The sequence below is a fragment of the Hyperolius riggenbachi genome, chromosome 4 (assembly GCF_040937935.1).
Source record: "Hyperolius riggenbachi isolate aHypRig1 chromosome 4, aHypRig1.pri, whole genome shotgun sequence".
In the NCBI taxonomy this organism is placed as follows: domain Eukaryota; kingdom Metazoa; phylum Chordata; class Amphibia; order Anura; family Hyperoliidae; genus Hyperolius; species Hyperolius riggenbachi.
This window is the reverse complement of record NC_090649.1, coordinates 160141007-160285185: the sequence shown is the minus strand read 5'-3', so window position 1 is coordinate 160285185 and position 144179 is coordinate 160141007. Positions and strand designations below refer to the sequence as shown.

General features: G+C 45.1%; 1 protein-coding gene across 1 annotated transcript; it reads right to left on the bottom strand.

Annotated features, from left to right (window-relative positions):
- Window positions 1–44215: 44215 nt before the first annotated feature.
- Window positions 44216–97732, bottom strand: AADAC (arylacetamide deacetylase). The gene is made up of 5 exons (XM_068280875.1): window positions 97432–97732; window positions 71529–71751; window positions 62515–62584; window positions 53410–53581; window positions 44216–48772 (listed from the first exon to the last, which is right to left on the bottom strand). The coding sequence occupies exons 1-5, from the start codon at window positions 97567–97569 to the stop codon at window positions 48164–48166; spliced, it is 1212 nt and encodes a 403-aa protein (XP_068136976.1). The 5' UTR covers window positions 97570–97732; the 3' UTR covers window positions 44216–48163.
- Between the last annotated feature and the right edge of the window lie 46447 nt (window positions 97733–144179).

Genomic DNA, 144179 nt, shown 5'->3' with positions numbered 1-144179 from the left:
GGACTACCTTTAGATAATGACAGGGACCCCCTTTAGATAGTGACAGGGACCCCCTTTAGCTAGTGAGTGACAGGGACCCCCGTTAGATAGTGAGTGACAGAGACCCCCGTTAGATAGTGAGTGACAGGGACCACCTTTAGATAGTGACAGGGACCCCCTTTAGATAGTGAGTGACAGGGACCTCCTTTAGATAGTGAGTGACAGGGACCCCCTTTAGATAGTGACAGGGACCCCCTTTAGATAGTGAGTGACAGAGACCCCCTTTAGATAGTGACAGGGACCCCCTTTAGATAGTGAGTGAGAGCCAGGGCCGGATTACCGACCAGGCAACAAAAGCAGTCGCTTGGGGCCCCATTCAGAGTCAAAGGGGCCCCATCAGCACATAAACCAGCCCTTGCCATCCTGTCAGCGGTGGCTGGATGGTATAATGGTTAAAGGGACTCTGAGCAGTGCAGTAACTATGGAAAGATGCATATCATTTTAAAGCTCTCTTTCTCCTCTTTCCAATGATATATAAACGGCTGCTCTATGCCTTTTAGTTTTCGATATTTTCGCGATCGAAATCGCGGCCAAAGGACGACTTTTCTCCAAAGTCAGCGGTGGCTGGATGGTATAATGGTTAAAGGGACTCTGAGCAGTGCAGTAACTATGGAAAGATTCATATCATTTTAAAGCTCTCTTTCTCCTCTTTCCAATGATATATAAACAGCTGCTCTATGCCTTTTAGTTTTCGATATTTTCGCGATCGAAATCGTGGCCACAGGACGACTTTTCTCCAAAGTCAGCGGTGGCTGGATGGTATAATGGTTAAAGGGACTCTGAGCAGTGCAGTAACTATGGAAAGATGCATATCATTTTAAAGCTCTCTTTCTCCTCTTTCCAATGATATATAAACGGCTGCTCTATGCCTTTTAGTTTTTGAGATTTTCGTGATCGAAATCGCGGCCACAGGACGACTTTTCTCCAAAGTCAGCGGTGGCTGGATGGTATAATGGTTAAAGGGACTCTGAGCAGTGCAATAACTATGGGAAGATGCATATCATTTTAAAGCTCTTTTTCTCCTCTTTCCAATGATATATAAACGGCTGCTCTATGCCTTTTAGTTTTCGCGATCGAAATCACGGCCACAGGACGACTTTTCTCCAAAGTTGGCAGCTCGATTCAGCACAATGCAATGAAATATAAGGAACCCAGGGGGATATAATTACAAACATCATGCTGGTAGGTGTGAGGATGTAATGAATTAGTTGTGGGTATGCTTAAAGGCATATCCACAGGCACTGCTTGGAGTCCCTTTAAGGGCTCTGCAGCTGACACAGGAGACCAGGGTTCGAATCTCAGCTCTGCCTGTTCAGTAAGCCAGCACCTATTCAGTAGGAGACCGTAGGCAAGTCTCTCTAACACTGCTACTGCCTATAGGGCGCGTCCTAGTGGCTGCAGCTCTGGCGCTTTGAGTCCACCAGGAGAAAAGCGCGATATAAATGTTATTTGTCTTGTCTTGTCAAATGATGCCGTGCGCTGCTGATTGTCTTCAGAGCCAGGCTCTCCTCCTAGGTCCCCCTCCTGCTACTATGCGCTCTGCCGCTGCCCACTCCACCCTCCCTTCCCACAGAGAACCACAGCTGCAGCAAGAATGATAGCAACAGATGGCAAACACTCACTCACCTATCCATGATTCAAGCGATAGAGATCCCGTCATCTGAAACCCATCTGTCTCTTCTACAGTGCAGCCGCTCGCTCTGAACTTCCTGATTCTCAGATCAGACAGGAAGTAGGAAGTAGTAATAGTAGTAGTAACAGAGCGGCAGCACTCTAGAGGAGACAGATGGGCTCCGGATGACGGGACCTCTATTGCTTGGATCGCAATAGGTGAATGTGATTCATCTGGTGCTGTCATTCTCCCCCACTGCGGCTGCCTTCTCTGCTGGACTATCGTATTCACTGGGATGGAGGCTGCATGGTGGCTGTCTAGTTTGGGAGGAAATTGGTTGTTCGGTGGTGGGTTTGGTTATGTAATTCTGTCTGGGGAACGGCTTCCGGTTTGGCGGTGTCCAGAGCTTTCTGCTATTGCCAGGCTGGAGATGCAGGGGGAAAGTGCTGCTGCTGTGATATCTGGCGCCCTCTTCACAGGGGTGCCCCAGCCCCTGAGTGCAAATGTCCCAGCCATTCATCTCTCACTCTGCATTTTGTCGCTGCTATTCCCTGCATTGTGCACCCACAGAGGAAAGCGTGCTGTTACCCATAGCAACCAGTAGCTCGGCTGCCCGGTGTGTGCGGCATATTGCTGTGCAGCTGCATCTTCTGATTCTATTACGACATGATGGGGGGGCCCAAATCAGTTACTTTGCTTAGGGCCCCATTTAGCCTTAATCCGGCTCTGGTGAGAGCTACCCCCTTTAGATAGTGAGTGACAGAGAACCCCTTTAGATAGTGAGTGACAGGGACCCCCTTTAGATAGTGACAGGGACCCCCTTTAGATAGTGAGTGACAGGGACCCCCATTAGATAGTGAGTGACAGGGACCCCCGGTAGATAGTGAGTGACAGGGACCCCCGGTAGATAGTGAGTGACAGGGACCCCCTTTAGATAGTGACACGGACCCCCGTTAGATAGTGAGTGACAGGGACCCCCTTTAGATAGTGAGTGACAGGGACCCCCTTTAGATAGTGACAGGGACCCCCTTTAGATAGTGAGTGACAGGGACCCCCTTTAGATAGTGAGTGACAGGGACCCCCTTTAGACAGTGAGTGACAGGGACCCCCTTTAGATAGTGACAGGGACCCCCTTTAAATAGTGACAGGGACACCCTTTAGATAGTAAGTGACAGGGACCCCCTTTAGATAGTGAGTGACAGGGACCCCCTTTAGATAGTGAGTGACAGGGACCCCCTTTAGATAGTGAGTGACAGGGACCCCCTTTAGATAGTGACAGGGACCCCCTTTAGATAGTGACAGGGACACCCTTTAGATAGTAAGTGACAGGGACCACCTTTAGATAGTGACAGGGACCCCCTTTAGATAGTGAGTGACAGGGACCCCCTTTAGATAGTGAGTGACAGGGACCCCCTTTAGATAGTGACAGGGACCCCCTTTAGATAGTGAGTGACAGAGACCCCCTTTAGATAGTGACAGGGACCCCCTTTAGATAGTGAGTGAGAGCTACCCCCTTTAGATAGTGAGTGACAGAGAACCCCTTTAGATAGTGAGTGACAGGGACCCCCTTTAGATAGTGACAGGGACCCCCTTTAGATAGTGAGTGACAGGGACCCCCATTAGATAGTGAGTGACAGGGACCCCCGGTAGATAGTGAGTGACAGGGACCCCCTTTAGATAGTGACACGGACCCCCGTTAGATAGTGAGTGACAGGGACCCCCTTTAGATAGTGAGTGACAGGGACCCCCTTTAGATAGTGACAGGGACCCCCTTTAGATAGTGAGTGACAGGGACCCCCTTTAGATAGTGAGTGACAGGGACCCCCTTTAGACAGTGAGTGACAGGGACCCCCTTTAGATAGTGACAGGGACCCCCTTTAAATAGTGACAGGGACACCCTTTAGATAGTAAGTGACAGGGACCCCCTTTAGATAGTGACAGGGACCCCCTTTAGATAGTGAGTGACAGGGACCCCCTTTAGATAGTGAGTGACAGGGACCCCCTTTAGATAGTGAGTGACAGGGACTCCCTTTAGATAGTGAGTGACAGGGACCCCCTTTAGATAGTGACAGGGACCCCCTTTAGATAGTGACAGGGACACCCTTTAGATAGTAAGTGACTGGGACCCCCTTTAGATAGTGACAGGGACCCCCTTTAGATAGTGAGTGACAGGGACCCCCGGTAGATAGTGAGTGACAGGGACCCCCGGTAGATAGTGAGTGACAGGGACCACCAGTAGATAGTGAGTGACAGGGACCCCCGGTAGATAGTGAGTGACAGGGACCCCCAGGTTAGATAGTGAGTGACAGGGACCAGTTAGTGAGTGACAGGGACTCCCATTAGATAGTGAGTGACAGGGACCCCCGTTAGATAGTGAGTGACAGGGACCCCCTATTAGATAGTGAGTGACAGGGACTACCTTTAGATAATGACAGGGACCCCCTTTAGATAGTGACAGGGACCCCTTTAGCTAGTGAGTGACAGGGACCCCCGTTAGATAGTGAGTGACAGAGACCACCGTTAGATAGTGAGTGACAGGGACCACCTTTAGATAGTGACAGGGACCCCCTTTAGATAGTGAGTGACAGGGACCCCCTTTAGATAGTGACAGGGACCCCCTTTAGATAGTGAGTGACAGAGACCCCCTTTAGATAGTGACAGGGACCCCCTTTAGATAGTGAGTGAGAGCTACACCCTTTAGATAGTGAGTGACAGAGAACCCCTTTAGATAGTGAGTGACAGGGACCCCCTTTAGATAGTGACAGGGACCCCCTTTAGATAGTGAGTGACAGGGACCCCCATTAGATAGTGAGTGACAGGGACCCCCGGTAGATAGTGAGTGACAGGGACCCCCGGTAGATAGTGAGTGACAGGGACCCCCTTTAGATAGTGACACGGACCCCCGTTAGATAGTGAGTGACAGGGACCCCCTTTAGATAGTGAGTGACAGGGACCCCCTTTAGATAGTGACAGGGACCCCCTTTAGATAGTGAGTGACAGGGACCCCCTTTAGATAGTGAGTGACAGGGACCCCCTTTAGATAGTGACAGGGACCCCCTTTAGATAGTGAGTGACAGGGACCCCCGGTAGATAGTGAGTGACAGGGACCCCCGGTAGATAGTGAGTGACAGGGACCCCCAGTAGATAGTGAGTGACAGGGACCCCCGTTAGATAGTGAGTGACAGGGACCCCCTTTAGATAGTAAGTGACAGGGACCCCCTTTAGATAGTGACAGGGACCCCCTTTAGATAGTGAGTGACAGGGACCCCCTTTAGATAGTGAGTGACAGGGACCCCCTTTAGATAGTGACAGGGACCCCCTTTAGATAGTGAGTGACAGGGACCCCCGGTAGATAGTGAGTGACAGGGACCCCCGGTAGATAGTGAGTGACAGGGACCCCCAGTAGATAGTGAGTGACAGGGACCCCCGGTAGATAGTGAGTGACAGGGACCCCCTTTAGATAGTGACAGGGACCCCCTTTAGATAGTGAGTGACAGGGACCCCCTTTAGATAGTGAGTGACAGGGACCCCCTTTAGACAGTGAGTGACAGGGACCCCCTTTAGATAGTGACAGGGACCCCCTTTAAATAGTGACAGGGACACCCTTTAGATAGTGAGTGACAGAGACCCCCTTTAGATAGTGACAGGGACCCCCTTTAGATAGTGAGTGACAGGGACCCCCTTTAGATAGTGAGTGACAGGGACCCCCTTTAGACAGTGAGTGACAGGGACCCCCTTTAGATAGTGACAGGGACCCCCTTTAAATAGTGACAGGGACACCCTTTAGATAGTGAGTGACAGAGACCCCCTTTAGATAGTGACAGGGACCCCCTTTAGATAGTGAGTGAGAGCTACACCCTTTAGATAGTGAGTGACAGAGAACCCCTTTAGATAGTGAGTGACAGGGACCCCCTTTAGATAGTGACAGGGACCCCCTTTAGATAGTGAGTGACAGGGACCCCCATTAGATAGTGAGTGACAGGGACCCCCGGTAGATAGTGAGTGACAGGGACCCCCGGTAGATAGTGAGTGACAGGGACCCCCTTTAGATAGTGACACGGACCCCCGTTAGATAGTGAGTGACAGGGACCCCCTTTAGATAGTGAGTGACAGGGACCCCCTTTAGATAGTGACAGGGACCCCCTTTAGATAGTGAGTGACAGGGACCCCCTTTAGATAGTGAGTGACAGGGACCCCCTTTAGATAGTGACAGGGACCCCCTTTAGATAGTGAGTGACAGGGACCCCCGGTAGATAGTGAGTGACAGGGACCCCCGGTAGATAGTGAGTGACAGGGACCCCCAGTAGATAGTGAGTGACAGGGACCCCCGTTAGATAGTGAGTGACAGGGACCCCCTTTAGATAGTAAGTGACAGGGACCCCCTTTAGATAGTGACAGGGACCCCCTTTAGATAGTGAGTGACAGGGACCCCCTTTAGATAGTGAGTGACAGGGACCCCCTTTAGATAGTGACAGGGACCCCCTTTAGATAGTGAGTGACAGGGACCCCCGGTAGATAGTGAGTGACAGGGACCCCCGGTAGATAGTGAGTGACAGGGACCCCCAGTAGATAGTGAGTGACAGGGACCCCCGGTAGATAGTGAGTGACAGGGACCCCCGGTAGATAGTGACAGGCACCCCCTATTAGGGGGGAAATCTCTTCATCCTCCCCCGACAAGCGGAAACCGGTAGCACATGACTGCGCTGCTGCACTGTACAACATTTATGGTCAACTTTGTGTTAATGATATGTTCAAATTGCTTTATCTAAGTTTTTATATGTATTGTATGTCCTGTCTCACACTAGCCCTGTACTTGCCAACCCCAAATCCGGGCACAACCCAGTCATTCTTGGCGAAAAAAAAAAATATGCTGATACTATAGAGCCTTCCTGTTCCCCAGTCCTAGCCATCATTCCTGCACTGTAGTTAAACATTCTTGTTCTGCTAGTGCTTCAGTAGTCCCCCAGTACTTCCGAAGATCAGTGCCTGTGCATTGTGCACACACAAGTCCAGGTTTGCAAATGTGCAGTATATATGTGCTCTTCTTCAGAAGTACTCGGGGACGTGAGAACTTTGAAAAGCTTTCCGAACACTACTGAAGTGCTATTTGACCTGGCAGGCTAAATACATTTAACCAGGCAGGAATGATGGCCAGCAGGGAGGAATGGGAAGGCTCTATACTATCTACAGCCTTCCCTCTTCTTATACAATCTTCAACACTGCCCTGGCTGGGAAAAAATGTGGTTCAGTGAATACCTTTGCTGTGTTTATTTATGGTATGTCTATATACAGTACCTGTGCAGGTCCATATACCTGTGCAGGACTCAATACTGAAGCAATACAAACTATTTTCCAGCATTTTATGGTTCCGCCTTCATTGCTCCTCATGCTCTCCGACTTTATTTTCTCTCTCCCCATTTACATCCTTACATTCAGATTGTATGTTTACATTATGAAAATATTGAGTCTGCATGCTCAGGATCTGACAAGAGGAATCACTCCTGAAAAGTAACCCTTCAAGAAACTGCTGCTATTGCAAATAAACAGAGGTTCACATACAGTGCCAAACCACTTTTTTTCATGCTACTAATGCACTTATTTTGGTGCAGACATCTAACATACAATTTGTTGGGAAATATCTGTGCGGTGTGATCAGTACTTCTCTTTTCTAGTTATCACTTCCTTGCATTCAATTTCTATGTGACTTCCTCATAGCTATGAATAGGCACTATGTCACAGTCACATAACTTTAAATCAGGATGATATTATTTATTGGCTAACTAAAAAGAATACGAATAAGCAAGCTTTCGGCCTTGCAGCCTTCATCGGGCTTAAATCCTGTTTCAACTAAAAAGAATAAGAATAAGCAAGCTTTCAGCCTTGCAGTCTTCGTCGGGCTTTAATCCTGATGCTTAAAGCCCAACGAAGGCTACAACGCCGAAAGCTTGCTTATTCTTATTCGTTTTAGTTAACCAATAAATGGTATCATCCTTATTTAAAACTTCTTGCTTTTACTGAAGGCTAACCCGGTACAATACCCTACTGCTACTATAGTCACATAATGTGATATGTAAGGATAAGCAAGAACGATTTTGCAAAAAGAGAAACTGTCTTAGATTGTGCCTCCCTTGTAATGCACTCCATGCAACGTTCCATCTTCTTACACTTCTGCTTCAGATCGGAAGTTCTGGTTTAGAAGGTGGAAATGTAAGAAGATGGAGAGAGGCATGGAGGGCATCAGAAGAGAGACGGTGGCTCAGCTGAGTTAACCTCCGTACACAACTTGTGACCCCCCCCCCCCCACCCCAGACTATGGATCGATTTCACTTTTTGCAAAATTGTTTTCGTTTATCCCTAGTGATATGATCAACCCCAGATCTTAAATGGACCCTTCACATACACTTCCCAAGGTGAAAAGCAATGAGTGAAGATGGATATCTGCCTGTACTGCAATTTGTCATGTTTTCCAGTATAAAAGACCATGAATGTCCATATGTCTCTTGTACATACATTTTTTTTTAAAACTTTATGTTTATTGAAAATTTGTTAACATACAAAATTAACAAGAGTATCAGTAAAACACAGTTTAGCATGGTAATCATAGAAATTGCAGAATTATTGCAGTGTATTGAGCTGTAATAGAATACAGTATAAACAGTATATCATAACAAGTAATAAGCTATGAGTCATTTAACAAAGCATACATTAACATAGTAAAGGTTTTATAACAAACAAAGAAACAATAGTATGTTCTGATCAGTCCAAAACGGAGAGTTAGAGGTTCTTGTCAGTCTGGATCAATTATTTTGATGTTATAAATGTTGGTAAAGTCACTCTCATTACTTAGACAAAGCTACTGGCCTAGTGTGGTTTTAAAGAACAATTAATAAAATAAAAACACTAGGGTTTGGTTCTACAAAGTTGTTTTAGTCAGGGGGTCTAATTATTGACCAATCAAAACCATATAGGTCCATGTTGGCGTCTGGGTGTAATCTGGCTAGTAGAGTTTTTTCAAGTAATAGGTTCTGTTGTAGGAGGGATTTGAATTGTTTCAGAGAGGGGGTGTCAGTGGTTCTCCAGTTTGATAAAATTAGATGTTTTGATGCACAAAGAATATGTAAGACTGTGGGTCTATACATATGCGGAAAATCCTCTATACACACATAAAGGATGGCAAGGGCTGGGTTTGGGGGTGTGTGAATATGGGTATATTTCTGGATGACATAGAACATTTTCTTCCAGTAGTTTATGATCAGGGGGCACTCCCAAAGGATGTGAGCTAGGGTACCTACATGTCCACAGTTTCTCCAGCAGAGGGGGGAAATGTCTTTGGAGAAATTAGCTAAACGTCTGGGTGTTAGATACCATCTCATAATAATCTTGTACAGAATTTCAACATGGAGAATACAGTGAGATAATTTCTTGGTTTGCTTAATTGCTTGGGTAAGCAGGTCTTTTGATATTTGAATGGAGAAGTCTGTACTCCAAATTTTTGCATATTTTTCAGTATTCCCCTGAGTGGATTGGATAATTTCTTTATACCAGTGGGAAATACCTCCTTTATTTATATGAGGTGAATTGAGTTTGAATAAAATCGTGTTTGGGAGTGTAGGCGGTATTAAGCTTTTTTGAGAGTTTAGATTTTTTATTTGCAGATAGGTGTAAAGCTCTTTATTGGTTAGTTGGTACTGCATGGAGAGGTTTTGAAAGGATCTCATGGAGATGCCATGGAAAAGGTTGTTAATATAGAGAACACCTGCTTCTTTCCATGGTTTTAGATTAATGTTGTGGATTAAAAGGGATAGAGAATCAATAGGGATCTTTAGGGTTGTATTCGAGGGGGAGGATTTAGTTTTGTATTTGAAAAAACGCCATGCTAGGAAGGTCGCCTGGATGGTGGGGTATTCTGAATGTTTAATAGGTTTATTTAGTAAGAGTAGGAAAATATATTGAATGGGTCGGTTTTGTAATATGCTTGCTTCGAATAGCGCCCATTTTTTCTTTATGGGTGTTTTCTACCATTCAGAAGCTATGTCAAGCAGACAAGCATTGTAGTAGGTTTCTAGGCAAGGTAGTGCTATTCCTCCCTCTTATTTGCTTTTTTCCCTTCCAGATAAATTTGGTGACTGTTTTTCTAGCATCATTGAAGAATTTTTTGGGCACAGGGATATTTACTGTTCTAAAAATGTAGAGCAGTTTTGGTAACGTTTGCATTTTGTATGCAGCTATTCTTACAAGCCATGATATTTCAAGTTTACTTATAAGGGAGAGTTCATTTTGGAGTAAATGTAGTAATGGAGAGAAGTTTAACTTATATAAGTCTTCCACTTTTGGGGAAAGTAGTATACCCAAGTATGTGAGGGATGTTTTGGCCCATGAAAAAGGATATTTAGCTGATATTTGGGATTTAGTGGTGTCTTTTAAGTGAATGCCAAGCAATAGGGATTTGGATTTGTTAACTTTATAAAAGGAAACTGATGTGAATTGTTTAAGGGTGGAGTGAACTCTAGGCAGGGAGATAAGTGGATCACTTAACATCAATATAACATCATCGGCAAAGAGTCCAATTTTTTGCGGTTGTCCAGATATTTCAATGCCTTTTATGTAGGGGTCAGATCGAATTTTTTCTGCGAGGGTCTCCATTAACAATACAAAGATTAGTGGGGACAGGGGGCACCCCTGTCTCGTGCCATTAGTTATATGAAATGTTTTAGAGGAGAAACCTGCTATATTAACTGAAGCAGAAGGGTGAGAATATAGTGAAAGTATTGCCTTGAGGTTGTCCCCCGAGAAGCCAAATTTAGTTAAGACTGCCTCCATAAAATCCCAGTGTACTCTGTCGAAGGCCTTCTCCGCATCCAAATCTAGGAACAGAGAAGGCCTCCGACAGATCTCCACATGTCTTTGGATGTTGATTATTCTCCTGGTGCCATCAGATGATTGCCTCCCTTTTGTGAAACCTACTTGGTCTTGTGATATTAGATCTGGTAGAATATTTACTAATCTATTTGCGATTAATTTAGCAAATATTTTTGTATCTCCGTTCAATAATGATATTGGTCTGTAGTTGGCCGGACAGCTGCCATCCTTGCCTGGTTTTGGAATCACTGCTATACTGGCTTTTTGAGCTTCTTCTGGCATGGAACCACTTGTAATGTAATGGTTGTAAAGATTTTGAAGTTGAGGAGCTAAAAGATTGTTGAAATGACGGTAGTAATCATTAGTGAAGCCGTCTGGTCCTGGGGCTTTGTATGGTTTAAGGGCTTTTATAACTTGCGATATTTCCGTTAGGGTGTGTCACAGGAGCCCTAGTGGCTGACCGCACTTAGCCTTCTAAACAGTGCCAGCGCACAGATCGTGCGAACTCTGGTCGCAGTCAATGCGCAGGAACCGTTAAGAATTAGCCGCAGACAACCCAGAAGGGAGCCTGTGAGACACGGGTACCGTATATACTCGGGTATAAGTCGCAAAATTTAGGACTGATTCAAAGTACAAAAGTGGGGGGGTCGACTTATAGTCGCATAGTCCTAAATTTTGCGACTTACAGCCTGAGTGGGGTGAGGGTGTGTGTTATGGATATGTTATGTGTGTGTGTGGAGGGGTTACTCACCATCCATCGCTGGGCGCAGTGTCCTCTCTTTTCCTGTCTTCTCCCTCACTCGCGCGTCTACCCCCTTAAGAGATGGTCCGGCTCCCGATGTCACATGACGTCGGGAACGGAAGTTACCGCGCGAGTGGAGGAGAAGCAAGCAGAAGAGAGGAGACTGCGCCCAGCGGTGGATGGTGAGAGGAGACTGCTGCAGCGGCGGGGAGAGCGGGCATGGAGGCAAACATCTCACCTTCCACAGCCTCTATCCTCCATCTACTTTCCTTTACCACGCATCCCCTTGTGCTGATACCAGCGTCTCCTGTGATGATGTCATCACAGGAAACGCTGGTATCAACGCATGGGATGCCTGGGAGAGGAAGTAGATGGAGGATAGAAGGTGAGATGTTTGCCTCCATGCCCGCTCTCCCCACCGCTGCAGCCTATACATGGGGGCAACTGTACTGGCTACCTACCAATGCTAGGGACAACTATACTGGCTACCTACCTATGCTACTGGCAACTATACTGGCTACCTACCTATGCTACTGGCAACTATACTGGCTACCTACCTATACTACTGGCAACTATACTGGCTACCTACCTATGCTACTGGCAACTATACTGGCTACCTACCTATGCTACTGGCAACTATACTGGCTACCTACCTATGCTACTGGCAACTATACTGGCTACCTACCTATGCTACTGGCAACTATACTGGCTACCTACCTATGCTACTGGCAACTATACTGGCTACCTACCTATGCTACTGGCAACTATACTGGCTACCTACCTATGCTAATAGCAACTATACTGGCTACCTACCTATGCTACTGGCAACTATACTGGCTACCTACCTATGCTACTGGCAACTATACTGGCTACCTTCCTATACTGGGGGCAACTATACCTGGCTACCTACCTATGCTGGCTACCTATACTGGAGGCAGATACCTGGCTGGCTTACCTATAGACTTATACTTGAATAATTGGAAAAATCCACCCTATGAGGGTCACATTTTGGGGGTCGACTTATACACGGGGTCGACTTGTATCCGAGTATATACGGTAATTACAATGTACACACGATTCCACGGTATCTGCCACCACCACTGGTATGGGCCAGTGGACCCGATTTACTGACTGACTAGTCCTGCGAATAAAACGGTTAAACACGCGGTATTCTGTCTAGCCAACAACAAACAAACAGTAGCGTATCTTCAGAGACCCGGGATCAGTTCTGTGTGTGCTGATAAGCAGGGTAGCGGAACAGTGAATGACTTGGAGGAAGTCTTTTATTCACAGCAATATAAATAATTAATATATACAGACAATTATTAAAATCAACAATTATTAAAACAGTAATAGCCAGTATAAAAAATAAAAGAAGGGAGAAAAATACTTAGTTCCTGGAAAGATGTCCTTTTTGTGGGAAAAATCAGAGTTCTGGGTTTCAATCAAAGTTCAGAGTTCAGACCAGGTGGATGCTAGCATATCCTCAAGCTGGCACCGATGAGTTCAAGATGTTTTCAGGGTGGAGGACTCAAGCCCGCCTGCTGGCTCTGTGCTTTTGATGAAGCTGGTTTGGGGGTGTGGCAATGCCGGCCCCCTCTGAGCTACCAGCAAATGACAGTTCATTCCCTCTGAGAGATTTTAGAGCTAAACATATGAATTGCTGTAACTCCTGAACCATACACGTTACATTTAGGGGGGTAACAGCTTCGTACTTGGAGGAAAATACAGATTAATATGATATCCGACATGGCTAGTGCAGCAGATCAGGGTCCTGGGTAGATTCATACCTGGGTTGTAGGGGCCCCGGGCCCCTCTCGACTGGTATCAAGAGATCCAGCATGACCCTACGGATCCAATGATACCGCTCTCATAACCACCCTATTTATTGTATTCTGTAAATGGGCAAAAGATTATATAGTACATTCATTTCTTCCTGCTAAGGCTGGAGTCAGCCTGACTGGAGTCCAGCTGTGTCTGCTTCTTGGGATCTCCGTCTATGAAAGGCCCTGTTGGCTCCTTCAATTAACATCTGAATGTGAGATCAGCTTAGACAAACTTTGAGTTTACACCTCTGGCTTAATCAGCAGTCACAGGGCCAGTCTTCCTGCCAGCAGCTAACAGGGGGAAAAAAACTTCCTATTTAAAAAAAACCCGGAATGTCAATCTCTAAATCGCTGGCCTGACTACCATCCAGGGCGATCGGCGCAATAAACCGATTGCGTTCTAGTTTCTCACGGCTGTTCCGTGACAGGGTGATTGTGGAATTTAGAGATTCAAGTTGAGATGAGTTAAGTGATGGGAGAGAAATGGAGTCTAAGAATGCTTATATGTTTTTGGTTGAGGGTTGTGGGGTCTCAGGGTCATCTTGTAAGTTGTATAAACCATTATAAAAATCACTGAAGGCGTCAGCTATGTTTTTAGGGTTAGTGAGTCTCATACCTGTTAATGGGTGGAATAGAACTTGAATTTTGGCCTTATATTGTTTTTGTTTGAGTTGGCGTGCTAGAAATGCACCTGCTTTATTGCTTTGGGAGTAAAATAATAGCTTACGTTTTTGCAGTAAGAGATCATAATTATCTAAAAGCAGGGTGCTGAGGTCTTGTCTTAGTGTAAATAGGTATTTTGCTGTCTAAGGAGTTTGCTGTTTTTTATGTAGTGATTCTAATATTTTAATTTTTTCTAGTAGTTTTGTTCGTTTTTCTGATTTATTTATTTTCATCTGGGACCACAATTTAATACACAAGCCCCTAATGTAAGCTTTGTGTGCAAACCAGGCAGATGTCCGACCAACTTTATCAGAGACATTAATCTCAAAGAAGCTTTTGATCATATCATGAATTACTGATTTCGTTTTTGGGTTTGATAAATTGGAATTGTTTAATCTCCATGGTGGCCTGCCAGAGATTGGAGTTGACATGTTAATATCAAGTCTCAGAGAGGCATGGTCTGACCATGTGATGGAGTTTATGGATGATCCCGCCACTTTTTGTAGAGTGAGTTTGTCCACCAAGAATAAGTCAATCCTTGAGTATATTTCATAGACTCCTGAGAAAAAAGAGAAGTCTTTTTCTGAGCCATGGGTGGCTGGCCAAACATCATATAGGTCATTTTTTTCAACGATGTCTTTAATTGTTATGGGTCTTTTGCGAATTGTGGATGATGAATCAAGGTCTTGGTTTATTGTGGCGTTGAAGTCCCCTCCTATTATAACAGATCCTTTTTTCATTGTGTGAAGTTTAGTTAACAGGCGTTTTAGGAAGGTTCTTTGACCCGAATTGGGGGCATACAAGTTAACTAGAGTGAATGGTTGATTATTGATTGTACAATTTATTATAATGAATCTACCTTGAGTGTCCTTATGTTCACATTCAATTGATATAGAAAGACGATTATGAAATGCAATTAAAGTTCCACGTTTTTTCTTTGTGAAACTGTTTAGAACTATCAGATCATAATCAGGGTGTGAAAATTTGGGGGGATTGTCTAGAGCAAAGTGTGTCTCTTGGACAAAGAGAACGTCTGTTTGTTGTGACTTTGCTTCCTTCCAGACCATGTGTCTTTTGAAAGGAGTGTTCAGGCCATTAGCATTAATTGAGAGGAATTTTAGGTCCATGGGTGAGAGAATACTGGGTGTAGGTGTTGAGTAGTAGACATCTGGTGACTATTGAAAGATCTGGCTAAATGGAGGTTATGAAAGGTACCGTTAGCGACTGATAGGTTAATCATAAGTATAATATGTAAAATCATGGTAAATAAAAATGTGAAACAAAACAGATTGATAACCATATATTGGTAAACTATGTTCCTGCTGGGGGGTCACTGGACACTGGTGGAGTATGGTCTCCACACCAAATTGACCAGCACGGAACTAACACTTCAGTTCCTATTGATAAAGGTAAATTAGCACTGAGAAATAGCTAATCACCACCGATAGTGCTTCAACGGTTGTGCCACTGCGGTGTGAGTTTAGTGGAAGGGGTGGGCGGTGAGGGAGGAGGTATTTTCCAGGACTTCAGGAGGGAGAGGCCATCTTCCAGTGTGTTAACTATTGAAGTTTTCCCATCTTTGGGAGTGATGAGTTTGGACGGATAACCCCATTTGTACGGGATTTTCTTTTCTCTGAGAATTTTAGTGATTGGGATGAGAGATCTTCTGTGTGTTAGGGTGGCCTGTGAGAGATCTGCATAGAGATGTATATCTGTGTAGGGGCTAGGCAGGGATCCATTGGTTTTAGTGTAAAGAAGGAGCTCCTTTTTCACATAATAGTGCTGGAAATTCACAATTATGTCTCTTGAAACATTATCTTTCAAGTGAGGTGGCTTTGGAAGACGGTGGGCTCTTTCAAGTATTATCTCCATTTCTGTCAGATGAGGCAAAGCTGTTTTACTTAGCTTGTATAGGTAAGGTTTAATCTCTGCAGTGGATACAGATTCTTTTATACCTCTGAACTTTAGGTTGTTCCTTCTGCTGCGATCTTCTATGTCTGCAGCCTTTTTCTTTAACCAGGCAATGTCTGCAGTATTGCTGTCTATGCTATCAATCACTTTGTTGTGCTCGTTTGTCAGCTCAGCAATCCTCTCTTCATTTGAAGCTACTCTGTCTCCCATTGAAGACAAAGCAGTTTGCAGGTTGTTACTGATAAGAGTAAGCTCTGCAAACAGGGATGTTTTACAAGACATCATTAAGTCCGTTATAAATGCTTCAGAAGCAGGCTGAAATGATGCAGGAAGATTATCTACGGGAGAGCTGTCAGGAATGTCAGTACACAGCTCTGAGCTGCTGCCTAGAGATGGGAAGTTCGGATCTTTTCAATGATCCGGATGATTCGAATCGGATCATTGAAAAGATCCGGATCTTTGATCCGAATCTCGGATCATTTTACTACCGAAGCATTCGGGGGTTGAAATGACTAGCAGGGCAGGAGAAGGGGAGGGGCTGGACACACAGAGAAGGGGAAAAGATGCACAGAGGGCAGGGAGTGGACAGAGAAGGGAGGAGGGAAGCAGAGAGCAGAAATGTTTGCTTGCACACAATACCCACATGCTGCAATCATATGCTTTACATATATTTCACCTACATGTTCAACTGTATACCTTGAATGGAAACGTCACACAGTGAAAGAAAGCGTTCCCCAAAGATAAGTGCAGCTGTGCCGAGTGCAGGAGGATCATATTACGCTGCAATCACAGTGCCTGCAAAGTTACTGAGCTGTGCTGAGCTGAGCCAGAAGTTTCCAATGTGTTCACTGTGCACAACTGCGGAACAGACAGCCTGTAATGAGCAGCACATTATAGCCAGTATGTGTGCTCTACACATATCTGGCAGTGGCACCCATGTCCTCTCTACCTGTCCCTGCAAGGCTGGCTCCCCTGAGTCCCCTCCAACAGAGCGATCCATCTCTGCTCTGCTTCCAGGACCCCGCTGCCCGCTGAGAGGGGGCGTGTCGCTCCTGGCCCCGCCCCTTTTGCGATCCGAATCACTCATTTTGATGATTCGGATGATTCGACTCACAAAATAGATTCGGATCAAAGATCCGAATCGTTCATGATCCGGACAACACTACTGCTGCCTGTTTGTCCCTCCTGGAGATCCAGTTTCTGCCTGGCTTTTGCTGGGCTGCGTGTGGATGGTGCAGAGCTGGATTAAGGCTAAATGGGGCCCTAAGCAAAGTAACTGATTTGGGCCCCCCCATCATGTCGTAATAGAATCAGAAGATGCAGCTGCACAGCAATATGCCGCACACACCGGGCAGCTGAGCTACTGGTTGCTATGGGTAACAGCACGCTTTCCTCTGTGGGTGCACAATGCAGGGAATAGCAGCGACAAAATGCAGAGTGAGAGATGAATGGCTGGGACATTTGCACTCAGGGGCTGGGGCACCCCTGTGAAGAGGGCGCCAGATATCACAGCAGCAGCACTTTCCCCCTGCATCTCCAGCCTGGCAATAGCAGAAAGCTCTGGACACCGCCAAACCGGAAGCCGTTCCCCAGACAGAATTACATAACCAAACCCACCACCGAACAACCAATTTCCTCCCAAACTAGACAGCCACCATGCAGCCTCCATCCCAGTGAATACGATAGTCCAGCAGAGAAGGCAGCCGCAGTGGGGGAGAATGACAGCACCAGATGAATCACATTCACCTATTGCGATCCAAGCAATAGAGGTCCCGTCATCCGGAGCCCATCTGTCTCCTCTAGAGTGCTGCCGCTCTGTTACTACTACTATTACTACTTCCTACTTCCTGTCTGATCTGAGAATCAGGAAGTTCAGAGCGAGCGGCTGCACTGTAGAAGAGACAGATGGGTTTCAGATGACGGGATCTCTATCGCTTGAATCATGGATAGGTGAGTGAGTGTTTGCCATCTGTTGCTATCATTCTTGCTGCAGCTGTGGTTCTCTGTGGGAAGGGAGGGTGGAGTGGGCAGCGGCAGAGCGCATAGTAGCAGGAGGGGGACCTAGGAGGAGAGCCTGGCTCTGAAGACAATCAGCAGCGCACGGCATCATTTGACAAGACAAGACAAATAACATTTATATCGCGCTTTTCTCCTGGTGGACTCAAAGCGCCAGAGCTGCAGCCACTAGGACGCGCCCTATAGGCAGTAGCAGTGTTAGAGAGACTTGCCTACGGTCTCCTACTGAATAGGTGCTGGCTTACTGAACAGGCAGAGCTGAGATTTGAACCCTGGTCTCCTGTGTCAGCTGCAGAGCCCTTAAAGGGACTCCAAGCAGTGCCTGTGGATATGCCTTTAAGCATACCCACAACTAATTCATTACATCCTCACACCTACCAGCATGATGTTTGTAATTATATCCCCCTGGGTTCCTTATATTTCATTGCATTGTGCTGAATCGAGCTGCCAACTTTGGAGAAAAGTCGTCCTGTGGCCGTGATTTCGATCGCGAAAATATCGAAAACTAAAAGGCATAGAGCAGCCGTTTATATATCATTGGAAAGAGGAGAAAAAGAGCTTTAAAATGATATGCATCTTCCCATAGTTATTGCACTGCTCAGAGTCCCTTTAACCATTATACCATCCAGCCACCGCTGACTTTGGAGAAAAGTCGTCCTGTGGCCGCGATTTCGATCACGAAAATCTCAAAAACTAAAAGGCATAGAGCAGCCGTTTATATATCATTGGAAAGAGGAGAAAGAGAGCTTTAAAATGATATGCATCTTTCCATAGTTACTGCACTGCTCAGAGTCCCTTTAACCATTATACCATCCAGCCACCGCTGACTTTGGAGAAAAGTCGTCCTGTGGCCACGATTTCGATCGCGAAAATATCGAAAACTAAAAGGCATAGAGCAGCTGTTTATATATCATTGGAAAGAGGAGAAAGAGAGCTTTAAAATGATATGAATCTTTCCATAGTTACTGCACTGCTCAGAGTCCCTTTAACCATTATACCATCCAGCCACCGCTGACTTTGGAGAAAAGTCGTCCTTTGGCCGCGATTTCGATCGCGAAAATATCGAAAACTAAAAGGCATAGAGCAGCCGTTTATATATCATTGGAAAGAGGAGAAAGAGAGCTTTAAAATGATATGCATCTTTCCATAGTTACTGCACTGCTCAGAGTCCCTTTAACCATTATACCATCCAGCCACCGCTGACAGGATGGCAAGGGCTGGTTTATGTGTTGATGGGGCCCCTTTGACTCTGAATGGGGCCCCAAGCGACTGCTTTTGTTGCCTGGTCGGTAATCCGGCCCTGGGATGGTGTAGCAGTGCCTGACAGGGGATCCTCTGCTGCGTGAGTGTCTGTGTCCCACTCTTTTTGTTTTTGGGCTCTTGGGGATCTTGGGGAGCGGTCTCTGTGTGTGGCAGGCTTGTTAGCCTTGTTGTTCTGTCTGCCTGTGTGACGTGTGGCAGCTGCTCCAGCGCCTTCTTTACCTGCTCTCCTGTGTAGCATGTCTGCAAACAGCTCCGGGAGCTTTTGTGGCTTCTGTACGGTGACCATACGTCCCGCTGTACCCGGGACGCGTCCCGCCTTCGGGGGGCGCTGTCCCAGGCTGCATGAGGTCCCGGGAAACGTCCCGCTTTTAGCAGCGGGACGTCCCGGCCTCGGGACTCTGGCCACCGTACAATGAACTAGCCGCAGCGTCTACTAGACGCTGCGCTAGTTCATTCCCCGCAGCCCCGCTCCAGCCTGCAATGTTCTCCTCCGGCAGGCACAGGCAGAGCAGGGCTACGGGAAGATGGCGTCCGGAGGCGGAGCCCTGTATTGGAGACTATTTGTCTCCAGTACAGGGCTCCGCCTCCGGACGCCATCTTGCCGTAGCCCTGCTCTGCCTGTGAGAGGCTGAGCGGGAGATTGAAGATCGTCCAGGCCAGGGGGAGCTGCACCTGAGGCACCAGAGGCCGGCTGTGTGAGGGGACGTCTTCTGCCAGGTGAGTAAATGCTTTTTCTTGCAGGTGAAGTGTTTGCCCACATTGTGTTCATTTTGTACTGAAATGTTTGCCCGCAGTGCGTTTATCTTGTACTGACATGTTTGCCCGCAGTGCGTTTATCTTGTACTGACATGTTTGGCCGCATTGCGTGTATTTTGTACTGACATGTTTGCCCGCAGTGCGTTTATCTTGTACTGACATGTTTGGCCGCATTGCGTGTATTTTGTACTGACATGTTTGCCCGCAGTGCATTTATCTTGTACTGACATGTCTGGCCGCATTGCGTGTATTTTGTACTGACATGTTTGCCCGCAGTGCGTTTATCTTGTACTGACATGTTTGCCCGCAGTGCGTTTATCTTGTACTGACATGTTTGCCCGCAGTGCGTTTATCTTGTACTGACATGTTTGCCCGCAGTGCGTTTATCTTGTACTGACATGTTTGCCCGCAGTGCGTTTATCTTGTACTGACATGTTTGCCCGCAGTGCGTTTATCTTGTACTGACATGTTTGCCCGCAGTGTGTTTATCTTGTACTGACATGTTTGCCCGCAGTGCGTTTATCTTGTACTGACATGTTTGCCCGCAGTGCGTTTATCTTGTACTGACATGTTTGCCCGCAGTGCGTTTATTTTGTACTGACATGTTTGCCCGCAGTGCGTTTATTTTGTACTGACATGTTTGCCCCCATTGCGTTTATTTTGTACTGACATGTTTGCCCCCATTACGTTTATTTTATGCTGACATGTTGCCCGCAATGCGATTATTTTGTGCTGAAATGTTGCCCGCAATGTGTTTATTTTGTGCTGAAATGTTGCCCATTGCGTTTATTTTGTGGTGTCTGGGGTAACTGTTGCTGCATTTATTATTTAATGGTCATAGTTGGCTGTGTTTGCTGCTTTGGGGTTATGGCATACTATTAAATAGCATCACACAGTTTCTGCACACCTATGATGTGAATCCACGTTTGACCACATCACGGCATAAACACTGCTTTCTTATGCCTCGCTGTTGCATCATTCTGTTAGCTCCGCCCATAGAATGTCATGACCACGCCCATTTTTCGCGCGCGCTGCAGACACCAAATTTTTCGGCGCAACCCCCCCCCCCAATTCACCCCGTCCCAGGTTGAGCCTACAAAAATCTGGTCACTCTAGGCTTCTGGGCTCCTGGTTTCTGCTTTTTGCCAGCTTCGGTCTGTGCCTCCACACTCAGCACCATCTCCTCCATGCTTGTGGATGTCGGGGATCGCAGTGATACAAGCTGAGTGCCGATTTTAGATAGGCAGTGGTGAGGAGCTCTGGGCTATGCGTCCATCTTAGACACGGCAGACATCCCCCCCTCCCCCTGTACATACATATTTTAAAAGACTGCTTATTTAATAATATAATAGCAGTTCTTAACTAGCTCCGGACCGCGGTAAGTATGCTACATTTGCATCTCTCTAACTCTGATGTGGTGTAGATTCTATGCCACAGCTTACCGTGGCCCCGAGCAGATCAAGGCTCGCCACAACTGCGGGCTCAGCTGTCATGTGACAGCCAAGCTTCCTCTCACCTGGAGCACTGACAGAGCTGGATTTTCAGAGTACGGTGCTTTAGATTTGATTGGGCCTTTGAAAGCGAAAATAAGCAATGTGCGAGTAAACAAGTTACTATTAGTATAATGTGAAGTAAATAAGAGCTTGACTCTTGGGTGCATGTGAAAAATGTAGAAAAAAAGCATTTATTGTAATTAAACCAACATCCAAATTACATAAATAATTGTTTAAAAATCACCAAACAGCATTATTAAGCACAGGTAAGTACACTATGCTGGGGTATACTGGAGCAAAACAACCATGGGGGGTGGGGCTGCAGTCCCCAAAACCCCCAAGTCTAAAAAAAACTGACCCATCTGATTATGTGCAGTCTCTAAAGTTACTATTAGTTAGTATTGTAATACCAGTCACTGCTACCTTTCACTGCACCTGTGTGACTGCACATTGTATTAGTCAAGTCAGTGCATACCTTTCACTTCATCCCCCCGGATATGGACAAAACAACAGGCAGAGGCAGACCCAGAGGCAGACGACCCGGCAGGTCTGTTCGAGGTCGTGCTGACGTGATTTTGTGTGGCCCTAGACCAAAGTACAGTGCTCAGAAGAAGGCACGTCCCATCAACTCCCAAGATTGTCAGGACGTGGTTGACTACTTAACACAGAACACCTCAACTTCCGCATCCACCAGCGCTACTTCAAGTACCACATCCGCTACATTTGACACTTCGCGTTATTTGGTGGGGAAATCACTGATTCACAGCCATTATTGTAAGATGAAGGTGCTAAGCAAGTTACACCACCTCATATGTTTGAGTTAGGCAACACTATGGTCATAAGGTGTGAGGAGGAGGATGATGAAGTACCTGCTGTTGGTGCAGTTTTGAAGGTGTCTCATACAAGCAAAGCTTTGGAGGATGATTATGATGATGATACTGCTATGGATGCCACGCGGGATCCTAAGAGACACGATGACCAAGGAGACAGTTCAGAGGGGGAGTCAGAGAGGAGTAGGAGGAGACGAGTTGCTGAAAGAAGCAGGGGGAGCTCGATGTCAGAAACAACTGATGGCAGTGTCCGGTGCCATGTATCACCACCTATGGACAGCCTATGGACAGCCAGCCAACATGCCCTTCAACGTCAGCTGCTGACACCACCATAGTGCCTACACCCCAGGGTGGCTCAGCGGTGTGGAAATGTTTTAGTGTGTATGCCAAAGATCAGAGCAATGCCATCTGTACTCTCTGCCACTAAAACTTGAGCCGTGGAAAGGCCAACACCCACGAAGGGACAACTGCCTTACGAAGGCACATGCAGAAAAGGCACAAACTGCAATGGGAAGACCACCTGAGCAAAAGCAGCACACAAAAGCAAAGCCTCCTTCTCCTCTTCCTCCTTCAGGTGCATCATCTTTAGCCGCTTTCTCCCTTGCACCTTCACAATCACAGCCACCCTCCTCCACTCCGCCTCTGCCCTTGAGCGGTTCCTGCTCCTCTGCCCACAGCAGCAGCCAGGTGTCCATGAGGGCAATCTTTGAGCAGAAGAAGCCAATGTCTGCCAGTCAACCCCTTGCCCGGCGTCTGACAGCTGGCTTGGCGGAGCTGTTAGCTCGCCAGCTGTTACCATACCAGCTCGTGGACTCTGAGGCCTTCCAAAAATGTGTTGCCATTGGGACACCGCAGTGGAAGATCGCGAACGCGGTTCGTGAACCGAAAATCGGAGGTTCGGGCCATCTCTAGTATGCAGCCTGGCTGTTAGTTTGCTTTGCGCATAGTGCAGGCAGACAGCTGTCCATTACTGTTTGTGCTGTTTATTATTTTATTTACTGTATCACTGATCACTTCTATTCAGCTCATTAGCCAGTGATAATCTTCAGTTACTACTTGTAGACAGTCACTGCCACTGTTGTTCAGTCACTAAGTTAAGTCATTGACATTGTACTGTGCTACTAGCGTGCAACCATATGCTTTGCACATAGTGCAGGCAGACAGCTGTCTACTACTGTTTGTGCTGTTTATTATTTTATTTTACTGTATCACTGATCTCTTCTATTCAGCTCATTAGCCAGTGATAATCTTCAGTTACTACTTGCAGGCAGTCATTGCCAGGGCTGGGCCGAGGCATAGGCTGGAGAGGCTCCAGCCTCAGGGCGCAGTGTAGGAGGGGGCGCACAATTCATTCAGCTGTCATTCCTAATTGTGTTTGAAACAGAAAGAAATAAGAAAAGGGGATACATAGCAGTGACTGCAAGCCAGATAACTAGATATTAAGGTGTTGGGGAGGTTGTGGGCCCTGGGGCACCTCTTAGTCTAATAGCAATCAGTGTGTGACGGCTGGGGTGGGAGGGATGGAAGGGCGCACTTTGGTGTCTCTGCCTTGGGTGCTGGAGGACCTTGTCCCGCCTCTGGTCATTGCGACTGTTGTTCAGACAAGAAAAGACAAATAACATTTATATTGCGCTTTTCTCCTGGCGGACTCAAAGCGCCAGAGCAGCAGCCACTAGGGTGCCAACTGCCAGTCGTCCTCCGGCAAAGAGTCCTCTTCTTCCGCATTCCCCGCCGTAAAACGCGTCCGCATGACGTGCTTTACGTCGATTTACGGCAGGGAATGTGGAAGAAGAGGACGCTTTGCTGGAGGACGACTGGCAGTCGGCCGAAAACAAAACTTAGCCGCGGCGGGAGACTGGAGGACACTGAAGGACCGGCGCGGGCACAGGGCGGCTGCAGAAGGCTTGGGAAAGCCCCAGGTAAGTGAATTTTTTTTCCCCCCACAGTTAAGGTTCCCTTTCACCATTACACCATCCAGCCACCATCAGTCACTAAGTTAAGTCACTGACATTGTACTGTGCTACTAGCGTGCAACCGTTTGTTTTGCGCATAGTGCAGGCAGACCGCAGCGCTGTGCACTGATTTTCGTGTTCTATTACTGTACTCATTTTTTTTTCCTTTACTGAAAAATCAATAAAAGCCCCCTGTTATATTCCGTTTGTCCCCAGGCCCACACACATAGTGACTGTAAAAATCAGCACACTTTCTCCACCTTCAAATATTTGTCATACAACATGTCTGGCAGGGGTCGTGGCTGTGTCAGGAAAGGGAGTGCCATTGCCTTTGCCACTTCTGGGACTGCTCCATGGCCAGGGAGAGGGCTCTCAGCTGTACGGGGTCGGGGTGCAACAGAGCCTGGGCCGAGTCAGCCAACACCAGTATCACAATTTTTAAAACCTTTGTGTCCCCGTGTGGTAGTTGAGCAGGTTAACCCTGATTTGTTGATGGACATCATGACTTCATCCCAGACCTCCGCTGTGAGCAGCACTCCCAGCAGCAGCCAATGCCCCACGCTTGCTGTGACATCCACCCCATCAGCCAGTGGTCAGCAGCCCTCCACGGACGAGTGCAGTCTTTCCCTCAGTCCGGCATCTGGGAACGTGTTGATGGCTGAAGTTCAGGACATACTGGGGACTGATGTGGAGGAGATTGTGCTCGGTCCAGCATCAGCAAAATCTTTTTTGACGATGAAGAGGGGTCTGTGTCTGGTGATGAAGGGGTGGAAGGAGGTGGTGGAGTCAGAAGAAGAGCTTTATCCTGATGATGATGATGATGATGTCGACCGTCCGTATGTGCAGCCTAAGTCCGCGGAAGAAAGCTCGAAGCAGGATGATGAGTCACCTAAGCAAGAACATCGCCATATGTCAGGAAGGGGCAGGTCCAGCAGTGGGAGTGGAAGAAGACAGGCTGCTGCTTCAGCTAGCACCACCACCAGCAGTAGCACCACTACTGCCACCACCACCCAAACACCAACCACAGAGAAAACCGATGCACCCTCTGCTTGCTAGGTCATTAACGTCCCCAACATGGAACTTTTTTGAAGTGTTTAGCTAGGACAAAACCTATGCTATCTGCAATAAATAAAATTGAGCCATGAGCGTGACATGTCCAAGATGATCATCCCTCCAGGGCCACCTGAAGAGCTACCACTGCCATGAGCATGCTGAGTTCAAGAGGATGCAGGAACTGCAAGCAGGGGGTGCTCAGAGCACAAGACCCACCACCGCAGCAATATCATCAGCACTCAAGCACCGGACTACACCCTCCAGTGCGGACTAGGCAGGTGACACAGAAATTGAGGCTGGTGAGGCCAGTCAGTCCTCCTCCTTGGCCTCCTCTATTTCCCCTGCACCACAACGTCGGCATCAGACCCTGCTGAGCGACACCTTTCAGGGACTGACCAAGCCTCTGGCTCTGAATCACAAGCGCATCAGAAAACTAAATGGGTTGCTGACCCGGACCATGGCATCACAGCTCCTTCCCCACTCCCTGGTGCAGGAGGGGAGTGATATGCGGACGCTGCTCCAGTTTGGCATCCCCGAGTGGCAAATCCCCAGCCACCACTATTTCTCCAGGAACGCCCATCCATCCCAGAGCTCGACAATTTTGTGGTGGCAAATGTGGCTGTTTACTGGACTACGCCGTGGGCGAGTGGGTCCACATAACAATGGACTCGTGGAGCAGCTGATTTGGGGCAGGCTGCTACCTGTCCTTTACGGCGCACTGGGTGACATTGGTGGAAGGGGGGGGGGAGACAAGAGAAAAGCAGCAGCATGCCACTTGGTGGTGCCACCATGCGGGATCAGGGGGGATTCCCTCCACAATCCACAGCATGCAAGCCTGCCTCAGCAGCAGCAGCACCAAGCCTCGCCGCTGCCAAGTGCTGCTGAAATTGGTCAGCCTGGGTTAAGACAAACTGACGGCTGCCCACACTCTGGCCGCCCTCAGGCTGCAGGAGGAGAGGTGACTGACCCCCCGGGGCCTGAAAGTGTGTTATGTGGCGTTCGATAATGGGGCCAACCTGGTGGCTGCAGTGCAGCAGGGAAATCTCAAGCACATGCTTGGCCCATGTTCTCACTTTCGTGGTGCAGCGCTTCCTGCGCACCTACGAGGTAAGAAAGTACTGCTGCAAGATGCCCGGGAGGTGGTGCACACCTGTCTGGCCTATAGCAGCAATATGGCAAGCAACAACACCGCCTAATAATTGATTCGCCAACTCGCTGGAATTCAACTCTGGCCATGTTGGAGCGGCTGTGCCAGCACAGGGTGTCTCTCAGGGCCTACATTTTGTACCAACGCGTCCCCAGAAACTGGCAAGTCCCCATGATCACTGCAACTCAGTGGACACTGATGCAGCAAGTGCGCCTGGTGCTGACTCCCTTCCTAGAGGCAACAAAGATGGTCAGTGAGGAGCGGGCCTCCGTGTGTGAGTGGGTGCCCATGGTTTGCCTGCTGGACAGGGCAATGTGTGATCTGATGGAAGTGGGGGAGGCAGTCCTGAGCCAGGTGGAGCAGGAGCAGTTGGCAGCACAGTCCAACTCACAGGAGGACTTAGTGGAGGAGGAGGAGTTGGAGATCCCTAACCTGAATGAGGAGGAAAAGGAGGAGCAGAGCGCTGCTGCTGTTGTACGAGGATGGCGGCATCAGGAGGAGGACACGGCACAGGAAGAGGACAGGCATATCCAATTAGTTGACGACGACAACGACGAAGAGGTGTTTGCCAATGTCCACGTGCTCTCCAAGACTGTGCACATGCGCTGCCTTCGTAGGGACCCCCGGGTGATCCAGATGCATCAATGGGAGGACATCTAAATCACCTTGATGCTGGTCCCGCATCTGAAAGGGAAGCTGGGAGAATTCATGATGACATCCACCACCGAGCAACGCACAAGGGACTTGCAGGAGACCCTGTGCGCAAACTCCTGTAAGCATTCCCCCAGCCTTCCACCCTGACTGCTGCTGTTCTGCCAACCCAGCAACAGGTGCCTGAGACCACCAGCAGCAGCAGCACCACCAGCAGCAGCAGCAGCAGATGACGCCCTGGAGACCTGAGGAGCCTAAGCAAGAGCCTGTATAAAGTGCAGATGCCCAGAACAGAGGTGCCAGCAGACACAGCAGCATCCTCCTCCAACCACCAGCAGCGACTGACCAGCATGGTGTCTGACTACATGGGGTCATTCAGCGGGTTTGACACCAGTGACACCCCCGTGGACCCCATGGAGTACTTGGTCAAGAGACTGGACATCTGGGGGGAGCTTGCCCAGTACGCCCTGGAAGTCCTGTCCTGCCCCCCTTCCAGTGTCCTCTACGAGAGATGCTTCAGTGCGGCCGGTGGTGTGGTCACCGAGAAGCGCTCTCGGCTGTCCCATGCCTCTGTGGACAAACTTACCTTCCTCAAAATTAATCAGGCTTGGGTGGAAGGTGAGTTCCTGGCCCCTATTGTCAGCGACAAGGGGACATGAAGTGGCTGCTGCAATTTAATCATGCCTGCCTTTCCAAAGAAAGTTAGAACCTGCCTGCCTTGGTTCATTTTTGTGGCTGTGGTACTACCAGTGAGGTGCCATGGTCGTTCTGTGCTGCCCCACTGACCGCTTAGTCCTCCTGACTCACTACAAAAGTCTGTGTTCCCACTGCTAGGGTTTACGCATGCATCTAATTTTTTGGGCAGCACTACCAAACTGTGGTACTACCAGTGAGGTGCCATGGTCCTTCTGTGCTGCCGCACTGACCGCTTAGTCCTCCTGACACACTACTAAAGTCTGCGTTCCCACTGCCAGGGTCCACACATGCATATAATATTTTGGGCAGCGCTATAAAACTGTGGTACTACTAGTGAGGTGCCATGGTCCTTTTGTGCTGCCGCACTGACTGGCTGTTTAGTCCTCCTGACTCAGTTTCTACTAAAGTCTGTGTTCCCACTGCCAGGGTCCACGGATGCATCTAATTTTTTGGGCAGAACAAACTTACAGCAGAACACGTCCTGGCCAAACTCCGAGAGCAGGAGAGCAGTTGGCTGACCCCCAGAGGCCTGAAAGTTGGAGAGGTGGTGGGCGACAATGGGGTCAACCTGGTTGCCACCATCCACCAGAGAAACCTCACCCACATCCCCTGTCTGGCCCACGTCCTGAACCTGTTGGTGCAGAAATTCCTGCGCACCTACCAGGGGATGGTCACTCTTTTGGGAGCGGCAAGGCGAACCGTGGGTCATTTTCACCGCTTGGGTGGTGCCACAGCGTCCCTGGAAGCCGTGCAGCTGGAGCTGAACCTCCCACGGCACCGGCTCATCATAGACGTTCCAACACGCTGGAATTCCACCCTGGCAATGTTGGAATGTCTGGTTGAACAAAAGCGGGCTGTCAACCACTACCTGGCCAAAGCCACCATGGAGGCCAACTTGTCTGGGACCGGCACCACCCACCTCCCAGACATCATCCGCCCTGCTGAGTGGGGAAGAATGCAGCTGGTGTGCTTGGTGCTGGCACCCTTCCTGGAGGCCACCAACATGGTCAGCTGGGACCGTGTTTTGCTGTGTGAGTGGGTGACCATGGTGTGCATGCTGGAAAAGGCCCTCGATGCTCTGCTGGAAGTGGGAGAGGCAGCATTGATCCAGCAGGAGCAGCAGCCACCTGCACAGTCCACCTCTGTGCGGCAGGAGGAGGAGGTCGAGGAGGACTTGCTGTTTGAGGAGTTGGAGGTCCCTGACCATGAAGAGGAGGGGGCACAGCAAAGTGCAGCTGCAGTGGTGTGGGGTGGAGAGAGCAGGAGGATCAGAAATCAGAGGAGGAGGACAGCACTGTCAGCGGTGCAGAAGATGATGTGTCAGCAGAGATGGCAGCCGTCTTCCCCATGGCAGCGCACATGCTGCAGTGCCTGCGCAAAGACCCAAGGGTGAAGCAGATGCGTGCTTGGGAGGACATCTGGATCACCCTGATGCTAGACCCACGGCTGAATGGGAAGCTGGCTCAGTTCCTACCTGTAGGAGGAGACTTGCAGCGGATTCTGGTTTGGCGCTTGGAGGAAGCCTTCCCCCAGACTCCCACCCCCCCTGCTGTCACAGTCCAGCCAGCACAGCAGCAGGTGCCTACATCCGGCAGCAGCAGGCGCCCAACAAACCTGCTGTCTATGACAAAGGCACTCTATGCCACGCCAGTAACGCTGCCTACAGAGGAGGTGCCTGCAGCAGCATCCGGCTCTCAAAGCCAGAACCATCACCTGACCCGGATGGTGGCCGACTACATGGGGTCCTACAGCGAGCTTGAAAACGACACCCCTGTGGACCCCTTGGATTACTGGGTCAAGCACCTGGATATCTGGAGCGAGCTGGCGCAGTACGCCCTGGAAGGGCTGTCCTGCCCGCCTTCCAGCGTGTTGTCTGAAAGGTGCTTCAGTGCGGCTGGTGGCGTGGTCACCGAAAAGCGCTCTTGTCTGTCCACCCAGTCTGTGCACAGACTGATGTTTCTCAAGATGAACCAGGCTTGGGTGGAAGGTGAGTTCCTGGCCCCTGTTGTTGGCAAGAGGGGGAAAAGAAGTGGCTGAGTGGGTTTTCACTATGCCTGCCTTACCACCACCTTTTACCACCACAACCTCCTGGCTCCCTATTCATTCATAAGCCAGGTTCACATTTTTTTTTACAGCCGTGGCACTACCAACACTAGGTGCCAATGGTTATTATCTGAACACAATTGCTGTGTAATTTTTTGGAGGTGTCTGGGATGATATCTGTGCTGTCCCAGTTGTGGGGGGAGGCCCCAACTGCTGCAGTACGACCGCTTCCTGGAACCTCTCCTTTTTAATGTTTTACCTGTGCCGTGGTACCAACACTAGGTGCCAAAGTGATTATCTGAACACAATTGCTGTGTAATTTTTTGGAAGTGTCCGGCCTGAAAACTGTCATGTCTCAGTTGTGCGGTTGGACTTTGGACACAATGTGGGCTGCACGACCGCTGTCTGGAACCTAGTCCTGATGTTAATTGACGGCTTTTTTTTGGGGGGGAGGGGGATTTTAAGTCCCCGCATAATCAATTAGTGTTTCCCTTTATAAAAAACATGATGCTACATGCCTCATTCACCCTAAAAAACGTTTTAGAAGCAATTTAAAGACCACTTCCGGTTTTGCTATCCGGATATCCGAATCCGAATAATGAGTTCGGATATCCGATTCGGATCGCAAAATTTTGAACTCGGATATCCGACCCGGATCGGATATCTGGGTATCCGAATAGGACCTGGATTTTGAAAAGGGGTATCCGAGCAGCACTGGTCACTGGTCAATAATATACCCCTGTAATTATAATCCATTATGGATTTTTTCAAGGATGCTCTTGTCTAATTCACGGATAAGCATGTGGTCAGTTTGATGAGTTGATAGATAGCAGAGCTTTGGTTTGCTGTGATTACTGTGATCACTGCCTCTTCCTGCTTTGGTGCATGACTGTGATCAGCTTACAAATCAGTCACCTGATCATACTGATCATATGCTTCACTACAAGTTTTTATAGGCCTGAGCATCACTGATTTCACTCCCCTGTAGTGATTTTACCCTCTGGCTGCCTTTTGTTTAACCATTTCAGCCCGTGGGGATTTTTCACCTCCCATTCATTTGCTAATAACTTTATCACTACTTATCACAATTTATTGATCTATATCTTGTTTTTTCTGCCACTAATTAGGCTTTCTTTGGGTGGTACATTTTGCTAAGAATTATTTTTTTTTTTATAAATGCATTTTAACAGGAAGATTAAGGAAAAAATGAAAAAAAAATCATTATTTCTCAGTTTTCGGCCATTATAGCTTTAAAATAATACATGCTACCATAATTAAAACCTATGTATTTTATTTGTCAGTTTGTCTCGGTTATTACACCATTTAAATTTTGTCCCTATAACAATGTATGGCGCCAATAATTTATTTGGAAATAAAGGTGCATTTTTTAAGTTTTGTGTCCATCACTGTTTACAAGGTTATAATTTAAAAAATGTTTGTAGTATACCCCTTCACATGCATATTTAAAAAGTTCAGACCCTTAGGTAACTATTTATGGGTTTTTTTATTACTGCAATTTTTTTTTTCTATTAAAAATTTTATTTGGGTAATTTTTTGGTGTGTGAAATAAACAGTTAATTTTAAATGTTATGATGTGTGTAAATTGCTTTGAAAAATATATGTAGATGTAGTTTTACTACTTGGCCACATTGAGGGTTTTTTTTTTTTATGTCCTCCTTGTTTCCCGGAAGCATAACATAAGGAGGATGGAAAACTTTTTTTTTTTAAGAAAGACAGCGGCCTCTGCCAAGAGACCGTCAGTTTTTCTGTTGGGGCCTTAGATCAGTGAATGGGAAGCATTTTCCAGTTCACTGATCTCAGGGCTACCGGGAACAGCGATCGTGCGCCGAAGCGCGAAACTGCAGCAGAGCAGTCGCCTGGACGTGAGGATCACGTCCGGGCGGCTTAAATGATTAATAATAACACTTTACTTTTAACCCTTTAGCAGCTCTTGGCAATGACTGGTACAGCCTTGCTGAAAGCCATCTCATCAATGCCAGTCAAAGGGTTAATTACCAGCACTTTGCATGTTGGTTTTGTACCGTCACACCCTTTCAGCAATGACATTACCTTTTCACTGGTGCTGTAGTGGGAATGATCAACTCTACGCATTATTGGTATAGTGTTCAACTCTAACACACTTTTCCACCTCTTTTACGTTGCAGTTGTTGTTTCAACCAGATGTTGTCGCTTAATAGCCATGCAACTTTTATACACAGTGTTGGGGTGTTTTCAGTGTAAAACTTGCGATGGAGTCTTCTGCCCTCCTAACCGTCTACCACTGTGCTTCTCAGCATTACCTACCTGCCTCATCTATTTGTTTTTCAATGCTTCATCACAGAAGCCCCCACACTGTTCCTAAATTTCTGCATTATACACTGTAGCCATACCTCCCACAAATTGATATACTGGGAGGAGGTATGTATCTGTAACTGGTAAAGGTAGTGGGTGAGTGGCACAAGCACAAAATTTCCTCCCAGATGTGGCAGTGGGAGGTTGGGTTGCGGCAATGATTCCTTTGAAAAACCAATGGAGACCTGGGTGACAAGTTCAGCACAGTACATCAGGGCTGGCTTACCCACAAAGCAATATATGCAGCTGTATCAGGCCTTATGGGACCATTGGTGAGAAGAGGGTCCATTGAGGGTCTACATGAGGCCTGTATGTGCAGCTGGGTCATGTGATAAGAAACACTACCAGAGCCATAGAATCAGGGACAATGGAGAATGAGTGATTACTGTATCACTGGGAATCGGACAGGTGAGTTATGTCTCCACAGACTCCACTCACACTGCATGGGGGGGGGGATATGTAGTCACCTAATAGTTCCAAGGCACATTTGGCTACCTAATACTTGAGTGTACCTTGAGATACATAAATGGTGGGGGCTGATTTGGCTACCTAATACTGGTGGCACATCTGGCCATCTAATACTGGGGGGGGGGGGGGGGGACCTCTGGCTGCCCAATAACCAAATTCACTACTCTGTCTGAGGTCTTGTATCTACAATGGGAAAGTAAAAAGTCCACTTGAATTAGACTTATGGTTGGTTGTACCATAACCCATGTAAAAGAGTTCTTCATTGCCCGATAATATTCTGCTGTGGTTGAGTAGCTTTAGGTTACTTGACAGAACTGGAATCATTAAAGTGGATCCGAGATAAACTTTTAATCATTGCATTATTGTGTTCTTTTCATATAGTTTATAGGGCATTCCTCAAGCCAAATACTTTTTTTGTTTTGTTTTAATACTCTAATTCCTTATAAACTAAACAAGCTGTAACGATCGGTGTAACACAGAGAGGGTCTGATTACCGGTGATCTGCAGTATCACCGAGAATACAGATATATACCCGATTATTGATGATCTGCAGTATCACCGATAATCAGATATATCTCTAACCTCTGGACACCTGGGTAATAAGAGTGTTTGGTGCAACAGAAATACTTTGAGGACTGCACCTGAGGAGCAGGTGCACAGCAGTAAGGAGTACTTCACGGTAACACGTTACTTCCGCAAGCCTGAGACTCTCCCGAAGGAGGGGTCAGGCTAGGAGTAGGAAGGACAGAGTGTGAGTGACACCAAGGAAGGGTGTCACCCCCAGGTCTGTGAGCTATCTCCAGACTGAGGAGATAGATCTCAAGGTCGGGCTAGCCGGGTCGGCAACAGACAGACAGATCAGGGACAGAGACAGGAGACAGAAGCGGAATCCTAAGACAAGCAGAGTTCGGCAACAGAGTATCAGATATAGCGAAGTACCTAATCAGAAATCAGAAGAGTAGTCAGGAAAGCAGAAGGTCATAACAAATAATCAACAATGCCTAGTCTGGGGTGTGAGCTCCTTGATCATCAACACCCTGGAAACTGGTCTAAATAACAACACAGATAATATACAGTTTTCCCTAGACTGAGGTGTGAGGTCCTTGATCATCAACACCCAGGAACTGGTCTAGATAATAACACAGATAATATCACAGATACTGACAAGGTCTGAGTGCTACCACGTAGTGATCGCAACGCCAGACACCAGAGAAATGACCAGCACCCAGTATATATACACCAGCCCTCTCCAGCGCCTCCCCTAAGTGCTGGACCAATGAAACCTGATAGAATTGTCAGCTGATCGGCTAGATCAGCTGACACCCTTCTGACTGCCATAAAGGCTCTGCCTCTCAGCGTGCGCGCGCGTCCTTCTGAACCTGTGTGGACTATCAGTCCCAGACACACCAGATATGTGTTGTAATGCATCTGTTGATTTGAACGCGGGGCCAGCCGCACCGCTGTTAGAGCATGCGGCGGTTTCCCCGCGTTCAGCCATACTGCTAGTGGTAAGCCCATGCGTGCAAACCGCCGCGTCGGACGCGGAATCCGCTGCCTTGTTCACTGGGCATGCGGCGGTTTCTCCGCGCTCCGTCCGGCTAGTGGATGCAGGCCCCTGCGCGCAAGCTGCCATGTTGAACGCGGAATCAGCCGCCTTACTCTGAGTACTCGCGGCGGCTTTTCCGCATTTTCTCACACAAGCCTTGCCCACATTTTTCATAGCGTCTTGGCATTTTCAGACAGTACCAAGGGCTTACAGGAGCTCAGTCTGGGCAGGAGGAGGGGGAGGTATTACTAGCCATTGATTTCAGAGGCAGAGGGGAGGAGAAAGGAGGAGAGGGGACTGGATTTACTAGAGGCAAGCTGATAGCATCTCCTGTTAGCTGATAGCAGCCTGTGGCAAACAGAACATGGCTGCTTTCATTGTATCACAGGAAGAAATAATCATATTCTGTTGAAGCTGTTTGCAGATAGATATGCTGTGTAAACTATCTAAACTTTAGGTAACATATCTAGACAAGTTACTTGTTATAGTTAGTTTTTCATCTCGGATCTGCTTAAAACCTATACCACTCTCTCTGCACACTGAGGGATACACATACTATGTAGAAATAAAACCTGTCTCTCTCAGTTCTTGAATTAGACATGGATGAATACACCCCAGAACACAAGGTGTGGTGCAGTAACTTTGCTTATGATTCAGCCAAACCCATATAAACTTGACATGTTAGAGCTCAGTTAACACCTCATGTACCAAAATACAGAAAAATACTGGGAAAGTGAGTACATAAGGACATTCACTTTCCCAGTATTATTTTGTATCACTCAACCAAAATTAACATCTTTGTGTCTTCAGATTCTCTCCATGACTACCATTGGACCACACACAATCAGAAAGTGAATACCTACAAACAAAGGTAATTACTTGTGCAACACAAACAAAATCAGAATTAGCATGATTTATATGCATATATAAGTATGACGCAGCAAAAGTTTGCAACCCTCGCACAGGTCATATTGGGTTGTGGATTGGCAGGGAACCTGGAGCAGGCCAAGGTAGGTGGAAGCCAGAAATAGAATGTCAACCATGCTGGAGATGTGTGAGCAAGCATTGAGCACTGTTCAGCTAGAGTTTAAATAACCTTGGCTTTCACACTGGTGCTTTAGCTATGCCCCCCGCCTGGCCGATAATTGAAGTCCTGCACCATGCTTCCAAGGAGTGCACCTGTGGTGGGGGAGGAAGCAAGAAAGATGGCATCTATATTATGCTGTCAGGGGGAGACCACTTGGGACAGGGAACGGGGGTGGCAGCCAGCTCAGGGGCCCCAGGGATTGGCTGTGCCGGCAATAGTCAGGATAGTGGCCATCGGGTTACCTTTCCTCCCGGGGCCCCAGAGCCGCTTTAACCGGCCTGGGATAAATCTGTCCCATTATCTTGTACCTGTCTGACAGTAAAAGCCTGCCTTGAACCTGCCTTGTCATATCCAGCAACGCATATCTGTGTGTGCTAGATGGCTGTGGATGCAGCTAAACTGTCTCTCAGCAGCTCTTGCAGTCCATGTGATTCTCTGCATGCCATGTGCCTCCTCTTTCCAGCTTAGAGAACATGACAAAACATTATATAGATTTTATCCAATTAAATATCTCCAGTCACTAACAGAGAAGTGAGCATGTCCTCGCATAACTAAATGGGTTCTGGTCATGTATGAAAAACACATCTTCAATCTCACACTTCCCACTTATATGTACTAGTATTCGGAGAGGGGAGGTCTCAGTTTGAGAGCAGGAAGGAGTTTGATGCCATTAAAGATGAACAAACAAGTCAGCAAGTAAGTATTCTGGTCCCAGAAGCCTTCACAGATTTTGGAAAGCAAAAGACACAGAATTGTCTCATGTCTTCACTACCCGCCACCTGACCTGACCCACACCCACAGCCCAATTAGAATCAATACAGGTACCCGGACCAAACCCGCATTTCAGCTAACCCCCGGGTACTTGCGGGACCTAAACTGATGCAGGCCTCTACATTAACAGAAACTTGCTTAGAAAACTGATTGCCTCTAAAATTCCTTTTTTCTTGTAAACACTTACACTCCCAAAACACAAAAAAGCCAACACTATCAAGAGTAAATTAGCTTTCATTGCATAAACAGGCCAAGCATGAGTGTGAACTTAAGAGAAATAATTAGGGACTGTTTCCTCAGCCAGATAAAAGTATTTTGGCTTCTGTTTACTTTTCAGGAATAGTGCTGAATTTTACTTGTTTTTTGACCTCCTCGTTTGCATAGATAACAGCACTATTTTTCACACTTGCTGAGCAACAAAAATTTAAAGGACCTCAGTTATTTGTAGGACAAATACTATATGCACCTATGTTTACATTTTGTCTCATGTCACATGTCAGTTAAAGTACCCCTGAATTGAGATCAGAATTTTAATGATAATTATTTTTATGTGCAGTCCTGTGGCATGTGTCATAGCACAACTCTCATCGCTCCCCACTCTGTTCTTCTGAAATTTTTGACTAGAAAGAACGTCGATTATGGAGGTGAGGAAGTAGCAGTTTTCCTCCTCTGACCAGTCTGTCCACATGAACTCCCCCCCCCCCCCCTCCGGTCGCACCCCCTTGTGGCATAGTTGCCTCCCCCTAATGCTCATTTAGCATATAACGGTATCACACCTCACAATGCTCAGGGATGCTGTGAACTGTGTGTGCTGCAGGAGTCCAGAGCTCAGACCCCCGCTGCACACACAATTCACAGCACTCCTGTGGACTGTGAGCTCTGTTCCCATTATATCGGGAATGAGCATTGGGGGCAGTAACTATGCCGCAAGGGGACATGACCAGGTGGTGAAAGCATTCATGTAGACAAACTGGTCACGCTCACAGGAGAAAAACTGCCACTTCCTCACCGCCGTAATCAACGTTCTTTCTCGTCAAAGTTTTTGGAAGAATAGAGAAGATATTCCTGTGGGAACTGAATGGTGGTGATTGTGCTGTGACATATGTCACAGCCCTGCACATAAAACCTAATTACTATTATTAAAATACCGCTCTCAGTTCAGGGGTACTTTAAGGCACACTTTTTAGTGGAGTTATAGTTTCATAAATTTGCTCACAACACAACTGGGGTGTGCATATAATAAAGGCTCCGGTTAAAAAGGTTGCCATATATAAACAATATTGAAGATATCGTTCAGTAAAATAAGAGCCAGGATATGACGCAAAGTATCTTTTATAATACTGATATTTTACTTTTCCCCACTGTAACCTTCACCATCCATGGTAATGCATAGCCTTAAATCCCCTGGTAACTAATCTTCACTCTCAATGGTGGTCCCTAACCTTACCCCTCAATGGTGGTGCCTAACTTTCTGGCAGCTGCCGGAGAGAGATACATAGAGAGCATACTTCCTCTTGCGCAGACTGGCCGTGACTTAAGGAAGTTACTGGACCCGGTACTAGAGTTGCAGGCAGCGGAGGACAGTGGCGTGGGAGTGATCCGTGCGGATGGGGCTGGGGGAAGCCCCAGGTATGTATAAAATCTTTTTCTTTTCCTCATCTCTGGTTTCCTTTACCAAGCAATATAGTTTTTTATATTTATGCGGCACCCTTTTCAAACAATATAGTTGTTTTATATTTACGTGCTTATATATTTACACGCCCTTTTTATACACATGTCGCCAATAGAGAAAAGATCTGCATTCATGTGAATGGGAAGCCCTTTTTAACCACTTGATGACCCAGCCTTTACCCCCCCTTAAGGAACAGCGCTGTATTTGCTGATCTGTGCTGGGTGGGCTCTACAGCCCGCAGCACAGATCAAACACCAGGCAGAGCGACCAGATCGCCCCCTTTTTTCCCCACTAGGGGGATGATGTGCTGGGGGGGTCTGATCGCTCCTACCTGCGTGTGGCTGGCGGGGGGGGGGCACCTCAAAGCCCCCTCCACCGCAGGATTCCCCCTCTCCCTCTGCTCCCTCCCTTCCCCGGAGATCCGAGGCTGCACAGGAACGGATCTGTCCTGTGCAGCCTCTAACAGGCTCCTGCCTGTCATGTGACAGTGATCCCCAGGCCGCTGATTGGCCGGGGATCGCTGATCCAGTACAACGCTGCTACTGTTAGCAGCGTTGTACACATGTAAACAAAGCGGATTGTTTCCGCTTGTGTTTACATTTAGCCTGCGAGCCGCGATCGGCGGCCCGCAGGCTATTCACGGAGCCCCCCGCCGTGAATTGACAGGAAGCAGCCGCTCGCGCGAGCGGCTGCTTCCTTAATATTAGCCTGCAGCCGGCGACGCAGATCTGCGTCGCTGGTCCTGCAGCTGCCACTTTGCCGACGCGCGGTATGAGTGTGCGGTCGGCAAGTGGTTAATAGGCACCATTATTACGTTCTACCCAACTGGGAGTTATGCTGACTGGGGGAAGCTATTTATGAATACTGCAATTAAACTTTTAGGTATATTTTGCATTCTCCATTTGTGTATGTTCATGGTATACACGATTGCTTATACACTATTGCTTAACTGCTTTTAAACTCTTCCTAAGAACACGTAGTTCAAATTTATAAATGCAGTTTTCCTTGGACATAACCCAAATCCCATACTACCCTACTGTACAAGCCAGTAGAGAAACATGGGAATAAGCTGGAATTAAAGAAGAACGATCTTTATGTAGGAAAGCACACCAACACCTATGATGAAGATATTCGATTTAAAGAGACTCTGTAACAAAAATGTCATCCTTTTTTCTACCATCCTACAAGTTCCTAAACCTATTCTAACGTGCTCTGGCTTACTGCAGCACTTTCTACTATCACCGTCTCTGTAATAAATCAACTTATCTTTCCCCTGTCGGACTTGTCGCCCTGTGTCTGGAAGGATGCCAACTCTTCAGTGCTGATCTGTTATGCACGCCCCCCCCCCCCCCCTCCAGGCCCCTCTATGCACACTGCCGTGTGTGTGTGTGTGTGTTATTTACATAAGCCAGCAGCATCTCTGCTCTCTGATATCAGTGAGAGAAGAGAGCTGGATAAAAATCCTCCTCTGTTAGGCTGTGGAAGGAGCTGGCTGACACATACTGAGGAATTACAGACATCACAGAGTTGTCTGCAGCCTGTCACTATTCAGTGGATGAGAGCTGCAGGGGGACAGAAGGTAAACACACAAATGATCTCTTGAGATTCAAAAGGAAGGCTGTATACAGCCTGCTTGTGTATGGATGTATTTTCCATGTGTGGACATACTGTACATCAACCTACTTCCTGTTTTGGTGGCCATTTTGTCTGTTTAACTACTTTTAATGCGGCGGGGATCGGCAACCCCCAACCCCCCCCCCCCCACCCCCCCCCACCCCCCGTGGTTATAAATAGGCCGCTTTATAAATGGGACCCTTAATTCCTGTTTTTTTTTTACCGCTTAAACAATTACAGGACCTTATGGCTAACTGCCTACAATCAATGCGAGATAATAAATGTAAAGGTATAAATCTGAGCAAAAACATCCATGTCTCCAATTGCTTTGGCTTGAACGGCTACATTTGATTATAGGCATACTTTAGTTTCTTTATTATTTTATGATTTATGATATTAATAAGCCTAGTAGAGAGTAAAATGGCATAACACAGAATGGAAAGCAGAGTATGAAGTAAAGAAAATAAACATTCTGTTATATTCGGTATATAATCTAATATGAGCACTTGTTTGGTAAATGAGAGGGATAGTGAACATACCATAGTTAGGCCCCTGACCTTACTGGTGCAGAGACAGTGGCACATTCTGCACCTCCTGTTGTTTCATGCTAAAATAGGAAAGAATTCAGCGAGGACTTATGAGGATTTACAGTAATTGCTGGCATAGTTAGCACGCCAGTCACTAGAACTGAAAAGTCATACTTTAGAGATTAAGTTTTAATCTTTCACATACTAATTAACTTTTTATTGGATCTTTCAGGTCATTTTTTTCCCACTTGATTGGATAATTGGCTTTACCATGTATTTCTTCAAAACAGGTTTAATTATAAGCTGCTTATGTATGCTTATATATTTAATATTGCTCAATCCACAGCTTTTGTTGTTAGTTTACTGTTAACATATGTTTAATGAGGTTATTACCAGCTATTGAAATCAAATGAAAATTATTTTGGGTTTAAAGGTAAAAATTATAGAAAATCATTAAACTGCTACATTTGTGTATCAACCCTTCGACTGCCACAGACATCTATAGGTGTTTCTATGTTTCCGCATCCATATACCATGGACATCTAAAGGCGTTTTAGTACAAAGTGATACAAGTGAGACTCATTCCTTTAAAGGAATACTGTAGGGGGGTCGGGGAAAAATGAGTTGAACTTACCAGGGGCTTTTAATGGTCCTCCGCAGACATCCTGTACCCTCGCAGCCACTCCCCAATGCTCTGGCCCCGCCTCCGGTTCACTTCTGGAATTTCAGACTTTAAAGTCTGAAAACCACTGCACCTACGTTGCTGTGTCCTCACTCCCGCTGATGTCACCAGGAGCGTACTGAGCAGGCCCAGTATGGAGACGGAGACGGAGCATCGGTGAGTGGCTGCACGGGCACAGGATGTCTGTGGAGGACCATTAGACGCCCCAGGTAAGTTTAACTCATTTTCCCCCGACCCCCCGTACAGTAATTCTTTAAGGGAGACTTGTTGGCCAAGTGTACGGATCCCCACACTGCCCTGCCTGCTGAAGCCACTCCCCATGTGTGCCACAACATTATCCCTCACCCCACCCCAAAGGCGGAATGCAATATTCAGCTAGTGATGCTTGTGATTATGGGATATCATCATCATCATCATCATCATCATCAAATGTCATGTAGCCAAATATGCATGTGTGTGACAAAAAAGTTTCTCTTTCCTGCCTTTCTAAGCTCACTTGCCAAACTTATATTTACTATAAAAACATTTGAAGAAAGAACAGTCTTTGTTATGTATCCACAAAAGCATAAAAAAACCCTCTGAAAAACATTTAATGAGAACAGTACAATTTTCATTAAATCACTTTCAGGCAAAAGTCAAACATAAAACACATTATTTTTATTGTTCCTTTAGAATGTATGCATTATTAGTTTAATATCAAGATAAAACATCAGCAAGGTGGAATGCAGAAACGGCAAAGAAATTATGTTATAATTAATCAATAAGAATGCTGTTAATAATTTGTTGGTGACATATCCTGGTTTTAAGTTCTCAGTGATGATGTAACTGATGTAACTTCATTTCTTGATGATTATAGTTTAACTATTCTTCAGTACAATAGTATGTATTGTACAATTTAACAACTTTATGACAACAGGACATATATATGTATATATATATATATATATATATATATATATATATATATATATATACATACTGTACGGCCAGTGTAATTGTGGAGAGTGCACCACCAGTTTGGTACTAAATGTGGCACGTGGTATCATTTTCCATTGTCGAGTCGTAGAATACATTTTGGGGTGTCTTAAAGCTTGGATCCATGTCACATAAAGAATAGGTAGGGACAAACTCAATCAAAACATAAAAAGTAATTTTCAAAATTATGATCAAACTTGGGAAAATTGTAGGAAAACTACAGAGAGAGTTTTAGGGTTGAGGCCCATGTCATGTGTATTCTTTTTAGTCACAAACTGAATCAACCAATTACATTTTTCCATAGGCTGTACCAAAATAAAAGACTTGTACAATGAAAACAAAGTTACAGACTATAAAAGAACATAAACAAAGTTCGCCAGCACACCAGAGGTACATTTTAAAATGCTTCACATTTTTATTGTGCAATCGTCCACACAGAAATCCAATTTCTGTGAGGACGATTGCACAATAAAAGTGTGAAGCATTTAAAAAATGTACCTCTGGTGTGCTGACGAACTTTGTTTATGTTGATTGCTGTGATTTTGCAATAGTCACTTCTCCAAGCACCCAGAACATCAGGCCCCATTCACATCATCAAATGCAGATGAATGAACGTTGGTGTACACACTGCTCTACCCACCAATCGCTGTACTGTGCAGGATCAGGTCAGCAAAGCCCACAGTATACGTCAAAGGAGGAGGTCCGCACCAGTTCAGGATTCTAGGTGTGTATCTTTATTCAGGACGTATCCAATATAAAATAGACACATGCATCAGATGCTGACATGTTTCGAGCTATCTCAGCTCTTAATCATAGCTGGTTTAAAAAAATGGCAACACCCCCTATAAATAGGAGGAAATCATATATCCGCCTTCCAAAGCCCCTCCCACAAAAAGGAAGTGGGAGGAAAGGCAATCTTTCACAATAATAAACAGATACTAAATCCATACCATCTACCACAATACAGGATGCTGTGTACAGGAAGATAAAATATTGTTTACATATGAAAATACAAATACAAAATATAAAAATTGAAGATTAAAATATGACTGGAGCAGCGTGTGAGTCAACTATATATAATTTTACCCGGGTATCACCAGCCAGCAATAGGGCTTAAGGGAAGAAGGGAAGGGGGGGGGGGGAGGAAGAAAGGGGAAGGGAGGGGGGGGGGAAGAAAAGGAGAGGAAAAGGAAAAAGAGTCACTGAGTGATAAAGGCCAGGTCCCACCTGGCATTAAGACCATGGGGCGACCTAGTCCCCAAACGGTATATCCACATAGCCTCTCTTTTGAGAAGGATCTTATATAGGTCACCCCCTCTTCTTGATGACATGACCTTCTCTACCCCCTGAAACCGGAAACCCGTCATGTCACCCCCATGCACTTCCCTAAAATCCTTGCCACGTTCGAAATGTGAGTGGAGGACCACCCTGCCCCTAAATAATGTTCGGCAATTCTCTGTCTCATAGGCCTGGTGGAACACCCAACATATTGGAGGGAACAAAGAGTGCAGTCAATGAGATAAATAACATAGCGTGTGCCACAATTAATGAACTGCTTAAGACTATAAGTGTGGCCATTAGAGACAGAGACAGCCGTCCTGGCTTTACTATGGAGGTGGCAGTATCTACATGTGGCTATCCCACACTTGTAGGACCCCTTGACTGTCAGCCAGGTGTCCATTGTGGCACTAGACGTGAATAAACTAGGGGAAAGGATTTGTCCCAAAGTGGGGGCCCGCCGACTAGAAAACCTGACTCCATTCCTCAGAATAGGCGAGAGACCTTCATCCCCTTCCAAAATAGGAAGATACCTAGAGATGATATCCGTCACCCGCCTATACTCAACTGAGTAGGTAGTCACAAACGTGGGTTTGTATGTATTGCGGACCAAGTGGCCATCGCTTTGTAACAAATCAGTCTGGGTTCTCTGCATGGCTTTAGATCTCCCTCTGCCAATAGACCATGACGGGTAACCTCGTGCCCTCAGGCGTTTCTCAACAATGTCAAGCTCACTCTTCAGATTTTCATCCCTTGAGCAATTACGCCTCGCTCTGGTGAATTCACCGACAGGAATGCCACGAATAGTGTGAGCTGGATGACAACTGTTTGCCCTGAGGGTTGTGTTGCCACCACACGGTTTTCTATAAGTGGAGGTGTTGATCTGTCCAGACACACCATCCCCACTCAAAGTGACATCCAAATAATTAATCGACATGATGTCTACCGTATATGTGAACTGCAAGTTCAATGTGTTTTGGTTGAAATAATCAACTAGAGAGGCTGCACTGGAAATATCACCCCTCAGGATAATTAAAAGGTCGTCGATGTACCTCCCGTACCACACAACACTCTCCAGCAGACGGCAATCTCCCCCAAAGACGTGACGTTCTTCCCACCACCCCATGTAAAGATTCGCAAGGGATGGTGAGAATTTGGCGCCCATAGAGGCGCCCCGCCTCTGGAGGAAGAAACTGCCGTCAAACATGAAGTAGTTGTGGGCCAGGAGGTACTCGACGGCCATAAGAATAAAGGTACGGAGATCCTCCGAATAATCCGAGTATCTCGAGAGGTGAAAATCCAGAGCCTTTAAGGCCAGATTGTGCGGAATGGCTGGTGATACCCGGGTAAAATTATATATAGTTGACTCACACGCTGCTCCAGTCATATTTTAATCTTCAATTTTTATATTTTGTATTTGTATTTTCATATGTAAACAATATTTTATCTTCCTGTACACAGCATCCTGTATTGTGGTAGATGGTATGGATTTAGTATCTGTTTATTATTGTGAAAGATTGCCTTTCCTCCCACTTCCTTTTTGGGGGAGGGGCTTTGGAAGGCGGATATATGATTTCCTCCTATTTATAGGGGGTGTTGCCATTTTTTTAAACCAGCTATGATTAAGAGCTGAGATAGCTCGAAACATGTCAGCATCTGATGCATGTGTCTATTTTATATTGGATACGTCCTGAATAAAGATACACACCTAGAATCCTGAACTGGTGCGGACCTCCTCCTTTGATCAAACGCAGATGGCCGTGCGTTCGGGAAACTCAACGTGTACGAACGCACGTCATCTGCGTTTGTATGCATTGTGGGGCTGATCCCATCCACTGACAGTGAATGAGTCAGCCGCACGTTTTGTTAAAAAATGCGTGCAGCATGCGTTCGCGGACCGCACTGGTACGGAAAGCATGCAGTGTGAACATCAGACAGTGCAGTCTATGCACTTTCTGATGTTGTGCGTGTCTGACTCCTGCAGGCGTTGCCAAAATCCGGACAGCAACGCGTACAGTGTGAATGGGGCCTGACTCTGTGCCTGCTTCTTTGGAACTTTCTAGACTATAAAAGAAAAAACATATATTGTTACCCTAGGAACTTGGCTTTTTTATTTTTTTTAAATATGTATTCCATGAGGGTTTATTACTATTATTTTTTGCAAATAAGGTCTTGGAATCATCAATAGTGTACAATGAGAAAGCAAAAAACAGAAAAAAAAATACACCTTTATTTCCAAATACAATAATGCCACCATACATTGTACTAGAAACATAATCTAAATGTTGTAATAACCAGGATGGATAAGCATATAAAATGTGTGGGTTTAACTTATAATTAGCACTGTCAATTACTAAACAAAATTATCACACACTAAAAGCCTCATTTGTCCTGAAAAATAAACAATATATAGATCATTTAGGTGTTTCACAGTCTTAAGGTGGCCATACATCTCTCGACCTGGCTGCCGATCGACCATCCGATTGGATAATCAGAGTGACACAGGACAGGTAACGTATAAAGGGGGGGGGGGGGGGAGGGGGGGTAGCTGACTTTGCCGATTCCCGAGATATTTCATGCTGAAATCGATAAGAAATCGGCCTGCAGAGAGAGATTTGTCTCTTGGTCAAATCTGCCCATTATTGCTAGATGTATGGGCAACTTTTGGCAGTACAATTATAAACCTATGTCAGAAGATTCAGGTTTGTGTGCAGCCATTATTTATTACTGCTTGTACAAGTCATATAAAACAGAGTGTCAGGAGTGAATTGTTTTATTGATCTATTGACTGAATGTCAACACAAATAAACTTGTCCTTATGCTGGGAACACACTGACATTTTCTGGCCAATTTACTGTCAGATCGATTATTTCCAACATGTTCGTTTTGCTTTCCGATTATTTTCCGATTGATTTCCTATTTCAGTTAACGGAAATCTATCGGAAAATGCTCGGAAAGGGATCGGAAAGCAAATAGAACATGTTGGAAATAATTGATCTGACAGTAAATCGGCCAGAAAATCTCTGTACCCAGCATTAGTTAGGCTGCTCAGGTTACCCCATTGACATGACATCTGCATAATGAAGCTAACCAGAGCAGGTTTAAATACTGAGGTGAAAATAAACTGATGAGATAAACAACTACTGTAGATCTATCTTCCTCTAAAAATGACTTTTTTTTAGATATACCACAGTTTTATTTTGTACTTAAATCCACAAGTTTTTGTTTTATGGCTGCAATTCCTTATCAGTGATGGTAACGCTTTAGTCTGAACAGGTCCCGACAGGACCGAAACTGTCACTTGCATACCTGATGTTTAACTCTTTCAGGCAGTGAAAGAAAAAAAGGAACACAGCATAGTTGTTTGTGTGCTTGGCACTGTACATACCCATGTCTATCTCATCATGTCACCTTGGTATGCCTTTAAATGAAATAAACACCCTGCTTGCAGTTTGGGACCTAAAATGTGCATAATTTTCATAATAATGATTACCATCGTAATAACAAAATTATAATTGTAAACAATTATGCAAAATTACAATTGATTATGATTAATGTTCATGTAATAACGCAAAATTACAAGTAAAAACTATTAGACTCACAAAATTACGTGATAACACAAAATTACGATGTGACACTACAAGTTATGACGAGTATGCCGGAAATTACGATTTTGCATCATAATTGCAAACTACAATGTACAATTACGCTTCTGCGAGATTTCGTCTTATTATTAATGTGTCACTAATGTTTGCATCAGCTGTTAAAGCGAAAGTCTAGGTTGGAAAGCAGACACATTGACCATACCTCCCAACTATCTGAGACTAGAAAGAGGGACACTTTTTCACACAAACATGTTTGATTAAAACACACAGCCCCTACTCCTCACCCCCACACCTCAGTCACACCTTCATCACACTTCCAATCAACCATGACAGAAATGAGTCAGGGCCATTTATCCAATTTTTTCAATTTTCAAACCATACTGGTCTCACCCCCCATCCCCCCCGACTAATTCTTTATATTAAAATTTGGAGATATAACAACATTTTTATAAGATATAGGCTGTGGTGCCGGAAAGGGTAACATTTCCATGCAATGCAAATGCCAGTTGGGATGGGACACCAGGGCACTAAGCAGACCATCACATTTTGCATGTATCACAGGGATACTTGTTCACATGTGATTTGGGGCACTTTGTTTCAGTTCAGTACCATCTTCCAATACTTTGTATTTGTTAACATATGCATACACAACACAATATTTATAATATATTGGATAATAGTATATTAGATGGTTGATAATATGGAAATGTATTGACAATTACATCCCTCTCAAATAATGTTTCATCATTGTCTTAATCAGACATTGTACAGAAAAGGCCATCATTTTTGGAATGAAGTGCAGTGGAAGTTCTGTTATCTATGCTGTTAGTGTATTGGAGTTAGGACCTCTAGAGCAGTGTTTCTCAACATTTTATTGGTATGTACCCCTTTTAAAACAATATACTCACGAAGTACCCCCTAGCATAGTAAACATTATCACAAGTACCCCTTGACAAATGTATATTTAATCCTAGTACATTATAATTGGATTTAAACCATTTCCAAGCTTTTACTATTGCTTTTAATTAGCTAAAATACTAATTTGGTGTTGTTTAAATAAGATTTATCATTTTTTAAAACTCTAAATGTGTTATTCTTGGTTAAGTATATCAAGCCCGAGTACCCCCTGGAACCCTCAGAAGTACCCCCTGGGGTACGCGTACCACACGTTGAGAAACTATGCTCTAGAGGACCTCCAGATCTAGGCAGTGGTAATGTAAACTTAATAAGGGACACAAATACCAGGGTGGTAAGGGGTCCATAGGGAACAATGTAAACTAGTAGCGTGTCTAGAGGGCTTCTTTACTGGTTCATTGCGCACTGGAAAAATTGTGAATATCCATGTGGAGAAGCAAAATGTGGCTTTCGTCTGGCCAAATTGCCAAACATTTCTGAAATTCCTCCACTTCTAAGAATAGCCAGACCAGACCTGAAAAGCTATCTGGATTATTTTAAACAACACTGCAAATGTGGCTTTTTTATGATACTCACGGACATAATAACTGTAGGCCACAGAGGGCAGTTAAATAAAGAAAACTCAAGCACTTATGGAGATTTATAACAGCTTAAGGCCACTTCAAAAGACATTCTAGCAAACGATAAAACAGCAGGCTCTTCTATAGTAATAACAAAATTAACCACAGATCAGACAGCGGAAGTCAGGCTTAAGAAAAACATGAGTGATTCATATTTAGAAATACCTTCACACATTAATTTCTGGGTGATCATCAAGAAGACATCAAATCACTGAAAGATGTTTGTTCGCTCAATGCACATCTTCTTTTATAGGTTCATATAATAAAATCAAGCATGACTGATAAAGTTCTATTATAGAGAGAGTTTTCCTTTTCCAGTTCTGATCCAAACTCTGACTATATACTCCCTACTCTAAGAAGCAACACCAAAGACAATATAGCAATATGTACAGACAGATTTCATCATGATCCTAAAACACAAAAACAGTCATGGCTGTCAAATTTTGTACAAAAACTCAAAATGTACTTTTATAGTAAGTTTTCCCAAGAATGTTCACTTTCACAGATTGTCCCCAAGCCAGTGTAAGTATCTATCCATTACCTGGTGGGCTATAGCTAAATCAAAGGGACTCGAGTTTAGTAAAAGGATACCATGGAAGGTGCTTTCATAGTGGTGGTGTACGACCTGAACCCCAGCCTTCTGTAGTCTTGATACATACATAAATCCGTCATCCCTTAAGACATCGTACATGCATGTGATTACATAAGTTAGAGGCAGGCCTTTTAACTTATCATCTTCCAATAGCAGTGGAGAGGCTCTTCTATCCAAAAGTCCTGGGTATTTTTTAATAAAAGTGGAGTCTCCGTGTTCAGGTATATGATAGATGTGATTCTTTTTTAAATGGTCAGGCAATAATGTGCTCCAGTTGACATGCTTCAATAAGTGGGCTTCCTGGGAAGGTATGTGTCTGTTAGACAACATGGCTTCAAATAGTTTCTGATCCGTGGTAAAATATTCACTCCAAAAGCGCACCATGAGTGTCCTGGAGAGTACAGGCATGTGGCTATTGTCCTGATAAGACGGGGTGTTCAGATCAAGGCTCTGCATAACAGGGTAAATTAATGCTTGAATCTTCAATTTCACTTTGACTTCTGGGTCATCCAGCAGCTGTAAAAATCAAATCAGTGTTTTAATAAACAATTCACATCAGAACTGGCAACTTCAGCATACTAGGGATGTGTTTATTTTTGTTGTGGATACGGAGATCTCTCAGAATTAATGAAAGGCTTTATAATCTATTATAAGCTATAATTATTGTAAGAATTACTGTTCCCAAGGTTTTGTATACTAGCTTACTGCATGTGTGTCACACTTTCATAGCTCAAAAAACATAATTACATACACTGATTATATAGAGGCCTCTGTGTGCCTGGTCTTTTTAGAACCAGGGAGAGCCAATAAGATATAAATAATGCTGGACTGATTATGCAAATATATGCAGCTAGGAAATGGGCCAGCCAAATGTATAGCAGCATTTAATTGGTCCATTTTTAAGCTACATAAGTGTGTATCAACATGGAATCAGCTGTACCTCCTTGACCATCCATACGCAGAACCAGTATGAGCCAAAGAGGAAGTCATACAGGACCTGAATTACTAAAGTGGGAGGACCCTGGAGAGCTTCTGGGAGCCAGTGGAGGAGAGCGGAGCTGCGGAGAAGGACATAGCGGGTAGCAGGATTTGATTGATGATTCCTTTAGCTTAATATTTGGTTGCACACCCTTGGAAAACAATAACTGAAATCAGTTGCTTCCTATAATCATCAATAAGCTTCTTACACCTCTTACATGGAATTTTGGACCACTCTTCCTTTGCGAACTGCTCCAGGTCTCTCTTATTAGAAGGGCACCTTTTACCAAAAGCAATTTTAAGATCTATCCATGGGTGTTCAATGGGCTATAGATCTGGACTCGTTGCTGGCCACTTCAGAACTCTCAAGTGCTTTTGTTGCCATACATTTCTGGGTGCTTTTTGACATATGTTTGGGGTCATTGTCCTGCTGGAAGACCTAAGATCTGGGATACAAACCCAGCTTTCTGACACTGGGGTCTACAGTGCAACCCAAATCCTTTGGTAACTCTAAGATTTCATGATGCTTTGCACACAATCAAGTCACCCAGTGTCAGAGGCAGCAAAACAACCCCAAAACATCATTGAACCGCCACCATATTTCACTGTAGGTACTGTGTTATTTTCTTTGTAAGGCCCGGTTCACATTAGCGGTGGCTGTCCGGAATCGCCGTGCCGGAGCCGGACCGCTTGCAGAACGGACGGAACGGACGCACGGCAATAGCAATGAAAGCCTATGCGTCCGTTCACATGCGTCCGTTCTGCCGGACCGGAGCCGGACCGGATCCGGACCGGATCCGGACTCCGGCGTCCGTTCCAACATGCGCTATTTTTTGGTCCGGCTCCTCCGGCAGCCGTATCCGGGGCGGAGCCGGACTGCACCATCCGGCCAATGGAAACCAATGAGAACCGGAGAGCGCACAACACACTGGCTACAAAAACCGGACGTTCTACCCCACTTCCTATGCATTTTGGATGGGGACCACATGGGCCCAGCGTTCAGGTGGGGCAGCAGCGATTTCATGCTGGAGCTCTAGGCAGCAACATGTCTGATTAGTCTGATAACGAGGAGGCGAACAACAGAGAATTCCCAGGTATACGAGTAAAAAATGCCTGGATCCATGGTCCCAACTGCAGTCTCTGTATCCACGGATGGTCTCCACACGTCCACCTGTCTCCAACAATGACCCCAGACCCTTCTGCTGACCTCCCAGACCCCAGGTAATAACAGGTTGTTATCTCCTTAAGAAACCGGATCCGGACCGCAACCGTGTTCACACCGCACGGAAACCGGATGCAAACGGACCGGATCCGGACCGGATCCGGATAGGAACCGTACGGATCAGGTCCGGTCCGGATACGGTGCGGTCCGGACATCCGGTGCGGTTTTGACAAAACCGCAAGTGTGAACGGGGCCTAAGCCTCATTCCATTTTCGGTAAACAGTAGAATAATATGCTTTACCAAAAAGCTATGTTTTGGTCTCATCTGTCCACAAAACATTTTCCCAGGAGGATTGTGGCTTACTCAAGTACATTTTGTCAAACTGTAGTCTGCTTTTTTCTGTGTTTGTGTCAGCAGTGGGCCCTGGGTGTGTCAACAGTCCTCCTTTCCTGCCATAGAGTTTAATTTTATTTAAATGTCAACAGATAGTTCACGATGACACTGATTCTCCCTGAGCCTGCAGGACAGCTTACATTTCTTTGGAACTTGTTTGGGGCTGCTTATCCACCATCCAGACTGTCTTGCATTGCAAACTTTCATCAATTTTTCTCTTCCATCCACGCCCAGGGAGAATAGCTACAGTGTCATGAGTTGCAGGGAACCTCTCTCCTTTTTATCTGCTTTCAGGCAATGGCTGGATAGTGTACTGGTTAAGGGCACTGCCTATGACATGGGAAATCAGGGTTTGAATCCTGGCTAGTGTCAGTACCTATTCAGTAAGGAGTTCAAGGCACGACTCCCTAACACTGCAGGGTGGCCTCTTGCGTGCGCCCTTAGTGGCTACAGCTCTTGAGCGTTTTTTGTCCGACAGGAAAAAAGCGCTGTACAAATGTTCGTATTATTATTATTATTAGGTGTGATTTTTAAATTGCCCCCAGGTGAGTTGAAAGGAGCATGAAACTTATTTATCCACAATTTTGACATTATGTCCAATTTTTATGTCCAATTTGCTTTTTTTCTCCCTTTATTTATTTGTTTTGCTCCAATATACACAAAGGGAATAAAGATGTGTATAGCAAAAGGTGCGTTATGGCAATACTTTTCTGTGAGAAATACTTGATTTTCTGGAAACATTTCTGGGGTGCCAACAACTTTGGCCATGACTTTAAATGATAACCACAGGGTTATATGGGGTTTATATAAGCTAGCCTGGCACACACTAACAAAAAAAAAACAAAAAAAAAACACAGAAATTCATGTCTATGTTCAGACATCCATATCTGTACAGCATGTGACAACTGGTATGAGTTTCTACAGTGCACAGAGTGACATGCCTTCCTTCTCCCACAATAGCTTTGAATGCTGTGAAGGCTTAGTGCAACCAGAGTGCCTGAAATCTGGCCTGGGGACCTTTGGCTTCGGTGAACCCTTCTTGAACTCATCAACCTATTCTGTAAGGAATGCCTATGAAACTTAACCATCTCTGAGAAACTGTTAGTGGTAGGAGAAATCAACATGGTTATTCTTTTCACACCACTGCGCACCTTAAACGTCTGTCTGCTGATGTATACCATGAGTTAATTACATGATGCTGTTCTTTACCTGAGGGACACTGAGTTTTAACAATGAAGATATGCAGACAGAACTCAGGTTATAAACTCAACAGTTTGCACTCCTAGGAATTCTGGTTCACCATGAGCTTGCTGGGTAATCTAAATCTCTACAGAATGAGCCCGAATTCTTAATATGGAGAGGTAATCTGAACCCATCTTTACATTATAAATCAGGATTCAGTAAACACACACATTATTGTCAAATTACTGTATATAGCACCCAATATTTATTCATGGATTTATATGGGGTTTATATTCTGCAGTGTTTTACAGATGACAATTAATAATTCCTATTATTATCACTGGTCTGATCCTCAAATACTGACACTCTAAGGCAGCGGTGACAGGAGGCTGACAGAGGGGACACTGGTGGCACTGAGGGAGATACAGTGGTGGAGTCACAGCACCTGCAGTCCCTATCTAGTTTGTTAATCAGGGACTACCAGTACAATATGCATAATGTACCTAGGGGCAATCAGCAAGCATTGTGTTTGGATTAGAAGGAAGGAAAAGTGATTCCTTTTTCACTGCTTCCTTTTCCTTCCCCTTACAGTGTCAGCATCTGGATCACACATCCTAGTCTTTAGGGACATCGGTGTGTTTTTAGAGACTTTCTTTGTTTTTATATACCTAATTGTTCTTCTATGTCGATTTGTGTATTTGTACTATGTATTGCATTACTCTGCAGGGCCAGATTTACCACAAGGCATAGTAGGCACGTGCCTATAGACGCCTGGTGATGGAAAGGTGGCTCACTCCCCTCTCCGAGTGCTTCCCTCCCTCCTTCCCTATGCAGACTCCTGGTGAGAGTGTATATGAGAGATTACTCACCCTGCTCTTGGTATTCCACTGAGGAGATCTCCCTTCAGTCGGGACTCGGGGCACCTCTAGCTACCTCATACTTGGGAGCACCTCTAGCTACTTAATATTGAGGGTACTTCTGGCTACCTAATGCTTAGGGACATCTGTAGTTACGAATCATGGGCAAGGGAAGTAAGGGAGAAGTGACAGCTGAGACAGCCAATACATTTGTGGTGCAGTTTGGTGGAGGTTCGTAGGTTTATGGAGGGCAAAGTCTAAGGACATATGTGCCTATTGGCTCCTGTGATGTAAATTCAGTCATGTTACTCTGTATTTTTATTTGTGTCACTCTGTGCATGGTTTCCTTTTGGGTAGGTTTTCTCCCCCCCCAACTATAAAGACTCCACCTTTGTTCAGGAAATTTGAAACTATGACTAGGGGCAGATTGTAAGCCTGACACACATTAGTTGTTCCTCTGGAAGCACTGTCTATTTGTGTTCTGGAGTTCTGGAGACATGTATAAAGTAGAATTAGCTTTGGAATTTTTTTTTGCACCGTTAGAAATAAATAAATAAAATAGTAAATGTGAAAATCGTACCTGCTGTGCTACTGCTGCAGCTAAGTTGCCTCCTGCACTGTCTCCAGATACAGCTATCCGAATGGGGTCAACGGAATATTTATCCAGAATACTTTGCTGCAGAAAAAACGTAACTACAGCGTACACATCATCAAACTGAGTTGGGAAGTGGGCCTCAGGAGCCAGCCGGTAACTAAGAGCAGGAAAGGAAATGTGAGTTCAGCACTATGAATGACATCATAAAACGCTGGTAAAAATGTTATAAACAGCATGACACTTTTAGTGCAGTAAACAAGCCAGAGTGTGAATTTAAAGGACACCTGAAGTGAAAAGGATATGGAGGCTGCCATATTTATTTCTTTTTAAGCAGTCAGTTGCCTGGCAATGGTGGTACTGTAATCCTCTGCCTCCAAAAATTTTAACCATAAACCCTGAACAAGCATGCAGCAGTTAAGGTGTTTCTGGCATTGTCAGATCTGACATGATTAGCTTTGTGCTTGTTTCTGGTATTATTCAGACACTACTGCAGCCAAATAGACTAGCAGGGCCACCAGGCAACTGGTATTGTTTAAAGGAAATACATTTGTCATCCTCCATATTCTGCATGTTTGGTGATGTCCTCATACTAACATACTTACATCATTACAGAATGTTTTCTGCTGTGGCTCTTCCCTCTGGTTTATATCAGAGCTTTCCAACCCTGTCCTCAAGGTCCTCCAACAGTGCATTGCAGAAAACAACAACCTATCGTGGGCCTTATGTGGAGAGCTTTTATACCCAGGTAATGGAAGAATTTAGGAACCTTGAAAAGACTGGCGCTAAATTTAATATCACAAAGGAAGAAAATAGAGGCATCAAAAATCTAAAAAACAATGAGTCTCTAGTTATAAAGTCGGCTGACAAAGGGGGTGGAATCGTCATTATGGATAAAGTCGACTACATCAACGAAGCGAAAAGGATTTTGGGTGATCAAAAGTATTATACTATACTGAATGAAGACCCCCACACCGGCCTATATGGAAGAATTAAAAGTACTGGTCAAGGCGGCCAAGGAGAAAGGCATAATTAACAAGGCCGAAAGAGACTACATCCTTATTGACAACCCGAGCATGGCCCACTTTTATCACCTCCCAAAGATCCACAAGTCTGTTACAAAACCACCTGGTCGACCTATTATAGCAGGGATCAACTCCCTATCATCACACTTATCAGAACTCATAGATATACTCCTCAAACCGTATGTACAGACACTACCGTCCTTTCTTAGAGACTCGACCCAACTACTACATGAATTGGAAGATTACAGCTGGAAACCCACATATAGATAAATAGAGACGACAATATGCCCATAAAACTATTTCTCCTGAAGGCAACAGAGTTTTCCCTAACTCACAACTTCTTCAAATTCCTGGAGACTACATATGTACAGAAGAGAGGAACTGCGATGGGAGCTAATTATGCTCCGAAATATGCTAATTTAACAATGGGTATACTCGAACATTTACTGCTGGGAGCAACTAATCCATTCGCCACTAATATTATATACTATCGTCGATACATTGACGACTTGATTCTCATCTGGGAAGGAGACGTGGGGCTCGATTCACAAAGCGGTGCTAACCCAGTTAGAGACTTTAGGCATGATAACCATTGCACCACTCTGGTGAAAAGTCAGTTTAGGTGTGATAAGTTTAGGCATGATAAGTTTAGGTGTGATAAGTTTAGGCATGCTAAGTTTAGATAAGTTTAGATCGCTTGCAAAGTCCCGCACGCAAAGCAGCGCCATTAAACTTTATACGAAGTGCACCAGTCTTTGCTAGCATAAAACTTTTGAATAGCTGTGCACTGCGGTGCTAACGCAGTTGGTGCTTAAACTTATCATGCCTAAACTTATCACACCTAAACTTATCATGCCAAAACTTATCACACCTAAACTTATCACACCTAAACTTATCATGCCTAAACTGAGTTTAGGGTGCTAACTGTTAGCACCGCTTTGTGAATCAGGCCCCTAGACTCTACCAACAATTTCATGCAATATATGAATGACAATAATTGGGGAATCTCTTTCACATCAAACACCAGCAGGTCGGAAATAGAATATCTTGATGTTGTGTTATATAATGAAGGGGATACTATCAAATCCCGTAATCATTTCAAGTCTGTAGATGCAAACGGATACGTAGATTACAGGAGTTGTCATCACAAGCCCTGGAAAAGGAATATCCAGTACGGACAATACGTATCCGAAAAAACTGCACGGAGCTCCAAACATTCGATACACAAGCTAACATTCTAACAAAGAAGTTCAAACAAAAGCATTTTCCGAATTCACTAGTAAGGGAGGCCAGAGACAAAGCCAGAACTAAAGACCGAAGTTCCCTACTCAACAAAGAAAAGGACCCATCCAAATCACTACCAGAGCACACAGATCCCGTGTCACAACCCCTCTTCATAACCAGATACGCAAACAACCACTGTGCTATCAAAACTATTCTAAAAAAACATTGGCCACTCCTACTAAACGATCCCTTCCTTAAAGAGAACCTTAAAGATGCTCCAAGATGCGTGTTCAGGAGAGCCAAAACTCTGAAAAATACTCTGGCCCCTAGCAGGCTTAAAACCGCAAAAATACTCGACAACGCAATAGGCATATCCAAAGACAATGGGGTTTGGAGATGCAAACAAAGAAGATGTCTCTGTTGCCAAAAAATTAAGGATGGACAAAAAGAGGTGTCTTCAGCACTCACAGGCGAGACATTTGAGATCCATGGGCATATTGACTGTGCGTCTAAATATATAGTGTATTTAGTCACTTGCACATGCAATAGGCAATATGTAGGGAGAACCACTCAATCCCTTAGAGAGAGGTGGGGTCAGCACAGACGCAACATCCAAAATGGCTACACCAAACATGGTCTCTCGAGACACTTCAAGGAAACACACAGATGTGACCACAATAGTGCCAAGCTTTGCCCCATTGAACAAATCACCGAGGGGGCCCCGGACCACTTCGAAACACTGAAAGCCAGAGAAATGTTCTGGGTATTCTAACTAAGGACCCTACAACCGGAGGGCCTCAACATCTGCCTTGAGCATAATTTCTGACATTTATTTAATTTATGATCCATAAGAGACTCACCTACAGTTTGAATATAACAATTGGTGTTGAATCGTATAAATATATTGTATAATTATCAACTTGTATAATTACCTACGGTCTAAGCATAACAATTGGTGTTGAATCTTATAAATATATTGTATAATTATCTTAATATTAATCATCCCATCATTAGGGATCTTCACCCCCACCTGGTCTCATCCCCCCCCCCTCCCCTTCCTGTCCTCCCTATCCCCTATCCTCCCCCACCCACTAGATGGGCCCCCCCCTTTTTCCACCCCCCCCCCTTTCCCCAGTTCCTTGTTCTCCCTAACAACCCCCCCTCTCCTTACATACTCCTTTCACAAGGGTTCCCACACCATGTAACATATGAGATTGGTTTTCTCCCACCTCATATTTAATACGGCATATACCTAATATACATTTTAATAATGGTCCTCCAAGCTCATAAGTTAAGTACCTCTATCAGACCTTTCCCCCTGCCTGGACTCTAAACATATATAGCTACTTCATGGAGATCCCATATCCTGGGAACTACCGTGTCCCTTTTATATATACTATTCTGCTATACCTTCATACACTCACTATGTATTTATAACAATCCGCAATGCAATATTGCCACCTACAATAGGGCGACTCCTTCCTCCTATTTATACTGTGCCACACCAAATATGGCCGCCACCCAGAGTCCCTTCACTTTGCCCAACAGGCTCCATCATTCCTTGGCCACACACAAGATGGCCACCGCTATTAGCCTTCCCTTCATCTCCATTATCGCCACACTTAATATGGCCGACGGCTCACTTCCTCCCCGAGTGCCTCCTCCAACATGGAGAAGACTCTCTTTCCTGCCCTTCTATGGGATCTGACGTAAGCCTCGCTCTGCGTCATGTGACCCCAAACCAGGAACTACACTCACAGTATAATTACCAGACGCGGAGCGTGCGCCCGCCATGGCGCCCAGCAATCCGCGTTAGCTACTACAGGTAAGAGCTCCCCGGCTCAATAGATTAGCCCTATAGCCCACACCGCCGCTCTACCTGAGAGACTCTGCTATTTCCCTCCTCTGTCCATTCACCTCACACAGCTTGTATGAGAGCCTTACACACGCAGCCTATCTCCTAGTCTTTTAAGTAGTCCCGCTTTTTCGCGAGCCTCTTAGTATGTATCCAGCACGTCCACTGCCAGTTCATCCACATTATCCGTATTCCATAGCCACATTTTTCTCATTACTCTTGGAATTCCCATAGCGATGTCCCTGTTCATTGTTCACATCCTTTACCTACATCTATATTCAGGTCTATGTACTTCATATCTAACAAATAAAAATATGTTGCTTTTAATACACCCAATCCGTGCTCCCTCATGCCGCACATTGTTGGTAATCTGTGTAGGATATACATGTGGGGATGCATGCCGTATATTTAATTTTGTGCATACATTTGCTCACATACATATGCACACATGTGTATATATGTGCATACATGTTTTTAAGGGTTGCACATACTGATACTATTATTACGATATTCTAAATGTATACCCCTTTTAGCCATTAACAATTGTGTTCTTATATTCCCTTTAACCAACATATACTTTGTATTTTAGATGTATTCTAGATACTTTTAATTTTACAAGAACTTTTAATATAGACTTAATGTATCATATTTTAACGTGATCTCCCACACATTTGGCCTTTTATGCCTAGGAAAACTTGATAGCTTGTTCTATAATTGTATAATTGATGTCATACGGACGTGTTTTGTATAATGTTGTCTCTATATTCCCATGATTTGTTTTCTTATGCTAATTTTGCACATTTTTATATTAATGTAATATATATGTGGTTCTGAGCGCTTTCCATGTTTTCTCTCTTTAAGCACGATTATTTGACCTGAGGAAGCGACTTGTGGTCGCGAATTGCGTTGTCCAAGTGCTTAGTCCAAATTCCCAATAAATTGTTTTACAGTATATCGATCTGAGACTCTTCATCTGAGGTAGTAACGTTTAATCTTACCCTATAAATTCGAAACACCTATTCACTATTGTGCTACACTAAAGGGCGCCTTCTATTCTTCCGATTTCCTGTCATTGCAGAAAACCACAAACATACACAGGGGGGGGGGGGGGGGGGGGGTTATTGGTGTCTTAGTAGAGCTTATTAATAGAAATGGTCAGAAATGCCCATTTCTGATTTCGCCTAAATTCCAATTTCCAATTTTCTGATTTTTCCTTTTTTTTTAAAACCAATTTCTGTTTTTCCGATTTTCCAATTTCTGAGGAATATTTTGTAATTTTTGCATCAGGCAATACAAATAAATGACGGGAAAAAAATTGGAGATCTGAAAACAGAATCTTGTGATTGGTCTAAAATTACCATTGGTCCAATGCTTCAGAGTTCTGTGACTGGGCTAAAATTACCAAATTGTGGTAAATCTGATCTCCACGGAATTCTGATTTCAGATTTTCCTTTTCCGATTAAAAATGCAGAAATTGTAATTCTGCGTAATCCGAATGAGCATTCCCACTTATTAACTGCCTCTGTGGATTTCCGCATAACATGCACTGTTGGTGGGCCCTGAGAACAGGGTTGGGAAGCCCTGGTTTAGAATACTGATGCTGTGAAAGTGCCCAATCTAAGTTGACGACCTAGATTTACCTCTCCTCATGTGACATCACACCATGGGCGACTGTGCCTGAAAAATTGCGATCGACCGTGAAAACGCACGCAAAAACACTGGCACGGCCGTGCTATGAGTTAGCACAGTTCATTGAATCAAGCCCTATGTCTGCCCCTCCCTCCACATCCCAGGTTACCGTATTTTTGGACTATAAGATGATCCAGACTATAAGACGCACCTAGGTTTAGAGGCCAAAAAACTGAAAAAAAAATACTAAGCCTGGTGCATCTATAGTGCAGGGGCGTCTTATGCACCTGTTGTTATGATCGCTTCTGCAGCGTTTACTGCTGACTGCAGTGGTATTGCAAACCAAGCAGTTCTAATGTCATTACATGCATTTGCTTGCATAGTTTGGTTTGCACTTAAACTAGTTGCTGATTCCATCTGCAGTCGCTCTGAAGTTAATGACAGTTTAATATGCTTTTGTGTAAACAAACATTGTCTGCTGCAATGGAGGGGCAATCCCTTTCCTGCAGGCTGCATATCATTGTCTGCCTTTTCCTGCTGTCAGCCTGTGATTAATTACCATTCACTTGTGTGGGAATCTGCAGGTCTGCTCCCATTGGATGACCTCAGTATAAAGAACTGCTTCCTGCAATGCCTCATGGGCTACCATAGTCTCAGATTCTGTCTGTTACTCTGCTCGTGCCCCACCTCGTTCCTAGTCCGTGTGGACTGCGCTGACTCCTGCGAAGGGGTCAGCGAGTCCTCCTAGTTCTGCTCTTGCTCTAGAAGTTGTTACTCTGCTTGTCTTGTGTCATATATTGGTTCATCGCCAATATATACGCATACTTGCACATTTTGTTATTTTCCTTGTATTCGTGTTACGTTGATACATCAGTGTCGCTGATATATACGTACACGAACTGTTTATATCCTGTGTTCCGTTAGTCAGCGTTCCAGCACGCTTTAGTGGTTGCGCGTATCGTGATCCCCCGTGCTGAGCTAGTTATCCTGTTTCTGGTCCTGTTTGTGGATTGCGTTCATCTCTGCGAAGAGATAGCGAATCCTTTTGAGTCCTGTTCCCTGTATCGTTCCAGTCCTAGTCAGTGTTCCTGCTTATGTCATATATCGGTTCATTGCCGATATATACATATGTTAGTCAGACGTTACAAATAGTTTCATTGATAGCTGTAATTATAATACGCTAGGAAATCATACTTATTGTATATTTATCTGTGTTACGTTCATCTATCTTGATCCTGCTATTTCCTGACTATCCTGTCCTGTCTTTGTGAGGCACGCCATCGCCGCAACGCATTGGCTGTCTCATTCCAGTCTGTCTGGTTTTGGACGCTTGCTGTCGCTAAGTAGTGGCTAGTTAAGCAAGCGATCATTCTGTCTACCTGTCCTGATCTCCTCAGTCCTGGTTTATGCGCTCAGCGCTACTTTGCGCTGAGACGTTATCACAAAAGTGTTGTTTGTGGCTGTTCGGATCTGCACCGGCTCTGTGCACCACAATCTCCTATTGGAGTCAGTCCTCTCCTCCACTAAACTGGGGATATCCTGATTCCTTGTGCTGGTGTGTGTACCTCCTTCAAGTCAGCTTATGTGTTGCCTGCTGACTGTGGAGAATACACCTCCAAGCTTAACACCTGTTCTCCCTAAGTTGTCTCTAAGCTACTCTGCACAGCTACGCTACACTAATCCCTCCTGGCTCCACCAGTTACATTACACTACACTACTGCTGCCCCATCAGCTAAGCTGCACAACAACACTACACTAACACTGCACAATGAACTAACACTACACTACAGTACACTGACACTTCCATACTGCACCTGACCTGCCATTGCGCTCATTTCCCCCTCATGTAGGCAGTTATCTCTTCTCCTCTTCCTGCAGCCTCAGCTCCTCCGTGTCCTCCATAATTCCAGCTTCTGTACTGCTGCATAGTGTTTGTTAATGTAACTACAGCAGTGCACGCGGTCACACATGACGTACTGCTGTGGTTACAGTAACAACCACTATGTGTCAGTAGGAAGCCGGAGGTAAGGAGAAAACAGAGGACTGCAGTTTCCTGCTCGATGCAGGAGGAAGAGAAGAGGAGCCTGTTTACATTAAGATGACCGGAGGGAGGGGGAGAGGAGCGCAGCGCTGGATGGGTAAGTGCTCCCTGCACACTCTGCATCTATTTTACCATATCTTCGGACAATAAGAAGCACCCAATTCTTCTCCCAAGCTTTGCGGAAGAAAAAGTGAGTCTTATAGTCCGAAAAATAAGGTATCTACCCTTACAATTGCTTCACAGCTTGTGGACAAAATGGTAACGCTTTTATGGAATGAGCATTACACTTGAATACCTTGGATTTTGCAATACAAAAATACTCATACACACATTTGCAATAATGATCGATGCAGGTTGTAAGCCAACAGTGCAATACTGTACACGAAAATAAGAACTAGCAAAAAGCAACTTCAGTGCAATCCCAACCATACTATTCAGTTTGCAACTGTCTTGATCAGTGATCACTTCTTCTGTTGCCAATATTGCATACTGTGATTTAATTAAACTCACCGCAAATCTAAAATCTGAGCAGGCCAGAAACAGAAGCCCATGACAGAGTTTACAAAGTAGATAAAACAAAATAAAAAAAGATCACAGCTCCAGAAATAGTTCTCTAGCTGGAACATCACCAAATTTTATAGCAGGTTCGCCCTTTTCAACCAAGTACAGTAACGGGACTATTTAAAAGTGAATCTGGAGCCTATATTAAAATATAAAAACAGATACTTGTCTAAGGAGAGAGGAGGCTCTGGGTCCTAATGAGCTTTCCCGTTCTCCTCCCAGTGTTCTTGTTCCCCTGCAGGCTCCACGGTTTGAATCTACCGCCGCGGGAGACTTTGGCAGTGCTTCCAAAGACCGGCAGCTTTATACTGCCCACCCGTGAGTGCGCAGCGGCCTGTCTTCAGAAGCCCGAGGACCTTGGTCAGGCCTAGGAGAACTCATGGAGAAGCATGTGATTTGTTTGATCAGCTGATAGATTTGCAAAGCTCTGATGTACTGTGATCACATCCTGCTTTAGCACCTGATCACGACTAGCAAATCAAGAGACTTTACATATCTATCACCTGACCAAACTGATCACATGCTTCTCCATGAGTTGTCCTAGACATGACCATCACTACCCAGAGCCTTCCCTCTCCTTAGGTAAGTATCTGTTTTTTTATTTTAATATAGGCTTCAGACTCTCTTTAAAGGGTACAAATGTAACAGCTTTTACTTAGATTCACATAAATGAAAAATCTATTTAAATCTCCTGTAAACTATGATTGAGTTAAATAAGGGAACACAAGAGAGTAAGATGATGGCCAAATGGTACTTACTTGATTGACACTACTACTGCATTGAGCTGCTGTGCAGTCTGTTTTGACAAGAGATCATATGGCTTCATGGCTGTAATTAAAAGGATAAGGATACTATTAGACATTCCAATATATATGAAAAGAGCAATTTTAGGAACATTTACACCCTCCCAAAATAAATTACGACTTTATATATACAGGTAGTCCCCGGTTAAAGAACGAGATAGGGACTGTATTTGTTCTTAACTTAAATCTGTTCTTAAGTTGGGATGTTTGAAACCGCTTCTTCAAACTTCCCCCACGGAAATGACATCATTGCGACGAGATCGGGCCGTTTGTATTGGCGGGTCGTTCGTAAATCAGGCGTCTGTAAACTGGGGACTACCTGTATAATACATTTATATATATATATATATATATATATATATATATATATATATATATATACATACACTGTACATTGCAGAGTGGCAACTGTGGTGGCCTTGGGGTGGCTGAAATAAATGTGATTAAAATAACACTGGGGACACAGCTCATTGGAATAAAGAAAACAAGCCAGGGTGTCAGACCTCTTGGGAGTGAAAGAGTTTATTTCTTTAGTAAAGAGACAGTTTTTGAGAATATATCGAGAATATATATTAACACAATGCATCTACTAAAGCTGCTGAATACTGAACAGTGTAAAACACAAACTGAGATGTTGATACTGGAATCCATGGAGGAGCATCCTATACAATGAAATGCAAGTGTCCCTGCGTCATCAACTGAATGGTTGTGTGTCCCTGGCTTTTTTGTACTGAGCATGTGCACAGCCAGGGCAGGTAGGACACAGGGCTGGATCTGACAGTTTGCTGTGTGTGGTTCACAGAGGTTCTCATTGCATTGTGGGAAATAACAGCTTTTTCCAACTGCCAAGCAAGCAGCTCACTGTGTGCATATACTTCACACAGTGGTGGGGAATGAGCAAGCGGGACGCGTATGTGCATGCATTGGGGGGGTTTGCAGCGTGACCTAGCGCCCGTTTTTTTTTAACGGACGGGCCTTTTTTACTAGTGCATTAATAATAATCAGCAAATCAGAACCTTCCAAATCTATCAGATGATTGACCATGATTGATTATGAAACATGCTTTAGAACTCAAATATCAAAACTGTCATAAGGCCATGTCCCTGAAGCAGGTCATTTTGGTGCTCGGCACAAAGCTGGACACTAGTGCTATGCTACGTTCCCCGTGCAAGAGTATTTTGAGGATCCAGGGATCGCCAGACCCCAAATTACATCTCCTTCTGCGTTGCTACAACTTGGAGGGGGAGTAGTATTTAACGGGGATTTGAGCGACAGCAGGGTGAGTTGTCATTCAGCTCACCCTGCGCCCAACTCACCGGCAGCTCAGTCATACGTACGCTATGTCACACAACCTTGGTTGTGGTGACTGAGTTGCCATGACTTGAGCTGGTTTATGAAATGCAAATAATTTGGCGTTAATGCCGGAATTCGCAAATATATGCAGCCTGAACATGCATCAATCAGCTTGATCCATTTCAAGCTGCATACATTTGCATACAGAATTCAGAGACAGGCATTTATGAGACAGACTAAAGAGGAACTGTAACAAACATTGAACTTCACCCCAATCAGTAGCCAATATCTACTTTCCCACAAGAAATCTTTACCTTTTCTCAAACGGATCATCAGGTGGCTCTGTATGGCTTATATTGTGGTGAAAACCTTTCACAGTGTGATGTCAGCAACAAGGTACTGACATCACACTGTGGGAGCCTTGTTGCATTGTGGGAAATAACAGCTGTTTCCAACTGCCAAAAAAGCATCTCCCTCCACAGACATCACCTGCCAGCAGTAAAGATGTCACCATGTGATACATTTCAGAATGTAAATCAGGAAGAGGAAACATTTTACAATGGGCAAACACTGACTATATCTTTTATAAACCAATATTTCCACTGCAGTTTTAAGGAGAAGCTTTCAGACAATTGATCCCATATGAGATTCCATAACCTTTCACATAGTATTCTGACGTGTGAAGCAAAGCAGACAACACTGGAATTTTGTTTTTAAGACTGCAAGAATTAACTCCCACAATTATTTGTTCTTTGCGAAATAGTCTTTTGAGCGATCAAGCAAACCCATACTGGACTAAAATAAACAACAACAAAAAATAAGCCTAATTTTAGATGCAACTGTTTTCTGCCTTTGATGGGTTATATGGCTGGATCGTGTACTGGTTAAGGGCACCGCCTTTGACATGGGAGATCAGGGTTCGAATCCTGGCTAGGGTAGTACCTTTTTCAGTAAGGAGTTTAAGGCAAGACTCCCTAACACTGCAGGGTGGCCTCTTTAGCGCGCCCTTGTGGCTGCAGCTCTTGAGCGCTTTGAGTCCGACAGGAGAAAAGCGCTATACAAATCTTCGGATAATTATTATTATATTGGATAATAGTGATTGCTGATATGTTAGTGAAACTGTCCAAGCACACACGGTTTGTGTGCGGACTTCTTCATGAAAATTACAAGCACACAGATGCACATGTCCAGAAAGGCTCCTGGCAGCTAAGCAGGATTGCGGACAACAGGGAGTGCGGAGTAGAACAGGGCATGCACTGAGGGAGAGCTCCTTCAGCTTGCATTATACTGGCTTCAGTCATGTCCACAAATGGCGGGCAAAGTGGAGGAACGGAGGAGAGACATTGCTGTAACAAAGGGACCTGTTACATGTTTGTAAAAACTACTTCAAATAAGACCAAAAAAGTGACATCAAAGTAAAGGTAATGAAGAACAACCAGTTTTGAGTGATATATTTTCTGCTTGGAAAAGTCAGAGGGCCACACCATTTACAACACCCACAGTACGGTATAGTATTATGAAAAATGCATCCAATTGGATTTTCATTTGGTGAAGTTGAGTGCCCACATTCACTTGCTTCAAATGGGGCTGGGCCACCCTGAACACCACCACAGCTTGCAACTGTGCTGAGCTGAAAGCACAACTTGGCACTGCTGCCTATGTGAACAGCTGCTGAGTGCTGAAACCTTGTTTTACAAATAAGACCAGAAATAGGTAAGGAAAGATAATGCATGAGATTTGTGAATCAACCCTATAGTGGGAAGATACTCCTAATACCTACATGGTGCTATGCACATGATAAGGTTAAAATGCTGAGAGGTTGTGCCCCTTGACAATCACTAGACCCCACAGGACATGATCTCAAAAGGTACCTCCCTATGCCAAGACCCATTACAGCTTTTCTGCCATGGACGCAGCACCTGGTGTAATTACATGCAAGTTGAAATTACTGGATTAAAGCCTGGTACACACCTTCAATTTTGATTGGCAAATGATTGGTCAATTTTACCACCTTCAAGTAATATGAGGGTCAACTGATTTTGAATACTTTGAAAAGATTTTGTTGGTAAACTCTCATACGACATGGAGGTGGTAAAATTGGTCAGCGATTGGTCAATTAAAATTCCCAGTTGAGGCATTTTTTGAGAGCTGTAGCAAATATCCTATTTACAGCATCCAACAAGGGCACATGCTGACTGCTTAATCTAAGTTGTATTAGATCTTGAAAGAAGTCTCTGAGTAAATGAAATCTACATGCTGTTGGTGTTCACTAACAAGCATTTGTATCTGTTTACTCATGTCAAGCAGAAAAATTAAGGGTTACTTCACATGACGTACAAAAGGTTGCAGTGATAAATAACACTTCTCTCGCATTTTAATTAAATTTTAAACTGACAGGGTAGTTTATGATGATTTACATGGCAAAGACCAGAGAACGTGCATCATAGCTTGTGGAAGACTTTGGCACCTAAACGCTTGGCTCAAAAAGTGTTTGGTTTTTTAATGGATAGACCTGGAAAAAATAAACAGCTTCTCAGCCATAAACAAAAGTGGGGACACCGAGAACCCAATAGTGTAGTAAGCAAAACAATAGGTTGGAATTGAAAAGTATATAGTGTATATACTCACAAAAGTGGGTTACCTCCTAGGTAACCACTGTATAGGCAGGTGAGGAGATTAGACCTGTCCTCACTCAGGATTAAAAGTCGCTCTCTGTAGATCAGGAAAAAAGAGATGGGGATTGACCTCTCCACCAGGGGTGGATATTGGTAATATAAGAGTGAACAGAGGCGCCAGCAGGATAAAAGGTACTAAAAAGTTTAAAATTCCTCAGGAGGTGGTGGTGGACTTGTTGCCTTGAAGTAGACAATAGGGATGATCGGAACCAGCAAATTCCGCTCCGCCGGAATTCACGGATTCCGTCAGTGTTAAATTCCGTCGCTATGAAAATTCCGCCGATTTGTATGAAATTCCGCGGAAGTCCGGATTCCGTCGGAAATTTTTAAAAAGTCTCAGTGTGTAGTAGGTATCTGACTTACCCCCTAGACCACCAACCACACTACATGCTAAAGCTAGCCTAGCATGTACCATTATGATCAATCCAATAGAAAAAGTAGCATGCTTAAGGATTTGTACTTTTTCAAAAGCCAGCTTACATACCTTGGCCAGGAATTGAACCCAGGTCTCAGTGTGTAGTAGGTATCTGAGGTATCTGATTTACCCCCTATACCACCAACCACACTACATGCTGAAGCCAGCCTAGCATGTACCATTATGATAAATCCAAGAGAAAAATGAGCTCTCTCTAAGGATTTGTAGTCAGGCACGGCCTTGCCTTTTGTGTTCAACAGTTGTCCGAAGAGAACCCCAGATAGCCAGGTAGATTCATCTCTCTCTCTCTCTCTCTCTCTAGTAGGGATGGTCACCGCTTTCCGCATAATTGCATGTTCTGGAATTTTTAGGCGGAAATTGGTAATTCCGTTCCATTTGGTCGGAACGGAATTGCTTTTTCAATCTGGCGGAATTCCGAAAATGCCTGTGAAAATCTGCCGGTATCCGTTGATGGTTTTAAGCTGAAAATTCAGTTCAATGGCATCAAGTCCTAGAGAGAGAGAGAGACAGAGCTCATTTTTCTCTTGGATTGATCATAATGGTACATGCTAGGCTGGCTTTAGCATGTAGTGTGGTTCATGGTCTAGGGGGTAAGTCAGATACCTACTACACACTGAGACCTGGGTTCAATTCCTGGCCAAGGTATGTAAGCTGGCTTTTGAAAAAATACAAATCCTTAAGCATGCTAGTTTTTCTATTGGATTGGTCATAATGGTACATGCTAGGCTGGCTTTAGCATGTAGTGTGGTTGGTGGTCTAGGGTAGGGATGTCAAACCAGTCCTTTGAGGGCCGAGGTCCTCACACATTTTTGGTACATCTCAAATTAATTGATGGATCTGAATCAGAAAAGGTGTGGTCCATCAGGTAGAACACATTCCTCTCTTTCTTAGTCCATCCTAAACACTGGCATGGATCGGGCCCCCCAGGCCTGGAGTTCGACACCTGTGGTCTAGGGAGTAAGTCAGATACCTTACAATGGTAGACTGCAATCTCCACGCAGATGTAATGGCTGACCCTGTCTGGAACCAGCAAGTTACATTTGTTTTTTTTTATATATCTCCACACTCTCTCAGCACCTTGAACTCAAAACCCCTGATGAGTCAGCAGTGACGAAACCGGTAGGGCGGAGCCTGGGATGCAGTGTGAGACGCCAGCCCCATGTGGATTTTTAAGATATGCGCATTTTGAACAGATGTTTGTGAGTGTAATTTTAAACTTTATTCAATTTTAATAAACGGTGTTACGCTATGGAGATCTCTGTTTTGAGTTCAAGGTGCTGAGAGAGTGTGGAGATATATAAAAACAAACAAACGTAACTTGTTGGTTCCAGAGAGGGTCAGCCATTACATCTGCGTGGAGATTGCAGTCTACCATTGTAAGGGGTGGAACCCCAACAAGCGCTGATGCTGATCCATAACCCGGTCAGCCAAAGTATCTGGTGAGTGGTTACTGGTTATGATATTGCTGTCGTGGTGGATGATCGTGATTTGACTGTTCGTTTGAGGATTAAAAATGACACTGCAGATTTTTAAGGACTTTTCATAATGGAATAGAGACTTTGATTAATTTGATTATATTGAAATGTGTGCTGCATAGAGATATATACAAGAAGGAAATGGTCTAGCTCTGAGAAGCGCATACCAGAGATATATATAACGCTAATTGAGGGAATACCACCTTGTAAGGGAATGCGCACCTGAGCTAAGCGGTAGAAACTTATAAAACTTGGTAAAAGTTCAATTGTTGGGAAAAGCGCAATAGCCACTTTGTAAGAAAGTCAGATACCTACTACACACTGAGACACTGAGAGCAACAACAACAATTCCGCGGAATCCAGCGAGCATCCCTAGTAGACAAGATACTGTCAGCTTTTTAACAACAGTTTTATTTATATACTCTAGTCTAGACAACCAAGCAACGCATTTCGCAGGTATATTACTGCTCCCTCAGGCAATAACAAATAGGAGTACACGCTGTACAGTCTCAAGGTCACGATAAGCCACCTCAGAGGCCCTTATCACGACCTTGAGACTGTACTGCGTGTACTCCTATTTGTTAGGAGGCGAGTCCACCACCACCTCCTGAGGAATTTTAAACTTTTTAGTACCTTTTATCCTGCTGGCGCCTCTGTTCACTTTTATATTAGCTTCTCAGCCATAACTATACAGGCATAGAGTGAAGTAAAAATAGAGATCATCCAAACTAATAAATGGTCCTTTTCAACTTGCTGCGATCCGCTCAAAAAAGCAGATCGCAGCCTTTCTGCCTATTGTAACAGCACCGCAATTTACATGTAAAGCGCGGTGCTCATTTTCCATCAGCGTGTTTTGTTTAGGCCCTAATTAACCCTTCTAGACCCTGCCCCCTGTGCCTGCGCTGTGTCTCTCTGACAGGCCATGTGGGGCTCTGGAAAGTTCCAGCAAATTCCCCTACTTTGCATACTGCGGTCGCCTAGCAACTGACTAAGCGACCTTTCCTTCGCTTACTGCCCCTTCTCATGCGCCATTTTGGTTCTAGCAGCTTGATACTTAGTCTTAAAGGCGCCACACACATAGTAATTCTTTAGTAATCTGGAACCCTCTTTTTTTGGGGGGGGGGGGGGTTACACCTCTACCTTCTATGAACTTACTGAGTGCTCCCTATCCCCCTACTCTCTGCATTGAGGAAAATGTTGTCAGTGTTTTCCACCCCCTTCCATTCAAAGCTGATGCTGATTATCAGTTCCTCTGGTCATCTCTGATTTCCTGAGCAAATTTGCCTGTTAAGTCTCAGGACTTGCCAACTTGCTTATTGCTTGCATGCATAAGTGTTCTTTAAGCTGAGATCTTCTCCAGCACAGACCACCTCTTCACTACATGTGAATTTCTCTTCAGTTCTACACCTCCTGTCTCTTCCCAATACGCAGCTACCTAAATAAATGCTGTCAGGTGTGATGTGATATATGAGCTCTTTATACTACTCCATCACCACTCACCCCATCTGTAATGCTTCTCTCACCACTCTTTAGCCCTGTTAGTTACATATTATCTCCTCAATTACCTGTACCCACATCCAAATATCCTCTTACACACAAAACTACATGGAAGTAGTAAAATTGCCCAATCACAATTGGATATATGTACAGGGCCGGATTTCAGCCAAGGCCACCTAGGCCATGGCCTAGGGCACCACAGGAGCAAGGGAACCAAAGCAGCAGGCTGAACTTATGCAGAATTTGCCAGCTTGCAAATGCTGTAATGCGGGGAGACCAGGCAAGCGCCTGACCACAGTACTCTACTGCCAGCGGCCACCATGCTCTCTGTGTACACTTGCATTGTGTCGAGCGGCTACGGACTTTGACAGCATTGGAGACAGAGGGGAAAAGGAAGCTTTGGCATTGGGGACGAGTTTTAAGAAATGAAATGAGTGACACTGATGGCTGCTGCAGTGTGAAGGCAAGATAGCTACCTATACTGAAAGGGGAAAGGTAGGAAAAGGAGGGATTAAGGGAGTCATCTGGCCAAGTATACTGGAGGGGGGAGGGGGGGGGGATGGGTCATCAAGTTACTTATACCAGAGGGAAGGGGTCATCTGGCTAACTATACTGAAGGGGGCGGCTGGTGACAGCGGCCTTGGGCGGTAAAGAGTACAAATCCGGCCCTGTATATGTACACACCCTAGGAGAATATCTGAGCTCCAATTTTTGCTTCCTTCAATCTAGCTTTTAACCTATACACTCGGCTGAAATGGAGACCAGGGACTTTCTCATAGTCAAGCCACAAGGCATGTTATATGCGTAAACTCTTTTTTGACTTTATTTGCATTTGTTGCAAGTTATTACCAAATTTACCTTCAAGTCATAATGCCTCTCTGTCTTATTCTAACTTGCCACTCCGATCCTAACCGCCCCCTCCCCTAAAACTAGCCTCCCCCCTCTTCACTTCTAACTCCAACCTTCCCCCTTGCCATTACAGCAATAGGAGTTCAGCCACATTCAGCCTTGCCAAATTTCAGATCGGCTGAGCGCTGGGCTATCTTTTAGCCGAGTGCTGCTACTGTGCGGCAAACCTCAGGTCCTCAGCAACCCATAGCCGCAAAGTTACACTGCAGTCTATGGGTTGCTGAGACACAACAGGTGCCACATTGGAAGCAGAAATTACCATTAAACATTGTGCAGAAGATGTACATTAGGTTTAAAATAAGTTTGGCATGACAAAGTGGTTCTCGTCACTGGCTGCCAATGACACAACCATGATTAGGTAGTAAAGTCTGTGGCAGTCAAAGGGTAAAGCTGTTATAAAGAAACTAAGGGGCTGGTATGCAGAGTCGTGGATTTCTTTTTTGCCAACCAATTTGCTTTAATTTCCTTAGAAACTGCTTTAAATATATCAAACTCTTGTTAGACAATAATTTCCTTCTCTCATCTTTTGTTCTCCTGTCCATATGTTTTCATATATAGGAGGAACTTGTGCATTCACCTCTGTTTGTCACAACTGATAAAAACAGCCTAAATACTATATTTTATCCTATAGCCTATGTTTTTAAATAATGATTCTTTTTGTCTGCATCAAAAAATGCCACTTACCTGCACTTCCTACACACCAGCCTCCACCGTGAATGAAGATGACTGCTCTCCTCAGTGTTTTTGAATGCTGCTTAGGTAGGTATAACCGCACAGGAACTTTGTTGAATGAGGTGTCTGTGACAGTGATGGTTTCATCCGACGTTGGTTCTGTATGTTCCGCAAACGTTAGAAGCATCATGACTTCCATGTAGTGCTTTAAACCAAGCAACTCAGCTAAAGAACCCTGTTATTAAAAAAAAATACAAACACATGTAAATGAGGTATGTTTTTGTCTTTCTATCTATAGACATGTTTCCATGTTGTAAACTGTATTCTGTAGTTTGTCAGTCATTCCCGGTAATCACCTATTGTAGCCATGCCGCTCAAGGGACTAACTTAAATGGGCTAATCCCCCACCCCCCAAAACACCATTTCCCCGTGTGCCTGTGTGGGCTGCTTAAAGGAACACTATCAAACCAAGTGTTTTAAAATGACAATGTACAAATAATGTCTAAGTAGCAGTATACACATTTTCCTACTTTTCATGTTAAATACCAGAGGCAAAAGCTTTAATCATTGTGTAAAGGATTTATCTCTATTGGGACAAATCATTCTCAAAAGGGGTGTCTGCTTCAATGTAGAGACAGTGTTGTTTTTTTGCAAATCAGACTACAGGGTATTTTTCTCTGAAAGCAAAAAAAAGTATGAAAAGCTGCGGTTGTCACAGACAATTACAAATGCTTATAACAAGTTACATTTCCTCTGCTCTCTTCAGACACTTCAGTCAGAGACACAGGACGTTCTTTCACACACACAGGGTTAACAGATGTACTGTGAGGGAATTCCCCCTCCCCTCATGGCTCACTCTGCCATCAGATTAGAGCAGACTGCCACAGTTTAGAGTGAAAGGGATTTGATACATAAGAGATAAGCAAGTAAATTGTATATATCATTATTTACAAGCCCTTCAAGAACTCTCTCAATCCCAGGTTAAAAATGTTAATTGATAGTATTCCTTTAAAAGAAAAAAGGGTCCTTGAGGGCACTGCCCCTCAACCATCTCCCATGTGTGCAGCTCCCAAACTCTTCTCCTCCCCCCAGACCTTGCAGAGCAGTTACAGCAGAGCCTCATAGTTTTGCTCGTTCCTGCAGCAGGACAGGTTCCCTTCACTCGTCCTCAGTGTAGCAACGCCGAGCCGCCTATCACCTTGCGACTCGCGAGCTGCTAAGTAATACTGTACACTGCACTGCTACGCATAGGAGGGAAGAAGACCTGTCCCACCACCGGAATGACATAAAGTCTACTAGTTATGATGGTCTGCTGCAGCTGCTCTTCACTTCAACCAGGACTAGACCTCCTCAGCTCCTGAAACTCTCCCCCCCCCCCGGCAATGGCAGGGGTCGCAGGTACTATTGTTACTCCCCTGCTGCCACTGAGGCGTGCATAATTGCAAGTGCCTCTCATTCACTTTGAATAAACATCTGAGCAAGCTCCCTTCTACTTGTTACATTTCATATAAAATACCTGAAGTGAGAGGTATATGGAGGTTGCCATATTTATTTCCTCTTAGACTATATTAGTTGACTAGCTTCCTGGCTTCAGTAGTGTCTGAATCACACCTGAAACCAGCATGCGGGCAGTCCAGTCAGACTCCAGTTAGAAACATCTGATCTGCATGCTTGTTCAGGGTCTACGGCTAAAATGATTAGAGGCAGGGCTGCCAAGTAATTCGCATTGTTTAAAAGGAAACTACTGAGCCTGCGCAGTACAGCCCGGAGGACGTCCGATGACGTCAGCGCGCACCAGTGAGACGCAGATTGGAGCTCAGAAGAAGCCCGACCTGGCTGCCGGCCTGGCCAAGTCGAGTGCGCCACCGGAGACCACCGGGAGCCTGCGGAGCAGCGCCGAGGGCACCTCCTGCCTTCCACGGGCTGGAGGAAGCCCCAGGTAAGTGGATTTGGATTTATTTTTTTTTTTTACTGTGCCTGAACCTTCCCTTTAAGGGCAGAAATCACATTGAATGCTAAATTGCAGGTCTAAAGTGCTTTAAAACATCTTGCATGTGTATACATCAATCAGGAAGTGTAGAGTACTGCTTCACACTGACACACCAAACTCACAGTGTAACGCACCGCAAACAGATGTTTGCGTAGTGACAGCTGTGCTGGACTGATGCGCAGTGATGAGGTGGGTTCACTGAACACAACAGGTAGGTATATGCAGTGATGAGATGGGTTCACTGAACACAACAGGTAGGTAGATGCAGGGTCGGACTGGGACACTACGGGCCCACCGAGGAAGTTTCAGCCTGGGGCCGGCCCCCTCTCCCACCCATTTTGGGCTCTCATACACACGTACTCTAGTAGAAATTTTGCATGATTTTATGGTAGGGAATAGATTGTAAGCACTTCTGAGGACAGTCTCCAATAGGGATATGTCCACATGTGCCGTAGCAAAATTAAATGAGTGTCACCACACACTGGAACATGGGCGTGGTCATGATGGGTCATGGGCAGACTTTACCAAAAAAAAAACACAAAATAAGTAGCAGTGTTATTGTGAGAATCCGCTCAGCTGCCTGCGCAGGCAGGCAGCCTTTTGACCATTGTTTAGGTTTGCATGCTGCAGGACTCTGGAACAGAGACCTGTCTTTCCATTGCAAGTTCTGGTCTGTTCTCTTGCTGGGGAATTTGCAGACATTCGTTATGCAAATCCCCTACCTGCCTTCTTTGATGACTGGCACTATAAGAGCTTTATGTTTCCCAGAAGGCTTTGCTGGTCATTTCCCTTCCATGGTCTGTTCCTGATGGACACTGCTGGAGTGTCAGCCGTTGCTATCTAGTATAGTTAATTCCTGGGGGTTGCTTTAGGCTCCCCTTCTAGCCCAGTCAGATTGTATTATCTGTTTGTATGTTCTGTTGCCATTGTCCTGTCCCAACGGTGGTCGACAGGAAATGGTTCTGATCTCTGTTCTTGGAGTATAGCTGGTGCAGCGGTTGCTACCAGCTATCTCTTCTGTTCTGTCTCCTGGGATCGCGCTAGCGCTGGGGATCCTCCTGTTCTGTCTCCTGGGATCGCGCTAGCTACTTTTCGCTAGCGCTGGGGATCCTTCTGTTCTGTCTTCTGGGATCGCGCTAGCCACTTTTCGCTAGCGCTGGGGATCCTTCTGTTCTGCTACTCTGTACCTGGATCGCGCTAGCCATTTTTCGCTAGTGCTGTGGATCCTATCTCTCGCTTGTCCCTGTTTTCGTGTGTCTGTCTTGTCTGCTACGCTTGCTGGAGGCTCGGTGAGGTAACCGTTAAGCAAGCGCTCGCGTCCTCTGTTTCATGTTTGTCTGTTAATGGTTAGTTAGGCGTGCTTGTCTCTATTGTGCTTATCACATGGAAACCGCGCATAACCGCGTGCACTGTTGCGAATGAGTGCGGTGTTCGCGGTTAGCTAGCGTTTGTTATTTTCCGTATCTCCTTATTGTATTATTTGCTGTGCCTTTGCTACCCTCGTGCCCTGTTTTGCTCAGTCTTGTGTCTCTGTCGGCAATCGCCATTCTTGCGATTGCATTCCCACTTCGTTTCCGCCGTTGTGTGTTCACCGTCGCTGGGTGGCGACTAGTTTGGTGGACACACATTGGTTCTGTCCCTTTGCTCTGTTTCTTGTGGGCTATCTAGCCCTGCCTGATCGTACCTTGTCCTGGATCTGTACAATTCCCGTCTGGCATCTGTGGCTGTGCAGCGACTATGTTCGCCTGCACTCCACAGCGCCATCTTCCGGAGGGAATTGCCCTCTGCGGGTGCATAGCACCTAGCCTGGGTGTCCTTAAATATACGCTTGTGGAGGAAATCCACCGCGTCAGCGCACGTCTGGTGCGCTGACCGCGAATACGATTCCACAATCGTTACAGTTATTCACAGAGATTAGGTCTGACCAGATACATTTTAGATAAAATAATCAAGTAGTTACATGCCTCATGATAATTCATCAAGTAGTCAAATGGCAGCAGATTTTCCGACAAAATGCAATCAGATTGGCAGCGGATATCCCCACAAAATGCAATCAAATTGGTGGCAGATTTCCCAACAAAATACAATCAGATTGGTGGCAGATATCCCCACAAAATGCAATCAAATTGGTGGCAGATTTCCCAACAAAATACAATCAGATTCAAAATGCAGTTAGATTGGTGGCAGATATCCCCACAAAATGCAATTAGATTGGTGGCAGATATCCCCACAAAATGCAAATAGATTGGCGGCAGATATCCCCACAAAATGCAATCAAATTGGCGGCAGATTTCCCAACAAAATACAATCAGATTGGTGGCAGATATCCCCACAAAATGCAAATAGATTGGCGGCAGATATCCCCACAAAATGCAATCAAATTGGCGGCAGACTTCCCAACAAAATACAATCAGATTGGTGGCAGATATCCCGACAAAATGCAATTAGATTGACGGCAGATATCCCAACAAAATGCAATTAGATTGGCAGCAGATATCCCCACAAAATACAAGCAGTTTGGCAGCAGATATCACCACAAAACACAATTAGATTGGCGGCAGATATCCCCACAAAGGCAGGTTCCCAGTTAGTGTTCGCCCCCATGCTGGAAGGGGGTGCAGTGGGCACAGAGCGGCAGGGAGCCCCCCCACCCAGTTTTGGTAGGCAGGTAAGATGGTGTCCACAGTTAGGTAGGCAGGTCTAAGTTCCCCTCCAGCTTGGTAGGGGGGGGCAGTGGGCACAGAGTGGCAGGGAGGGGGGGAAGCTTCCCCCCCATCCTCACCTAGGGGCCCCCCCTTCCGCACTCCCCCTTACGTGCTCCCCCTCCCTCCAAAATTGCAGCCAGCGGCAGCGAGCGGGGAATCACTTACCGGCATGACATGAGATCCATATCGCTGCGTGCCGCTGGCTGGTCTCTGTATCCTGCAATGCACTGTCTAATCACACTCTCGCAGTACTTCCTGTGAGAGCGTGATTAGACAGTGCATTGCACGAGACGGAGACCAGCCAGCGGCACGCAGCGCTATGGATCTCATGTCATGCCGGTAAAGCTATTCCCCGCTGGCTGCAATTTTGGAGGGAGGGGGAGAGCGGAAGGGGGGGCCCCTAGGTGAGGGAGGGGGGAAACTTCCCCCCCCCTCCCCGCCGCTCTGTGCCCAATTTCCCCCTTCCTGCTCTGTGCCCTTTCTGGGGCCCCCAGGAGGCGGGGCCCACCGATGGAAACATCGGCAGTTCGGTGGGTCAGTTCGAGCGTCGGTATATGCAGTGATGAGGTGGGTTCACCGAACACAACAGGTAGGTAGATGCAGTGATGAGGTGGGTTCACTGAACACAACAGGTAGGTATGTGCAGTGATGAGGTGGGTGCACTGAGTACAACAGGTAGGTATATGCAGTGATGGGTATTACAATGTGCAGCTGCCTGTCACACACACAGGTAGTCACTAAATGTGCTGGGCCTGGCAGTGGCACACACACAGTACAAATTAGCAAGGCTGTCTATGCAACACAAGTGTCAGTGGGACACACACATGAAAAAAATAGATCACAAGAACAAGATTAGCTCTCAAAAGAGCAAGGAGCAAGCTAAGAAGCCTACAAGAGCCTAACTAATCTTTCCCTATGAGAGAGTCTGATGCAGCTGTCCCTTCTCTAATTACTGCAGGCACACAAGCGAGTGTAATGACCAGCACACCCTGCCTTTTATAAGGGGGGGGGAGTGGCTCCAGGAGAAAGTATAGCCTGATTGGCTACAATGTGCCTGCTGACTGTGATGTAGAGGGTCAAACTTGACCCTAATGGTGCACTATGGGGGCGAACCGAACTTCCGGAAAAGTTTGCCTTAAATGGCGTTTTTGTCTACTTTTAGGTTTGGCCAATGACATCACATCCAGAAGAAGGGGGTGGGGTGGGATGAGGGAAGGGTGAAAATGTTCTGTAAATTATCGTGAATTATTATTATTATTTATTGAATTTATAAAGCGCCAACATATTGCGCAGCGCTAAACATTAATTTAGGTTACAGACAATATTAGGGGTGCCATACAGCAATATGACAATACCGGAATACAAGAAAACCAGATCACACACCATAGTATGAGTACCAGGAAATGCTTAGTCAGTCACTGGATGGAGCATGGAGATTAGGCAAGTTAGGTTCACTCAGATGCATAGCATGGGTGCACAGTAATGGAGGTGCATGATCAGGTAGGACACAAAAGGAGGAGGACCCTGCCCAAAGGCTTACAATCTAGAGGATACTGATAATTGTTCAGTGATTGGTTTTAGTATGTAATTGTATTGTTTGATACATGTACAAAAGTCCTCAATGCTGTATTGGATGTCAGTAGTAATTACTATTGCATAAAATATTCCAACGGACTTAGAATCAAATAATCTGGAGTGACAGGCCCTATTACCCTTCCACATTATTCATTGTACAGTATGTGAATGTGTTTTTATGGACCTTTGCTGACTTTGTACAGTTATTTGATGTGTACTGTCATTGCTGTTTTGCAAAATAAATAATCTAACCCCCCCCCCCAAAAAAGCCTAATTTGTGGTGAAAAAAAAGGTATAGATCATTTTGTTGTGAAAAGTAGTGAAAAAGTTATTGACAGGGAAAGAGAAGAGAGTTGACAGGTGAAAATTGCTCTGGTCCGTTAGGGTAAAAACCCTTGGGGATGAAGTGGTTAAAATACATTTTCAGCACTTTGCAATTGAAAGAGTATGAATATGTAGGTGAATATGTACTGATAAAATTATTCAGAGTATTTTCTTGCTTGCTGGTGGCTTAAAAGGCATTTTATTGACAAGGTGTGAAAATATCACCTAGGAGAAAGCGTAGGAGAAAAAGTTCATTGAATAAGGGCCTTTATGTATTTTAAACATTACATAACATATCATTTGTTTGGTTCATTTTGGAAGCAGCTGTATTTACCAACGATAACGATTTCTTTCACCGCAAATTGCCTTTATTTTTCTTACTGAAGCAGTAAATAGCTAAATTGGCCACTGCTTTCCTTGCACAGGCTCCACCCTGTTTTGTACTTGTATGTGTGCCCAGTGCAAGCTTCAACTGTATGAAGAATGTTACAATGCAGATTTCATTGATAGGAAGATTCCATCTGCCAAGATGCTAATATTTGACATAACTATGACAAATAATGTTCTACTGTTCATTTGCTAAATGCTTTGTAAGAGTGTGCTGGATATGGCCCAATATTGCAAAGCCAAGTTTTGAAGAAACACCCTGAATAAATCACGCATGTTTGTGTTGGGTTTATACTAGATTATATTAAAGTCTGTGTAGTTTTCATCATGTAGAAAACAAGTTCACCTATTGCTGTTAGAACACAATGTGGGACTTGAACGTTGAGAATGCCATGTTGATTCAATGGCTTTGTAAAGCGCTGCGGAATATGTTGGCGTTATATAAATAAAAAAAAAAAAATAATAATAATAATAATTCTGAGAGTCACAGATTTTTGAGCAAATATGCAGTTCAGGTGACCTGACTTCACTCAGCAAGATTCATACACTAACTAATCATATGCTAACTCTCCCAGGATAAAATACAGTTATGGACATGGCTGTGTTTAGGAAAAGGGCAAACCAGGCAGGTGTCTGGGGTGAGACCTGCAAGAGGAGGCCACCACATTTTCAATTGGGTAAAAATTGGATTGCAATGGTATAAAATGGTCCACTAGACTTCTAATAGCTTGCATTTTTGCAATTTGCATGCAATCGGGAACCAATCGCAAAACACAATAAATAGCATCTAGTGAAAAAGAACTCAGTGATGAGAGGAGAGCTGATTCTGATGTTCAAACTGACCCGAGGTCACAGCTGGTCATAGAAACCATTATTTAGCCTGCTATGGGGCTCAGCAGCCAAATGGTGAACCCTGTACCAAGTGTTCAGGGTTTTACAAGCTCGCAAATCTCAATGCAAATTCATGCTTGTCCTGCGGAACTGCAATCTCTACCCCAGTAGTGGCTGGATAGTGTACTGGTTAAGGGCTCTGCCTCTGACACAGGAGACCAAGGTTTAAATCTTGGCTCTTCCTATTCAGTAAGCCGACACCTATTCAGTGAGGAGACCTTGTGCAAGACTCCCTAACCCTACTACTGTCTATAGAGCACACCCTAGTGGGTCTGTGGGTCTAGTGGGTAGTGAGTCCACCAGGAGTAAAGTGCAATATAAATGTTATCTGTCTTATCTATGTCTTTATGTACAGCAGGCATAATTGTCCTGTCTAACAATACCTTAAAAAAAGAAAACCAAACCTCAGATCCTTGTTCACTCCCAGTTCACATCCCCAGATCAAACATACCTGTTGTGCAGCTGAAGCATTGCAATATCTAAGATTAGGGGATTACTTGCTATATTACAAAACTTTGTATAGCATTCTGTCATTGTGGGGTGATTATCTGTGCTGCATATTGCCATGGCATAATGAAGAATGCGCACATGAAAAAAAAAAGCACAGAGAAATTTGGGCGCCCCAAAATAATTGTTTTTTTGGCAATTCAGATGCAGAAATTTCAGTAACTACAACTATACCTAACCCTTTTCTCACGTAAATCCCTCCCTCTACCTATGCCTAAACTTAACCTCCCTGGTGGTATGATTATTTCCAGATTTTAGGGTTCAAAAATGGTGAAATTTTTTCACATGCTTAAAAGCATTTACCTGAAGCTTAAAAGACTGTCACCTATCAATATTAAGGAATGAACTTTAGAGCGCTAACCCATTTTTTTTATTGAACCCGTAATGTAAAAAAATACAAAATGGGTGCCCAAACGTCTCCCACGCCCAATATTTTGCAGAGCAGCGGGCGTTTCAACTCACCTCCCCCAGGATCCAGATGCTGGCAGCCCTTCTTCTTCTGGTCCGCGGAGGCTCTGGATCCCTCGGGTGAGATCACCATTTGTCATCATGACGACAGACAGTGATCTCACTATGGGGTACAGTGCCACCCGGAAGACGGAGGGAGAATTGCAGCGTTGAATCCCAGGGAGGTGAGTAAGTGCAGGGCTGCCACAGATCTCACTGCGACATGATTTTTTTTTCCTGCTTCTTTAATAACCGTGGGAAGTATCTCTTATATTTTTACACTATGTGAGGTGTCTTTTTTGAGGTGAAAGCTTTAAGACTGGATTTCAAGTGCCCAGCTGTGACTGCCTGAGTGGCTGAGGGGTGGCCCATACCCCTGCTGTGCTGTCGGGCTCTCTAGGCCGCATCTTCCGGTGAGTCTTTCTTCCCATATTGGGGGGATGTGACTGTATCTTCTTACATCTACCTGAAGCTTAAAAGACTGTCACCTATCAATATTAAGGACTGAACTTTAGAGCGCTAACCCATTTTTTTATTGATCCATTCCCGCTATTACACATGTAGCAGGGCAGCGCTCCTCCGAGCAGTAGTGTATATGTTTAGTCTTTCTGTTTTTAATTGGTTGTACTGTTTTTTAAAGGTCTGTGAGCCCTAATACTTATTTTGTTTGTCATTTTTACATTACAGGGTCTCTTTAGGTGCTTTTCACTTACTAGGTGTCAAAAAAGTATTTTGAAAACCAGAGAAAACATCTTCTGAATGACAGAAAAAAACATTAAATGTCATTTTTGTTACATTAACAATAATAATTTCCAAGCTGGCCACTGTGTGTATGTTTGTCCTTCCTTCCCACAGCCTCTTGCCCTGCTCTGATTGGTCGTGGTGCTATTTCCCCCCACCATGCAAGCCCTCTCTCGCCCCACACCACTGTGATTGGTTGTGGTGCTGATTGGATGGGGGACATGCTTGCAGCAGCATGCCACACACTTGTGAGTCCATAAAGAGATGGTGCGCACACTCCTGTGTTTTCTTTGGACCAACATTTGTTACTATTCTGTTTAGATAGTTGAAGCATAATGAATATAAGTGAAGACTCTGACATTATATCTTTATACACAGGAGGAACTTTACTTAAAAAGTCATATCATTGCAACACAAACTATCTTGTCATTCAAGATTGCTAAAAATACTCTCTTGCTAGCCATTCAGAACCACCAGTTTTGTTTAGATAAGTTGAAAAAATACCAAATTTGGATTTAGACGACCAAGCAAATCTTCTCCAGTCTCACTTATCTGCCTTCCGTCAGGGAATAACAAATATATGCTCTTAGATGTTATTCATCAAGCATGTATACAAGTTTGTGTGTATGTATTTTATATACAGTATTCCTGTATGTTTGTTTGTTTAGCTTGAATGTTGGTTGATGCTAGAATCTTAGACTTTGGATCACATTCATAACACAAAAATGCCCATGAAAAACTCAAGAAAAGTACCCAATTTAGGCAGCACCAAGCCACTTGAGATATAATTCAAAAATACAAAACTTTATTGATGACATAACAACCGTAGTATAAAAACATAATTAAAATTCACCAAGGGTGAATACGACGGTGTACAATAATAACGGTATATTATAAAAATAAATATAAATAACAGGTCCTCACAATTGACTCTGATATATGATTATACAATTTAGTGGTATTATACCCAAGTATAAGGGACATCGTTACCTTCAACAAGAGTTCATTCAGATAACGACACTCTGACAGAAAGTGCTATATTGTGCATATATTTGCCAAAAAAACAAAAAAACAAAAAAACAAATAATTTCAATTGTAGTAAACAGTGTGATACACACTAAAGTATTAGAGACCTGATGGTAATCAGGTTTGAAGACAAGAGGTATATCAAAAATATATATACCAGCCAGGGATAATTGTGTGAAAACACAATGGAGTGCAGCACCTAATTAAAGGTACCAATGGCTAAAAATGACAATAAATATAGGAAAAATTACCCAAGTAGTGCAATAAGGAGAAAGTGGTGAAGGCAACTTACATTGAGAGGAGAGGAGGACGCCTAAGTGCACCGTCGCACGCCTAAATGCATCGCGCGGGCTCTACCCGCTTCTGAAGGAGGCCACTTTCTGTCAGAGTGTCGTTATCTGAATGAACTCTTGTTGAAGGTAACATTGTCCCTTATACTTGGGTATAATACCACTAAATTGTATAATCATATATCAGAGTCAATTGTGAGGACCTGTTATTTATATTTATTTTTATAATATACCTTTATTATTGTACACCGTCGTTTTCACCCTTGGTGAATTTTAATTATGTTTTTATACTACGGTTGTTATGTCATCAATAAAGTTTTGTATTTTTGAATTATATCTCAAGTGGCTTGGTGCTGCCTAAATTGGGTACTTTTCTTGAGTTTTTCATGTTCAATTTGTCCGCCCAATTAGCACATCCCACTTATATGATTTAACTCATTATTTAATTAATGATGGTGCTTGTCCACATGTTCGTGTAAAAAAACACAAAAATGCTAACAAGATGTGATAAGCACATTGCCGGTGGCGCAATATTACTTGGTCACCAAAGAAGGGAACCATCACCAGCTACAGTGGGTTGCAAACGTATTCGGCCTCCTTGAAGTTTTCCACATTTTGTCATATTACTGCCACAAACATGAATCAATTTTATTGGAATTCCACATGAAAGACCAACACAAAGTGGTGTACACATGAAAAGTGGAACGAAAATCATACATGATTCCAAACATTTTTTACAAATAAATAACTGCAAAGTGGTGTGTGCATAATTATTCGCCCCCCTTTGATCTGAGTGCAGTCAGTTGCCTATAGACATTGCCTGATGAGTGCTAATGACTAAATAGAGTGCACCTGTGTGTAATCTAATGTCAGTACAAATACAGCTGCTCTGTGAGGGCCTCAGAGGTTGTCTAAGAGAATATTGGGAGCAACAACACCGCGAAGTCCAAAGAACACACAAGACAGGTCCAAGACAGGTCAGGGATCAAGTTATTGAGAAATTTAAAGCAGGCTTAGGCTACAAAAAGATTTCCAAAGCCTTGAATATCCCACGGAGCACTGTTCAAGCGATCATTCAGAAATGGAAGGAGTATGGCACAACTGTAAACCTACCAAGACAAGGCCATCCACCTAAACTCACAGGCCGAACAAGGAGAGCGCTTATCAGAAATGCAGTAAGAGGCCCATGGTGACGCTGGACGAGCTGCAGAGATCTACAGCTCAGGTGGGAGCAGAGCCGGATTAAGGCTAAATGGGGCCCTAAGCAAAGTAACTGATTTGGGCCCCCCCATCATGTCGTAATAGAATCAGAAGATGCAGCTGCACAGCAATATGCCGCACACACCGGGCAGCCGAGCTACTGGTTGCTATGGGTAACAGCACGCTTTCCTCTGTGGGTGCACAATGCAGGGAATAGCAGCGACAAAATGCAGAGTGAGAGGCTGGGACATTTGCACTCAGGGGCTGGGGCACCCCTGTGAAGAGGGCGCCAGATATCACAGCAGCAGCACTTTCCCCCTGCATCTCCAGCCTGGCAATAGCAGAAAGCTCTGGACACCGCCACACCGGAAGCCGTTCCCCAGACAGAATTACATAACCAAACCCACCACCGAACAACCAATTTCCTCCCAAACTAGACAGCCACCATGCAGCCTCCATCCCAGTGAATACGATAGTCCAGCAGAGAAGGCAGCCGCAGTGGGGGAGAATGACAGCACCAGATGAATCACATTCACCTATTGCGATCCAAGCAATAGAGGTCCCGTCATCCGGAGCCCATCTGTCTCCTCTAGAGTGCTGCCGCTCTGTTACTACTACTATTACTACTTCCTACTTTCTGTCTGATCTGAGAATCAGGAAGTTCAGAGCGAGCGGGTGCACTGTAGAAGAGACAGATGGGTTTCAGATGACGGGATCTCTATCGCTTGAATCATGGATAGGTGAGTGAGTGTTTGCCATCTGTTGCTATCATTCTTGCTGCAGCTGTGGTTCTCTGTGGGAAGGGAGGGTGGAGTGGGCAGCGGCAGAGCGCATAGTAGCAGGAGGGGGACCTAGGAGGAGAGCCTGGCTCTGAAGACAATCAGCAGCGCACGGCATCATTTGACAAGACAAGACAAATAACATTTATATCGCGCTTTTCTCCTGGTGGACTAAGAGCGCCAGAGCTGCAGCCACTAGGACGCGCCCTATAGGCAGTAGCAGTGTTAGAGAGACTTGCCTACGGTCTCCTACTTAATAGGTGCTGGCTTACTGAACAGGCAGAGCTGAGATTCGAACCCTGGTCTCCTGTGTCAGCTGCAGAGCCCTTAAAGGGACTCCAAGCAGTGCCTGTGGATATGCCTTTAAGCATACCCACAACTAATTCATTACATCCTCACACCTACCAGCATGATGTTTGTAATTATATCCCCCTGGGTTCCTTATATTTCATTGCATTGTGCTGAATCGAGCTGCCAACTTTGGAGAAAAGTCATCCTGTGGCCGTGATTTCGATCGCGAAAATATCGAAAACTAAAAGGCATAGAGCAGCCGTTTATATATCATTGGAAAGAGGAGAAAAAGAGCTTTAAAATGATATGCATCTTCCCATAGTTATTGCACTGCTCAGAGTCCCTTTAACCATTATACCATCCAGCCACCGCTGACTTTGGAGAAAAGTCGTCCTGTGGCAGCGATTTCGATCACGAAAATCTCAAAAACTAAAAGGCATAGAGCAGCCGTTTATATATCATTGGAAAGAGGAGAAAGAGCGCTTTAAAATGATATGCATCTTTCCATAGTTACTGCACTGCTCAGAGTCCCTTTAACCATTATACCATCCAGCCACCGCTGACTTTGGAGAAAAGTCGTCCTGTGGCCACGATTTCGATCGCGAAAATATCGAAAACTAAAAGGCATAGAGCAGCTGTTTATATATCATTGGAAAGAGGAGAAAGAGAGCTTTAAAATGATATGAATCTTTCCATAGTTACTGCACTGCTCAGAGTCCCTTTAACCATTATACCATCCAGCCACCGCTGACTTTGGAGAAAAGTCGTCCTTTGGCCGCGATTTCGATCGCGAAAATATCGAAAACTAAAAGGCATAGAGCAGCCGTTTATATATCATTGGAAAGAGGAGAAAGAGAGCTTTAAAATGATATGCATCTTTCCATAGTTACTGCACTGCTCAGAGTCCCTTTAACCATTATACCATCCAGCCACCGCTGACAGGATGGCAAGGGCTGGTTTATGTGCTGATGGGGCCCCTTTGACTCTGAATGGGGCCCCAAGCGACTGCTTTTGTTGCCTGGTCGGTAATCCGGCCCTGGGTGGGAGACTCTGTCCATAGGACAACTATTAGTCATGCACTGTACAAAGTTGGCCTTTATGGAGGAGTGGCAAGAAGAAAGGCATTGTTAACAGAAAGCATAAGAAGTCCCGTTTGCAGTTTGCCACAAGCCATGTGGGGGACACAGTAACCATGTAGAAGAAGGTGCTCTGGTCGGATGAGACTAAAATGGAACTTTTTGGCCAACATGCAAAACGCTATGTGTGGCAGAAAACTAACACTGCACATCACTCTGAACACACCATCCCCACTGTCAAATATGGTGGTGGCAGCATCATGCTCGGGGGATGCATCTCTTCAGCAGGGACAGGGAAGCTGTTCAGAGTTGATGGGAAGATGGATGGAGCCAAATACAGGGCAAACTTGGAAGAAAACCTCTTGGAGACTGCAAATTGAGACTGGGGCGGAGATTCAACTTCCAGCAGGACAATGACCCTAAACTTAAAGCCAGGGCAACAATGGAATTGTTTAAAACAAAACATATCTATGTGTTAGAATGGCCCAGTCAAAGTCCAGATCTAAATCCAATTGAGAATCTGTGGCAAGATCTGAAAACTGCTGTTCACAAATGCTGTCCATCTAATCTGACTGAGCTGGAGCTGTTTTGCAAAGAAGAATGGGCAAGGATTTCACTCTCTAGATTTGCAAACCTGGTAGAGACATACCCTAAAAGACTGGCAGCTGTAATTGCAGCAAAAGGTGGTTCTACAAAGTATTGACTCAGGGGGCCAAATAATTACGCACACCCCACTTTGCAGTTATTTATTTGTAAAAATGTTTGGAATCATGTATGATTTTCGATCCACTTCTCACATGTACACCACTTTGTATTGGTCTTTCACGTGGAATTCCAATAAAATTGATGCATGTTTGTGGCAGTAATGTGACAAAATGTGGAAAATTTCAAGGGGGCTGAATACTTTTGCAACCCACTGTATGTCACAAACATGTGCAAAATTGCATTTGTAAATGTTCACTCAGTATCACAGTGCAAGTCAAGAGGTGAATCATGTGACAGATGCAGCATGCAGTGTTTAGGAATTGCATTCTATGGGCATGATTCAGTAAACGGTGCTAACCCAGTTAGCACGCCTAAAGACTTTGGGCGTGATACCTAGGGTGCTAACTGGGTCAGCACCGTTTACTAAATTTACATCGCGTGCAAAGTCCCACACTGAAAACTTTGCGTGCCCACAGCGCGGTGTGCGCAAAATGTCGCATCGCGGTGCGACGAAAACGGTGCGTTGATGCGCCTATAAGGTCGCATTGCGTGCGACTTTAACGTCACATGGTGCGACATTACGGTCGCACCCAATGCGACCTTATAGGCGCATCGGGTGCGCTGTTTTCGCGGTGCGCGCGCAAAGTTTTGTGTGCGGCACTGTGCGCGCGATGTGAATTTAGTAAAGGGTGCTAACCCAGTTAGCACCCTAGTTATCACGCCTAAAGTCTTTAGATGTGAATTTATCATGCCTAAACTAACTTTAGGCATGATATAGGGCTTTTCACAGGCGTGCTAACACTTAGCACGGTTTACTGAATCGAGCCCTAATTCTTCATGCTAGAGTACTTTAGCATAGCACCGAAGGATGCTATTATCAGCACTCCTGAAGCTAAGTCAAAGGCCCATATGCAGTTAACTTTTTTCCTGAGTTTCTCTTAGGAGATACATTTTAATCTTCTATTTAAAATACATTTTCAGCACTTTGCGATTGAAAAATTTCCAAAAGGTATGTGAAAAATTACTAGCAGAATTATGTTGAGTATTTTATTTCTTGCTGGTGATTTAAAAGGTATTTTATTGACGAGTTGTGAAATATCACCTAGTAGTAATCTCAGGAGAAAACTGTTAATTGCACATGGGCCATAGTTTCAGAATTTTGATGATCACGAAGCTTATATCAAGTTACAGGTGCGTTATTGTGAGGGTGTATATATATATATATATATATATATATATATATATATATATATATATATATATATATATATATATATATATACAGTATATAGCTATTGATAGGTGCACAGCTGCAGACCTTTTACACTCCTCTGCTTTTTCTGCAAGCAATATTTGGGTCCTCTCTAAACTTTGGGATGACTTTGGGGAATTTAATGGCTTGGCAGGAGTCCAGCCAGCTCAGTTTTGCTGGGGGGCCCGCTGGGTAGTAGTGATGTACATGATGATAGGGGTTAGATTGTTACCTCCTCTGAGCGACAGTAAGTGACATGACTATGTGCTTTGTAAACTGCTGCGTAGTTGTCCATGCTTTATAAATAATAATGATGATGGATTTCAGGAAGTGTAGTATGTGACTGCAGTACATAAACTATTCTCAGTCACAGCTTACTACGCACTTCATACTTCATATTTGACGGCACCTGGCATGTGTTACGATGTACTGAGTTTGCAACACAGGATTTCCTCCTTCTGCATGCCTGAGATTGCCACAGGTTTTCTCTAGTCCTAGCAACACCCTTGGTTCTCCCTAAGCTGGCAGCACACTTGTTGTAGCTCTGTGACTCAGCACAACATTAGTATTTTTTAAGAGGAACTATGTCAATAGTGGAGTGGCAGTTTTCATAGTATCTCAATAATTGCCACAACTACTTCTACACCAGACATATTTTCATCTAAATAGAAATTGTATCTTTGTTCACATGCTATATACTCAAAGAGCTGGATCATCCACAAGGCAACATAGGCAGGTGCCTGGGGCAAATTGGGTGTCAAGGGGCCAGGCTGCCACCTCTTTTCACCCATCTGTCACCTCAGCTTACCAGAAAGACGATCAAGGGAACCAATATTATTACCTTGTCATGGACCCTATTTCATCTTAATGTGCATTATCTGTGCATTAGCAGCAACTGAGATAAACTAAATATACTGAAAATCAGTGAGGGTGATGTACTATATATGTTTGAGGTGGCACTAGTGAGTACTCCTTTACCACTATAAGGCCTGGTTTACACTCAGATCCTAAAAAACATTTTTTTTAAACGCAATCGCCTAGTGATTGTCATTGCAATTTTTTGCCCCAAATTAATGGTGATAATTTTCAGCAATTGTCTGTTGAAATTCCTATCCAAGTAAACAAAAATCGCATTGCGGTCGATGACAAAGTGCTGCATGCAGCTTTTTTTTTTTTCAATTTATGGAAATCCCAAGTGCTGCAGTGTGAATGATCCCATAAGGCAGTGCTTCTCAAACCTGTCCTTGTGACTCCCCAACAGTGCATGTATTTGAGGCAAGCTCATCTATCCACAGGTAGGGTAATTAGTGTCTCGGCTACTTGGAATCCATCCACCTAGCTGAGAGACTATGCATAGGTGAGGCTGCACCGTTAGGGAGTTACGAGGACAGGTTTGAGATACACTGCCCTATGGGATACATTTGTCACAAAACTTTACTGATCACCAGCAATCAGCACAGAGCTGAAATGCACCTGAGTGTGATCCAGTGCTAAGTAATTATTATTATTATGTATCAGTATTGATCCTAATCCTATGTAATGCTTTATGAGGAAAGCTAGCAGCACTTGGTGAGAACTTGTCTTGTGTTAAAAGGGTGGCCCTTGTAGATTTAGATTTTATAAGCATTGGCTGGTGCAAAAAATCCAGGCCAAATGTATTCTGAACTATACAATACGGCAAATGTTCTTCAATGTGTTATCGGCCATATACAAATATGGCAATAACTCTGCTTTTGTTTGTTTTTTTTTTTTTTTTCACAAGTGATAACTGCTTGTAAAGTCAGTCACAGAAACAACTTAATTTCCTGCTCTGTGTAAAATGCTGGTGGCAGAGCCTGTCTGTGACATCTGATAAACTGTCACAAAGTACAAACTCAGACTCAGCAAATGTACTCTTTGTTTATTGTGAACTGCACAGTCCACTGACTACATTTCTCCATTCTAAATTCCCCAGGCTCATCCCAAACAACAGCTCCAACACAAGCCTTTTCCTCAGAGCATAAAGCATAACAAACAAAGCAAATAGTACCTTCATGAAACAGAATATAGCTGTGTGGTGAAAATGGTCTAGCCTGCAATTATGCCAGACAATGACTGAGCCACTCCCAAATGTTCCGATTTTTCATATTCTAACACACTAATTCTGTAACTATAAAGCACTTTATAGCATTTCATGTGAGTGCATAAAGGTGACGTCTCATGTCCTGCATGGCTGCTGTTAGTGGAGGCCTTTTCAAGAAAGTTGTGCTGAGACCTGCCATGTAGTCATCCATGTAGGTTTCCAACTTCACACTTTCAGCAACAACAAATTCAGAATGCGAAACCCAACCGCTCTGTTACAAAATAGCTTAAGATGGTAGTACATTATTTTGCTGCTAAAACGTTACTGGATTACACAACCCACAAACTGCCCTTCAGTCTAGGGTAAATGTTGACAAAAAAAAAATCTCAGATTCCATTTTTCTTTAAACTTTGTTCACCTTTCTTGCTTATCTATGGCTAGACTGTTAGTAAATCAGTGACCTGTAAGGACTTTCCTGATTCTGATCTGGGTCATTAACTCCTGACATAGTGAAGCCATTAGAAGAATGTGAAAAACATGTTTGACGTCTTAAAACAGAAGGTATTTGGGATTATTCAGGTTGGTGTGAGTATCATTGTATTCCAGCGGTTCTGGAGGTGTGTTTAGTTATGAGGGACAACAAAGGATGATTTTCATATTCAGCAGTGATGCATCGTGGGAGACATCATATGCTCATTCCAACCTGAGTAATCATAAATACCTCCTGTTTTAAGTAGGCAAACTTCTGTTTTTCATATCATCTTAGTAAGGAGGCTTTTTGATCTCTTTGTGCCCCTTACACACTCCTAGGAGCAGGGATAGGCTTCCGAGTACTGAAGTATTCAAATTCAGAATTCTAATTGTAGCACTCACCCCCTGAGGAGCGGCTGAAGATAGATTTGGGTTCCCTGCCGTACCAGCTGAAACTCACTTCAGAAACTAGACCCAACAATAATCATAGTAAAACCACTAACAGTGCGGCTCTAATAATAGCATATGAGGCCTTGTTAGAGCGGAATTTAGATAAACAGCAAACACAAACATCAAACGTGATAATAAACTGAGTGTGGAATAAGTCTGTCTATCACTTTAAGTCCCTGTCTATCCACTGGCCAGTGGCTATATAAGTTCTATGATGGCCGGCGTTGGGGCCCTTTGAGAGCGCTCCGTCTCTTTAAAGAGGGCACTTGTAATCCACAGGGAATGAAGGCAAACTATATAACACATATTGCGAAAGAGAGGAGAAAAAGGGGTTTCTAAATCCTGAGAATCAGCAATAAATCCAGGGAAAAAAGGTATCTCTGTGATGGCTCCTATAGAAACTGTAATCAATTCTCTGCTTTCAGTCAGAAATAAACATGGCCGTGAGGCTGCTCACCAAACCACTGCTGTCCACAGTCTCAGATGAACCTGGGTCAGAATGTAGGCAAATGATCCACAAGAGAGACTTGATGTCCAGATGGATGTTCTCCTTCCCTCTCAAATGATGGAGGTATTCTTACCCGCAGCAATGTTTTTGTCCTGTGCTAACAGTCTGGCTGGAGGGGTTCAGTTTTGTGTCCTTCCCACACCACTCTCTTCCCTCTCCACACCGTTCCCCGTTCTCACTCCTCCCCCGGGAACCAAAAATCAGCTCTATAAGATCCACTCTGTTTAGGAGCAGACAGTGCATTTTGGAAAACAATGAAACAGCACCACCTAGGGGCTACATAATGAAGATCAATTACTGCACCTGTGACCGTGGGATGGGGAGGGGGGCTTAACTTTCCCAGAAGTCCGTGGATCCTACGCGTTCCACCACTCACTACCGCACTTCGCACTTCCTCCTTCCGCCGGAAGGAGGACGTGGACGTGCGGTAGTGAGTAGTGGAACGCGTCCCGTAGGTCGCGTATTACAGCAGTGACATGCATAGGACTTCTGGGTAAGTTAACCCCCCATCCCACGGTCACAGGTGCAGTAATTAATCTTCATTAGAATTCTGAATTTGAGTACTTCAGTATTTGGAAGCCCATCCCTGCCTAGGAGTTCTGGTTCACAATGAGCTTGCTGGGCAATCTGTAACTAAAAGAATGTGAAATTGGTAATGTAATTAAGGATCTGCCATCCCCACCTGGATGTCTGACAGATTATTGAAACTCAACCTTGAACATACCGCATTTAGAATCTTCTCACCCTGTTCATCCAGTCCTCTTCCCAACGTTTTCATTACTAATGATAATAACACGTCCATCCGCCCTGTCCCTCAAACCCGCTGCCTTGGTGTCATCCTTGACTTAGTACTCTCCTTCGCTCCCTCATCCAGATCCATATTTTTGGTCCAGTCCAGTCCTAACAGTTTTGTATGTGTCCCTATGAGTGTGTTCACACATAAAAGGTGTACAGTTCCAGTCCAGTCAGGTAAAACTGATAGAAAACATACGCAAACTGACAGGACTGGACCGGAATTGTACAGATTTATGTGTGAACTAAACCTTACCCTTTATGACCAGCACTACAGTTCAGCAAAGTTGTATCTACCTGTCCCTTCTCATTGTGTAAGGCTTGGTTCACACATAAATCTGCAGATTTTCGGTCCGGTCCAGTACTATCCTGCCAGATTTGCATCCGTTTTCTATCAGTTTTACCTGACTGGAACAGAAATGTACACCTTTTATGTGTGAACACACCCACAAAAACACATACAAAAAAAGATACAAAACTGACAGAACCGGACTGGAAATGTTCAGGTTTATATGTGAACACAGCAATAGAAACACATACAAAACTGATGCCAACTGTCAAAAACTGACAGGACTGGACACCTTTTTATGCGTGAACCAAGCCTAATAGATAATTTAAAAAAACTTTCCTAAAGTGGAATTTTGCCTTCCCAAAACAGAATGTATTTGTGATTAATCAGGTTGGAGTGAGCATTTGAGGTGTCCCACAGTGCATTACTCTGAATATACAAATCATCTCTTCCCTCAACCTCCACAGTGTGTTTGTAAACACCATATGTACTTCTCATGGTGCAGCTCTGCCCGCAATAAGAAACCACATTCGCTGCTCTTTCATTTAACTGTTTTATAAAGGCACTGGGCATGGTGTTTTTTTTAATACACACTGAGCAGGGACGGAGAGAAACAACTAAGTTTGTTGCAAAGAGTTAAAATCTCAGCATAAGGTTTAGGTGGTAGGAGTCTGGGGGGCCAGCACAGTGCTCCTGCCCAACCTCTCAAACAATACCTTATGTGGGTGACGATGAGAGGAGGAAGGACCTGGCCTTCCACTAAAAGTGCACTGTCATCTCAATAGGAAAGGAAAGGAACTACAGGAACCAGCCAATCAGGTACTTTCCCATACTGTATCTATTGCAAAAGTACAGTTTTTTTTAAGACTATAGCCCACAGAGGTAACAGTAGTGACATAATTTGTAAGGCAAATCTGAACCTGACAAATCTATCACCTCATCAAGTGGCCATGTGCTTCTCTAAACTTGCTACTGCAGAGGATATCATTAATTTCACCACAAAAGGCTGACATTCTTCTGTTGACAAAATGATTAAACAATGCAGTTATTTACTGAAGTTTGTATTATCCCACTAGTAATTGTGAATGTATAAATGGCAACTCCCTTGGTAATGTTGTTCTCTGCACACATAATACAGTTAAGGTCCCGTTCACACTGCACACATTGCTGTCCAGATTTCGGCATCGCGTGCAGGAGGCCGACACGCACATCAGAAAGTCATAGACTGCACTGTCTGATGTTCACACTGCATGCGTTCCAGACCAGTGCGGTCCGAGAACCCATGGTGCATGCATTTTTTAACAAAACGCATGGCTGACCCATTCACTTTTAGTGAATGGGATCAGCCACGCAACGCGTAGAAACGCAGATGGCATGCGTTTGTATGCATTGCGTTCCGAACGCACGGCCATCCGCGTTTCATGATGTGAACGTGGCCTAATGGGAACCAAAAGTGAGAGATATTTGGAGGCAGCCATATGTATCTCCTTTTAAACAATACCAGTTGCTTTGCATCCTTCTGATCCATCTGGCATCAATAGTGCCTGAATCACACACCTGAAACAACCATGCAGCTAATCCAGTCACATCCAGTCACACTTCAGTTAGAAATAGAGATGGCGCGAATGGTCCGCCTGGCGGGTAGTTCGTGCGGATATCAGCTACCCGCGCCCGCGGCGGGTAACAAACACATGGCGAGTTCGACCTACCCCTATACCTCGTCATTGGGCTAAACTTTGACCCTCTACATCACAGTCAGCAGACACATGGCAGCCAATCAGGCTGCACTCCCTCCTGGACCCCCGCCCCCCCTAGAAAAATGTTGCAGCGTTGGCCATGTTCTCAGTTTGCTGATGCTGCTATTAGTGAGAGGAAGGGAGAGGTTGCTGGAGAGATAGGGAAAGCATTAGTTAGGCTGTTAGCTTGCTCCTCGCTGAAATTTGTTTGAAAGCACCTCAAAACAGCTCTTTTGAGAGCTAATATTCTTCTGATGTGTTTTGTGTGTGTGACACTGACACTGCATAGATACTGCTCTGTCGCAGCTGTGCCCTTGCTTGCTGACACATTGTATTAGATCAGTGCATTTCTTCCCACTCTATTTGTGTGATTTAACTTACTAAAGCATAGCTCTCTTTGTGGGTGACACTGCATAGATACAGCCCGCTGACAGTTGCTGCCTGTTTGGTATTTGTAGTCCTGCACACTGTATTAGAGCAGTGCATATCTTTCCACTGTGTCTGTGTGACTGCACACTGTATTAGACCAGTGCATATCTTTCCACTGTGTCTGTGTGACTGCACTCCGAGCAGCGATGAACCCCTGGACTATTTGGTGCACAGGCTTGACCTGTGGCGAGAGCTGTCACAATTTGTCATTCCACTTCTGGCTTGCCCCGCCTAAAGTGTCCTGTCGGAAAGGACCTTCAGTGCAGCAGGAGGCATTGTCACTGAGAAGAGAAGTCGCCTAGGTCAAAAAGATGTTCAGTACCTCACCTTTATTAAAATTAATGAAGCATGGATCCCGGAGGGCTACTGCCTGCCCGAAGACTAAGTCAGTCCCCACACAGCATCTCTGCCTGCAGGTCGCTTGACTGCCTTCTCTGCCAACACCAAAAAGGTCCAGGACTCCAGTTGGATTTCTGAATTTTTGCGGCCGCTACCAAGCATAATAATAATTTTCTGGTGCGTGTATATCCCTAATTTTTCTGACTGCACTGTGGCTGCTACAACAAAACAAAAGGCATGTACATGTGTCGATTCCCCTTCGTGATCGTTACCTTGCCACGGTGAAGGGGCTTGCGTATCACAATGAAGCAATGATCTATATGAGTGTGTTGGGGGCACACCCAAGATAATAAGTTTGTTGCTTCATTGAGGACAGACCAAATTCGATCATCTGGACAGTCAACGTTGTTCAGTCATTGAGCTACCTCAGCTCGACCATATGGGCTGTAAAACCGACATTGCCTACACTCTCGCCATCGTGCGCACCAGCACAGTTATCACTACACAAACAGCTGTTTGCGGTGCGTTACACAGTGAGTTTGGTGTGTCAGTGTGAAGCAATACACTACTTACACTACCTGATCCATATATACACACGCAAGATGTTTTCAAGCACTTTATCCCTCCAATTTAGGAAGGGAATGTGATTTCTGCCCTTTAGGGATTATAACCCTGTTCTGCGTCAAATCCATAATTTTCCCAGGGACTTTTGGCGTGTATCTCACTCCGCCATGCCTCCCCCCTCCCCCTCTCCAGGTGTTAGACCCCTTGAAACATCTTTTCCATCACTTTTGTGGCCAGAAACAGTGTTTGTAGTTTTTAAAGTTCGCCTGTCCATTGAAGTCTATTGCGGTTCACTGAGTTTGCCGGTTCGAGGACTATTGCGGAATTTTGCGCCCGCGTTCCGTGAACCCAAAATTTGAGGTTCAAGCCATCTCTAGTCAGAAACACCTGATCTGCATGATTACTTAGGGTCTATGGCTAAAAGTATTAGCTGAAGTGGATCAGCAGGACTACCAGGCAATGTGAATTGTTTAAAAGGAAATAAATATGGCATCCTCCATGTACCTCTCACTTTAGGTTCCCTTTAGGGATGGTTCATACGGACGCCTGCTGAGCTTTTGCTCAGTGCCGCATTCCAGCATTTAACCACAAGCTTTTGAAGGCTTTTGGAAAGCTTTCAAGGATAACGGTTCCGGTCCCTACACTGATCAACCACCAGGCTGTCATGAAAGTCTGCAAAAGCCAGCCCTAAACGCTCCCCTTCACTTGACTGGTACAGTGGTAAATCCCAAAAAACGTTGCGTCCTAAACGGTGCGTTTAACGCCGCAAAAGCGTCCATGTGACCAGGCCCTTAAGGTAACAGTTTAGAACAGCAAACAAATTACAGGACTATCCACTTTGTTTTGTTCCTTCTAGTACATTCCAAAGTGTTTACACAAGGCACAGCAAAAACATAAGCGCTGTGAGCATTCATAATACAAGTCTGCCACACAGAAGCGATGGAGAGATCATCGAAAATTCAAGATGGGAAAGAATGTCTTATAATATTACTAATGTATTTTTGTGGAACATAATACAGGTGGCAAGCAGTGACACATTGAGGTTGATTTGCTAAAAAAAATTAGAAACACAGCACAGAAAATGGATCCACTTCAAATCTTCGATCACTTACTATAGGCTGATTTTCCAATGCGATTTTCACAGCGATTTTTGAAGGAATGTACATTTTCATTCAAGCTAAATTGCTCCAAAAAATGCAACATGCAGCAAATTTTTAATTTTGTAAAAAATCGTAACTCTGCTGTGAGAACCGAGTGCTCATGGGGTGACACTGCACTAGCGTTTTGGTGATCGGCAAATGCATTACAATTACCCCCAGTGTGAACCAGCCTTAAAGGGAACCTAAAGCCAGAGGCTGCAATTTTTATTTCCTATTAAACAATGTATATTGTCTGGCTGTTCCACTGATCCTCTGCCTTTGATACTTTTAGCCATAGACCCTGAACAAGGATACAGCAGATCAGGTGCTCTGACTGAAGTCTGACAGGATTGGCTACATGCTTGTTTCAGTTGTTTGATTCAGACACTACTGTAACCAAAGAAGCCTTGCTTTAGGTTCTCTTTTAGGGGAATTTAAAAAACAAACCAGGAGCTTCTATGGTCATGATTGGATATCACAAATTCACCTCACGTTAGCTGTGTTTATTATATCCTAATCCAGCTCACACAACCTCTGCCTTTATAAAAAGGTACAATGTACAAGAGATTGCCTGTACGCATACAAGACAGCTCTCCCAAACATAGCACTTACTATACTTAAATATGTCTCAGAAATGTTTAATATACTTGTTTCGTTTCAGATTGCATTGCATCAATGTAAGCAAATCTAAGCAAATACACCTTCATGTCTACTTAAATTGTATTTACACTCCCCAGGCTTCATGAGCCAGACATGAGAAACAGACTAATCTCATTACTTTCATAGCACTTTCCTATAGGATTTTCTAAATCCAGCTTACAGATTTACAACACTCAAGTGCAGTTTGTCTTTAATAGGTGCATAAAGGATGCTGAGAATGATAAAAGGATTACGTCCTTAGAAAAGCTAGTTAACATTTCAGCACATAATACAGTAAATTTCAATCTTACCGCATGTCCCAGAGTTCTGAAAGTTGCATCCATAAGCATCACTTTGTATTTCTCCTCCACATTGTCTGGCAGAGGCTTGTAAATGTAATACGCCAGCAGCACAGCCACAAGCACAAAGCACAGTGATTTTGATGCCATGTCTAACTACAGAACCCACGTCTATCCAGCGATTAAGGCTTCTTCTCACCGACTGTGTTACAACTCAGCAGCAGGCACTGATAGGGAAAAGTTAATCAGCTGGACCTGAGCCCATTCCCTCGTCATCTGATCTCCAGTGCAGTCTATAGAAAGGCTGTGGCAGGCAGCTAGGTAGATCATTACTCTGACATACTAGTAAATAGGCTTTGGAAGAGCAGAGATCACATTGCACACACACATTACACACACACCTATAAACACATCCCAAGTAATTCAGCAATATGCTAAAAAGTGTCAAAGCAACCCTGACAGGTGGGTAACTGCCAGTGCCAGTATTTTAGTGCAAGGTTGGCTTCCCCAATGTTTTACACTTGATTTGTCAAGTTTATGTTTTAATGCATTAATGTATCAATACATATAAAGGTTTGATCTGCAGATGGTAGACCGTCAAACTCCTAGAGACCTAGACAGTCCATAGAAATTGTGAACTAATGACTGCTGAACATGGGCCTAACAGCTACAGTATCTCACAAAAGTGAGTACACCTCTCACATTTTTGTAAATATTTATTATATCTTTTCATGGAAAAAAACACTGAAGATATGGCACTTTGATAGAAGGTAAAGTCAGTGTACAGCTTCTATAACAGTCTAAATTTTTCTGTGCCATTAACATAAGTCAACTCAACACACAATCATTAATGTCTTAACCACTGGCAACATATGTGAGTCGATTCCTAAGTAAAGAATGCCAAAATTCTTTCCAAGACATGTTTCCTACCCAGGGACATGTTACTCATTTGTCTTACGTTTGACTGGGGAGAAGGCGTGTTTCTTACTGGTCACTGGAAGTTCAAAATGGCACGTCATGCCATAGAATTCTCTGAGGATCTTCAAAAAAAGAATTGTACATAAAGATGGCCTAGGCTATAAGACGATTGCAAACACAATGAAGATGAGCTTCAGCATGGTGGACAAGACCACACAGCAGTTTAAACAGGACAGGTTCCTCTCAGAACAGGCCTCCCCATGGTTGACCAAAGTAGTTGAGTGCGTGTGCTCAGAGTCATCTCCAGAGGTTGTCTTATGCATATAGATGTATGAGTGCTGCCAGCATTGCTGCAGAGGTTCGAGGGGTAGATGTTGTCAGGCTGTCAGTGAAGAGACCATACGCTACACACTGCATCAAATTGGTCTGTATGGGTGTCGTCCCAGAAGATAATGCACAAGAAAACCAGCAAACAGTTTGCTGAAGACAAGCAGTCTAAGAACAGGGATTACTGGAATCATGTCCTGTGGTCTGATGAGACCAAGATAAACTTATTTGGTTCAGACAGTGTCACATGTGTGTGGCAGCAACCAGGTGAGAGGAGTAGAAAGACAAGTGTGTCTTGCCTACAGTCAAGCATTGTGGTAAGGGTACCATTAAAGCCAATATGTACTGTGACATAGTGAAGCAGAGCATGATCACCTCTTACTTCAGAAACTGGGTCACGGCAGTATTCCAACATGATAATGACCCTAAACACACCTCCAAGACCTCAACTGCCTTGCTAAAAAAATGAGGGTAATGGTGCTAGATTGGGGCGTCCTCAGACAGAAAGTGGAGGAGCACAAGGTCTCTAACATCTACCAGCTTTATCACGGAGGAGTGGAAGATAATTCCAGTGGCAACCTGTGAAGCTCTAGTAAACTCCATGCCCAAGAGAGTTAAAGCAGTGCTGGAAATATTGGCTAACCCTGGCAACAAACTTGGCTATGTGGTGAATATTGCATCAGATGCGTGACCCTTTCAGGACAATTAAGGTTCATACATATACTCTACATAAATGTTGGCCAAAGCAGCTCGTTAAAGACTGAAAGAATCTAATATGTGTACAGCAGCCCCAATGCATCAGTAAGAGATCCAGTATGCCAGATCATCTCACTCCAACACAGCCCAACTCCATTTTTCTCCACTCCAGGGCAGTTTCTAGGGGTGGTAGGGCAAGTAGTAGCTGCCCGGCAGTGGCATAGCTTAGGAGCTCCGGGCCCAGGTACAAGTTTTACATTGGGCCCCCTCAAGCATTTTATACGTAACAATTGATATGGAGCACCAAAATCTGCCATGGACAGCAACAGTGTCCGAGTTGTGTAAGCTAGGGAGGAGAACAGACTATTAATGGGTACAACTAATCACAGCACACATAGAGGTGATCATTACCAGCATAGCACCAAAAAAGAGATCCTCTGGTCCAGGGGCCCTGGTGTGGTCACTACCTCTGCATCCCCTATTGCTAGGAACAGGAATGGGCACAGAGGGAGAAGTAAGCAGAACAAGTGCATCCATACATGCCTACTTATACTATAATACCCATACCTCATCTAGTCACCTATAGTGTGTGTTTGTGTGTGTGTGTGTGTGGGGGGGGTACTACATCTATCTACCTTTATTTCAGAGGCCATCTGGCTACCTATACTGGGGGACAACTTCCTATGTATACTGTGTGTGTTTACATCTGGCTACCTGTACTGGGGAGGCCGAACACTTTCATTCCAGCGCAGGAGACTTGGGCGCAGCAGTGAGTAACTTCAGTGCCGTCAGAAGATGGTGCTGAAGTTACTTATAATACACTATAATTCGGCCTCCAGCAATTGCTGGAAGCCGAATTATTTCATTCCCCACCATGCATGGCGGCCTGGAGGGGGAATAGTATTTAATATTGATGGGAATTTGTGCAGGAGCAGGTTAAGCCATACAGGCTGTATCCTACGCCGATTCCTCTCGTACGTGGGGAGGCATCTGGCAACCTATACTGGAGGAGGGCTACCTATACTGGGGGGGGTTTCATCTGGCTAACTAATACTGGTGGCTCCTCCTGTCTAGCCATACATCCGGGTAGGCTGCATCTTGCTATCAAATACTGTAGGCTCCTCTGGCTACTGATACTGGGGGTCCAGTCTGGCTACCTATACTGGAGGAGGGTTACATCTAGCTAATAATGGGGGATTCTCTGGCTACCTGTACAGGGTGTCACATCTGGCTACTCATACAGGGGGCTACCTCTGGCTACCTAATACTGGGGGGAGGGTTGCATCTGGTACCTAATTCTGAGGTGCACCTCTGGCTACCACATTGCTACAGTGTGCTTTAGTCTGCGAGGGTGAGGGGGAAGATATTTACACCGTTGTCCTGGGAGCTATGTAGCTTAGAAACTGCCCTATTCTGCCCCCTATGCTGTTTCCCCCCAGCTGAAAAGAACAAAAAGCTTCATAACTATAGCCTTCTCGTAAGAGCAGTGAAATCTGGAGAACATTTACCCAAACAAAAAGCATATTCACTAACTTAGGATTCAGTAATGATTTGCAGATGCAAATGATTCTGGCTTGCATGCAAATTCTATGTAGCTTATAGCTGAGCCAGTCTTAATCGACAGGAAGTGCGTCTGATTGGCCCAGTTTCAAGCTGCATACAATTTGCATTAAATTTGCATGCAAACAGGAATAATTTGGATCCCACTCACCGTCTATAGGTATGAGTTTCTGAAATTGACAGAAACTGCAAATTGCCTTTCTTTACAAACATGACAACAGTAGACTCTTTGGAGTACAGAGAATAGTGTTTGTAAATTTGGTTTGATTTGCATCCATTTTTTATTGAGGGGTGAAAGGTGAAGTGAAAGGGTTATGGAGGCTGACATATTTATTTAACTTTAAGCAATACCAGTTGCCTGGCTGTCATGCTGATCCTCTACCTTTAATAGTTATTACCATAGACCCTGAACAAGTATGCAGATAAATCTGACAAGTTTCAGGTGTGTGATTCAGACACTACTGCAGCCAGAATGATCAGCAGGACTGCCAAGTAACTGGTATTGTTTAAAAGGAAATACATATGGCAGCCTCCATATCTCTCTTGCTTCAGGTTCCAAGTGCATGCTCCCCATTCAGTATTGCTGTTCTGGGTCTCCCATCCCAGCACAGTCGCACAAGTTTCCTTTTACATGCTAATTGAATCTAAACCCACTCATGGCTGTCTAAAGCTGCAAACTGACATTAAGGTGACACTCCACCCCTAACTGTAAGACAGGCTTCTTACTCCTGTACCAACACATGTCCATTTACAGGTTAAAAGACAAAATGCAATGTACGTATCTGTGGCTGCCTGTACAGGCCCACTGGCACACTGTACCATGCACTTCCTTTCTCAAGGTGATGTTCCAACTCCCAGATAATGAACATCAACGCCTGTCTAGCTGGCACACAGTGCTCTCAAATCATGCAGCATTGGTGTTGTCTTCATCCACCTCACGTTTCTTGAACCATCTTCTGTTTACCAACCTTGGCTTATCCACCATGTTGCCAAAACACTGCCTGACCTGACCTGGAGGATTTAACTTATCCACAGTATTACCTCAAGGATGCCTGACCTGAACTTCTCTTGTACCTTCTATTGACGGAATGTGTGGAAAGGAGTGGTTCATCATTTCTCCATTTTGCAGTCCATTCTAATCACTGGCATGGATATGGCCCTCGAGGTCTGAAGTTCAACTCTTGTGTTCTTAAGAGTCCGGTGCGTATTAGAGATGCTGGTACCTCATCACTTGCAGGTTGCTCTGATGAAGTCCATAGAGTCCATGCATGCATGTTCCATAGAGTCCGTGCAGTATGACATGAGATGAGCCAGAAACGTTCATTTTCAGAAACGAATGAAGATGGCATCCTCCATTTTCTTCCCACTTTAGTATAATTACACTTTGCCAAGTACACTTGGTAATGCTGATATTTGTTTTTAGCTACAATGATAAACTTTCTGCATTGCAGAAGGTAATTTTAATTAAGTAGTCCAGAGTACACTTCTCTTAATAGAGCGGCAGCTGCCGACATCAATACCTCCAAAACCCCATTTTATCAGATAAGAATCCGGCATCTGTTCCTGCTTCCCTGCACCTGGATGTAGTGTTCCCTGCTGCAGCTTGATGTGTCGGAGATTAGAACAGACGCTCTGTAATGAAATATGCTATTTAAGGCCACCTCTAAAGTCCCTGACTAGGAAAATTGATATTTTAATAGGGACTGGGATAATTGTTGGGAACAAAATCTTTAATTCTTTGATTTTTTTTTTTGAAAGGCATTAGAACATTATCCTACAAAACAACATAAGGGACGGTGACTTTATTTTCGCAGCTGTGCTCGCCATAATTGTACGCTGGTGATGTCTGAAATGTTATCTCTGTGCTCTGCTTTGCCAGAAAACTAAGAACAGATGTTAGAATCAAACACAGGACTCCGGATTTAAAGAATAACCCCACGGGGAAGAAACCGATCCTTAAAAGGAACCCGAGGTGTGAGACCTACAGAAGCTGCCATATTTATTTTCTTTTAAAAAATACCAGGTACCTGGCCGTCTTGCGGATCTTTCATGTCAGTAGGGTCTAAATCACCCACCTGAAACAAGCTTGCTTGTTCAGGGGCTATGGCTTTAAGGGAGAGGTAGGGATGCTGCTATATTTATTTCCTCGTAAATAATGCCAGTTGCCTGGCAGCGCTGTTAATCTTTTGGCATAAGTAGCATCTGAGTCAAAACCCTGGAACAAGCATATGGCTAATCCTGAGTCAGATGAGTCAGAGTACCCAATCTGCTGCATGCTTGTTCAGGGTCTATGGCTAAATGTATTAGAGACACAGGCTCAGAAGTATAGCCAGGCAATGTGCATTACTTTAAAGGAAATAAACATGTCAGCCTCCATATACCTCTCACCTCGGGTTCCCTTGACCATTGGCCTCAATTCACTAAGCTTAACTCCTGTCTTTAATAACTCTTCTGAGCTGTTTTACAGTTATCACAATGGTGATATAATTGTGATAACTGTAAAAAAGCTCAGAAGAGTTATTAAAGACAGGAGTTAAGCTTAGTGAATTGAGGCTATCATGTGTGCTAATTTTACTCTATGACTTCCCCCAAAATTGAGCGCATTATGATGCCCAATTCCACTTCTCACTGATTGTACACAAATGCATTAAACAGTCACAGGGGTAAACGTTTACAGTATCAAAGTTCCATAATAGCACAATGCTGCATGAGATTATTTAAAAGTATGTATGATTTGTGCATGAATTGTATTCTTGCAAGCTTATGTTAGCATTTATAGATTTATGAACGTAAAACCAACATAATGCGGATTCATGCATTGACCACATGATGAGCTACATATACTGCACAGATTTTAATAAACCTTACTGCACACACTTACCTTTTCTGGGCTTTAGACACCATTATAATTATTAGTATTACTTTTTGTGTAATTCATTATTATTTGTTTGTAAAGAGAAGGTGATCATACACTTATAGATGGCCACCAGATTTGACCATCAGATAGATGCCTGTCAGATGCCTATCAAATCAAATCTGACAAGGATCTATCTGATATGTGCCACACACTAGGAACAAATTTTCAATAGATTTTGGGATTAAATCTAATAAAAATCTATCACACCATAGCATTGGTTTAGCATTGAGTGCAGTACTATGGGTCGACAATCAACTTGATTTTCCATGTGGACTGATATTTGACCAATTTCAGCAAACAATTGGTGGGATGATCGATCAAGCCACCAGCTGCTTCAATTTCTAGCCAATTTTATCAAGAGTGACTGAAACGTCCGGATATCGATGGGAAAAGTCGATTATATTATGCCCACCTTTAGGCAAAGGCATTTTAAACATTGTACACATACTACACTAAAACTCGGCAAGGATGGCCTTCTGGGGCTGTCTCAGCCGACAGTCTAATGTGCACAGCTGCCCTGATCTGCTCTATGGTGCACCGCCCCTTTATCCCTCCTACACTCTCCATAGCAACAGTACACATCATTCAGGTATAACAGTTTTCATTCAAACGTCACACGACCTATGCTGGAGGTGGAAGTGCCTTAATACACTGTGGTTACTTTATTGGTTTAGTGCCCCAGTGGTTCTGCCAAGATATTGTCTGGAGGCACACCATAATGATACAAAAAATAAAAATAAGCAATTGTATTACAAAAAAATATGAATAAAATTGATAAATAAAAAAAATACTGCTCGCAGCAGAAATCAGAGCCCACCAACAGAAATCTCTGTTTGTGGGCAGAAAAGGGTGAGGATCCATTTGTGCACTAAGTTATATGGCTCTGCAGCGAGCTGTCAAAGCTGCAGAGCACTGAATTATAAAAAATAGCCTGGTCACTAGGGGCGTGTAGGCCTGTGGTCCTTTAGTGGTTAAAGCCTGCCAGCACCCACAGGAAGTCAGCCAAAAGAGGTCTCTGTTATCCCTCAGGCATGCTGGTTATTTGAGGCTTCCAGTTGCCCGAATTCTGGATAACAGGGACTTTGGCTGCATTAGTGTCTGAATAACACCAGAAACAAGCATGCAGCTAATCTTGTCAGATCTGACTGTAAAGTATGAAACACCTGATCTGCTGCATGCTTGTTCAGGGTCTATGGCTGAAATTATAAGAGGCAGAGGATCAGCAGGACAGCCAGCCAATTGCTTAAAAGGAAATAAATATGGCAGCCTCCATATCACTCTCACATTGGGTTCCCTTTAAGTATAATGGCGAGAAAGAGGCGTCCAAAGTTAATAAACTGTGTTTAAACCTATAAAATAAATGAGAGATGGCTTACCTCAAAGATGACACAAAGAGCAATGTTTAGCCTGTTTAGTCTGAAAGGAAAAAAAAAATCACTATGACAATGTGTTTCGTACAACATAACTTCCTCAGGCCTAAAATACCAATATGAGAGAAACTCAATGCTTGCTAAAAAAAACAAACAGCTATTGCTTTTTCATACAACTTCTAATTAATAGATGACACATATATAATAATACTGATATAAAAAATAAAACAATAAATCAGTAAATAACCTTATACATAAAATGTACCTAGTATAAAACAAGCAGCCAATCTTAAAGGATACCTGAGGTGACATGTGACATGATGAGATAGACGTGTGTATGTACAGTGCCTAGCACACAAATAACTATGCTGTGTTACTTTTTTTCTTTCTCTGCCTGAAAGAGTTACATATCAGGTATGTAAGTGGCAGTTCCTGTCAGAGTCTGGACTGAGTCAGACTACAGTGTAACCCTCACTGATAAGAAATTCCAACTATAAAAAAACTTTCCTGGCAGAAAATGGCTTCTGAGAGCAGAAATGAGATAAAAAGGGTCAGTAGTTCATAGATTTTAGCTCTGGCATACTTCAATGAATGTGTCATTGAGCAAAAACAAAAAACTTAAAAAGTAGATTTAAATATAAAATAAAACCATGGAATATCTTAAAAAGTCATTTTTAGGAGAAGGAAGATAGATACAATTATTTATTTCATTAGTTTGTTTTCACCTCAGGTGTCCTTTATTTTTCAAATGTTAAAACATAAATATAATCCCAGATTACCATCTATACTGTACAATAAATGACTGAATAAATATAACCTTATGCATAAAAATTGCATGGTATGGCTTCTCTCATACTCCATTAGGTGAAAAGATCTAAATGGGCTGGAGGAAGCCCCAGGTAAGTATTGATTATTTCCCTTGTTCCATCTCAGATACACTTTAATGAGGAACTTTGCCAAAATATAGTACTGAGCATGGGGGGGCTGCGGAATCCATACATTGCAAAGTGAGAAAGTTAGAAGTTAAAAAATACAAGAGAGAACAAGAAATGATTGATATTCACCGTGTAATTAGTTCATGTGAGATGATCCAGAATACTACTGCCATTATCTATAACCACACCCACTAACAATGTGATGGGGTAAAGGTTTTTTTTTTAATAGCTATACATATGCACAGATTGGTTGCTTGACAGATGATGAAAGCTGTCATTTTCAACAATGCAACAAGATTCACAGACAGGAAACTGTCATGACATCACACTGTGGGAGGGGTTTCACCACAATAACAGATCAGCCACACAGACCCCCGATGATCGAGAAAAGGTATAGATTTCTTATGGGAAAGGGGTATCAACTAATGAATGGGATGAAGATCAATCCTTGGTTAAAGTTCATCTATAAGCTTTCTCCTAGGAGATAATTTTTAATCTTCTGCTCAAATAACCATCCAGCACCCTGCAATTGTAAAAGTAAAAAAAAAACCAAATATGAAAAAGTACTGCCAAAATTATTTTGAGTATTTTCTTGCTTGCTGGTGGCTTAAAAGGCAATTGGATCAGGCCCTATATGTGTCAGAGCACAAGCAATTTTGCAATTTCTGAGATGCACCTATGCTTAAATCTGTTAGCAGACACTGGCTAGTTGTGCATTATTACTTATTGGATTTATATGGCGACAACAAATAACGCAGTGCTGTACAATAAATAAGGTTACAGACAAGGATAATTGGGGTGACCAACAACACAATACAGGTAATCAGTAAATAAAATTCCATTACATAAAGTATGGTGTATTTGCTGTTTATTTCTAGTTTTTATGTGAACAGTTAATTTCTTCCAATATAACTCATCACATAAATTTGAATCAAGCCCAGGAACACTTCATACCAGGCACAAAGAGCTGAAAACTAACATTGATCAGCTGGAATCAAACTCATGCCGACTCCTCCAACTGTTTGCACATAGGCCAGTATGTACTGTAAATAAGAAGCTGGATTCATTCCTACATCTTTCATTGCACTGTTTGTTCTCAGCTTGAAAATGCTGCTTAGAGCAACACCTATTATTACTCTGATAAAAGCAATAGAATAATAGCTTAGCTACTTTTTGACACAATTATTTGATTAATTTTAGCTAAGAAATATCACAGTAGGGAGTAGCTGTATTACAGATCCAAACATTTTCCTGAATAAGAATTTGCATATATTCATCATAACTTTTTGAGCTCAAAGTTATAAATACAGTAAATAGGTATATATTTCACCAACATTTATTTGTCTAATAAGCCCGTTCTCCAAAGCCAAAGGATCTTTTTATTTCTACCGTCACAGCTATATGTGGTTTTTGGATTGTTTAAAGGGAACCTGAAGCGGGGAAAATTATTTAAAATAAACACATGGTGTAGCTGCAACATAATATTGCATACTAACCTCACTGTCAGTTCCTCTCAGAAGCTCACCATTTTCTTCTTACAGTGATCCCTTCCAGTTCTGACAAGATTTTGTCAGAACTGAAATATACCAGTTGCTGTCAGTTATATATCAGCAGCTGTCAGTTACAACTGAATGTGCAAGGTAATGTCTATGTTTCCCTATGGCTCAAGTGGGTGATATGACAGTTTAACAGTATGCTGACCAGGAAGCTGTTAGGGGGTAATGGCCATTTTTAAAATGGACGACGGAGAAAACCATTGATCACAGTGGACAAATGGGATGCAGGAGAGGAGAAAGAGATTGAGCATAGACAACATGGGAGGTAAGTATGACCTGTGTACGGTTATTTTGACTTTTTATTTTCAGTTCAGGTTCTCTTTAAGTACCCCAGTAACTTTTCACAAAAGTGCCCATATGGAATTCATTTTTTCACTTGAGTTTTCTCCTAAGAGATAGCTTTTCATCTTCTGTTTAAAATAAGGTTTCAGCACTTTGTAATTGAAAAAGTACTAAAAGGTAGGTAAAAAATACTTCCAAAATTATTCTAAGTATTGTCTTGCTTGCTGTTGATTTAAAATGTATTTTATGACAAGGTATGAAAATATAGGAGAAAACTCGGGAGAAAAAGTTAATTGACTGCGGGCCATGGGCCTTATTCAGTTCGGCTTTTCTCCTACGTTTTCTCCAAGGTGATATTTTCACATTATACACAAACATAATATATTCTGTTTTAAGAAGGCAAATGCACCAAGCTTTGCTTTTTTTTTAGTAGGAGCTGCTTGGTTACTCTGTCACATTATACATAAAATACATTTTAGTCAACCAGCAAGCAAGAAAACTGTTTCACCTACTTTTTGGTACTTTTTAGTTGCAGAGTGCTGAAAAGTAATTTTTAACAGAAAATCAAAAATGATCTCTTAGTACAAAACTAGGGAGAAAAAGTGAATTGAATCAGGCCCATTTAGTTAGCTTTCCTGCTGAGTTTTCTCTCAGATGATAATTTTTCATCTACAAAATAACTTTAGTAATGAAGTAATAAATACACAGGGCCGGCCCTACACTTTTTGCCGCCTCAGGCAAACATAGAAAAAAATGCCTGCGCTGGAACGTGGAAGAGGTGAGTGATCCCCGCCCGTCCCTCTTACTATAGGCAGCTGCAAAACAATTTAAAGCTGGAGGGGAAGCGCAGATCGGGGGACCCAGGCGAGGGAGGGGGGGTCCGACCCCCCTCCCCACCGCTAGGCCCAATACCCCCTTCCTGCCCGCTACCCCTCCAGCTCGGCGGCCAGCCTCCCCGCACCCACGGACGGGCGGTTGCCGCCCCCCAATAAGTGCCGCCTGAGGCAAAAGTTTCACCCCGCCTCATGAGCGGGCCGGCCCTGTAAATACAGTAAGTAGGTATATATCTCAACAACATTTATTTGTCTAATACGCCCATTCTCCAAAGCCAAATTATCTTTTTATTTCTACTGTCACATCTATATGTGGTTTTGGATTGTTTAAGTAATCCAGTAACTTTTCACACAGGGGCCCATATGCAATTGCATTTTTCACCTGAGTTTTCATCTAGGTAATATTTTCACAACTTGTAAATAAAATGCATTTTAAACCACCAGCAAGCAAAACAATACTCAAAATAATTTAGAAAGTAAATTTTCTCCTACTTGTGGGTACTTTTTCAATTGCAGAGTGCAGAAAAATATTTTAAAAAGAAGATGAAAAACTATCTCCTAGGAGAAAACTCAGAAGAAAAAGTTAACTGCATATGGGCCTTTCATTGGTACTTTTCAGTTTCAGAGTGCTGAAAAGTAATGTTTAACAGAAAATCAAAAACTATCTCCTAGTAGAAAACTAGGGAGAAAAAGTGAATTGAATCAGGCCCATTTACAGTGGGTTGCAAAAGTATTCGGCCCCCTTGAAGTTTTCCACATTTTGTCACATTACTGCCACAAACATGCATCAATTTTATTGGAATTCCACGTGAAAGACCAATACAAAGTGGTGTACACGTGAGAAGTGGATCGAAAATCATACATCATTCCAAACATTTTTTACAAATAAATAACTGCAAAGTGGAGTGTGCGTAATTATTCAGCCCCCTGGGTCAATACTTTGTAGAACCACCTTTTGCTGCAATTACAGCTGCCAGTCTTTTAGGGTATGTCTCTACCAGCTTTTCACATCTAGAGACTGAAATCCTTGCCCATTCTTCTTTGCAAAACAGCTCCAGCTCAGTCAGATTAGATGGACAGCGTTTGTGAACAGCGTATCGTATAATAGTGTACAGAACTTTAATAGTGAGGGGCTGGTGAGGTACTATCGGCACACTGTCCATGTAATAGAGTACCAATCCCAGCAAGCTAGATATACTAAAACTGAGGAGATAGAACCTCCCGAGGAGCGGGTGATTCAGACAGTACTACAGCCTAGAGATCACCCGAGGGGCAGGTAACTGCGACTGTACTGCAGCCTGAGGAGCAGGAGATACAGACAGTACTGTGACTAATGATCACCTGAGGAGCAGGCGATTCAGAGCATACTGCAGTCTAGGAGCAGGAGGTATTGGTCATGAGCAAATAACTTCACCAGAGGAGCTGGTGAAGCTAACACCTCACCAGTGGCGAGGGCGCACTGGTGAGTAGAATGGTCAGACAGACAAGGGTTGGCAACAGAGAGGACAGTATCAGAGCAGAATCATTCGTAAGGCAGAAGAGTAGTTGGTAATCGGGCAGAGGTTCAGCAACGTAGGCAGATAGGCAAAGGTACAGAATCCATAAGCTTAGAGCAGAGTCAGAGTCAGACGCGTAACTAGAGGGGTGCAGGTATGGCTTGTGCTATGGGCGCCGATGCACCCATGGGCGCCATACCTGCCCCCATGCCACCGGCCACTGCCGCCATTGCCTGCGCCCCCCTCCAGCAATAGTCCGATCAGCCAGTGTCGCCCCTGCCGCCTGAACAACCTCGTTATTGCAGCCAGTATCAGCGCGTAAGCAGTGACAGAAGGACGCACGCTACTCGCGTCTGTCTGGTGTACTTCACATGCGGAAGTGACTAATGACATCACTTCCGCATGTGGAGTACACCAGGCGCGAGTAGCGTGCGTCCTTCTGTCACTGCTTACGCGCTGATACCGGCTGCAATAACGAGGTTGTTCAGGCGGCGGGGGCGGCACTGGCTGATCGGATTAATCGGAGGAGTGGTCGCCGCAGATCTGAGGTCTGTAATAACACCCAGCAAGCACCCAGCCCCCCCCAGCAAGCCTGCACCCAGCAATCCTGCACCCAGCCCCCCCCCAGCAAGCCTGCACCCAGAGCCCCCAGCAAGCCTGCACCCAGCGCACCCAGCAAGCCTGCACCCAGCGCCCCCAGCAAGCCTGCACCCAGGGCCCCCAGCAAGCCTGCACCCAGCACGCCCAGCAAGCCTGCACCCAGCGCGCCCAGCAAGCCTGCACCCAGCGCCCCCAGCAAGCCTGCACCCAGCGCCCCCAGCAAGCCTGCACCCAGCGCCCCCAGCAAGCCTGCACCCAGCGCCCCCAGCAAGCCTGCATCCAGCGCACCCAGCAAGCCTGCACCCAGCGCACCCAGCAAGCCTGCACCCAGCGCACCCAGCAAGCCTGCACCCAGCCCCCCCAGCAAGCCTGCACCCAGTCAGCACCCAGCCCCCCAGCAAGCCCATGGCACATGACTACTTGATGATCTGATGGCATGTGACTAACTTGATTATTTTATCTGGAGGCATGGAAGTATTTGATTATTTTATCTGGAGGCATGGAATTATTTGATTATTTTATCTGGAGGCATGGAACTTTTTGATTATTTTATCTGGAGGCATGGAACTTTTTGATTATTTTATCTGGAGGCATGGAAGTATTTGATTATTTTATCTAGAGGCATGGAACTTTTTGATTATTTTATCTAGAGGCATGGAACTGTTTCATTCTTTTACCTGGAAACATGTGACTACTTTACTAGTTTATCTGGAAGCAAGTGACTAATTTTGAGGCACACGGCTAATTAATTCTAAAATCTAGATCTAGTGGGTGGGGGCATTTTAAACTCTGGTATTTGGGTAATCCAGTTGCTTACTTCTAGTATCTAGGGACACCAGTTTTCTCAGTGGTGCAGGCTGGAGAGAAAAGCTGAACTGCCTCTCAGTATTGAATTGTAGTTTCCCATTTCTCAATTGACTGGAACCTTCCAACTTGCCTAAGAGACCTTTCATCAGGGAGGAATAGGGGGGGGCGCGATTTCAGTCTTTGCCATAGGCGCCATATTACCCAGATACGCATCTGGTCAGAGTATAGCCAGAGTCAAACACAGAATATCAATTACAATACAATAATCTCCTAGTCTAGGTGTGAAGTCCTTGTTTTCAACACCTGGGATCTAGTCTAAGGTCTGAGCGCTAACACAGGATGTATTCACGACAGCAGACAGCGCCAGACTGAAACCCGGAGGCTTAAGAAGCAGAGGAGATCTCCCCTGCGCTCAGCCAATCCTGGGCGCCGTGAGTCTCCTCTGAAGTCAGCTGACCAGCCGGTCAGCTGACGAGCCTCCTTCCAGCGTAAAGGTCCCGTCTGTGCGCGTGCCCGCGCGAGACTGGGACCCCATTGCCTGAGCAACGACCCGACCTCGGCGTCCTAGACGCCGGAAGGACGGGTAGAGGAATGGAGGCAGCTGCGGCGGCGGTGCTGTTCGCCGCAGCTGCCTCTTCAGCTGTTACAGTACCCCCCTCTAGGCGTGGACTCCGAACACGCACCACCCGGCCTATCAGGATGCAACCTATGAAACTCCTCCCTGAGTTCCTCCGCATCCATGCGAGAGAGTGGTACCCACGATCTTTCTTCTGCCCCATACCCTCGCCAATGGACCAGATACTGCAAGGAATTACGCACCCGCCGCGAATCCAAGATCTGTTCTATTTCGTACTCGGGTTCTCCATTGACTACCACGGGAAGGGGGGGGGGGGAATGGAATTCACATACACAGCAGGTTTTAAAAGTGACACGTGAAACGTCCTACCACCCCTGAAACTTGGTGGAAGCGACACCATGTAGGTAACATTATTCACTTTCCTAGAAACAGGATGGGGCCCTATAAATTTGGGACCCAATTTAACAGAGGGCTGCCTTAAGGAGAGGTGCGGAGTGGAAATCCACACCAAATCTCCCGGTGCAAATTTCCATTCCACAGAATGTCTCTTGTCAGCTTGCCTTTTCTGAACTGAAAAAGCTTTTCTTAAATTTCCCTTCACCTTTTTCCAGATGTTTCTCATGGTCTCTGACCAGTGTTCCAGAGCTGGAAATGGTGATGTCACCACTGGCAGTGGTGAAAATTTGGGTGATCTCCCCATAACAATCTGGAACGGAGAGAACCCTGATGATGCAGACCTCAAGTTATTTTGGGCAAACTCGGCGTAGGGTAAAAACTTAACCCAATCGGTCTGGGTATCAGCCACGTAACACCTGAGGAACTGCTCAAGGGCCTGGTTTACCCTCTCGGTCTGACCGTTGGTCTGTGGGTGGTAGCCGGAGGAAAACGATAACTTCATCCTCATTTGATGACAGAAGGCTTTCCAGAAGCGAGAAGTGAACTGGACTCCCCTATCTGACACCACATCCTGGGGAATCCCATGCAGTCTGAAGATGTGGAGTACGAACAGCTCTGCCAATTCCTGTGCAGAAGGGAGTCCGTTCAAGGGGATGAAGTGTGCCATCTTACTAAACCTGTCGACCACCACCCATATGACCGTTTTACCCTCAGAGAGAGGTAGTTCGCCCACGAAATCCATGGACACATGGGTCCAAGGTTCCTCGGGCACTGGAAGAGCCTGTAAGGTGCCAGCAGGAGCTCGCCTAGAAGTCTTGCTCCTGGCACAAACGGCGCAGCTTCCCACAAACTCTTTACAATCAGAACTGATTAAGAGCCACCACACACTCCGACTTAATAATTCCTGGGTACGAGACACCCCAGGGTGACCAGCACTTTTATGGGTATGAAATGTCTGCAAGACCTTAAATCTGAACTGGAGGGGAACAAAAAGAACCCCCGCTGGTTTGCCTTCAGGGATTTCCTGTTGAAAAGGGGCCAACTCTGATGCCCAATCCAACTCAACCTCTTCCCCGGAGGGTTCCAAATCCTGCTCAACGGTTTCAAGTACTTGAGCTTCAGTAGCTGTGAGGGGAACCTGCTCTAGACAGTATGGTGACCAGCTTATTAACTGTCTGGTACTCCAATCAATGTCCGGGGAGTGCTTCTTTAACCACGGCATCCCCAGGATGACCGTGGATGTGGACATCTCTAACACCAAAAACTGCATTTGCTCCTTGTGCAGGGCCCCAATCTGGCATAACAATACAGGAGTCTGAGTGATGGTGAGTGGCAGTAAAGAATCGTCCACAGCTGTAATCTTAATCTGTTCCCCCACAGGAATTAAAGGAAACCCAAATTGATCAGCGAATTTTTTAGACATGACATTTACAGCGGAACTTGAATCTATAAAAGCCTGGGTAGTGTGAACCTGACCCTCCCAGGTGATAGTACATGGAAGCAACACATGTTTATTATTTAGAGGTAAATCTGGATCGCCTAGGGTAGTACCTCCAGCTACACCTAGGCAATAGAGTTTTCCACCTTCTTAGGACAAGCAGAAACCATATGCCCCTTGTCGGCGCAATACAAACATAGTTTCACTGCACACCTACTATTTTTCTCGACTTCTGAGAGCTTGGCCTGTCCAATCTGCATTGGCTCATCAGCGGGTGGAGAGGAAGGCGTAGGAGCTGAGAAAGTACAAGTCGAGAAGCTTCTTGAGGGCTTAGCCCGAGTTTGCTTTTGATAGCGAACTCACCTATCAATCTTGATGGCCAAAGATATGGCCTCATCCAAAGTCTTGGGTTCTGGATGACCCAACATGAGATCAGCCACGGCATCAGACAATCCTGATAAAAAGCAGTCTAAGAGTGCGTACTGCCCCCACCTGGCTGACACCGCCCATCTCCTGAACTCAGCAGCATAAACTTCAACTGGACTATGTCCCTGCCTAAGGGTCTTTAACTTCCTTTCAGAAGTTACTGCCAAATCGGGATCATCGTAAATCACGGCCATAGCCTTAAAGAATTCTTCTACTGAAACCAAGGCCTCATGCCCAGTAGGAAGACTATAAGCCCAGGACTGCGAATCTCCAGACAACAATGTCTTAATGAAGGTGACCCTCTGACCTTCTGTACCAGAAGAGACAGGTCGTAATTCAAAATACGATAAACACCTATGCTTAAAATTACGAAAATCCGAGCGATGCCCTGAGAACTTCTCAGGTGGGGGCACCCTCGGTTCAATCACAGAAGAGAGTGACACTCGAGTATTAGGGTCCAGTAAGCGGTTAACTGTGTCAGTTAGTTGTTCAATCTGAGTCTGTTGCGCGTTAACTGTTTTAATGAGTTAATTAACAGTGGTGGCTAATACATCGACCCGGTTGCAGAGTGTCTACATATTTTTCTGGTCTGCTGTTCTGTAATGGTTGTGTGTCGCAACTCAGATGTCTGATTATTTAGTGATCTGCAGAATCACCAATAATGCAGACACTATACCTGATTATGTGTGATCTGCAGAATCACCAATAATACCAGTATAGCAGCACAAGGAGCTGAGTATGTAGTGCTTGGTGCAACCATAACTTAATAGTTTGACGAAACCTCACCAGAGGGGCTGGTGAGGTACTATCGTATAATAGTGTACAGAACTTTAATAGTTTAGTGAGACCTCACCAGAGGGGCTGGTGAGGTACTATCAGCACACTGTCCATGTAATAGAGTACCAACCCCAGCAAGCTAGATATACTAAGACTGCGGAGATAGAACCTCCCGAGGAGCGGGTGATTCAGACAGTACTACAGCCTAGAGATCACCCGAGGGGCAGGTAACTGCGACTGTACTGCAGCCTAAGGAGCAGGAGATACAGACAGTACTGTGACTAATGATCACCTGAGGAGCAGGCGATTCAGAGCGTACTGCAGCCTAGAAGCAGGAGGTATTGGTCATGAGCAAATAACTTCACCAGAGGAGCTGGTGAAGCTAACACCTCACCAGTGGTGAGGGCCCACTGGTGAGTAGAATGGTCAGACAGACAAGGGTTGGCAACAGAGAGGACAGTATCAGAGCAGAATCATAAGGCAGAAGAGTAGTCGGTAATCGGGCAGAGGTTCAGCAACGCAGGCAGATAGGCAAAGGTACAGAATCCATAAGCTTAGAGCAGAGTCAGAGTATAGCCAGAGTCAAACACAGAATATCAATTACAATACAATAATCTCCTAGTCTAGGTGTGAAGTCCTTGGTTTCAACACCTGGGATCTAGTCTAAGGTCTGAGAGCTAACACAGGATGTATTCACGACAGCAGACAGCGCCAGACTGAAACCGGAGGCTTAAGAAGCAGAGGAGACCTCACTGGCACGCCCCCCTGCGCTCAGCCAATCCTGGGCGCCGTGAGTCTCCTCTGAAGTCAGCTGACCAGCCGGTCAGCTGACGAGCCTCCTTCCAGCGTAAAGGTCCCGTCTGTGCACGCGCCTGCGCGAGACTGGGACCCCATTGCCTGAGCAACGACCCCACCTCGGCGTCCTAGACGCCGGAGGGACGGGTAGAGGAATGGAGGCAGCTGCGGCGGTGGTGCTGTTCGCCGCAGCTGCCTCTTCAGCTGTTACAGAGGGAATTCTGGATTGTTAAAAATAGGTAAAAGGGGTGAGGGCCAAGAAGATACAGTGGGTTGCAAAAGTATTCGGCCCCCTTGAACTTTTCCACATTTTGTCATATTACTGCCACAAACATGAATCAATTTTATTGGAATTCCACATGAAAGACCAACACAAAGTGGTGTACACATGAGAAGTGGAATAAAAATCATATATGATTCCAAACCTTTTTTTTTTACAAATAAATAACTGCAAAGTGGTGTGTGCATAATTATTCGGCCCCCTTTGATCTGAGTGCAGTCAGTTGCCTATAGACATTGCCTGAGGAGTGCTAATGACTAAATAGAGTGCACCTGTGTGTAATCTAATGTCAGTACAAATACAGCTGCTCTGTGAGGGCCTCAGAGGTTGTCTAAGAGAATATTGGGAGCAACAACACCGTGAAGTCCAAAGAACACACAAGACAGGTCAGGGATCAAGTTATTAAGAAATTTAAAGCAGGCTTAGGCTACAAAAAGATTTCCAAAGCCTTGAACATTCCCTGGAGTACTGTTCAAGCGATCATTCAGAAATGGAAGGAGTATGGCACAACTGTAAACCTACCAAGACACAGCCATCCACCTAAACTCACAGGCCGAACAAGGAGAGCGCTGATCAGAAATGCAGTCAAGAGGCCCATGGTGACTCTGGACGAGCTGCAGAGATCTACAGCTCAGGTGGGAGACTCTGTCCATAGGACAACTATTAGTCATGCACTGTACAAAGTTGGCCTTTATGGAAGAGTGGCAAGAAGAAAGGCATTGTTAACAGAAAGCATAAGAAGTCCCGTTTGCAGTTTGCCACAAGCCATGTGGGGGACACAGCAACCATGTGGAAGAAGGTGCTCTGGTCAGATGAGACCAAAACTGAACTTTTTGGCCAAATGCAAAACGCTATGTGTGGCGGAAAACTAACACTGCACATCACTCTGAACACACCATCCCCACTGTCAAATATGGTGGTGGCAGCATCATTCTCTTCAGCAGGAACAGGGAAGCTGGTTAGAGTTGATGGGAAGATGAATGGAGCCAAATACAGGGCAAACTTGACAGAAAACCTCTTGGAGACTGCAAAAGACTGGGGCAGAGGTTCACTTTCCAGCAGGACAATGACCCTAAACATAAAGCCAGGGCAACAATGGAATGGTTTAAAGCAAAACATATCTATGTGTTAGAATGGCCCAGTCAAAGTCCAGATCTAAATCCAATCGAGAATCTGTGGCAAGATCTGAAAACTGCTGTCCACAAACGTTGTCCATCTAATCTGACTGAGCTGGAGCTGTTTTGCAAAGAAGAATGGGCAAGGATTTCAATCTCTAGATGAGCAAAGCTGGTAGAGACATACCCTAAAAGACTGGCAGCTGTAATTGCAGCAAAAGGTGGTTCTACAAAGTATTGACTCAGGGGGCTGAATAATTACGCACACTCCACTTTGCAGTTATTGATTTGTAAAAAATGTTTGGAATCATGTACGTTTTCGTTCCACTTCTCCTGTGTACACCACTTTGTATTGGTCTTTCATATGGAATTCCAATAAAATTGATGCATGTTTGTGGCAGTAATGTGACAAAATGTGAAAAACTTCAAGGGGGCCGAATACTTTTGCAACCCACTGTATCTGTGGGGAGAGTCTGGATCTCTGCAGGGTTTTGAGAGTAGTGCTTACTAAGTTTGAGTTGGAACACTGTATTTTAGGGTATTACGAAGCCCATGGAAGACTCTGTAGTGGGTAAGGAGTGAGTGACTGTTCGAGAGAAACCCATTGTTTGGTGTTAAGGTGTCTATTCCAGTCGACAATACGTGTGAGTACAGCAGTTTTGTAGTAACTCAGCACATCGGGAACTGTCAGTCCCCTTCAGCTTTTGTCCTAAATAGGACATATTTACTAATACGTGGAGGTCTGCCCTTCCAAATATATTTATTAAAGGTGGATTGTACCCGTTTGAGAAACATATTTGGAATGGACACTGGGAGGGTCTGGAATAGGTATAATAAGCATGGTATCAGGTTCATCTTAATGATGGATATTCTTCCTAGCCAAGAGAAGTGTAGTAGGTTTCATTTTTTAAGATCAGCAGACAATGTTTCCAATAAGGGTAGAAAATTATGTCTATATATATATCCTTGATGTCAGGGGTCAGTTTAGTGCCCAAATAAGTGATATGCTTTGTATTGCATTTAAAAGGGAAGTTGCTTTCTACCTGTTTATGCACATCAACCTTTAGACTTATATTTAAGGCCTCACTTTTATTATAATTTTGAAGAGAGAGAGAGCCCCAAACCTGTCAAACTCTGTCATTAAGTTAGGGAGCGTGATTATGGGATTAGAAATGAAGAAAAGCAGATCATCATTAGCTCTATGGATGAAGTCGCACTCACTGGCTGGCCATCCAATCAGGAATGGCGGGTGTGCTGGAAAAACAAATCCCGGGCACCACAGGATCCAAAGATAATATGAAGACGTAGTAATCTGCACCACCTTCAGTAATAAATAGTTACATAGTTACATCTTCATTTATTGGTATAAAAAGACATACAGTAAAAACAAAGAACTGTAGGGCAAGACAGTCCACTGTTTCAGGCTACCTGCCCATCTTCATGTTGCCCAGTTCTAAATGTTACACACAGCAATACAAACCTATATACACATAAGTGTCCAATCAGAAAAGACATGCAAATGCGAGGACCTGATGGGGAACTGCTAATTTAAATATGCAAGCCATGCCCACAAAGGAAACAAACCCTTCGATTGGTCGCACATATTTTTTGAGTATACACTCTATAACTGTTCGTCAAAAGCGATCAGAATAGTGCAATAGTTGCAATAGACACCCATCAATCCCGTCCTAATCTTATTAATGAGTGGGAGGCAGGAACAAGCAATATATACATATATATATACTAAACCTGTTGCGTCTATGGTCCAGGGGCATCTTGTAGATGTTCTTCCTTTGGTGCCCTCCTCCTGTCCCCTTGGTGTCCTCCTAATGTCACCTTTATGTCCCCCTTTGTGTCCTCCAAATGTCCCCCTTTATGGCATCCATATGTCCCACTTTATGGCATCCATATGTCCCCCTTTGTGTCCTCCAAATGTCCTCTTTATGGCATCAATATGTCCTCCTTTGTGTTCTCCATATGTGCCTTCCTGATGTCCTCCTCTGTCTTATGTCCTACTGCATAAATGTAATTAGCGGCAGTGGCAGCCGCTGTCACTCACCTCATCTCTGGAGCCTGCGGTGATGAGCTTCTGGCCTCCTCCTGTCGGCGGTGTGGTCTTCTGCATGTCCGGTGTCCTGATGGATTTCCCCCCTGTGAAGATTACAATCAGCGGCAGCCCCGGGCATCACTTACCTCAACCTTGGAGCCTGCGCGGTCAGCCACTTTCCTCTCGCACTCCTTCTGGAGGAGGCCAGAAGCTCATCACCGCGGGCTCCAACGAAGAGGTGAGTGACAACGGCTGCCACTGCCGTTAATTACATTTATGCAGGGAAAGTTCAGGAAGCCCCTAGGGAGTGCAGGGAGTCCCCAACATCGCAGCAAGTCGACGGTTTATATCGGCGGGCAATCATTAAATCGGGGACTCCCTGCCTTTTGACTATAAGACGCAGGGACTTTTTCTCCCTACTCCCGTCTTATAGTCCGAAAAATATGGTATGTAATATAGGTTCTGCACTCTGTATGCTGCTTTTTGGACTTTAAAGTGCAAGATTTTTTTGACCTTGTTTCTGGCTTCAGTTAGTTTATCAAACTCCTGCTGTTGTAAATGACTCTTATGTTTTTGTTTGAGTGTATTTCTTTGAAGAGACTGGAAAGTTCATGGCTCTCTCTCTCTTCAATCTAGCCCCCAACTGAATTAAGAATTCTCGCAATACACATTTATGGGCTTCCCAAACAACAGGTGCTGGGGTGTCCCCAGTACTGTTCACTGCAAAATATTGCTCAATTTCAGCTTTAATCTTTTCTGCAGTCTCATCCTCGTTTAACATTGAGGCATTGAGTTTCCAGTTAAAGGGTCTCTCCCTCTTAGGTTTGTTAACTAAAGTGAGCAGTACTGGGGCATGGTCAGAGTACGACATAACTCCAATGTCGGCCCGGACAACATCAGAGAGCAGATTATGTGTGATCAATATGTAATAGATTCTGGAGTATACGTTGTGTACAGATGAATAAAAAGAGAAGTCCTTATCTGTAGGTTGTAGGGCTCTCCATACATCAACCAATTGTCGATCTATGAGTGCCTTTCGTAGTTTATTTAATTTGGAGAAGGAGATAGCAGATCTGCCCTGAGAGGTATCTAAAGCAGGGTTTAGCGTTACATTTAGGTCCCCTCCTACAATGACACTGCCTTCTGCAAATTAATCTAGAGAGTTTAGGACTCGTAGTAAAAATTCAGTCTGATCGACATTTGGAGCATACACTGAACACAGCGTATATCTCTGTTCACCAAGCAAACATTTGAGCATTACAAATCTACCCTGAGAATCACTGTATACTTGTTCCTGAGATATGGAGAGATCGTTACCCACGAGAATTGCCATGCCTCTAGACTTGGAGCCAGGAGTATTGCTAAAATAAGCTTTCTGGTAATGTCTGTTTCCAAGTCTAGGAGCAGAGCCATCTTTAAAAAGCGTCTCTTGGATGAATATTATATTAGCTCTCTGTCTCCACACATCATTCAATAGAGTAGAACGTTTCTCCGGGACGTTGAGTCCTTTGGCATTTATAGATAATATTTTCAGGTCTGCCATCTTTTGTGTATGGAGATGCTCATACAACTCCTATCGGATCTGGACCACGACTTCAAACAACATATCACCAATATAAAGAAAAACAAACTAAGCACATAGTCACATTCAATAAACATGTGTACTGTCATACTAAATAGTGAATCAGTTAAGATAACTGCCCTATGTGGGAGTGGAGTAACCAGGATTATAGTGAGTGATACACACAGAGGGAAGAAGGAGCAATAGATGAAAGAACGAGTAGAGAAAGAAAGTAAGTACAGTCAGGCTCCTCACTTCTCAATATATAATAAAAAATTACATGTAAGAGCTCCCCGAGAGCTCGTCTAGATGAAGATGGATTAGGTTCATCTCTGCTCTAATATTAACCATAGAGAGAAAGAAGAAAGAAAAAACTTAAAAGGGGGGGGGGGGGCATCAGTGGGGGTACTAATTCAATATATCCCAACCATTTTAAACGCCAGGTGTGGGTTTTTGCGTACTGTAGTTTTATGCAGTGTGTGTTATGGACTTTTGAAGTCTAAATTGTGATCTATAGGCCTCTGCTAGGATAAGGCATTGTAGAGAGGTTTATAATATGGGACCAAGCTAGGTGGACCAGAGAGAGTGATGTATTTAGAGCTGCTGGCACTTGTGTAAAGGGGATAGGTGCAGTATACATATTTATCATAGACATTTCACATGAATACATCAAGGTTTCTGATATTAGGCACATTAGAACCTGAAAAAAAGTTGCGTTATGTTATTTAAAAGATTGCTTGGAGTAGATTCCATAACTGGAATAAAATTTACATAATCTATGAAACACATGAGTACGAGAAAAGGAAAACCTTTGTATGGAAGAATACGCCCTATAGTCCAATATGCCTGCATCTGCATTGGACCTCTAGGCCCATATACTGGTTGCTGCCTGAAGTTCAAACAAGCGGGAGTCCCCTCATTATAGAAGCTATGTGATAGATATATGTGAAAGCAGCAACCGTACCAATGGATTTAAATATATCTTAAACGGTGCTGCAAAGTCAATGTCAATCAAATTTTCAAAAAGAAGCAGAGCATTCCAGGAGCAGCCAATCCATTGTAAAACTTTAAACTTTTAATATACTTCTTAGTAAAAGGACCACATTGGTAATAAACGGCTGAAAAATTCAAAAAAGTACAAAAACAGTTGATACTTAGCAGGTCACTGCAGATGTATAGAGGTGCGGAGGTGAAGTCGACGGCCGTTTCGCCCCGTAATGAGGGCTTTCTCGAGACCGAACACCCCACTAAGGTGGAAGGCGAGGCTAAATAGCACGGAGTCCCCCTCCCCCACTACTGGGAGTGTCTGCCTGCCCCAACCCCCCACACACAATCAAGGCCACTCACATACCTTCTCACCATCAAGTGAGTACGCTCACCTGTGGTACTGTGCCCGTCCGGTAGTGCCTCCAATCAAAGGGGAGGGGAAGGGCGGGGGCAAGCAGCGTGACCCACGCCATACCGCTCCTGAACTGCGGCCTTCCGGATCGCCGCGATCAGCACATCCGTGTGCCACTCTGTGGAACGCATATGCGCACCAGGGAGATTCCCCGCACGCATGCGCGCGCCTCCGCGTCATACGTATAGGCGTTCACCAAGACGCGTGCACCGGCACACAGTACGCATGCGCGCGTCTCAGCCACCCTCACCACGCACATAGGCGTGTATCACGCCGCATAACGAGACGCTGCCTACTATAAACAAGGCCCAACCAAAATACGTGGGTCTAAAGATGCGGAAAAAGCGGCATCTAGTGGCCACAAAATTGGATACAAAGAGGACATCCGTGCCACAGCCTCACCCTCCACCTAGGGACATGCAGAAAAATACATAGACATAAACAACACTCATATTAAAAAACTATACAATCATAGCATATCTGTCAAATGGAGAACATATTCAACTTGCACCAATTCTAAGTCTTACATAATCTTACAGACATAATATTATTGTGATTTATCTGAAGGGAGAAGGAATAATTAGATGAAACCAGATTAGACCAATATTTATGGGAGTCTCAAGAATGTGGTCACCCCCAGGGGTATCAGTATCCCCGAGAGGACGCCATCAATTATCATCGACCACCCACCATCAATCACAATTTTTTACTATCCACATTAGTCCAAATAGAGCTACCATATATGGCAGACTCAATAGACAGGAGGTAGTACCCCACCTTTGGGGACCATCTCCAGTACATATCATCGTACTGCACCACAGCCTAATCAAGATATAACCAAACTGAGCATAACAATACAGTAGTACACCTTATTATACATGATGACATACCAGGTAGCCTCAATAGGGGACATCACTATGGGGGAATGAACCCCAAGTGATCCCAATTGTCATCGCACCACCTGTTACAAAAAAACAGCCATATCCAATTTATCGTTAAAGCCCATCGGACCCTCTGTTTGTAACCTCATAATCCACTTGCTCTCAATCTGCAGTAATAATCTCTCCTGATCTACACCCCCCCTGGAATTGGCCACCACTTTATCCACCCCGAAAAAACCAAGACAATTTGCATCTGCATTATGCTTTTCCCTGACATGGTCGATCAGCCTTTTAGCACCCCTCCCATTCCCAATGGATTTATAATGTTCCGAGAACCTTTCCTTCATAGCCCTGGTTGTTTTCCCTATATAAATAAGGTTACACGGGCAACACACTGCATATACGATCATTTCAGTTGAACAATTAAAGAAATATCGACTTTTATACCATTTATTCATGTGCATAAAACCTCTCCCCCTCCTAACATATCTACAGTAGATGCATTTACCACAAGGATGTGTACCCACTACCCTAGATTGATTGAGCCAGGTTCTCCTTTGAGGGGACTTGAACTCGCTCTGAACAAGTTCATCCCTTAAATTTCTACACCTTGTAAATGATATGCAGGGAGGTTCCCCACATTTCTCTCTTAACATAGGGTCAGTTTGTAGGAGGCCCCAATTGTTCCTAACTGAGTCCGCAATGACATTTCCCATTGGTGAATGGGAGAAGTGCATAAAGAACCTATCTCTCTTCATTCTCTTTCTTGGTTGTAGAAGAACCGATCTGTCCACGCCATGTATCCGATTAGTGGCGGATCTCAGTATTTGTTCACTATAACCTCTCTGTGCAAACCTATTTTTAACCTCAGTAATCTGTTTTATGCCTTCCATTGGGTTTGAATTATTTCGCTTCATCCGCACCATCTGACTATACGGAAGACTGTCTTTAAGTTTATCGGGGTGGAAACTCTCGCCATGTAAGACCATGTCAGAGGCTGCACTCTTCCTAAAGGTGCTCGTGGCTATTTCATTATCAATAATTTCAATTCTTAGATCCAGAAATTCCAGGCTATTGCCTCCCCATGTTGAGGTAAGGTGGAGATTGATATCATTCTGATTCAAGGCAGCAATCCAGTCCTCAAATTCTTCTTGTTTCCCCGCCCATATTATTAAGATGTCATCAATGTATCTGGCCCAGAGGCGGACCCGGGCGGAAACTCCTTCCCTCCCGGAAAAAACCTGATCCAACTCCCAGCGTCCCATGAAGAGGTTGGCATAGGTGGGGGCCACAGGGGTCCCCATCGCAGTGCCAACCTCCTGATGGTACCACCGGCCGTCGAAGAGGAAGGAGTTACCGGTCAGGACCGCCTCCAGGCCAGCCAAGACAAACTTGTTCTCCTCTGGTCTCTCCCCCAACAAAGGCAGGAATGATCTTACGGCCTCCAGGCCATCCCTATGGCGTATTCTACTGTAGAGGGAGGTCACATCCACACTAGCCAGCTGGAAGTCCTCCTCCCATTTCACCTCTTGGAGCCGAAGAAGTACTTGAGTTGAGTCGAGGGTAAAGGAAGGTAGGGCTTCCACCAATGGTCTCAATTTAAAATCCAAAAATTGTGATAGTCTTTCAAACACAGAACCAATGGCCGAACAAATTGGGCGACCCGGAGCGCAGGACATGTTCTTGTGTACCTTTGGTATACAATACCATATTGGCCTTTTAGGATTGGACGGGATCAGCTTATTGGCAGAACTCCAACTCATTACACCCTCTTCCACTGCCTCTCTCAAGATGATTCTTAATTCACCAAGATATTTTTCTGTTGGGTCACCCCTAAGTGTACTGTATGTTGTGCCGTCCTCCAATTGATTCATGCATTCTTTTGTATACATAGATGTTGGCCAAAGGACAATGTTTCCACCCTTGTCCGATGGCTTTATAACCACCTCCTTCTGCCCTTTCAACCACTTCAGTGCCCTCTTCTCCTCTTCCGTGAGGTTTGACTGTACCTTCGGATACATTAATGCCTTGACTTCCTGTTTCACCTTATTGTAAAAGATTTCCAGTGCAGACCCAGGGGGCAATTGGGGATTGAATCTGGACTTAGGCCCAATGTGCACAGGAACCTCTAGCCCTTTCTGGGACCACACCTCCCTCTCCATGCCTTCAATCTCACATAGATCTCTAATCCAACCCTGTTCCTCACTGGTGAAGTCCTCACTCAGAATCATAGGGATAGCAACTCTTTCAGGAGGTACTGGATCTTTATAGAGACCCAATCGCTTCTGAGACTCAAAATGTCTATAGCACGCTATCTTGCGCACATTTTTAAACCACTCGATTTCGAACTCCACCTCATCAAACTCTGTACAAGGGCAGAAATTCAAACCCTTCTTGAGCAGTGAGACACAAGACTCATTCAATTGTAATTCGGATAAATTGATAATGTCTAAATTCTGTTGTTGTGACGTCTCTGCGATCGTCTCACCTCCTTCTGATCCCATGTGATCTGATTCTTTTTCAGGATGCCCTTGCCCCTTCCTCTGCCTTTTCGGTCTTCTACGCCTCCCGCTGCGCCTTGTTGATCTCCGTCCCCTAAAGGGATGTCCTCATCGGAACCTGACCTATCATCTGGGCTAGTAGTCGGGCTGCCGTACCAAGCAGATTGGGGAGAGCTGTCCCCTGATTCAGGGTTGGGTTTCCTTGGGTGCCTCTTGGGATTCTCAGGGCCCTTAGGTTTTTTTGGGTTTTTCGGGTTGCCCCCCGGGGTCCCCCCTGGGTTTCCTCTGGGTGGACGTCTCGGGGGTCCTCTTGGGGTGTACCATTTCCCCCCTCTCGGGTGATAATCAAAGTCATCTGTGTTCCTCCAATCAAAGGCTCGTTTTAATTCATAATCCATCTTGTCACGCAGGAATTTATCATTTTTTTCTTTTTTGACCTGCTCCTGGATATTCACAAGCTGTTGCTTAAAACGTTCCAAACACTTTTCCAAATGTGATTCCTCAGACTTGGCCACAATAGCTGATTTCAATTTCGTTATCTCTTCTTCAATTTCCTCATAATCAAGTTGGTTCTCCTCCAGAACTACTTCCTGGAACCTTAACGTGAACTCCTGCATAGGTTTCTCACATTTGACTTTAGATGATTGTCTGACCCTAGCCTGGGCCAATTTCTTAATGATCCGTATGCCCCTTGGGGCCCTCCGCACCTCTATATACTGTTTGAGGAATACAATAGTCCAGTATTTCCTTATCTCCTTTTCCAGAGCTCGTAATAACTTCCTTTCAAGCACAGGTAGGCTGAACGTAGTCCAAGCCAAGTCCATTTTTTTCTCAAACAGTGGTGCTGTATCTTTTCTTCCCTCAATTAATGCTGCATGTGCCATATTAAATACACACAGGGTGACCGTAATTATCTTGGTGCAACTTCAAGCCACTAAAGAAAACAGTACATATTAATTCAATAGTTGCAAAGAAGATATGTTGTGGCGAGTGCACTCCAATATGAAAAACAGCCGTGGACCATATACAAGTCAGATGGTGCAACATCCAGAATCAATAGGAAATTTCATTCAAATTTTCAAAAAGAAGCAGAGCATTCCAGGAGCAGCCAATCCATTGTAAAACTTTAAACTTTTAATATACTTCTTAGTAAAAGGACCACATTGGTAATAAACGGCTAAAAAATTCAAAAAAGTACAAAAACAGTTGATACTTAGCAGGTCACTGCAGATGTATAGAGGTGCGGAGGTGAAGTCGACGGCCGTTTCACCCCGTAATGAGGGCTTTCTCGAGACCGAACACCCCACTAAGGTGGAAGGCGAGGCTAAATAGCACGGAGTCCCCCTCCCCCACTACTGGGAGTGTCTGCCTGCCCCAACCCCCCACACACAATCAAGGCCACTCACATACCTTCTCACCATCAAGTGAGTACGCTCACCTGTGGTACTGTGCCCGTCCGGTAGTGCCTCCAATCAAAGGGGAGGGGAAGGGCGGGGGCAAGCAGCGTGACCCACGCCATACCGCTCCTGAACTGCGGCCTTCCGGATCGCCGCGATCAGCACATCCGTGTGCCACTCTGTGGAACGCATATGCGCACCAGGGAGATTCCCCGCACGCATGCGCGCGCCTCCGCGTCATACGTATAGGCGTTCACCAAGACGCGCGCACCGGCACACAGTACGCATGCGCGCGTCTCAGCCACCCTCACCACGCACATAGGCGTGTATCATGCCGCATAACGAGATGCTGCCTACTATAAACAAGGCCCAACCAAAATACGTGGGTCTAAAGATGCGGAAAGGGCGGCATCTAGTGGCCACAAAATTGGATACAAAGAGGACATCCGTGCCACAGCCTCACCCTCCACCTAGGGACATGCAGAAAAATACATAGACATAAACAACACTCATATTAAAAAACTATACAATCATAGCATATCTGTCAAATGGAGAACATATTCAACTTGCACCAATTCTAAGTCTTACATAATCTTACAGACATAATATTATTGTGATTTATCTGAAGGGAGAAGGAATAATTAGATGAAACCAGATTAGACCAATATTTATGGGAGTCTCAAGAATGTGGTCACCCCCAGGGGTATCAGTATCCCCGAGAGGACGCCATCAATTATCATCGACCACCCACCATCAATCACAATTTTTTACTATCCACATTAGTCCAAATAGAGCTACCATATACGGCAGACTCAATAGACAGGAGGTAGTACCCCACCTTTGGGGACCATCTCCAGTACATATCATCGTACTGCACCACAGCCTAATCAAGATATAACCAAACTGAGCATAACAATACAGTAGTACACCTTATTATACATGATGACATACCAGGTAGCCTCAATAGGGGACATCACTATGGGGGAATGAACCCCAAGTGATCCCAATTGTCATCGCACCACCTGTTACAAAAAAACAGCCATATCCAATTTATCGTTAAAGCCCATCGGACCCTCTGTTTGTAACCTCATAATCCACTTGCTCTCAATCTGCAGTAATAATCTCTCCTGATCTACACCCCCCCTGGAATTGGCCACCACTTTATCCACCCCGAAAAAACCAAGACAATTTGCATCTGCATTATGCTTTTCCCTGACATGGTCGATCAGCCTTTTAGCACCCCTCCCATTCCCAATGGATTTATAATGTTCCGAGAACCTTTCCTTCATAGCCCTGGTTGTTTTCCCTATATAAATAAGGTTACACGGGCAACACACTGCATATACGATCATTTCAGTTGAACAATTAAAGAAATATCGACTTTTATACCATTTATTCATGTGCATAAAACCTCTCCCCCTCCTAACATATCTACAGTAGATGCATTTACCACAAGGATGTGTACCCACTACCCTAGATTGATTGAGCCAGGTTCTCCTTTGAGGGGACTTGAACTCGCTCTGAACAAGTTCATCCCTTAAATTTCTACACCTTGTAAATGATATGCAGGGAGGTTCCCCACATTTCTCTCTTAACATAGGGTCAGTTTGTAGGAGGCCCCAATTGTTCCTAACTGAGTCCGCAATGACATTTCCCATTGGTGAATGGGAGAAGTGCATAAAGAACCTATCTCTCTTCTTTCTCTTTCTTGGTTGTAGAAGAACCGATCTGTCCACGCCATGTATCCGATTAGTGGCGGATCTCAGTATTTGTTCACTATAACCTCTCTGTGCAAACCTATTTTTAACCTCAGTAATCTGTTTTATGCCTTCCATTGGGTTTGAATTATTTCGCTTCATCCGCACCATCTGACTATACGGAAGACTGTCTTTAAGTTTATCGGGGTGGAAACTCTCGCCATGTAAGACCATGTCAGAGGCTGTACTCTTCCTAAAGGTGCTCGTGGCTATTTCATTATCAATAATTTCAATTCTTAGATCCAGAAATTCCAGGCTATTGCCTCCCCATGTTGAGGTAAGGTGGAGATTGATATCATTCTGATTCAAGGCAGCAATCCAGTCCTCAAATTCTTCTTGTTTCCCCGCCCATATTATTAAGATGTCATCAATGTATCTGGCCCAGAGGCGGACCCGGGCGGAAACTCCTCCCCTCCTGATTATGAGGAAATTGAAGAAGAGATAACGAAATTGAAATCAGCTATTGTGGCCAAGTCTGAGGAATCACATTTGGAAAAGTGTTTGGAACGTTTTAAGCAACAGCTTGTGAATATCCAGGAGCAGGTCAAAAAAGAAAAAAATGATAAATTCCTGCGTGACAAGATGGATTATGAATTAAAACGAGCCTTTGATTGGAGGAACACAGATGACTTTGATTATCACCCGAGAGGGGGGAAATGGTACACCCCAAGAGGACCCCCGAGACGTCCACCCAGAGGAAACCCAGGGGGGACCCCGGGGGGCAACCCGAAAAACCCAAAAAAACCTAAGGGCCCTGAGAATCCCAAGAGGCACCCAAGGAAACCCAACCCTGAATCAGGGGACAGCTCTCCCCAATCTGCTTGGTACGGCAGCCCGACTACTAGCCCAGATGATAGGTCAGGTTCCGATGAGGACATCCCTTTAGGGGACGGAGATCAACAAGGCGCAGCGGGAGGCGTAGAAGACCGAAAAGGCAGAGGAAGGGGCAAGGGCATCCTGAAAAAGAATCAGATCACATGGGATCAGAAGGAGGTGAGACGATCGCAGAGACGTCACAACAACAGAATTTAGACATTATCAATTTATCCGAATTACAATTGAATGAGTCTTGTGTCTCACTGCTCAAGAAGGGTTTGAATTTCTGCCCTTGTACAGAGTTTGATGAGGTGGAGTTCGAAATCGAGTGGTTTAAAAATGTGCGCAAGATAGCGTGCTATAGACATTTTGAGTCTCAGAAGCGATTGGGTCTCTATAAAGATCCAGTACCTCCTGAAAGAGTTGCTATCCCTATGATTCTGAGTGAGGACTTCACCAGTGAGGAACAGGGTTGGATTAGAGATCTATGTGAGATTGAAGGCATGGAGAGGGAGGTGTGGTCCCAGAAAGGGCTAGAGGTTCCTGTGCACATTGGGCCTAAGTCCAGATTCAATCCCCAATTGCCCCCTGGGTCTGCACTGGAAATCTTTTACAATAAGGTGAAACAGGAAGTCAAGGCATTAATGTATCCGAAGGTACAGTCAAACCTCACGGAAGAGGAGAAGAGGGCACTGAAGTGGTTGAAAGGGCAGAAGGAGGTGGTTATAAAGCCATCGGACAAGGGTGGAAACATTGTCCTTTGGCCAACATCTATGTATACAAAAGAATGCATGAATCAATTGGAGGACGGCACAACATACAGTACACTTAGGGGTGACCCAACAGAAAAATATCTTGGTGAATTAAGAATCATCTTGAGAGAGGCAGTGGAAGAGGGTGTAATGAGTTGGAGTTCTGCCAATAAGCTGATCCTGTCCAATCCTAAAAGGCCAATATGGTATTGTATACCAAAGGTACACAAGAACATGTCCTGCCCTCCGGGTCGCTCAATTTGTTCGGCCATTGGTTCTGTGTTTGAAAGACTATCACAATTTTTGGATTTTAAATTGAGACCATTGGTGGAAGCCCTACCTTCCTTTACCCTCGACTCAACTCAAGTACTTCTTCGGCTCCAAGAGGTGAAATGGGAGGAGGACTTCCAGCTGGCTAGTGTGGATGTGACCTCCCTCTACAGTAGAATACGCCATAGGGATGGCCTGGAGGCCGTAAGATCATTCCTGCCTTTGTTGGGGGAGAGACCAGAGGAGAACAAGTTTGTCTTGGCTGGCCTGGAGGCGGTCCTGACCGGTAACTCCTTCCTCTTCGACGGCCGGTGGTACCATCAGGAGGTTGGCACTGCGATGGGGACCCCTGTGGCCCCCACCTATGCCAACCTCTTCATGGGACGCTGGGAGTTGGATCAGGTTTTTTCCGGGAGGGGAGGAGTTTCCGCCCGGGTCCGCCTCTGGGCCAGATACATTGATGACATCTTAATAATATGGGCGGGGAAACAAGAAGAATTTGAGGACTGGATTGCTGCCTTGAATCAGAATGATATCAATCTCCACCTTACCTCAACATGGGGAGGCAATAGCCTGGAATTTCTGGATCTAAGAATTGAAATTATTGATAATGAAATAGCCACGAGCACCTTTAGGAAGAGTACAGCCTCTGACATGGTCTTACATGGCGAGAGTTTCCACCCCGATAAACTTAAAGACAGTCTTCCGTATAGTCAGATGGTGCGGATGAAGCGAAATAATTCAAACCCAATGGAAGGCATAAAACAGATTACTGAGGTTAAAAATAGGTTTGCACAGAGAGGTTATAGTGAACAAATGCTGAGATCCGCCACTAATCGGATACATGGCGTGGACAGATCGGTTCTTCTACAACCAAGAAAGAGAAAGAAGAGAGATAGGTTCTTTATGCACTTCTCCCATTCACCAATGGGAAATGTCATTGCGGACTCAGTTAGGAACAATTGGGGCCTCCTACAAACTGACCCTATGTTAAGAGAGAAATGTGGGGAACCTCCCTGCATATCATTTACAAGGTGTAGAAATTTAAGGGATGAACTTGTTCAGAGCGAGTTCAAGTCGCCTCAAAGGAGAACCTGGCTCAATCAATCTAGGGTAGTGGGTACACATCCTTGTGGTAAATGCATCTACTGTAGATATGTTAGGAGGGGGAGAGGTTTTATGCACATGAATAAATGGTATAAAAGTCGATATTTCTTTAATTGTTCAACTGAAATGATCGTATATGCAGTGTGTTGCCCGTGTAACCTTATTTATATAGGGAAAACAACCAGGGCTATGAAGGAAAGGTTCTCGGAACATTATAAATCCATTGGGAATGGGAGGGGTGCTAAAAGGCTGATCGACCATGTCAGGGAAAAGCATAATGCAGATGCAAATTGTCTTGGTTTTTTCGGGGTGGATAAAGTGGTGGCCAATTCCAGGGGGGGGTGTAGATCAGGAGAGATTATTACTGCAGATTGAGAGCAAGTGGATTATGAGGTTACAAACAGAGGGTCCGATGGGCTTTAACGATAAATTGGATATGGCTGTTTTTTTGTAACAGGTGGTGCGATGACAATTGGGATCACTTGGGGTTCATTCCCCCATAGTGATGTCCCCTATTGAGGCTACCTGGTATGTCATCATGTATAATAAGGTGTACTACTGTATTGTTATGCTCAGTTTGGTTATATCTTGATTAGGCTGTGGTGCAGTACGATGATATGTACTGGAGATGGTCCCCAAAGGTGGGGTACTACCTCCTGTCTATTGAGTCTGCCGTATATGGTAGCTCTATTTGGACTAATGTGGATAGTAAAAAATTGTGATTGATGGTGGGTGGTCGATGATAATTGATGGCGTCCTCTCGGGGATACTGATACCCCTGGGGGTGACCACATTCTTGAGACTCCCATAAATATTGGTCTAATCTGGTTTCATCTAATTATTCCTTCTCCCTTCAGATAAATCACAATAATATTATGTCTGTAAGATTATGTAAGACTTAGAATTGGTGCAAGTTGAATATGTTCTCCATTTGACAGATATGCTATGATTGTATAGTTTTTTAATATGAGTGTTGTTTATGTCTATGTATTTTTCTGCATGTCCCTAGGTGGAGGGTGAGGCTGTGGCACGGATGTCCTCTTTGTATCCAATTTTGTGGCCACTAGATGCCGCCTTTTCCGCATCTTTAGACCCACGTATTTTGGTTGGGCCTTGTTTATAGTAGGCAGCGTCTCGTTATGCGGCGTGATACACGCCTATGTGCGTGGTGAGGGTGGCTGAGACGCGCGCATGCGTACTGTGTGCCGGTGCGCGCGTCTTGGTGAACGCCTATACGTATGACGCGGAGGCGCGCGCATGCGTGCGGGGAATCTCCCTGGTGCGCATATGCGTTCCACAGAGTGGCACACGGATGTGCTGATCGCGGCGATCCGGAAGGCCGCAGTTCAGGAGCGGTATGGCGTGGGTCACGCTGCTTGCCCCCGCCCTTCCCCTCCCCTTTGATTGGAGGCACTACCGGACGGGCACAGTACCACAGGTGAGCGTACTCACTTGATGGTGAGAAGGTATGTGAGTGGCCTTGATTGTGTGTGGGGGGTTGGGGCAGGCAGCCACTCCCAGTAGTGGGGGAGGGGGACTCCGTGCCATTTAGCCTCACCTTCCACCTTAGTGGGGTGTTCGGTCTCGAGAAAGCCCTCATTACGGGGCGAAACGGCCGTCGACTTCACCTCCGCACCTCTATACATCTGCAGTGACCTGCTAAGTATCAACTGTTTTTGTACTTTTTTGAATTTTTTAGCCGTTTATTACCAATGTGGTCCTTTTACTAAGAAGTATATTAAAAGTTTAAAGTTTTACAATGGATTGGCTGCTCCTGGAATGCTCTGCTTCTTTTTGAAAATTTGAATGAAATTTCCTATTGATTCTGGATGTTGCACCATCTGACTTGTATATGGTCCACGGCTGTTTTTCATATTGGAGTGCACTCGCCACAACATATCTTCTTTGCAACTATTAAAGTCAATGTCAATATAGTCCAATTCCCTTCTAGTGGGATAAAATTGTATTAATAAAGAAAGTTCTTGTGTGTCTGCGCCTCTAATTGGGTATAGCCAAACCCTTCTTCACAGCTTTTAAATATTAGGTAGCGCTCCACTTCAAGTATTAGATAAAATAGCTGGATGCCCCCTAAGGGACCGCACTCACCCGTCCAAGATGACCACTGTGAGACTGGTCAAAGTAGGTTCTGGTATAGTCCTTAATCGAACTCCCCTGCTGTCAGGTGTCCGTCACCTCAGATGAATGGTCCTCTTTTCCAGACTCTCTCCCTTGCAGATTGAAGTTCCTCAGTGTACCTCATAAGTATAAATGAAATCCCATAGCGTAACTCCGTAAAAGTTAACAAATTCATTGTGTTAAAACTACTCACAAGATTACAAGGATTACAGCGTTTAGAGTATTAACGGGCTCTCCCCCGTGCCTCCCGGGTAGGCTTGAAGGTTGCGCCGTTCCTCCGCCGCCTGGCTGCTCGCTATTGCATCCTAACGTTCTTCTTGGTTGTCCTCCGGCTCCACCCTACGTGTTTCGTCACACCGCATGACTCATCAGGGGCGTGGCAAGCCATTGGACACCAGGTGAATTTAAAACAATGCGTCATGCGTACATTACGTCGCATCCGCCCTACTGAGGGTGGACATGCGTAAGTGTCATAGTACGGGCGGTGAGACTCCGCCTCTTTGATGTCACTCCACCACGTACAGATTAAGGAAGGAGCCATGCGTTCCAGCTTGGTTCCTAAATTCGAATTGAAAGCCCGTTTCACAAAAAATTACATCTCAGTATTGCATTTACAGAACATTTCTTAAAATGGTAACTACATCAAACTAACAAATATAGTAATACGAAAGTTGTTAGTTACTCTCACAGTCCATTGCCATATATTCATTTTACTATATCTTATGCCATCTTATGGTCAAAATATATACTGCACATTTCTTATTTTAAAATAAATCAGGTTACTAATTATTAGAATTAGAAATTATTACCAAATCATTCCATCTTATTTCGAACATAAGGAATGGATCACATAATCATTACGATCACAAATTTTTTGGACTAGTATAAATAATATTAAAAATTAAAAGATACACCACTATACAAGATACACCACATTAGAACCTGAAAAAAAGTTGCGTTATGTTATTTAAAAGATTGCTTGGAATAGATTCCATAACTGGAATAAAATTTACATAATCTATGAAACACATGAGTACGAGAAAAGGAAAACCTTCGTATGGAAGAATACGCCCTATAGTCCAATATGCCTGCGTCTGCATTGGACCTCCAGGCCCATATACTGGTTGCTGCCTGAAGTTCAAACAAGCGGGAGTCCCCTCATTATAGAAGCTATGTATATATATATATATATATATATATATATATATATATATATATGTGAAAGCAGCAACCGTATGAATGGATTAAATTCATGAGTTCCAGTAATCGCTGTATGGCACCAGGATTTGAAGACATTTGAGAGAAAGTTCTGCAATAGTAAAAATAATCCCTAGCCCACCCAACCTGACTACTTTCCCACCCAGGGTCAATAAAGCTTCGGCCATTAATTATAGCTAGCTACAGGTAGGAACATAAGTAACTGTACACATATCTGTATAGGAACACCTCAGCTTGGCATGCGTGGCTGTGACGCATGTCAAAAAGCCCCCTTGCCCGCCATTGCATATTGATCTATGGGATTGCACTCTTAAATAGGAGATCACCTTTATATGGAGACTTGGCATAGCATTAAAGCCAGAGTTCGTTGCCCCCAGTGTTGATCGGATACCTCATTATCCTTTTCGACTTTGGTCAAATTCGGATAGTAAACTTTTCGAATTCACTCGAAGTTTGATATTCGAGTTAATCGAATATCCGATTCGACCTCGGATATCCGACGTCACTATCCGAGTCTGTATTCGAGTAAAATATTCGAGCTGGCCTTAAATAGATTTTAAAACTTGTATTGGAGGTCAATGATGCATGAAACCACCTTTTTTATGAAGAAAAACATCAAGTGATTATGTGGTGATGTAGTAGTTATAAGAAAGGTATCAAAAATAGTAAATTAACTTCATGAAAAGTGTTTGCATGAGAAGGTGTGTCCAAAATGGTTGTAAGTTCTTCTTCTTCTTTTTCTTCTTCCTTTCTTTTGTAATTTTTTTTTTTACTTAATTTGTGGAAATATTTTATTTTAATAACAACACCATAGTTATATTTGTGTTGATGGCATAATAGGTAGTGGCACATTGCAAGCCACAGCGCCTTTTTCTGTGAACCCTGGCGGTGGTAAAACACAGACATCAGCAGGAGGAGTTGCAGGCGCAGCTATTGTAGTGTGGTAATAGCTGGTAGGAGAGTGGGTGGCAGCAGAAAATAGTTCTTCTTCTGTTCTCCCTGGCAGTGGTAGCAGCACACAGACAGCAGAAGCTCAATGCAGCTACAGGAGGAGGAGTAGTGTGTGTCAGGCAGTGTGATGTGATGTGACTGCTGCTGACATAATAGGCCCTGGTTCCTAGCGGTGGTACCAGGGCCGTAAATAAACACCATGAGGTTCCAGACAGTGGTCGTGAAGCCCACATTGTGTCCAATACACAATTGGGACAGCATAGTTTTCAACCCGGACACCTCTAAAATAATGATTTTTTTTTTTAAAAATGCAGCTATTTGTGAGCGTAAATAGCTGGTGGCGCATGGGCAGCAGCACCTTGTAATGTGTTACCTGGCAGTGGAAACATACAGACAGCAGGAGGAAATACAGCAGCAGGCAGCGTGAGGAGGATGAGTGTGTGGCAGACTGGCAGCAGGCAGGCAGGAGGGCAGGCAGCGAGACATAATAGGCCCTGGTACCTAGCGGTGGATCAGGGCCGCAAATAAACACCATGAGGTTACCGACAGCGGTCGTGAAGCCCACATTGTGTCCAATACACAATTGGGACAGCACAGTTTTCAACCCGGACACCTCTAAAATAATTACTTTTTTTTTTTTTTTAAATAATGCAGCTATTTTGAATTTTGAGCGTAAATAGCTGGTGGCGCATGGGCAGCAGCACCTTGTAATGTGTTCCCTGGCAGTGGAGACACAGACAGCAGTAGGAAATGCAACAGCAGGCAGCGTGAGGAGGATGAGTGTGTGGCAGTGGCAGCAGGCAGGCGTACAGTGAGACATAGCTGGTGGCGCATGGGCAGCAGCACCTTGTAATGTGTTCCCTGGCAGTGAAGACACAGACAGCAGGAGGAAATACAGCAGCAGGCAGCGTGAGGAGGATGAGTGTGTGGCAGACTGGCAGCAGGAGGGCAGGCAGCGAGACATAATAGGCCCTGGTTCCTAGCGGTGGTACCAGGGCCGTAAATAAACACCATGAGGTTCCAGACAGCGGTCGTAAAGCCCACATTGTGTCCAATACACAATTGGGACAGCACAGTTTTCAACCCGGACACCTCTAAAATAATAACACTAAATTATTACATTTTTTTTTCAGAAATGCAGCTATTTTTGAGCGTAAATAGTTGGTGGCGTATGGGCAGCAGCACCTTGTAATGTGTTCCCTGGCAGTGGAGACACAGACAGCAGGAAGAAATACAGCAGCAGCAGCAGGTGTAATGTGTGTGTGCCACTTCATGTGCCCCTCTCGCCGACAACAGGGGCCAGGAATTCGCCTTCCACCCAAGCCTGGTTCATTTTGAGAAACGTCAGTCTGTCCACAGACTTGTGAGATAGACGAGATCGCTTCTCAGTGACGACTCCACCGGCTGCACTGAAGCAACGCTCTGACAGTACGCTAGAAGGGGGGCAGGAGAGCACTTCCAGGGCGTACTGCGCAAGCTCGCTCCAGATCGGCAGGTGCTTGACCCAATACTCCATGGGATCAACAGGGGCAACGCTGTCAAGCCCGCTGAAGGACCCCATGTAGTCAGCCACCATGCGGGTCAAGCGCTGTCTGTGACTGGGGAAGGATGCTGCTGCAAGCACCTCCTCTCTAGTCCCTGGCAGCTCTACACTCCTGTAGAGCTCGTTGGTCAGAGACAGCAGGTCTGTGGTGCGCATGCGCTTGCTGCTGGTGGATGCAGGCACCTGCTGCTGCCTCTATGCTGGCTAGACAGTGGGGGTGGATGGCTGAGGGAAGGCTTCCTCCAAGCGTTCAACAAGGGACAGCTGCAAATCCCTCATTTGTTGCGCATGGTCTCCTCCTGCAGGCAGGAACTGACTGAGCTTCTCCTTCAGACGTGGGTCCAGCATCATGCAGATCCAGATGTCCTCCCTCTGCTTCATCTGGATCACCCTTGGGTTCTTGCGCAGGCACCTCAGCATGTGCGCTGTCATTGGGAAGAGTCTGGCCACGTCTGCTGGCACATCATCGGCAGCCCCAGAGCCGACAGTGCTGTCCTCCTCATCCTCTGCCTCCTCCACCTCATCCTCTCTCCACCCCCGCACCACTCCAGCTGCGCTCTGCTGCTCCCCCTCATCAGCAGCAAGGTCAGGGACCTCCACCAACTCCAAGCCCTCCTCCTCAGAGAGGCTGCCGCTCCCTCTTCCAGCAGTGCATACAAGGCCCTGTCCAGCACACACACCAAGGGGACCCACTCGCACACCATTGCATGGTCCCTGCTTACCATGTTGGTGGCCTGCAGGAAGGGTGCCAGCACTGAGCACACCTGCTGCATGTGCCCCCAGTCCTCCGTGGAGATGATGGACGGGAGGTTGGTGGCGGCACGCCCAGTTGCAGTCATGGCGGCAACTGTTGCTCGTGCAACGTACTGGCTGACAGCCTGCCTCTGTTCAACCAGACGCTCCAACATCGCCAGGGTGGAGTTCCAGCGAGTTGGAACATCGATCATGAGCTGGTGCTGTGGCAGGTGCAGCTCCTTCTGCACCTCTTCCAGGTTAGCTACGGCTGCAGGCGAGTGCCAGAAATGACGCACAACCTTCCTTGCCGCCTCAAGGAGTCGGTCCATCCCCTGGTAGGTCCGCAGGAACTTTTGGACTAGCAGGTTCAGGACGTGCGCCAGGCAGGGGATGTGGGTCAGGTCTCCCCTGCTGATTGCAGCAACCAGGTTTGCCCCATTGTCGGACACCACCTCTCCGACTCTGAGGCCTCTGGGGGTCAGCCAATTCCTCTCCTGCTCTCGGAGTTTGGCCAGGACATGGTTCGCCGTCAGTTTGGTCTTCCCCAGGCTGACCAATACCAGCAGCGCTTGGCAGTGGTGGGGCTTCACGCTGCTGCTGAGGCGGGGGGTTTGGGCTGGTGTGCCGGAGGATGGAAGCGGATCAGAGGAACCTGCTGCAATTCCGCTGACCCTGCATGGTGGCACCACCCATTGCGTTGTTGCTGCTGCTGCTGCTCTGACAGTGCCCGATGCTGCTTCCCCCTCCTCACCCCCTTCCACCAAGCTGACCCAATGCGCGGTGAAGGACAGATAGCGGCCTGTCCCAAACCGGCTGCTCCATGAGTCCATGGTGACGTGGACCCGTTGACCCGTTGACCCACCGCGTGATCCAGCCCTCTCCTGACATTGGCCATCACAGAGCAGTGAAGTGCAGGGATGGCCGTGCGTGTAAAAAAATGTCGGCTAGGGATTGGCCAATCGGGGGCTGCACACATCAGGAGCGCACGCATGTCGCTCCCCTCCTGCACAAGGGAATAAGGCAGGAGTTGGGAGCACATGGCCCATGCCAGCAAGCCGTTCAGCTGATGCACGCGACGGCTGCTGGGAGGCAGAACCCTGACCACCCCCTGGAAGGTGTTGCTGAGCAGGGTCTGGCGACGCCTTTTGCTGGCACGGGAATCACTGGAGGGAGCAGAGGAGGCCACTGAGGACTGGCTGCCAGAACAGGCCTCAGTGTCGGCGGCAGGAGTTGCAGAGGGAGGAGGAGCAGTGCGTTTCTGACGCACTCCTGCTGGTGCTGCTGGAGGAGGTGGAGGAGGGCGGGTGGCTGCTGCCGACGGCTTCGAAGTGGTGGCGGGTCTGCCACTGCCACTGCCAGCTTCCTTCAACTTCATGAACTCCTCATGCTCATGAAAGTGTTTCCCTGCCAGATGGTTCACCAGAGAGGTGGTGCCGTACGCAGAGGGCTCCTTCCCTCTGCTGAGCTGCTGGCGGCACTGGTTGCAGGTGGCATACTTGCACTCCACATATGGCAGGGTGAAAAAATTCCAAATTGGGGAGATGAAGTTGCCCCTTCGGCTTGAAGGTGCTGCTGCTGCCGCTGGTCTCCCTGTGGTGGTTGGGGGGGGGGGGGGTTCTCGGTGCGGCTGGTGGTGGCACTGGCAGAACTCTCCGGATCAGCATGCTGTGTGGCCTGCATACCACGCCCACTTCTTTTCCTGCCTAATATGTCTGCGATGCTGATCCTTTTAGCAAGGCCCACAGACGCATCCTCCTCCTCAGAGCTGATGACATCCCCAGGATCTGCCACCCAGTCTCTGTCCTTCACCCTGTCATCATCATCCTCCCCCTCTGCAAACATGTCCTGCTGGGATGACCCCACAAACTCCCCTTCTGCATGCATGGGCTGAGGGACAGTCACCACTGTCTGATTGTCCAAAGCATCATCCCCCAAAGTGCCCATCAGCATTTCTTCCTCCTCCAATTCTGCCGCAACAGCACTCCATAGCCCCGCTGTGCTTGGGGATAAGAAGGTGCTGAGTGACAGGATGCTGGTGCTGCCCATTGGGGCTGGAGAACTGCACTCCTCCTCCTCCTCCCCAGGCAGTGCTGGGCGGCTGCTGCTGCTCTTGCGAACAGGAGTGGTGGCGGGGGTGGAAGACTCGGTTCCAGAGCTAATGGTGGCCTGCTCATCCACCATCAGTTCCACCACAGAGTCTGTGTCTTTCTCCTCAATAGGACGGCTACGACCTGGCAGTGGGAGGAACATCTGCGCCACACGCTGCTGCTGCTGCTGTGTCTCTGCAGCATGACTCCCAGCTGTTGGGCGGCCAAGGCTTTCACGGCCAGTGGCTAATGGCGGAATAGCCATTGGTGCAGACGCAGAACTGCGCATGGTGGTGGTGGTGGCGCGGCTGCCACGCCCACGACCTCCTCTCTTGCCGATGCCCTTGCTGTCCTTGCTGCCCCTGCCCAAACTGCGGCTGCCAGTGCCAGACATCGTATATTTTTAATATTATACAAATGAAAAAACAAATTATGTATGTAAAGGTGGGTGGGACAAGTGGGGTACTTTAATGGGGTGGGACTGGTGGTGGTGGTGGGTGTGTGAGGTGACAGACAGGTGCACTCTACAGCAGAGATCGGTGTAGCGCTAACGAGAGAGTGCACAGTGCGCACACAAAGACCCTAGCTGTCGCTGCCTGATGGTGTCCCTATACACAGACTACAGTACAGTACAATTCAGCGAATACACAATACAAGTAATATAAACAATAGGACGGGTGTAGCACTAACAAGAGGGTGCGGACAGCGCAGACGTGCACTGCGCACACAAAGACCCTAGGTAACGCGGTGACGGACGGTCCCTATACACAGACTAGAGTACAGTACAGTACTAACTAAACAATAGAAGAATCTAGCTAAACAATAGAACAGGTGTGACTAGATTACAGAGAGCAGATACAGGACAGGTATAGCAGTAAAGCTGGGCCTTGTTAACTACAAAATAGTACAATAATCTAACACAGAGGTAGTACAGTAGAGTAGGACAGGTGAGAGCACAGGTAACTAGAGACTAGAGCACAGAGCAGGGCAGGCTGCCTTGCCTAGGCACAGGGCCTAGCTGCTGGCTGCAGCTGCAGCAGCACCAGTGACAGTCTCCCTCCCTAGTCCCTAATCACACAAACTAAACTGCCTAAAATACAATATATCTACAATACAAAGCAATACAGGTGAATATCAAGTGTTAGAGTGTAAAAAACGCTAGGTGTTTTGAGCAATAAATGTACTTGCACAGACAAAAAGCACTGGAGCAGTCTCTCAGTACAGTCAGTCAGTAAGTCTCAAGCAGGACGAGTGAGGCAACATGGCGCCCGCTATTTATAGAGGGGGGCTTGGCCAGGCTCCCCCTCTGTGATTGGCTGCAGTCAGAGGGCTGGGAGCCCTCTGATTCTCTTGTGAGGACTCGAGGTGACGTCTGACCTGACGCTATCCGAGCTGATGACGCTATCCGAGCTCGGATAGCTAGGATATCTCCGGATAGCTGATTGCTATCCGAGTGCGCTCGGATACCACAGCCCGGATAGCTAATACTATTCGAGCTCGGTATTCGAGCTCAAATAGTGAAAAAAGAGCTAGGAATCGGATATCCGAGTATCTCGGATATCCTAGCTCGGATGAGCAGCACTGGTTACCTCCATTGTTAATGATAGAACGGATAAAAGTAGTAGTAAAAGTAGTACTTATCTAGAAGAGTATGGCAAAGATGGAGTTTGCTATTCAGGTTGTTGTCTCCGAAGGTTGGACCGTTGGCGTTTCTGGCGTTGCGGGAGGCCGGTGGGAATACAATCTGGTTGTCAATCCGGAACTTCAACGGTCGGTATATCGAAGCATCGGAAAAGCTCTGGAAGCTCAGACAGTTGGCGTAGTGTGACAGATTTGTCTTGCAGGGTGAACGAGACTTGGAAAGGAAAGCCCCACTTGTAGACTGTGCCATGCTCTTGTGCATGTTTGAGTAACAGCTGCAAGGCCCTTCTGTGCTCGAGAGTGCTGGGCGCCAAATCTTGGTAGAAGCCTAGGTGCGCTCCGTTATGGGTAATTTCCACTCGGCGTTTTGCCTCTTGCATAATATAGTCCTTAACTCCAAAATAGTGGAGTCTGCATATGACATCTGTCGGTGCATCACCAGTTGCTGGCTTCGGACAGAGCGAGCGGTGTGCCCTATCGACTACGATTGGATCAGCAGGCGGGTTTCCGAGCAGGCCATTGAAGATAGTGGTAAGGGTTGTGAGCAGTTGCTAGTTGTCTACTGTTTCCGAAAGTCCCTTTATACGAATATTATTCCTTCGGCTTCGATTTTGTAAGTCTTCCATGCCAGTGCGGAGCAGAAAGTTCACCTTTTGCTGGTGCGTGTGAGACTCTTTGAGTTGGGCAACCTCGGTGCGTTATTGCCATCAACCATGGCCGGCCTTTGATCTGAGCGACTGGAGCAGTCGTTCAGGGCGCCGGCTTTCAGGGGGGCGCACGCTTCCCTCCCTCTGATAAAAGTGTTTTCCCCACCGCACAGCTTCCCTCCTTCCCTCCGATTAATGTGCCTGCTCTGAGCTCCTCTCCGTTCCTTTCCCTCCCTCCCTCCGATGTAGAGAACGGTGCAGGCAGTGGCTCTCACCATCCATCTTGCTCAGCTCCCGGGGCATTTTTCTGAATTGTAGCTTTAAGGGTCCTTGCTTGATGAGGTCATCAAGCAAATCCCTTACAGTTCAGAAAAATGCCCCAGGAGCTCAGCAAAGCTGCTGTTTGTGTGATAGACGGTGAGAGCCACTGCCTGTACTGCTCTCTACATCGGAAGGAGGGAGGTAAGGGAACTGAGAGGAGCTCAGAGCGGGGACATTAATCGGAGGGAAGCTGTGCGGCGGGGAAAACACTTTTATCGGAGGGAGGGAAGCTGAGTGTGTGGTCTGCACATGTGTATTTGATCTGTGTGTGTGTGTGGTGTGTCTGTGTGATCTGCATGCATGTGTGTGAGATCTGCATGTGTGTGTATTTGATCTGCGCGTGTGTGTGTGTGTGTGTGTGTGTGCGTGTGTGTGTGCGTGCGTGCGTGCGATCCGCCTGTTTGTGTGTGAGTGAGATCTGTGTGAGTGTGTGATCTGCATGTGTGCGTGTATTTGATCTGCATGTGTGTGAGATCTGCATGTGAGTGAGATCTGCATATGTGTAGTGTGTGTGTGTGTGTGTGTGTGTGTGTGTGTGTGTGCGTGCGTGCGTGTGATCCACCTGTTTGTGTGTGAGTGAGATCTGTGTCTGTGTGAGTGTGTGATCTGCGCGTGTGTGTGTGATCTGTGTGTGTGTGATGTGTGTGATGTGTGTGTGTGTGCGTGCGTGCGCGTGATCCACCTGTTTGTGTGTGAGTGAGATTTGTGTCTGTGTGAGTGTGTGATCTGTGTGTGTGTGTGATCTGTGTGGGTGTGTGCTGTGTGTGATATGTGTGTGTGTGTGTGTGTGTGTGTGTGTGTGTGTGTGTGTGTGTGTGTGTGTGTGTGTGTGTAGAGGATGAATGGGGGGGGGGGTGAGGGGCACAAAAATCTGGTTGCACTCAGGGCGCAG

What these genes read in the sequence shown, in the direction of transcription:
- AADAC (XM_068280875.1), bottom strand. Translation starts at nt 97,569, where the DNA reads ATGGCATCAAAATCACTGTGCTTTGTGCTTGTGGCTGTGCTGCTGGCG. An exon ending in CTGGTGTGTAGGAAGTGCAG is followed by an intron (nt 62,585 to 71,528) that starts GTAAGTGGCATT and finishes TTTTAATTACAG; the next exon opens with CCATGAAGCCATATGATCTC. An exon ending in GCAGTAGTAGTGTCAATCAA is followed by an intron (nt 53,582 to 62,514) that starts GTAAGTACCATT and finishes TCCTGCTCTTAG; the next exon opens with TTACCGGCTGGCTCCTGAGG.